This window comes from Watersipora subatra, chromosome 9, assembly GCF_963576615.1.
Source record: "Watersipora subatra chromosome 9, tzWatSuba1.1, whole genome shotgun sequence".
Taxonomy (NCBI): Eukaryota; Metazoa; Bryozoa; class Gymnolaemata; order Cheilostomatida; family Watersiporidae; genus Watersipora; species Watersipora subatra.
The window spans coordinates 33434395-33570432 of record NC_088716.1 but is presented as its reverse complement, the minus strand read 5'-3'; the positions used below and the strand labels follow the sequence as shown (position 1 = coordinate 33570432).

The 136038-nt window shown below is 37.6% G+C and overlaps 6 protein-coding genes across 8 annotated transcripts; 2 read left to right on the top strand and 4 right to left on the bottom strand.

The window, feature by feature from the left end:
• The first annotated feature begins 513 nt into the window (after positions 1 to 513).
• Positions 514 to 41826, top strand: LOC137405457 (serine-rich adhesin for platelets-like). Of its 2 annotated transcripts, none has more exons than XM_068091727.1 (7): positions 514 to 582; positions 17984 to 19501; positions 25641 to 25814; positions 28092 to 28342; positions 29298 to 29465; positions 33667 to 33786; positions 41048 to 41826. In XM_068091727.1, the coding sequence occupies exons 2-7, from the start codon at positions 17992 to 17994 to the stop codon at positions 41339 to 41341; spliced, it is 2517 nt and encodes an 838-aa protein (XP_067947828.1). In that variant the 5' UTR covers positions 514 to 582; positions 17984 to 17991; the 3' UTR covers positions 41342 to 41826. The 2 variants fall into 2 exon arrangements, with proteins under 2 accessions (XP_067947828.1, XP_067947827.1); XM_068091726.1 differs by lacking the exon at positions 514 to 582 and adding an exon at positions 14585 to 14702.
• LOC137404985 (PPE family protein PPE34-like) lies at positions 6809 to 8068 on the bottom strand. Its single transcript, XM_068091213.1, has one exon. The coding sequence runs from the start codon at positions 8066 to 8068 to the stop codon at positions 6809 to 6811; it is 1260 nt and encodes a 419-aa protein (XP_067947314.1).
• LOC137405458 (dynein axonemal assembly factor 6-like) lies at positions 41802 to 59573 on the bottom strand. The gene is made up of 6 exons (XM_068091728.1): positions 59516 to 59573; positions 53598 to 53682; positions 53152 to 53224; positions 49529 to 49640; positions 42891 to 42987; positions 41802 to 42020 (listed from the first exon to the last, which is right to left on the bottom strand). The coding sequence occupies exons 2-6, from the start codon at positions 53676 to 53678 to the stop codon at positions 41808 to 41810; spliced, it is 576 nt and encodes a 191-aa protein (XP_067947829.1). The 5' UTR covers positions 53679 to 53682; positions 59516 to 59573; the 3' UTR covers positions 41802 to 41807.
• A 209-nt stretch (positions 59574 to 59782) lies between these two features.
• On the top strand, positions 59783 to 62909 carry LOC137404448 (transmembrane protein 216-like). Its single transcript, XM_068090657.1, has 5 exons — positions 59783 to 59823; positions 60408 to 60427; positions 61609 to 61702; positions 62161 to 62253; positions 62592 to 62909. Exons 1-5 carry the CDS (start codon positions 59793 to 59795, stop codon positions 62807 to 62809), a joined length of 456 nt encoding a protein of 151 aa, XP_067946758.1. The 5' UTR covers positions 59783 to 59792; the 3' UTR covers positions 62810 to 62909.
• A 7169-nt stretch (positions 62910 to 70078) lies between these two features.
• On the bottom strand, positions 70079 to 135535 carry LOC137404704 (cationic amino acid transporter 2-like). Of its 2 annotated transcripts, none has more exons than XM_068090937.1 (14): positions 135477 to 135535; positions 131723 to 131790; positions 131219 to 131343; positions 127737 to 127856; positions 126822 to 126950; positions 114773 to 114928; positions 112537 to 112688; positions 87402 to 87519; positions 86196 to 86393; positions 84380 to 84544; positions 83420 to 83522; positions 71540 to 71679; positions 70984 to 71265; positions 70079 to 70475 (listed from the first exon to the last, which is right to left on the bottom strand). In XM_068090937.1, exons 2-14 carry the CDS (start codon positions 131743 to 131745, stop codon positions 70345 to 70347), a joined length of 1842 nt encoding a protein of 613 aa, XP_067947038.1. In that variant the 5' UTR covers positions 131746 to 131790; positions 135477 to 135535; the 3' UTR covers positions 70079 to 70344. The 2 variants fall into 2 exon arrangements, with proteins under 2 accessions (XP_067947038.1, XP_067947039.1); XM_068090938.1 differs by lacking the exon at positions 135477 to 135535 and adding an exon at positions 135213 to 135336.
• Positions 131967 to 135726, bottom strand: LOC137404984 (autotransporter adhesin UpaG-like). Its single transcript, XM_068091212.1, has 2 exons — positions 135697 to 135726; positions 131967 to 133487 (listed from the first exon to the last, which is right to left on the bottom strand). Exons 1-2 carry the CDS (start codon positions 135724 to 135726, stop codon positions 131967 to 131969), a joined length of 1551 nt encoding a protein of 516 aa, XP_067947313.1.
• Between the last annotated feature and the right edge of the window lie 312 nt (positions 135727 to 136038).

Genomic DNA, 136038 nt, shown 5'->3' with positions numbered 1-136038 from the left:
ACACTAACTTCAAGGTAAAGCAAAAGAATATGTAGTGAATTGAAAAATGTAGTTGAATTTATCCCATCTCTACTCGTTGTTTATCTTATTAAGGTTTTTGAAATAGACATTTTAGATTTGAGTTGTTATTATCTTCTGACACCTACACAAATTTCTTTTGAAAGCATTCATTATTTCAACTTTGTAATTGTATTTTTAGAATGAATACAAACTTTTTAGACACAGCACAATATCGATTGTTGGTGTACAATGACACGCGAACAAGCTATTATGTCTAGCCACACTCTCCTCGTGACCTTTCTAGCCGGTCTATAACACTCAACAATGCTTGGTGTAGATTAGATAACCCTTGGATCAACTTGTGAATGTTGTGCTAATGATTATAGGTATGCCTAGAGTCGTGCACTACCGCACTCATTCCACCTCATGCTTGAAGGCGAAGGTTGTTCGTTGACAATTTCTTGTGGTTCTCTGGTTACAGTTCATTAACTATTCACCCAGCTAGTTAGTTCGCTAGCGGCTGGTGTGGCTGAGTACTTGTAAGTTCTTCACCTGGTAGTACAGACAAGGGAAACTAACTCGGTAAGTAGGAAGACTGTCAAGCGTTCTTATAGCATCGCAGACTCAGATAGTTGGACAGATATCAACTTTGTTTACACGGGTCAATGCTACTTATAGCAAATAACACCATGAGACAAAAACAAAAAGTAGTAAAGTGAAGGTGTATTAAAAGAACAGGCTCTTTCGACATAAAGCTGTTCTAGAATGTAAATTGGCAAGGTGTAGGTGTCTGGTATATGGTGTAGTCGTTCTTTTGAGGAAGTAGCGACGTAGTGAATGTTCAAGCAGATTGGAGATACGATTAAAGTATTTTAAACAGCAAATACTTGAAAAGACATTTGGCTCCTCAGCAATAAGTGCAATTGCTGGCGTCTCGTTATTTCAAGCCTAGGCATACACCCATCAATGACATCTTCTCGTTCTTTTTTCTGACTCAAACTTGAGGGGGAGCATTGGTCTCAATCACGCATACCAGCTCTCTGACTGGGAATGTTTAGCTTTGATATGCTTCTCTATGCTGTTGAGCTGTTAGGTTTAAAGTGAGTTTTGATTATTCCAAATATTTAAAAATATGTTCATGAAAACTTTGCCTGTGTTTATAAAAATGAATTTGCCTGCATTTCATGTTCTTTCAAAACTTAACTGATTGTGGTACCAATTTGCTTCCAAAGTAATATTTGTCAAGGAGTGAGTCTGACAGTTACACATGCATTTAGTAAATGAGTGTGTCTGACAGTTAAACATGCATTTAGTAAATGAGTGAGTCTGACAGTTTGACATGCATTTAGTGAAGGAGTGTGTCTGACAGTTAGACATACATTTAGTAAATGAATGTGTCTGACAGTTTGACATGCATTTAGTAAATGAGTGTGTCTGACAGTTTGACATACATTTAGTAAAGGAGTGTGTCTGACAGTTTGACATGCATTTAGTAAATGAGTGAGCCTGACAGTTTGACATGCATTTAGTAAAGAAGTGAGTCTGACACCTAGACATACATTTAGTAAAGGAGTGTGTCTGACAGTTTGACATACATTTAGTAAATGAGTGTGTCTGACAGTTTGACATACATTTAGTAAATGAGTGTGTCTGACAGTTTGACATACATTTAGTAAAGGAGTGTGTCTGACAGTTTGACATACATTTAGTAAAGGAGTGTGTCTGACAGTTTGACATCCATTTAGTAAATGAGTGAGTCTGACAGTTTGACATGCATTTAGTAAAGAAGTGAGTCTGACACCTAGACATACATTTAGTAAAGGAGTGTGTCTGACAGTTTGACATACATTTAGTAAATGAGTGTGTCTGACAGTTTGACATACATATGGTAAATGAGTGTGCCTAACAGTTTGACATACATTTAGTAAATGAGTGTCTGACAGTTTGACATGCATTTAGTGAAGGAGTGTGCCTGACAGTTTGACATGCATTTAGTGAAGGAGTGTGCCTTACAGTTTGACATGCATTTAGTGAAGGAGTGTGCCTTACAGTTTGACATGCATTTAGTGAAGGAGTGAGTCTGACAGTTTGACATGCATTTAGTGAAGGAGTGTTACAGCTGTCATGTTGCAAAGGTTTAAGTTGTAGCTGAGGTTTGTACATAGTTTTAGACAAGTTGTGATTTTAATAGACTTTCCAGTCTGATCTCTACATACTAATTTAATTTATTCTAGGGCTTGTCTTGTGGTCTTCCCATAAACAATACCTATCATTCATTTAATTTTTGTTTCGCAGGTCATATTGCATGCCATAAAACAAATGCAATACAAAAGAGAATACTAAATAGATTAACTGAGGAAGAAGTAATGAATAAAAAGAGGTTTTTATTATTGTTTTGCCTTACAGACACGTAGAAAGGAAAAGGAGTGCTCAAACTTGCTTTACCTGGGAGTATGTAAAACCTTTCAAAATTATGGCCTTTACTTAGATTCTCTTTGATAGATTCTAAAAGGATGTCGCATTCTCGACTATCCACCTTGATTTGTAAAAAAATTTTCTGCTTATACTTTGTCGGTTGAAGGCACATGAGCAATCTCTCTAGAGACACTACCATTATAACTTTTTTTGTTAGTACCTGCGCTGTTCTACTCATATAAGTTATCTCTCCAGAGACAGTATTACAGTAACATAGAAGCTTGATGAAAAGAGTGACAAAACAATATGTAATATCTTACAAGTTGTTTTGGCTCTCTATAAAAGGTTTATTGTTATCTAGTTGCTTTGACGTGCGTGTATCAGTTAGTCAGACAACTGCTAGGAGAATTATTTATCAGCCTGATCACTTGTGTTACCACTGGTCACTCACTGTTACTACTGGTCAGTCTCTGGTACTACTGGTCACTCTCTGATACTACTGGTCCTTCACTGGTACTACTGATCACTCTCTGGAACTACTGGTCACTCTCTGGTACTACTGCTCACTCTCTGGTACTACTGCTCACTCACTGTAACCACTGGTCACTTCCTGGTACTGCTGGTCCCTCTCTGGTACTACTGCTCACTCTCTGGTACTATTAGTCACTCTCTGGTACTACTAGTCACTCACTGGTACTACTGGTCACTCAATGGTACTACTGGTCACTCTCTGGTACTATTGGTCACTCTCTGGTACTACTGGTCACTCTCTGGATTTACTGATCACTCTCTGGCACTATTGGTCACTCACTGGTATTACTGGCCACTCACTGTTACTACTTGTCCCTTTTTGGCACTATTGATCACTTTCTGGTACTACTGGTCACTCTTTGGCACTGCTGGTCACTCTCTGGCACAACTGGTCACTCACTGTTACTACTGCTCACTCACTGTAACCACTGGTCACTTCCTGGTACTGCTGGTCCCTCTCTGGTACTACTGCTCACTCTCTGGTACTACTGGTCCTTCACTGGTACTACTGCTCACTCTCTGGTACTACTAGTCACTCTCTGGTACTACTAGTCACTCACTGGTACTACTGGTCACTCAATGGTACTACTGGTCACTCTCTGGTACTATTGGTCACTCTCTGGTACTACTGGTCACTCTCTGGCACTACTGATCACTCTCTGGCACTATTGGTTACTCACTGGTATTACTGGTCACTCACTGTTACTACTTGTCCCTCTCTGGCACTATTGGTCACTTTCTGGTACTACTGGTCACTCTCTGGCACTACTGATCACTCTCTGGCACTATTGGTCACTCACTGGTATTACTGGTCACTCACTGTTACTACTTGTCCCTCTCTGGTACTATTGGTCACTTTCTGTTACTACTAGTCACTCTTTGGCACTACTGGTCACTCTCTGGCACGACTGGTCACTCACTGTTACTACTGGTCACTCACTGTTCCTACTGCTAATAGATTGCAAGTTGAATCAATGACTCATCAGTGTTGCTGTTACATTATCAAATATGACAGTTTGTATATTGAACACAACATATCATATCTTCTACACCCTACATAGAAGGGTGCTAAAACACTTCTGATAAGCTTGTTTCTAAACCTCCAAGAATTTATATGATTCACATTGCATCTGCGGTTGCAACGTCTCTAGACAGTTCGTGCAAGAGCAAGAAAGGTGCAAGGCTTGTTGGCTTCCAGCTGCCCTTTCATGGCAACTTTATCACAGGGTCTATATTAGATGAGTGTGTAGTTTGTGCTTGTGACTCCTAGTTGAAAAGCCTATGCAGAGCCTTCCTATGCAGTTCCAGAGCTGAGTAACCTTCTTTGTATTCTTTTCTACTATCAAGCAGTAGAATAGCTGATGTCAATGACAGACTATCAATTATGAAACAGGAAATTACATGCTGCCTAATTATGATGTATTACATATTATGTATTACATATGCTTGTCAAAAGGACTGACTGCTATGCAGATTACAACAGATTACAACGGGCCTCCCACAAACAGTTATTTGTATATATACACAAAGATATTCTCACTCGTAATAAACATTGTATATATAAGTCATTAGAATAAATTAAAATTGTTTATAATTTCACATTATTCTTTTTGGTAAGTAAGTAAATTAATATTATTTTTCTTATACATCTTATATCTATATACATGAATCTCAAAGTTTGTCAGCCACTATGTCCTTTGGTGCGTCCAGCCATAGCTATTAAAATCTTGGAATTAACATGTCGCATCGTGCTAGATTTGGACTCACGAAGATTGCAAACGCCGGTTTTGAAATCCAATGGTCTAACTCCGAGTCCAAAAAGGCTCTTTAGATTCAGGGCTCAAGCTATATACTGTATGCACCCGTTTCCTGACTTCACATGCCACATGTCGTATTAATTGAAACTCTATGATCTCTAATAACTCTATGAAACACTATGCTTATTGTCCTTGCCGTACTAAGGCAAATTTGTTTTCCGCAAAACAAAATTGGCAATAATTTCTCTCGAAATTAAAATTTGGCGATTGTATCTCAGTTCAGCGTCATCCATTATGGTAAATACGTGTTCACAAACAGATACTAAGGTTAACATATTGTTTTGTTACTATTTTTATTGATGATGATTTTGATTATTTTTACTAGGAGGTGATTGCATTAGATAATTACTATGGGTTTCTATATCACTCTACTGTTTGTGTCTAAACGATATTTATGCCCTAGCATATTAAGGAAGTATCATATCATGAGGAAAATGCATATGCAAGTCAAGTAAATGATTAAACAAAATAAATCAACTATAAGTCTTTAAATGTAAATGTGAAATAGTTAGCAAGTAATAGCCAAATTACGCCTGTTTTTCTATGACTACAATAAGAGATGATTCGGTAATGATAAAATTAATACGAACTGAGGAAACAAAATAAAAATCCTGAGTAGGTTGAATTAATAATAATAATTCGTTGCATAGAAGTGAGTATATAAAAAAGATTACCATCCTACCAGAAGTTATCCATCAAAACTTTGAATACGACGATACTGGTCCCTTTCGATACTGGTACAAATGTAGAAACGAGATATCGAACTGTTTTCGTCAGACCGAATGGAGAGAGAATGTAAAGGCTATTCTTACTTGAGATAATACAATTATCCGTGTGAAAAGTATTAGCTTTTCTTGAAAATAGAAGTTCATGAAAACGCAAAAAATCATCATGTTTCATAGAGTTAATAAAATTCATAAAGTTTTAATTAATACGTCATTTAGCGAGTGAACTTGGGAAACGAGTGTATACAGTACGAATATAGCTGGAGTGTATAAGAGTCTATATAGTATATAGAAAAAGCTGTGAAACATAAAAGCCATCATAGCCTGGTGGTTAGGTAATTGGATTAAAAATCTGTGGATGCAGTCTTTGTGAGTTGTAATCCTGCGAATAGCAAAATTTTAATCTAAGACTTTAATAGCTATAGCTGGATATACCGAAGGACAGACAGACAGATGACAAACTTTGAGAAATATATATAAAGATATAGATATACAAATATATATGTATTTATGTTATAGATATATATTTATATATTGTATAAATATATATTTATATATTATATGTATATATATAGTATTATATATATATTAATGAATATATATTCATCCCTCAGGCTCTATTTGAACGCTGCCTTCAGTTGACCGCCATGATAGAGGAAGGGTTGAAAAATAGAGCACCATGGCGTTCAATTAGAGGTTTTACGGTATACTAGGGAGACCAGTCAGAGACATACTTCACCAATATCTGAGCCTTTACTAGTGGTCTCGTGTTAGCTTGTAATCATCTTCCTGAGAAACAGGTTTTTCCTGATTAAGTGCTAAACCAAATTTCTGCTAAGACCTTCTCACCAAGTTGATAATCTTTATTTGCTCAACTTTTCTATCAATCTTTGGAATAATCTTATGGTAACCACGGTTACTGTTGGTTATAAATGACTGTTATTTTAGGCATTCATTCATCGGTAGACCGAGTGCCACAACTTCATCCCTACTTATTGGTAGACCAGGTACCTTAACTTCATCTCTACTTATTGGTAGACCAGGTACCATAATATCATCTGTACTTATTGGTAGACCAGGTACCGTAATATCATCTCTACTTATTGGCAGACCAGGTACCATAACATCATCTCTACTTATTGGTAGACCAGGTACCGTAATATCATCTCTACTTATTGGTAGACCAGGTGCCTCAATATCATCTCTACTTATTGGTAGACCAGGTACCGTAACATCATATCCACTTATTGGTAGACCAGGTACCGTAACATCATCTCTACTTATTGGTAGACCAGGTACCGTAACATCATCTTTACTTATTCATTGACCAGATACCGTAACATAATGTCTACTTATTGGTAGACCAGGTACCGTAATATCATATCTACTTATTGGTAGACCAGGTACCGTAACATCATCTCTACTTATTGGTAGACCAGGTACCGTAACATCATATCTACTTATTGGTAGACCAGGTACCGTAATATCATATCTACTTATTGGTAGACCAGGTACCGTAACATCATCTCTACTTATTGGTAGACCAGGTACCGTAACATCATATCTACTTATTGGTAGACCAGGTTCCGTAACATCATCTCTACTTATAGGTAGACCAGGTACCGTAACATCATATCTACTTATTGGTAGACCAGGTACCGTAACATCATATCTACTTATTGGTAGACCAGGTACCGTAACATCATCTTTACTTATTCGTTGACCAGGTACCGTAACATCATGTCTACTTATTGGTAAACCAGGTACCGTAATATCTTCTCTACTTATTGGTAGACCAGGTACCGTAACATCATCTCTACTTATTGGTAGACCAGGTACCGTAACATCATATCCACTTATTGGTAGACCAGGTACCGTAACATCATCTTTACTTATTCGTTGACCAGGTACCGTAACATCATGTCTACTTATTGGTAAACCAGGTACCGTAATATCTTCTCTACTTATAGGTAGATCAGGTACCGTAACATCATATCTACTTATTGGTAGACCAGGTACCGTAACATCATCTCTACTTATTGGTAGACCAGGTACCGTAACATCATATCTACTTATTGGTAGACCAGGTTCCGTAACATCATCTCTACTTATAGGTAGACCAGGTACCGTAACATCATATCTACTTATTGGTAGACCAGGTACCGTAACATCATGTTTACTTATTGGTAAACCAGGTACCGTAACATCATCTCTATTTATTGGTAGACCAGGTATCGTAATATCATCTCTACTTATTGGTAGACCAGGTACCGTAATATCATCTCTACTTATTGGTAGACCAGGTACCGTAACATCATCTCTACTTATTGGTAGACCAGGTACCGTAACATCATATCTACTTATTGGTAGACCAGGTTCCGTAACATCATCTCTACTTATAGGTAGACCAGGTACCGTAACATCATCTCTACTTATTGGTAGACCAGGTACCGTAATATCATCTCTACTTATCGGTAGACCAGGTACCGTACCATCGTCTCTACTTATTGGTAGACCAAATACTGTACCATCATCTCTATCAGCTGGTTTTAGGTCACTGAAGACTTCCTTTGCACCCATAAACAAGCCACTTTAACATAAGCCCGCTACTAAGGCATAACTTCTTCAAATTTAAAATTTTCGGAAATATGACATAATATTAAATATTCTGTTGTAATCAGAGCCTATTGCTAGAAATTGTGTAATGTATAGCGCAGAGGCCTGAAGTGACGCCTATGTGACCTTCAAACACTACGCACGTAAATGCAAAAATAAAAGTTTTTTAATAGTTCAGACAAATTCACCTTGAAAACTATATGATTAGCAAAATATTTGTGGAAACGCTAGGCAATATCCCCATGGCTGGCTTATACCATTCGTATTTCCTTGATTCATGAAAACAAATAAACGCATTTAAGAAGAGGTAGGAACATATCTGTTACAGGGAGATCATTATTTTATCTGATATCTCTGCATCTATGGCTGTAGATATTATTAATTAATAGCTTAGCCTTCTGATTATTGACACGACTGAGCATGCAGGGTGTCAGTTTCTACTTCCTCTATATTTTCCCACTCAAGTAATGAACTTAGTTTGACTTCTAGTTGTCAGGCTGTCAAGGGCTCTGAGCTCATTACAGCCCCACTGGGTCTCGCAGTATTCATTATTTATAGTAGACAGTGAAGCGCTTTTAATATGGTGCCAGTGCTGCCTGCGTGGGAAGGAACATGAAGACTAGAAAAGACTTAGCAAAACTATCACATTATTCAGGCCCACTTGATATACATTTCAAACCTGCCATAGGGTTAATATAAAAAGCAGGTCTGTTCAGTTTAGACCAGGTATTGCATTACTAAGTGTTACGAGGAGAAAACTTAAAGTTTAGCTGACGCATGTACGCTACAATAGCATCAATAAAAACATGTTCAACCGCATGAAATGTAGAATTTTTGTAAATTTCTGTAAAGTTTTTGTAAGGTGGAGCTACACAAATATTCTTACTATCTTTTAGAATATTATGTTGTTTGTAAAGATGTGCATCTAGAAGATAGTAGCTTTAAATCATGTTTGGGAACAAATAAAACAATACTTTTCAAGCGATAATGAGATAGATGGCACTGTGGTTTTTCCAATACCTTTGCCGCTTGAAGTGACCCAACCTTAATCAAGAGATTCACAGTAGTGCATCCTACTATATTGAGGTAGATCTACCGGTTTGGCATTGTTAGGGCTACAAACTCCTTACCTATATATTAGACATGAAACTATTAAAGAGAGTTTTAGGCAGAAGAGTAAGAGTAAGCTAGCTGCTAAGTTTGTATGCATTGTTGTGTTAGTACTAGTTACTATGGTTGATGGGTTACACATGAAGTATTTGGAGGTATGTAATTCATTACACATGAAAAATTATGGGATACATGATTGGTTGCATATGAAGAATTAGGAGGTGTGTGATTGGTTACACATGAAGTATTAAGAGGTATGTGATTGGTTACTCATGAAGTAAAATGAGGTACATAATTGGCTACGCATGAAGCATTAGGAAGTACGTGATTGGTTACACATGAAGTATTAGGAGGTACATGATTGGTTACACACGAAGTATTAAAAGGTACGTGATTGGTTGCACACGAAGAATTAGGAGGTATGTGATGGGTTACGCACTAAATATTAGAAGACAAGTAATTGTATTCAAATAAGATACTCCTGACAGTTTTAAAAGGAATATGAGAGTACTAGAGCTCGTTCTAACCTAGATATGGCTCCATGATGTTACACAGTAACTAGGCACGGTAACTAGGCACAGTAACTAGGCACGGTAACTAGACACGGTAACTAGGCATGGTAACTAGGTAGATTTGAGTTTGTAGTCAGAAAGTAAGTACATTCGCAACTGCGCATCGAAAAAATACCTAGCTTGAAATCTTTATTTATTATATTTTGATGTTTCCAGGCTATGATGACCAAACACTTGCTCCATGATAACTTTTTTGGAGTATGCTAAAAATATTCTTTGCATACCATCAATATAGTAATTACTGCTTTGATTACACTCTGATCAAGTAAGCATTTGGAGGCGCACTCCAAATGTTTCAATAGGCATAGAACTAAATGAATGCTAATTGTGTACCAGAGTACAAAATAGGTATTTTGAAGACATTTTGCCACGTATAGAAGTAGGGAATTCTACGCATAGAAACTCACTTATGAAAACCTGTACAGAATATGATGAAGTCAACGGCAGAGATTGAATGCTTATCTATATGAGCTGTTGTTGACAGTCAAGTGGTCAATAAACTTTATTAGCTATATGATACCACTAATTCTTAGAGTCCAGAGCTAATTATTACCAAATAGTATTAGATTTAAAATAGCTTGGTGTTTGGAATATTTGAAGTTTCATCGAGTCTACAGTCTTCCTGTCATAATAGACAAAAGCCGCTTCATAGATCAGTCAAAAAGTTAATCTTACAAAAGATCAAACTTTGCTCTTAGGCTCACAAGGTCACACAGCTGCACTGTAATGTGCAATCTGATCTTGTATCTATCAAACATATACATTCAATATCCACCATACTGTATGGCACTAAAATTATAATCCCACGACCAAATGAGCGAAGCGAAGTTTGAGAGTTTTTATGATAAATGCATGTGCACACAACTTATGAAAATTATTCATCAACAACGTCACAAACCCTTGTATCGAAATATCATCAACAAATTTAACCATTTTTTTGTAGAGTCGTTAAAGTATAATAACGATACAAAACACATATAAACCTATTTAAACATGTTACCAAGTCTTTGAAAGGTTACCGCAATATCTTAAAACTAACCCATCTGATCGGATTATAAATAAATAGACAGAATAATTCAGCCAAAAATCGCCACAAAACGCTTGAAAAGCTTGGTTTAAAAATAGTTAAGACCGGCCTACGATACACCAATAAAGCCGTGCGACAGATAGTAGAATTATTTAGCAGTGCGCATTTCACGAGAAAAACGTGTTCATTTCACCAGTCTATGGCATTGTTTACTTATAATCGAATTTATCCGAAGGTTTCTGTAATAAACGTAGACCGTTTGAGGCGTAGACCGATTTACAGGTACGAAATTGTGGTACACAGTTTATTAGCCTATGTTTTTTGTCCAATTACCGAAGGTTTCATTAAATTATTCAAAACATTAGCCGAAATTCTTTAAAACTTATGTACAAGCTAGGGCCGAACTACAATGCCCCTTTATGACGAGGAAAACATTTTTTCATTTTGCTCCAGTTTGCTGAAAACTTCCAGACGCATAAACGCTCGTACTTGCTTTCTGTTAAAGATCGCTATCAAAACCATTCTACATTCAACACAACCAACTTTCAAACTGTGTATAGTACACAGTAGCTTGCCATTTTACTTCTAATTTTGCATTTCATATATATTTGATATAGGACACCACAAAATGACTGCTGGAATATCGTTTGTTGCTCTCTCTCGAGTTCGAAACATTAATGACTTACTTGTTAACAACTTCGCTAGGGAGCACATCACTCAATTAGCTATCAATGACCAAATCCTACAACGTAAAAGAGAGGAGACTAGATTGCGCGACTTTTAACAGAACGCTGAACTTATCTAACTTATCTATATTTGTTGAAATTGCTATTTGCTCCTTTTTGATGTCGTGCTCCCTCAAATTCATTTCATGTCATCTCGAACAACTTTCATTTACACTATACTCTGCCAATTCCTGCTGACAACTACTTTTTCAACAACCAGCACTGCCATTTCTTTTTTCCATTATCACTTATTCCATTATCAGGTCGTGGGCTGTATGACAGAGGAATTTCTAGTAGTTTAAAAGATTTATAAAGTTATAATAGTTTAAAAGATAATTAAGTATATAGTATATGTATATATATATATATAATATATATATATATATATATAACTCTTTCGCTACTGTGAGCCGATGTATCGGCTTTGGTGGTAATAGAAGTAAGCTGATTAATCGGCTAATCAATATGGTTTCACTTTTTTTCATTGCGATACCTACACATTAGCAAGACAATCAAACCTACACATTAGCAAGACAATCAAATTTTGTCTCCTATGAAACAACCTTATTGCCAATCAAGTTCCACCAATCGAACGTTTTTTACTAAGCGATTCCATTTCTACTTATTTTTCAAAACAGAAAAACCAGATTGCTATCGTTCTGAGGGATCATAATCAGAGATTTTGCGAAGTGAGATTCACTAAAAATTTTATGCTTGTCTTGTAGAGAATTTTGTTCTGAATAAGATGCAATTTACAGTAAAACAATATCTGCATTGATTCTCGAGCTAGTGCATAAATAATAGCGGTATATCGAATATCTGAAAACCCGTTTGAATTAACTTGGTAAAAATATAGCGATTGTAGCGCAGTAATAAAAAAGTTAAAGGTTTACTTGCAACAAAATTCACATTACAGTCATTTGGTATTAACAGATTCACCATGTCTTACTCTGTTGTGTTGTAGGTGCAAAATATGTGGAAATGTGCTTGCAAGCTCTTAAAGGCTCAAAAAAGAACAGTTAATCGCCGCCATCACGAAACCGCCGTATATTGGAATCAGTTTATTTCTCTGGCGTAGTCAATCCATTTAGTTATTGTTTTTACACGTGATGTTATCATGCGACTTGAAAGGCCAATAAAAGGCTCAATATAAAACTTCTCGTGGCACTAGTTTATGATAAACACTTTGGGTTTTACCGAAGACCCGTATCAAATATAGATGCTCACTACTTTACAAAATCATTTCAGCTTCTAATCATCTAGTCATAATTTGATCATGTGTACCGTACTTCTTGCCAAACAGCACGAATAATTTTTGCAGCATGTTTAGATTATCACAGGTGACCAACAGGTTTCACATGTTTATCAGAGAATGATATGTACACGCATAAGGACAATAGACATGGTTTTATTGAATGTGTGAAGTATATTTGTGAAATTATTTCGACGAATGAGGTTGCATGAAAGTGTAAACAAAAGCCATCTTGTACAACTACGTCCCATTTGAGCCGTTGTGGAAAGAGGTTTTAATCTGCGGCAGTTTCGGGATGGCAGCGATTAACTGTTCGTTTTTGAGCTTTTAAGAACTTGTAATCACATTTCCACATATTTTACACCTATAATACAGCAGAGTAAGACATGGTGAATCTTTTGATACCAAATAACTGTAATGCCAATTTTGTTGCAAGTCAACCTTTAAACACAGGGATGAAAATGCACAGTTCATATTGTGCACCAGTATACTTGTTTTCAATAGAAAAATTTTTATTTTTTATTTTTTTATTTTTCACTACAGGTGAGAGAGGGGGGTTGTTCAGTACGAGCCACATGCTTATATACCACCGCTTTAAACCAATCGGCCTGTATCCAGCACCAATAGATATTCTTATGAACATACAATTGAGACAACAACGAGGTATCTTATTTCTTTGAAGAATAAATATGAAAAGCCAGAAGATTTGACTGCAGCAGATTATTGAAAACAAAACATTAGCAAGAGTGCTTTAGAACAGTGCTGCACTATTGCATATAGGCAAGATAAAAACAAGGGTCATGTAACACGTTTAGACTGTTGTATGTCTAATAATCCTACAACTGAAGTGAAGCATGAAAGCTATATAACAACCGAGGTTAGATATGAGGGCTATATAACAACTGAGGTAATACATGAGGGCTATATAGCAACTGAGGTAAGACAGGGGGCTATATAACAACTGAGGTAAGATATGAAGGCTATATAACAACAGAGGTAAGATATGAAGGCTATATAACAACTGAGGTAATACATGACGGCTATATAACAACTGAGGTGAGATATGAAGGCTATATAACAACTGAGGTAATACATGACGGCTATACAACAACAGAGGTAAGATATGAAGGCTATATAACAACTGAGGTAAGACATGAAGGCTATATAACAACAGAGGTAAGATATGAAGGCTATATAACAACTGAGGTAATTTATGACGGCTATATAACAACTGAGGTGAGATATGAAGGCTATATAACAACTGAGGTAATACATGACGGCTATATAACAACAGAGGTAAGATATGAAGGCTATATAACAACTGAGGTAATATATGACGGCTATATAACAACTGAGGTAAGATATGAAGGCTATATAACAACTGAGGTAATACATGCCGGCTATATAACAACTGAGGAAAGACATGAAGCCTATATAATAATTGAGGTAAGATATGTGAGCTTTATAACAAGCAACCAACAGCTGCCAGCTATTAATGCTTTGCCTTTCAAGGCTTGGTTTCTGAGTAAGCATATTGTGGAAGGAATTGAGGCTAAGCTGTTTTTTAGCTGTAAGCTGGGTAATTAAGCTATTCACAAACATAGGGCTGCTAATTAAACTTTGACTGTTGAGCAATATTTGCTGAGAGAGAGAGACTGTTATGCTGTTATGACAAGAGTAACATATATATGATGACCTCTAAACTGTTTATATATACTAAATAGCACACGGGTATCAGTGCTATCTCTTTAGACCGCTTATAGCTAGTCTAACAAAGATCTGCGAGTTTATAAGACAACTTAGGAATGCCGGGAGCTTTTTGCCTCTTGAGCAGTTGAAATTACAAGTATTATAATGGATGCAGCGGGTTTGGTATCAGATGTGCCAGTCGCCAGCTTTGAGATGCAGTCAGGTACGTTTATTAAAAGGTTTCCCGTTTAGTTCTTTGAAGGGGCTGCTAGCTTGCAGGATTGTGTAAAAGATGAGAACACCAGCTGGGCTTGTTCGCTCAGTAAGGGAATGCTAATCACTCAAACAAATATTTTTTTAATAACCACAGTTGTACGGTTGTAGTTGTACTGTTGTAGTTGTACTATGGTTGTTGTTGTACTGTTGTAGTTGTACTGTGGTTGTTGTTGTACTGTTGTAGTTGTTGTACTGTGAAAGTTTGTCTTTCAAAATATAGGTGGAATATGATTTGCTTCCAGATTGCTAGTCAGCTTAGCCAAAGATAGCGCTGCTGTCCTGAATGTGTCACGGCTGCTACGAGTTGGCAGCGTGTATATGCATATATCAGACATCATGATTTAGACCTTCATCCCTTCCATATGATAAGATAATAGCAGGCTTGTCACTGAATTTCCCTACTTGTACTGGCTGACAAAACCATTACCACTAGACAAAAGTAAGCTAAAGGCTTGTAGTATCGAGGGGGAGTACTGATAGCTTGCATTAAGCATATACTAGATGATGCTGCATCCATGTGAGCAATGTTTTATAATATTTTGATCTCTGATGAGCTTCGTCCAAATACTTACTAGGATAACGAGTAGTGCTGGCGCCCTTACAAGCCTGCATGGTATTGCAATCAAACCAAGCTGTGATAAAGTGCCAATAGACTACATAGAGAAGGTTTGACCTTTGAGATCGGTGAACACATGAAAATTGGGTCATTATAATATCCAAGCGAAGAAAGGCCACGGCTGCAAATGGGACACACGAATCCCGACTTGTATTCAACACCAATTTGAGACAATTTGAATCACAATTATTGTGATTCTCCAAAGACAAGTATTATTGATAACTGATTGCATAGCTCACAGCTATGCAATCAGTTGGAATAGATGAGATTTGTGGCTATTCTCTGACAAACATCCATAGAATATTAGGTGAGCATACTACAGGCACCGACGCACGCGCATCTGGCTAACAATCTAATTATCATCTGCTACACCTCACAACATCTTCATCACATGGCCCAAGGTTAAGATACCCATTTAGTTGGCAACCCTTTTTGTTGCAGCTTCTCTTAAATGGTACTTTGTAATGTCGGCCTTAGCAATAAAGCCTGAGCTCCTCTCTTCTAAACCCCTTTTGTGTAAGCGCTGGTCGACTGCTACCCTCTTCGCTGGTCAACTGCTACCCTCTTCGATCCATGTACTGGTTTTTACATTTACAAGACTGGCCTTGCCATAGTCACATCTTATTCTCCCTCAATGCGGTGTCACCTTTTGTTAGTATTACTACTAATAGATTAATTAATGTGGGGTTAACCAGTGAGTACTTATTCCTTTGTGTTTTGAGGGAAGCTGTGTTTCTACCCGTTCCAATACAAACTTTATACTTCCTACTCAGCTAAGTAATTCCTGGGCATAATTTTTATCTGTATAGGCATGAAATATCTTGAATCCAAACATATTCAGACTAACTAGTAACAAATGCAGTGCTGCCAGCTACTGTACTACTGCCTAGGCCCTAGAGCATGCTGCTTTTATTTAGTTGTTAACATGAAAAGTTAACGTCGAGTATGTAAACCAAGTAGTAAAAAAGGAAAAGCTAACATCCCTGAGTATCAAAGACATTTTCAATAAGCGTGTTGCTCTAAGCCTAGAGAAGCGATGCGAGTGAGTAGCTGCGAGTGAGTAGCTGCGAGTGAGTAGCTGCGAGTGAGTAGCTGCGAGTGGGTAGCTGCGAGTGGGTAGCTGCGAGTGGGTAGCTGCGAGTGGGTAGCTGCGAGTGGGTAGCTGCGAGTGGGTAGCTGCGAGTGGGTAGCTGCGAGTGGGTAGCTGCGAGTGGGCAGCTGCGAGTGGGTAGCTGCGAGTGGGCAGCTGCGAGTGGGTAGCTGCGAGTGGGTAGCTGCGAGTGGGTAGCTGCGAGTGGGTAGCTGCGAGTGGGTAGCTGCGAGTGGGTAGCTGCGAGTGGGTAGCTGCGAGTGGGTAGCTGCGAGTGGGTAGCTGCGAGTGGGTAGCTGCGAGTGGGTAGCTGCGAGTGGGTAGCTGCGAGTGGGTAGCTGCGAGTGGGTAGCTGCGAGTGGGTAGCTGCGAGTGGGTAGCTGCGAGTGGGTAGCTGCGAGTGGGTAGCTGCGAGTGGGTAGCTGCGAGTGGGTAGCTGCGAGTGGGTAGCTGCGAGTGGGTAGCTGCGAGTGGGTAGCTGCGAGTGGGTAGCTGCGAGTGGGTAGCTGCGAGTGGGTAGCTGCGAGTGGGTAGCTGCGAGTGGGTAGCTGCGAGTGGGTAGCTGCGAGTGGGTAGCTGCGAGTGGGTAGCTGCGAGTGGGTAGCTGCGAGTGGGTAGCTGCGAGTGGGTAGCTGCGAGTGGGTAGCTGCCAGTGCATATTGCATCCTATCGTCTATATTTTATTAAAGCACCATAAAGACTCAGCAGGGCAATAAAGGGCAAGTTGACACTTGTTTCTAACATTTATAATCATAGCTAATATTTTACTGGCAGGCTAGTTTCTATGCTATGTCATCTAGCTTTTTAAAGTTCATTGAAAGACTTCATTTCTACTTAAAATAAGCGAGTCATTTTCATTAGGTTGTTTCAGATGTAGGTTTAAAGTGTAGGTACCAGATGTAGGTGTAGGCATGAAGTGTAGTTACCAAGTCTAGGTACCTAGCGTAAGTACCAAGTCTAGGTACCAAGCATAAGTACCAAGTCTAGGTACCAAGCGTAAGTACCAAGCGTAAGTACCAAGTTTAGGTACCTAGCTTAAGTACCAGATTTAGGTACCTAGCATAAGTACCAAGTACCTATCGTAAGTACCAAGTCTAATGTACAGTACACCGGCTGCTCAACTTACAACTAAGAATACCTGCTTATATACAGCGTGTCAGTGTTTGGATGGAACTTGAAGTTTCAAAAGCATCGTGATCAAGGGTTTGCAAGATGATGCCCTGGTGCATTGATGCATGGCTTTGAATTATCTCATTTCATCTGCAAACATTGTCGCTTTTAGTTTTATAGAAAGCAGTGGCTTGAAATTCGCTTGAGTATCAAATCTAGTGTAGCGTGACCAAGCATGTCACTTCACTGATCTAGCCTTAATGTAAATAGGGCCTGCAGCGAACTAGCTCCGACTAGCTGATCGTTTGCTTACCGCTCTCTCAGCTGAGCTCAGGGGTTAGTTGTACGCTTCATAATTGCTCCATTGGGTGTGCGATTATTTGTCACAACCAGATGTGATTTTATTATGTAGAATTTCCCATGGAACAGTGCATCAGTCGTCCGCCTGAGAAGGTATTGATTATGCCAAGCTCTACATCATCTACGGCGAGATCACCTCCCCCAACAACCAACAAGAAACCACGATCAAGTTTGCTCTCTATCATATCTGGAACGGACAGAAAGTCACCAAATCCTAGTGTCAGCAGCAGCAATGAAGATCCAATTTCTCCGCCTCCAAGTATCAGCCCTACAGAGAACTCGACCCTAACATCTGGTCCGATTTCAAAGCTTTCCTCCAAGTGTGCGGATCAAGAAATAGGTAGCGCTTCAACCGAGAAAGAAAAGCCTGCTAAAAAGATACCTCCACCAACACTTGCAAAAACCTTCAAATCAAAGTCTTTTAGTACGACACCAACGCCGTCTCCTACAGCAGAATCAAAAACGATTCTTTCAACTTCTGTTACCAGTGTCAGTGTTCCAGCAACTGTAACCGAAGTAAGTGAAACTACTGAAAAGTCGTTGAATGAAAAGGCCTCAAGTACAAATGAGCCCGTAGTAGCAGAAAGTGAACGAGAAGAAACTGCATACATTGTCAGCTCTACAAGTTTAGAAATTGCTCAACACTCTAAGGAAACTACTGTGCTTACGAAAACCATTGAGTCAACAAGGAAAGGGAGTGAAACAGTTAGTGAAGGTGTGGACAATATAGAAACTGATAGTAAGGGTAGTGAGAAAGATCAGAGAATTCTAACGTCAACTGACGACTCAAACAATGAATGTGAGCAAATTTCTTTGGAAGACATTGATCTGCCACCGCCAATAGACCTTGACCTGCTAGGAGTAGATGATGTTGACAATGCAGAGTTCCCGCCTCCACCAGAAATTGAATTGCTCACAGACATTGATTCACTACTAAATGATACGCCACCTACTAGCAACGCAGACTTAAATGTTCAACTTGAAAAAGCCGAGATGCTTGAGGAAGTCGACCTCACAAAAAATGCAGACAGCAATTACGTATATGGCACCTCAGAATCTGCACTGTGCAATGAGGAGGCACAGTTACACAATAGCGCCAATCCTGATCCGGGAAAACATAATACATTAACAATAAAGAGTGCTAGTGACTCAGAAGATACGCATGATACAGCTAGTCATGATTTGAATAATGAAACAATGGAGAAGAGTGTGATATCAGCGCACGACTCTCCACTAGCTGCCGTTGAAGTACACAACTTATCAGCAGTGTCCGATCTTCAAGACACCAGTGGTCAGCCTAAACTAGAACCCAACAAGACTGAGCCTTCAGCTAGAGAAGACACAAATGAAAAGATGTCACCATCGGGTCACACGGAGAGTAAACTAACGGACAGTTCGGAGCCAGGAACTGGAGATAGCGATTCTATTAATCATTTAATATGCCCACCAACTTTACCAGTTACAAGCAGTTTTAGTGCTTTGGATACAAGTGTGTCTACACAGACCTCTGATGCTACACAAGATAGCCTTTCTTCTTCTTTAGCTAAAACAGAAGTCTCTCAAGTCACAGGTGAGCTCTGGCAGTCGCCGTGTTGTTCAATTATATGCATATCACAAAATATTCCGAAGTACATCTATGAATATTGTTAGGCCTACTGCCCAAAGCCCACACTCAATCACTAAAGGCTGGTTCACACTATATTGTCGTGTCTCGGCGATCACAATACTTCGGTGATCGTCGATGATAACGATGTTCACACTATCGCACACCGTTTGTATCAGGAAATACTCCGTGACGTAGTGTTCCCATTTCTCTTTTCAAATTTTCGCAAAGGAATCTCTTTGTTTTTGCATGCTGAAATTAAACACTAATCTTGCAGCAACTATTATAAGCGGATATGAATAAATCACGCTATCCGCAACTGTGAATTACTATTGCCGAAATAGTGCACATTTGAGAGGCGGTCGTCGATGCTCGGTGAAATATCGGGAAAGTTTGACAGCTGCAAGCTTTATAGACGTGTCCGCAATGCTTCGTCGATGCCATCGGTTCACAATTCACATAATCAGCGATGAGCACCAAAAGAAAAACGCTGACAAACGGCGATATAGTATAGACCAGCCTTAAGTTTTCATGAGTATTTGCTATGCCGATCTATAAAGGATGGCCTATTGATGACATGTTGTAGTTCTTCAACCAAAATCTGTCAAATGACTGTTAAACGATTTATGCCATCAATACTAGTTTTATCTAGTTGGGCAAACAAAGCTACGTAATGATTCTTTGGTCCTAAAATTGTTCCGTATTACTGTACTTGTCTATGGAAATTGTTGTATGAATCAATGTACCTCCACATGACTGAACCTTCAACTTACGATCATCACTTTATGAAAACTTAGGAATTTTAGTTTTCTTTGATTAAACCATGACTTGAGTTTATGCCATGTTTGTAAATTTATTGAGGTATTGTGTATATATTGTGTATAGTTGTTCAATGTTTTATTGAGGTATTGTGTATAGTTGTTCAATGTTTTATTGAGGTATTGTGTATAGTTGTTCAATGTTTTATTGAGGTATTGTGTATAGTTGTTCAATGTTTTATTGAGGTATTGTGTATAGTTGTTCAATGTTTTATTGAGATATTGTGTATAGTTGTTCAATGTTTTATTGAGGTATTGTGTATAGTTGTTCAATGTTTTATTGAGGTATTGTGTATAGTTGTTCAATGTTTTATTGAGGTATTGTGTATAGTTGTTCAATGTTTTATTGAGGTATTGTGTATAGTTGTTCAATGTTTTATTGAGGTATTGTGTATAGTTGTTCAATGTTTTATTGAGGTATTGTGTATAGTTGTTCAATGTTTTATTGAGGTATTGTGTATAGTTGTTCAATGTTTTATTGAGGTATTGTGTATAGTTGTTCAATGTTTTATTGAGATATTGTGTATAGTTGTTCAATGTTTTATGTCAAGTCAAGAAACACCAGATAGCTATGAAGTATGGACTATGACATAGCTATGGCATGGGGCCTGGTCAGTAAGAAGGCTTGCCTCGCCTGTATTACATTTCATTGTAGTTACTCCATGCTGACAGGCAGCAACTCCCCTTTAGATAAAGTCAGCATTTTAACAGACTGGTGTTAATTATAAAAAGCATAGTCATAGGGATGGTCTACTGTCATTAAGCTGAAATGCAATTTGCATAAAAATTTGATGTGTCCCACTCAGCCAGTTCAAACAGATCAATCTGTGATAATACGCTAAGAAGTGTGACCTCCGTTCCTCCAACGCCTCACTACCTCTTTCCTATTCTATCAATTGTTGATTCAGTCTTATAGCTAGACTCGCTCGTGTCCTTAAACTCGCTCAACACTTATGGTCAAAATGATTTCATTTAGTGTTGAAAGGTTGAGCGGGATCTGCTGCGGGATCTGCTGCGGGATCTGCTGCGCTGATATATTTAAAATACCGTACACTTTAGATGTAGCACAGCGGATTGATTAATTCCGTTCCTTGTGCGGGGCTGCATCTTGCTAAGATTATAATGAGTAGAAGATGTTTGTGTCAAAGTTTTTTAAAGTGTCAGATATGGAGATAAGACATAGACAAGCGATTTCGACTAAATTCTATGAAATTCTGAGTCGTTGTGCGACCATAATAATGCTTGAGGGAGAAAACTTAAGATCTTTAAAATGGCTTATCCTGTCAGTGCTAAGTGAGTAAGTAAGGTAAGTAAGGTAAGGTAAGTAAGGTGGCTAAGTGAGACGGTATAAACTCTAGAAATAAATGACTGGCTATCGATCCTACAACACCATGTTTACCAAGACTTAACGAAAATCTCTGCTACGTACAGCTTCATGCAGAAGATTCCTAGTGAATGTTAATCTAATGATAAAGTTGAGCCAATTTTGGCTGGCGACTTCAAATCGTTAGGTTGGTGTTTAGTCGACGGACTTACTTATACCAACATGAAGTTTGAAAACTTTTAAATCCACCACATTCACACATACCATTGAATCCACCACATTCACATATACCATTGAATCCACCATATTCACACATACCATTGAATCCACCACATTCACATATGCCATTGAATCCACCACATTCACACATACCATTGAATCCACCACATTCACATATACCATTGAATCCACCATATTCACACATACCATTGAATCCACCACATTCACATATGCCATTGAATCCACCACATTCACACATACCATTGAATCCACCACATTCACACATACCATTGAATCCACCACATTCACACATACCATTGAATCCACCACATTCACATATACCATTGAATCCACCACATTCACACATACCATTGAGCAAATGTAAATTCTGTTAACCAAAATATGGGCAATTGGGAATCTTGATGCTTGGCGATATTAAGTAAAGAAATACATTGGTTACTATATACGCGTACGTCATATATATACGCGTATGTCATATATATACGCGTATGTCATCGGTTCACAATTCACATAATCAGCGATGAGCACCAAAAGAAAAACGCTGACAAACGGCGATATAGTATAGACCATATATATGACGTACGCGTATATATATACGCGAACGTCATATATATACGCGTACGTCATATATATACGCGAACGTCATATATATACGCGTACGTCATATATATACGCGTACGTCATATATATACGCGTACGTCATATATATACGCGTACGTCATATATATACGCGTACGTCATATATATACGCGTACGTCATATATATACGCGTACGTCATATATATACGCGTACGTCATATATATACGCGTACGTCATATATATACGCGTACGTCATATACATACGCGTACGTCATATATATACGCGTACGTCATATATATACGCGTACGTCATATATATACGCGTACGTCATATATATATACGCGTACGTCATATATATACGCGTACGTCATATATATACGCGTACGTCATATATATACGCGTACGTCATATATATACGCGTACGTCATATATATACGCGTACGTCATATATATACGCGTACGTCATATATATACGCGTACGTCATATATATACGCGTACGTCATATATATACGCGTACGTCATATATATACGCGTACGTCATATATATACGCGTACGTCATATATATACGCGTACGTCATATATATACGCGTACGTCATATATATACGCGTACGTCATATATATACGCGTACGTCATATATATACGCGTACGTCATATATATACGCGTACGTCATATATATACGCGTACGTCATATATATACGCGTACGTCATATATATACGCGTACGTCATATATATACGCGTACGTCATATATATACGCGTACGTCATATATATACGCGTACGTCATATATATACGCGTACGTCATATATATACGCGTACGTCATATATATACGCGTACGTCATATATATACGCGTACGTCATATATATACGCGTACGTCATATATATACGCGTACGTCATATATATACGCGTACGTCATATATATACGCGTACGTCATATATATACGCGTACGTCATATATATACGCGTACGTCATATATATACGCATACTATATACGCGTACGTCATATATATACGCATACTATATACGCGTACGTCATATATATATGCGTACGTCATATATATACGCGTACGTCATATATATATACGCGTACGTCATATATATACATGGGCGTCATATATATACACGTACGTCATATATATATATATATATATGCATATGTCATGTACTGATTGGATCTTTTTGGGTAGACACAGCATGGCTGCCCATGTTCACAACTGCCTATGAGTGCCTTTAAATTCCCTCTCTGTGCACAGGGAGTATGCGCATGATACATGTAGCCAGATAAATGTATAACGTTTGAGTGTCAATCAAGAGTACTTGGTCGTTGTAGAAAAGTAACTATTATGGTAGTGTAAACGGTAGCCGTACAGGTCTACAGGTCGTACAGGTCTCGTTTGCTCCAAAATACATAAGTAAAATATATTTACGTTGACTCGCTATATTACAAATTGTGTTTGGTTAATGCAAAAAGCGTTCTTCTCTCCTCTAATCGTAAAGAGTGCATTGATGGCATATCGTTGAGCGGCAGAAGATAACTTTATGTCTATGAATTTGCATACACTACTATTTATCTCGTTTCCCTGTTATCCCTTCTGAAAGTAGGAAATGCCAAAGCACTCTGCATTTATGAAGGGTTAACAATTGTAAGTTTGAAGAGTGACATGGGCTAGCCAGTCGTTGATAGCGCTACTAAACTATGCACTGTTATAGTCTTTATAATTATGCCATAAAACATTAAAGTTGTAGCTCTGACACGTTCATATGTCAGCCGGGTTGGCTCCAAAAGGCTGTTTGTAAATTCTTCTTAACAATTTAAACAATACAACTTGTATCCTTGAAACATCTGCAATTTCTGAACTCCCCTGCATAATGATTCTACGACTAGAATAGACCAAGTTATTATTCACCTCTGCCTCTCAATTCATCTAATCCTTTACACCTCCATTCACTCAGGTTTACATAGTTCAGCTTCACCAAACACGTCATGTAATGCTTAGGAACAATCTCAGAAAGGCTTCAATTGAAGCATGATCAAGCAAATAGTTCGCAAGTAGATTAGGCCTAAACACTACGTAACATTGGTTGTTGCCTCAATCTCACCTCTAGCAGTGAGCCATTTTATCGTTGTCGGCCATCTTTATAGACAATTTTATGTTAAAAACACGAAGCTTTTGCAATGAATTTTTGAGAACGATACTCTTGTTTGCAATTTTTTTATAATAGCATTAAAACGACACCAAAAAGTACTATTAAATAAAATAATAATGATCGTTTTCTACAAAGGTGGCAGCTTTTTTGTGAACGAGCGCATGTGCAAACGGCTTGATGACGTCGAAAAAACGATGGATTCCATCGTTTTTTTGGTTGGTTGTTGGCTGTTTGTTGCCTCACTCTCGCCTCTAGCAGTGAGCCACAATCGAATTGAGAAGTACATAAACTTGTTAATGAGATAATAACTGCGGTGTTAGAGAACATTCATAAAAGGAACAAGCTATACCAGGTTGATGTTCTCAATGGATGCCAAATGAATTATAACAGTGGAACATCAGGAGTTGCTGTGAAAGATGCCGCATGGCGTGCCAATTGACAAATATCTTGCAAATTCACGGAAACCCTCACATGACATGAGCTATTTGATATTTTGTAGAGACGGGTGAATAACATTTGAATATAGTAACCTTGTTATATATAGTACAGTAATTCCTTCGATGGCCAGAAATCAGGTTATAAGACCTGATAATGGCACACGACACCCGCAAACTCTCTTACAGCTTAAAGAACAAAGGCGTACACGCCTTTCCTTTTTCACATGGTACTAGCGGCTTAATGGAAACAATGGTTTGGTGCCAGATAGCTATTGTAGGCCAAGAGTTAGTCATGAATTTTGCCTTCTGACATCGCATATGGCACCCTCAGTGGTGCGCCACTTCCTTACGGCACCTGCGAGTTTTCCAAATGTCAGCAGTGATACTGACATCTGCTTATATGTTTCAGCGGAGGCAGTGGTATTGCTTTACTGTCAGGGTTGATCCCAGTGTATTATATTGTTCAAACCTCATCGTGGTAAGACAACAGAATAATTCCCTGTTCTAACTGTCATTCACAAAGGTGATTGATAAGGTTTAATTCGTCATAGATGCTAGCCAAGAGAACGCTGAGACTCTCACCGTTGCGCAGCATACGAATGATAGCGGTCATGATAGCGGTCGAGCAAGTGCTGCTACTTCACCAGCTCCTCACTCTCCCCCTTTTAACACAAGCAGTGAGTCTGGGGACAGCGGCGTGGAGAGCGGTATCTACAGTCTAGTTGGTGGGTCGATAGCATCATCTAGATCGTATATATAATAAATATATTCATATGTACATGTATATATATTCATATGTATATATATATATTCATATGTATATATATATTCATATGTACATGTATATATATATTCATATGTACATGTATATATATATTCATATGTACATGTATATATATATTCATATGTACATGTATATATATATATATATATTCACATGTACATGTATATAACATATATATTCATATGTACATGTATATAACATATATATTCATATGTACATGTATATAACATATATATTCATATGTACATGTATATAATATATATATTCATATGTACATGTACATAATATATATATACATGTATGTACATGTATATAATATATATATATATACATGTATGTACATGTATATAATATATATATGTACATGTATGTACATGTATATAATATACATATGTACATGTATATAATGTACATATGTACATTATATACATGTACATAATATATACATGTATATATTATATACATGTATATATTATATACATGTATATATTATATACATGTATATTCGTATGTACATGTATATATATATAAAATTTAGTAAGATGAAAGTTTAAGTTCAGTTTAAAACAAAACTTAATTTTAAACTGAACTTCAACTTTCATCTTACTTAATTTTAAATTGCTCTATTTTATTATTGAGCAATTTTACGCAAGAGACTATAAATTACAAAAAAATTAAACAACTATAGAAAGGTTTAGATGTAAATGTGAAATAATTAGCAAGTATTAGCTAAATTAGGTCGGTTTTGCTACGATTACAATAAAAGATGATTCTGTAATGATACAATTAACATGAACCAAAAAATAAAATTCCTGATTATGTTGAATTGATAATAACAATTCCTGCATAGAAGTGTGCGTGTATAAAAACGGTTACTGTTCCACCAGAAGCTATCCATCAAAACTTTGAATACGACGATTGGAGACGATATAATTGTCCACATGAGAAGAATTGGCCTTGACCCCAGATATAGTAATCGAACCTTGCGAAAAATATTTCTTAACAGGGGCATCGTAACGCATGGCCGCATCGGTAAAATAATCACCGTGCGCTATAGCCATAGCCGGAATGAAAAATTCACAGACTTACTTTGAGAAATATATAAATAGATATGTAGGTGTATAATGTATATATATACTGTATATATAATATATATAATGTATATATATTATATATAATATATATAATATATATATAATGTATATATATTATATATATGATGTATATATATAATATATATGCTGTATATATATACAGTCAAACATGGATAACTCAAACTTCACCGGACCGAGCGAAATGTTCGAGTTATCAGAGTGTTCAAGTTATGAGAACATTGTCACAAGTGCATGTATTATCAGTAGATAAATGTACATATACAAACTATAATATAAATCAAAAGCATAAATGGCTTGTTTCAAATTAAATGCTTCTAATGGAAAGTTAAAAAAATTGTATCAAAATGTATAGAAATTTTTCTATCACTTGAGATTACTTTGTTGTTTTAGGTGATGTGATTGCCAGGATGTTTTTCAGATTAAAATTGACAAAACTTGATCGCTGTTAAAATGCTCAGAAGAAAAGACATCTTTTTCTTTTGAGCGTTTTAATCAAGATCAATTTTGCCAATTTTTCTTGAACTTTATGCGAAGGTTACCTCATTTTTCCTTGCTTCCGAAGGGCCATCGGTAAACGGATGTTTGGTAAAAATCAAATTTCACTTAACCTTTAGAAAAGTCATTGACAAAAATATTTTGCCAATGATGGTAATAACGACGCCTATGAACTACTAAAAGTTGTTGTTTATCTTTATGGCTTGGAATAAAGTGATTTTTTAAAGCGATAACAACCGTCTCTGTAGACATTGGGTAAAAAACTGTTAACAAAGTTATATAAAGCAATTTATCATTGCGTGGGAGCGAACCAAACAAATCCGTTCGAGTTAACCATGTGTTCGAGCTATCCGAGGGTGAGTTATCCATGTTTGACTGTATAGTAGCTATAGTTCATACCCTTTACCATGCCCTACTTCATATTTTACAAATAGCAGCTTTGCATGTTAAATTAGTTGTCCTGACTTTTAGGGAGGCTCATTAGGCTTTTGTCAAAAATACTTAGCTAGTACTCATTAGCTTTGCTAGTCTGTCAGATAAAAGTGAAAAACTTATTATAAAATATTTTTGCCAGCACTTATGATTATGACTATTAATTGTGATTCTAGGGGAAACAGTGACTGTAAAGTTGCGGCCAACTATAAATGACAACAGAAAACCAGAAAGCGCTGTGCCAATGTTTGACCGAAACAGCAGCGAATTAAAGAGAGTAACTTTCAGAGAAACGACTAATCAAGCTACTTCCACTGTTGTGACGACTCAAAAAAGTGCTGCTGAGCAACACAGGATTGCTCGGACTGGTCTGTCAGAGGATGATATATCACAAGCTGAACTTTTCTACAAGGGTCATAAGACTGAGGTATAGTAGTGGACTTTACAAGGGTCATAAGACTGAGGTATAGTAGTGGACTTTACAAAGGTCATAAGACTGAGGTATAGTAGTGGACTTTACAAGGGTCATAAGACTGAGGTATAGTAGTGGACTTTACAAGGGTCATAAGACTGAGGTATAGTAGTGGACTTTACAAAGGTCATAAGACTGAGGTATAGTAGTGGACTTCACAAGTGTTATAAGACTGAGTCATAGAAGTGAACTTCTAACATACACCTTCATGAAAAACCGATTTTGATGGTTTAGAAGTGGAGGAACTCTATGGAGTTATCATGATTTCTATTGCCGCTCTCCTAAGAACTAGGGCTGCCAGGGCTACTAGAACTACTCGGCACACTCAAAATATTTACTGAAGCAGGATAAGAATAGAGGCATGAATGTCATTTATACTAACGCTGTAGCCAGTGTTTGCGCTTGTTTATTTCCTTTTCGATAACCAGTCAACTACCCAATTGTGTATTGTATGAACAAACTTCAATCTAAGAGTGTGCCGCTCCGGTACCGCTTTGTTTATTGTTTGTATATGATATATGATGAGGAGAGACGAGTCTGTACAGCTGATCGCGACTACAAACAATGATTCATTCAGGCTACGACTGTTTAGCTAATTATATTGCATGACTTAGCGAGGTTTCTTTGAACATGTAACGACCATCGGGTTTAGACATTTGGACCCTTCATCGCTGACTCACAATGTGACAAAAGTTCAAACCATTATCAGCGCTGTTTTCTTTTTAGTATACTAATAGTTGATTTGCATTAAGTGAGTGCATGCAGATTACTTTAGTGGCAGTTATTCGGTGCTTTGTCAGCTCAAGATTCATTCCTCGTAGAGACTCACTTGCTGACTCATGCTGTGTTTTCCTCTAGGTGATGGTATGCTAGTGACTCACTTGCTGACTCATGCTGTGTTCTCCTCTAGGTGATGGTATGCCCGTGTCTGGCCACTCTCTACATGGCAGAGAGCCGCACTAGTGAAAACATACCTATGGAAAGTTGGAAACCAGAACACATAGGCATTCCAGTGCTAATTTTCGATACTGGAGCTGGAAAACGTCATTGTGGTCTCACAATGGTCTTCGCAGAAAAGGTAAAATGGAACACTCATGTAAGATTTTCAATTGGCTCCCCATAAAAGCCTCCAAGCCCTGCATTTTATCAACCCATTTGATATTGGAGTGAGCTAATAGTGTGATCTTTCCTTACATTACTATCACACAATTATTATATTAGAAAATATTGATGAAAGGTGAAAATAGCTTTTTTATAAGTATAAACCAATATCGAAATACATTCGTGCTTTATTTTTGATGTCCGATGGATTTAGCACAAACCTGTTGTTTGTAAAAATAGTCTTGTTTGAACAGCAGTAACCAATGGAGGAGTCTGACCTCGGATATGGTGATTGTGTGATGTCGTTGTAAGATGTCAATAAACACTGTAAATTAACATAATTATAGGCCTACATTTAAAACTTCAATTTAATCTAATGAACCTTTTGCTATGATTGGGCGAGTAGAAACCCAGCATAATGGCAAGTAACCACTGTATGAGGCACCTGTCTTTATTGTCAAAGTAACAGGCAACAAACACTTGGTTTCATTGTCAACAACAAACTAAACTACAGATGAGAGTGCCTCTTTTTTGTAGCTCATGTTTGTATCTCTGTTTGTTTTCAACTATTAAACTTTTACCTGCGCTGCCAAGTCTGAGATATATAACAAGCTCTCTGGTTGGCTACAACATATTCAGTGGTTTGTCCTGCGTATTTTAGTTATGCTCCAGGCACATTGTTCGTAACATTGGCTAGAGCTACCAGTACAACACATCTGACATACAAAGCTAATCCATTCCAATATTATATGTTGGAGCAAAAATTATTTTGTGGATACATTGCGTGTTGTCTTATCAATTCCAGAGTCCAAAAAACAATAGATATTTCAAATAATTAGATGTCAAAACCTTACTTATACATTAAAACTAAATTAATAAAGTAAACATCAGATTAAAAAGCTTTTGATTGAAACTGGAATTGTAGGTTGGTAATATTGGTAATTGTAGGGAATTGGTAATAGGAGCAGACAGTAATGGAATTAGATGTCGATAGGATTAGATGTCGATAGAATTAGATGTCGATAGGATTAGATGTCGATAGGATTAGATGTCGATAGGATTAGATATCGATATGATTAGATATCGATATGATTAGATATCGATATGATTAGATATCGATAGGATTAGGTGTCGATAGGATTAGATATCGATAGGATTAGATATCGATATGATTAGATATCGATAGGATTAGATATCGATATGATTAGATATCGATAGGATTAGGTGTCGATAGAATTAGATATCGATAGGATTAGATATCGATAGAATTAGATATCGATAGGATTAGATATCGATATGATTAGATATCGATAGGATTAGATATCGATATGATTAGATATCGATAGGATTAGGTGTCGATAGGATTAGATATCGATAGGATTAGATATCGATATGATTAGATATCGATAGGATTAGGTGTCGATAGGATTAGATATCGATAGGATTAGATATCGATATGATTAGATATCGATAGGATTAGGTGTCGATAGGATTAGATGTCGATAGGATTAGGTGTCGATAGGATTAGATATCGATAGGATTAGATATCGATATGATTAGATATCGATAGGATTAGGTGTCGATAGGATTAGATGTCGATAGGATTAGATGTCGATAGGATTAGATGTCGATAGGATTAGATGTCGATAGGATTAGATATCAATAGGATTAGGTGTCGATAGGATTAGATGTCGATAGGATTAGATGTCGATAGGATTAGATGTCGATAGGATTAGATGTCGATAGGATTAGATATCGATAGGATTAGGTGTCGATAGGATTAGGTGTCGATAGGATTAGGTGTCGATAGGATTAGGTGTCGATAGGGTTAGATGTCGATAGGGTTAGATGTCGATAGGGTTAGATGTCGATAGGGTTAGATGTCAATAGGATTATATGACGATAGGTTTATATGACGATAGGATTAAATTTCGATAGGATTAGGTGTCGATAGGATTAGATGTCGATAGAATTAGATGTCGATAGGATTAGGTGTCGATAGAATTAGATGTCGATAGAATTACATGTAGGTGTCGATAGGATTAGATGGTGCAATTTTCTGTAACTTTGACAAGTATAAAGTAGCTTACTTTATGTTTTTATTCTGTTGTTTGTTTTATTTTTGTTGTCCTATATTTATATTTCCTTAAAAACTTGTTACATTTCGAGAAATTTTGAATGTTACATGTTCGACATTACTAAGATGTTACAGACTAAAATTTGACCTTGTATGTAGAGGAAACCTCCAGTTGACCTTGTATGTAACGGTAACTTTAAAGTTGACTTTGCATGTAAAAGGTAACCTTAACCCTTTGGCTGGGTAACAGCTCCACAAAAACAACCGCAAATCGTGTAATTTATTTTTGAGAACTGAATAAAATCCATATTCTATGAACATACATAGCTCAAACTGAAATTTATTTCTATTAATAAAGCCTTTTTGTACATAAACATTTATGTGCATGTGTACTACTACAAAAAAGCTACGACTATGTACAATTGTCTATGTATTAAGTGCTTGGAAGCATTCTTTTCGATAGAGTCCAACTCCACAGCGTAATTGATGCCAGTAGCATCGTCATCGTTCAAGCTACCATGATGATCACTTTTCTATGGATACCGTAAGTCCTTATGCTCAAGCCGCGCGGCCTGTCGTTGGACGCAGCTTCTGATTCAAGGTCATAGACCGCGGCTAAAGCCAAGATTTTAAAACTTACGTGGGGCTCAGGGCGGGTTCTCGATAAATGCGGTCTCTGCTCAGTTCTGCACTATAACCAAAGAATCGCAGTCATGATACACTTTTATGTAAAGGGTTATGGCGACCTACTCGTTTATTTTCAAAGTCATGTTTATGGAATACTTTAGAATAAAGAATTTATTGCTAATGTTTAACTCACAACAGTCATGGGTAATTAACACCTTTTCATTCTTGACCAGCATCTTTCCATAAATGTGAAGCCCTCTAACAATGCAATAAAAATCTAGCTGAGACATGGCAAATAAGTTATTGATACAAGGGTTTAGGAATTTTAATTCGAACTTGAAGTAACAGAAAATTCTTTTCACGTGTACTGATGTAGCCTAGTTTCTTATTCAAGAGGACGGGGTATAGCAAAACTCGTCTTAGCACTCTCGCTCCCAACAAAACCTTAGTCATTAGCCGCGGTCTGTGGGTGTACGTGGCTTGTTGGAGGATTATTTTTTCTTTCGTGAGTCATCTGCTTTTGAGCACAAGCCGCGCAGCTTGAGCATGAGGACTTACGGTGCTCAAAGTTTTCAGAGGTTACATCTCTATCATCATCTGAACTACTGCCATACTGATTAAACAAAAGATCACAAACAGGATCAGACAGGATCAAAAAAATCTTTATTTTTTCGTTTTGAACGTCAAGCTGTATGCTGACTGGTTTTTCCAACTTCCATTTTTTCAAAAGAGTCACACGATTTCATTAACTTTTAGCACAAAGCACATCTCTCATATTATTGTTTTATATTGTATATCATCGACTAACATCTTGTCAATAATATTTAAGTCTTACTAGCATTTATATCCTTTGTTTATTGTTAGTAGACGACAACTTTATAAACATCTACCAAAAGCGACATAAAAGTCATTTCCCCACGGGTCCGATAAACGACATTTTGGTCGTTTCTCAAGCCAAAGGGTTAAGTTGACCTAGTATGTAGAGGAAACCTTAAATTCACCTTCTATGCAGAGGTAACCATAAGTTTACCTTGTATGTAGAGGTAACCTTACGTTCACCTTGTATGTAGAGGTAACCATAAGTTGGGCATCCTCAGCCAATTTCAATGAGGCAGCTACTTACCAAGGTTTGATTGTGTAACAACAGCAACTTTTAAAAAACGGATGCAGGTTATGTGGAAAGCTCTCTTTTTATTGGCTGAGGAAAAATTGCATTTGCAGAGGCAGCTGTTGATACGCAGGTGTGCCCAGGGCAACCAGGGCAACGCACTGAGCATTGTTCACTGGACAAAATGGTCATAACAGTTTTGGATTCACTCTGTGTTAGCAAGCTGCGTGTAATGGTAGTAGCCTGCAGAGGAGTGGCAGAAAGAGTAGCATAGCAGCAGAGGTGTAAGCTGGTTCATTACCATTAGCTATCCGCTGCATGCTGGAATGTTTAGTTACAATCTTAAAAAGCGATTGTCCCTTGCAGGGAACAGGATTTCTGTTATGGAGAAACGAAATAAACTATGAGTCGAGGTGGGAGGTCATAGAACCAGTGTTTCACCAACTCCATGTAAAAGGAGATACATTTGCAGGCATTGCCTTCCAGGTAGACTCGGTCATTAGTTTCCTGTATGTGCTCGGATTGCTTCTGTTCAGATTGCTTTTAAATCATAACTGTCACGTACAACCTTTATCATAGTTTCTAGGTAAATCAGCCACGGTGATTCCGATTTTGTACTCAAAATAAAGATTGGTCCACTAACTTTCAAAGTCATTTAAGCTTTTTTAAAGCGTTTCAATATCCATTTCGAAAACAACACAATCGGCATCACAAGCTCCGCCCATAAATATGTGACGAAACCTAGCTTTTTCAGGAACAGAAGTTAGGACCAATCTTTATTTTGAGTACAAAATCGGAATCAGCGTGGCTGATTTACCTAGAAACACGATAAAAATTGTACGTGACAGTTATGGTTTAAAGAGTGTTGTGTGTTTGTACAGAGTTTGTAGAGAGAGCTATGAAATGATCACCAAAACATATTATAGAATATTGCTTTGCGCATCTTACAACACGGGTTTCTGTATTGCAAGTTACTCGATGGACGCGTGAGCACCGAATCTTTTAATATTTCTCACCAACTTCCACTCCATTTCAAATTCCAGTGGCCAAGTATTGTGGCAGTAGAGTTGATACATATCTATATATACACACGGTAGTTGATGTCAATTAACTTGATTGAAGGATTGGCAAATTTTTCTCTTGGTTTGTTTACTCATTTAAATGGAGGATTAGTGAGCTTGTCGTTTAGCCAACCATATCATGTTGATTTACTCAGGTCTGTGTACATGAGCTGGTAGGTCTGTAGTCACTGTGTATGGTGAATATGATATACTCTGGTCTGTGTACATGAGCTGGTAGGTCTGTAGTCACTGTGTATGGTGAATATGATCTACTCTGGTCTGTGTACATGAGCTGGTAGGTCTGTAGTCACTGTGTATGGTGAATATGATCTACTCTGGTCTGTGTACATGAGCTGGTAGGTCTGTAGTCACTGTGTATGGTGAATATGATCTACTCTGGTCTGTGTACATGAGCTGGTAGGTCTGTAATCACTGTGTATGGTGAATATGATATACTCTGGTCTGTGTACATGAGCTGGTAGGTCTGTAGTCACTGTATATGGTGAATATGATATACTTTGGTCTGTGTACATGAGCTGGTAGGTCTGTAGTCACTGTATATGGTGAATATGATATACTTTGGTCTGTGTACATGAGCTGGTAGGTCTGTAGTCACTGTGTATGGTGAATATGATATACTCTGGTCTGTGTACATGAGCTGGTAGGTCTGTAGTCACTGTGTATGGTGAATATGATATACTCAGGATTATACTCTGGTCTATGTACCTAAGCTGGTAGGCCTGTAGATTGTCGTTTAGCCAACCATATCATGTTGATTTACTCAGGTCTGTGTACATGAGCTGGTAGGTCTGTAATCACTGTATATGGTGAATATGATATACTCTGGTCTGTGTACATGAGCTGGTAGGTCTGTAATCACTGTGTATGGTGAATATGATATACTCTGGTCTGTGTACATGCGCTGGTAGGTCTGTAGTCACTGTATATGGTGAATATGATATACTCTGGTCTGTGTACATGAGCTGGTAGGTCTGTAGTCACTGTATATGGTGAATATGATATACTCTGGTCTGTGTACATGAGCTGGTAGGTCTGTAGTCACTGTATATGGTGAATATGATATACTCTGGTCTGTGTACATGAGCTGGTAGGTCTGTAGTCACTGTATATGGTGAATATGATATACTCTGGTCTGTGTGCATGAGCTGGTAGGTCTGTAGTCACTGTGTATGGTGAATATGATATACTCTGGTCTGTGTACATGAGCTGGTAGGTCTGTAATCACTGTATATGGTGAATATGATATACTCTGGTCTGTGTGCATGAGCTGGTAGGTCTGTAGTCACTGTATATGGTGAATATGATATACTCTGGTCTGTGTACATGAGCTGGTAGGTCTGTAATCACTGTGTATGGTGAATATGATATACTCTGGTCTGTGTACATGAGCTGGTAGGTCTGTAGTCACTGTATATGGTGAATATGATATACTCTGGTCTGTGTACATGAGCTGGTAGGTCTGTAGTCACTGTATATGGTGAATATGATATACTCTGGTCTGTGTACATGAGCTGGTAGGTCTGTAGTCACTGTGTATGGTGAATATGATATACTCTGGTCTGTGTGCATGAGCTGGTAGGTCTGTAGTCACTGTGTATGGTGAATATGATAAACTCTGGTCTGTGTACATGAGCTGGTAGGTCTGTAGTCACTGTATATGGTGAATATGATATACTCTGGTCTGTGTACATGAGCTGGTAGGTCTGTAGTCACTGTATATGGTGAATATGATATACTCTGGTCTGTGTACATGAGCTGGTAGGTCTGTAATCACTGTGTATGGTGAATATGATATACTCTGGTCTGTGTACATGAGCTGGTAGGTCTGTAGTCACTGTGTATGGTGAATATGATATACTTTGGTCTGTCTGCATGAGCTGGTAGGTCTGTAGTCACTGTGTATGGTGAATATGATATACTCTGGTCTGTGTACATGAGCTGGTAGGTCAGTAATCACTGTATATGGTGAATATGATATACTCTGGTCTGTGTACATGAGCTGGTAGGTCTGTAGTCACTGTATATGGTGAATATGATATACTCTGGTCTGTGTACATGAGCTGGTAGGTCTGTAGTCACTGTATATGGTGAATATGATATACTCTGGTCTGTGTACATGAGCTGGTAGGTCTGTAATCACTGTGTATGGTGAATATGATATACTCTGGTCTGTGTACATGAGCTGGTAGGTCTGTAGTCACTGTATATGGTGAATATGATATACTTTGGTCTGTGTACATGAGCTGGTAGGTCTGTAGTCACTGTGTATGGTGAATATGATATACTTTGGTCTGTGTACATGAGCTGGTAGGTCTGTAGTCACTGTGTATGGTGAATATGATATACTCTGGTCTGTGTACATGAGCTGGTAGGTCTGTAGTCACTGTGTATGGTGAATATGATATACTCAGGATTATACTCTGGTCTATGTACCTAAGCTGGTAGGCCTGTAGATTGTCGTTTAGCCAACCATATCATGTTGATTTACTCAGGTCTGTGTACATGAGCTGGTAGGTCTGTAATCACTGTATATGGTGAATATGATAAACTCTGGTCTGTGTACATGAGCTGGTAGGTCTGTAATCACTGTGTATGGTGAATATGATATACTCTGGTCTGTGTACATGAGCTGGTAGGTCTGTAGTCACTGTATATGGTGAATATGATATACTCTGGTCTGTGTACATGAGCTGGTAGGTCTGTAGTCAGTGTATATGGTGAATATGATATACTCTGGTCTGTGTACATGAGCTGGTAGGTCTGTAGTCACTGTATATGGTGAATATGATATACTCTGGTCTGTGTACATGAGCTGGTAGGTCTGTAGTCACTGTATATGGTGAATATGATATACTCTGGTCTGTGTGCATGAGCTGGTAGGTCTGTAGTCACTGTGTATGGTGAATATGATATACTCTGGTCTGTGTACATGAGCTGGTAGGTCTGTAATCACTGTATATGGTGAATATGATATACTCTGGTCTGTGTGCATGAGCTGGTAGGTCTGTAGTCACTGTATATGGTGAATATGATATACTCTGGTCTGTGTACATGAGCTGGTAGGTCTGTAATCACTGTGTATGGTGAATATGATATACTCTGGTCTGTGTACATGAGCTGGTAGGTCTGTAGTCACTGTATATGGTGAATATGATATACTCTGGTCTGTGTACATGAGCTGGTAGGTCTGTAGTCACTGTATATGGTGAATATGATATACTCTGGTCTGTGTACATGAGCTGGTAGGTCTGTAGTCACTGTGTATGGTGAATATGATATACTCTGGTCTGTGTGCATGAGCTGGTAGGTCTGTAGTCACTGTGTATGGTGAATATGATAAACTCTGGTCTGTGTACATGAGCTGGTAGGTCTGTAGTCACTGTATATGGTGAATATGATATACTCTGGTCTGTGTACATGAGCTGGTAGGTCTGTAGTCACTGTATATGGTGAATATGATATACTCTGGTCTGTGTACATGAGCTGGTAGGTCTGTAGTCACTGTGTATGGTGAATATGATATACTTTGGTCTGTCTGCATGAGCTGGTAGGTCTGTAGTCACTGTGTATGGTGAATATGATATACTCTGGTCTGTGTACATGAGCTGGTAGGTCAGTAATCACTGTATATGGTGAATATGATATACTCTGGTCTGTGTACATGAGCTGGTAGGTCTGTAGTCACTGTATATGGTGAATATGATATACTCTGGTCTGTGTACATGAGCTGGTAGGTCTGTAGTCACTGTATATGGTGAATATGATATACTCTGGTCTGTGTACATGAGCTGGTAGGTCTGTAATCACTGTGTATGGTGAATATGATATACTCTGGTCTGTGTACATGAGCTGGTAGGTCAGTAGTCACTGTGTTTGGTGAATATGATCTACTCTGGTCTGTGTACATGAGCTGGTAGGTCTGTAGTCACTGTGTATGGTGAATATGATATACTCTGGTCTGTGTACATGAGCTGGTAGGTCTGTAGTCACTGTGTATGGTGAATATGATATACTCTGGTCTGTGTACATGAGCTGGTAGGTCAGTAGTCACTGTATATGGTGAATATGATATACTCTGGTCTGTGTACATGAGCTGGTAGGTCTGTAATCACTGTATATGGTGAATATGATATACTCTGGTCTGTGTACATGAGCTGGTAGGTCTGTAATCACTGTATATGGTGAATATGATATACTCTGTTCTGTGTACATGAGCTGGTAGGTCTGTAGTCACTGTGTATGGTGAATATGATATACTCTGGTCTGTGTACATGAGCTGGTAGGTCTGTAATCACTGTATATGGTGAATATGATATACTCTGGTCTGTGTACATGAGCTGGTAGGTCAGTAGTCACTGTATATGGTGAATATGATATACTCTGGTCTGTGTACATGAGCTGGTAGGTCTGTAGTCACTTTATATGGTGAATATGATATACTCTGGTCTGTGTACATGAGCTGGTAGGTCTGTAGTCACTGTGTATGGTGAATATGATATACTCTGGTCTGTGTACATGAGCTGGTAGGTCTGTAGTCACTGTGTATGGTGAATATGATATACTCTGGTCTGTTTACATGAGCTGGTAGGTCTGTAGTCACTGTATATGGTGAATATGATATACTCTGGTCTGTGTACATGAGCTGGTAGGTCTGCAGTCACTGTGTATGGTGAATATGATATACTCTGGTCTGTCTGCATGAGCTGGTAGGTCAGTAATCACTGTGTATGGTGAATATGATATACTCTGGTCTGTGTACATGAGCTGGTAGGTCAGTAGTCACTGTGTATGGTGAATATGATATACTCTGGTCTGTGTACATGAGCTGGTAGGTCTGTAGTCACTGTATATGGTGAATATGATATACTCTGGTCTGTGTACATGAGCTGGTAGGTCAGTAGTCACTGTGTATGGTGAATATGATATACTCTGGTCTGTGTACATGAGCTGGTAGGTCAGTAGTCACTGTGTATGGTGAATATGATATACTCTGGTCTGTGTACATGAGCTGGTAGGTCTGTAGTCACTGTATATGGTGAATATGATATACTCTGGTCTGTGTACATGAGCTGGTAGGTCAGTAGTCACTGTGTATGGTGAATATGATATACTCTGGTCTGTCTGCATGAGCTGGTAGGTCAGTAATCACTGTGTATGGTGAATATGATTTACTCTGGTCTGTGTACATGAGCTGGTAGGTCTGTAATCACTGTATATGGTGAATATGATATACTCTGGTCTGTCTGCATGAGCTGGTAGGTCAGTAATCACTGTGTATGGTGAATATGATATACTCTGGTCTGTGTACATGAGCTGGTAGGTCAGTAATCACTGTGTATGGTGAATATGATATACTCTGGTCTGTGTACATGAGCTGGTAGGTCAGTAGTCACTGTGTATGGTGAATATGATATACTCTGGTCTGTGTACATGAGCTGGTAGGTCTGTAGTCACTGTATATGGTGAATATGATATACTCTGGTCTGTGTACATGAGCTGGTAGGTCAGTAGTCACTGTGTATGGTGAATATGATATACTCTGGTCTGTGTACATGAGCTGGTAGGTCAGTAGTCACTGTGTATGGTGAATATGATATACTCTGGTCTGTGTACATGAGCTGGTAGGTCTGTAGTCACTGTATATGGTGAATATGATATACTCTGGTCTGTGTACATGAGCTGGTAGGTCTGTAATCACTGTGTATGGTGAATATGATATACTCTGGTCTGTGTGCATGAGCTGGTAGGTCTGTAATCACTGTATATGGTGAATATGATATACTCTGGTCTGTCTGCATGAGCTGGTAGGTCTGTAATCACTGTATATGGTGAATATGATATACTCTGGTCTGTGTACATGAGCTGGTAGGTCTGTAGTCACTGTATATGGTGAATATGATATACTCTGGTCTGTGTGCATGAGCTGGTAGGTCTGTAGTCACTGTATATGGTGAATATGATCTACTCTGGTCTGTGTACATGAGCTGGTAGGTCTGTAATCACTGTGTATGGTGAATATGATATACTCTGGTCTGTGTACATGAGCTGGTAGGTCTGTAGTCACTGTGTATGGTGAATATGATATACTCTGGTCTGTGTACATGAGCTGGTAGGTCTGTAGTCACTGTGTATGGTGAATATGATATACTCTGGTCTGTGTGCATGAGCTGGTAGGTCTGTAGTCACTGTATATGGTGAATATGATATACTCTGGTCTGTGTACATGAGCTGGTAGGTCTGTAGTCACTGTATATGGTGAATATGATATACTCAGGTCTGTGTACATGAGCTGGTAGGTCTGTAGTCACTGTATATGGTGAATATGATATACTCTGGTCTGTGTACATGAGCTGGTAGGTCAGTAGTCACTGTGTATGGTGAATATGATATACTCTGGTCTGTGTACATGAGCTGGTAGGTCTGTAGTCACTGTGTATGGTGAATATGATATACTCAGGATTATACTCTGGTCTATGTACCTAAGCTGGTAGGCCTGTAGATTGAACATAGTCCGATCTTGAATGGTTAACAATGTAGAAGGCTCAAAGCTGTCTTGTCAGCTGCAGTGTATATTTATTCCGTCAGTGTATATCTAACAAGTAAACAAACATAACCACTTTTTAGATATACACTCCAGCTGACAAATGGTATTCTATTTTTTGTAGGACGAGAAAAGCGCCATAGCATTCTACGACTATTTTCAAACCTGCACATCAGACCCTGAAAAAAATGTTTTGAACAATCCGAATCTGCGCAATAACAAAAAGTCGAAGAAGGATAAAAAGAAATCAGTTAAAAGAAAAGTTACCCCTTTACCCAATAAATCTGCAATAAGCAAACCATGTGAATTTACACATGTAACTCAGCTAAAACAGTCAGCAGATGGCTTGATGGCATCAGCAATGATTCCTGTAGAAGAGGAGGATGGATCGGAGGATGGAAGAGTAAAGTTCGCGTGAGATGAGGTCACCTGATGTTGCCAGCTACTTTTGCATGTCAGAAGGTGAATGATAGAATGAAATCTGGTTTGAGTCATCATGATGGAAGCGTGTACAACGTCGTGTCGAGCCAAGCCGAAGGTTAGGCCAGACACGAAGCAAGACCATTACTTTCAAGCGTGACTTGAGGCACTGCCTAAAGCTTGACCATGTTATTTTATATGGAAAGATAATTATCTGATTCTATATGTTATGTGATATTATCCCTAAGATGAACTAGTCATTATTCTACTAGTAGTCATGCACTATCTACTGTATTACATCAATATTATTATTATGACAATGGTGCAGGCCTTGCCTTAGCATTCCTTACCTGTTATAACAATGCAAGATGAATGTTATTATTACTGTTTCATAGACATATATTTTTGCCTTGAGAAATATATAGACATAGTATTTTATGGACGGAAAGATGAGTGAATGAATACTAAAAGTTAAACATATCATACTCCCTCTTTAGCTTCACAGTTATCTTGAGAATATGAGTCTCGCTTAGCCACTGTGCCTTGCCGAGCTTGCTGTCACACGGGTGTGGGAGATGGAGCCCGAGTCGATACTTGGGGCTACGAATGCTAAGATGTTTGTCTGTCAGATCTACATTCATACTTTTAAACTCTGTACCAGGTAGTTTGACATTTATCTAAAAGTAACCATATCTATGAGCACCATGGAGCTATCCAGCCATAAACACAAAGCCATATTCATATCTATGAACACCATAGAGCTATCCAGCCATAAACACAAAGCCATATTCATATCTATGACCACCATAGAGCTATCCAGCCATAAACACGAAAACAACTATATCTATGAGCACCATAGAGCTATCCAGCCATAAAAACGAAGCCATAATCATATCTATGAGCACCATAGAGCTATCCAGACATAAACACGAAAACAACTATATCTATGAGCACCATAGAGCTATCCAAGCATAAATACAAAGAGTAAGCAGCAAACTGGTTATAATATGGACATATGCTATAATGTAAGTATAGTAAGTAGTAATGTAAGTATAGTAAGTAGTAATGTAAGTATAGTAAGTAGTAATGTAAGTATAGTAAGTAGTAATGTAAGTATAGTAAGTAGTAATGTAAGTATAGTAAGTAGTAATGTAAGTATAGTAAGTAGTAATGTAAGTATAGTAAGTAGTAATGTAAGTATAGTAAGTAGTAATGTAAGTATAGTAAGTAGTAATGTAAGTATAGTAAGTAGTAATGTAAGTATAGTAAGTAGTAATGAAAGTAGTGATGTAAGTGTAATATAGGTAGTCAATGCGTGATTAGTATTGTTTTACCGATCTTCAGTATTTCAGTCTCACCTAAGTAGGGAGAGACACACAAAGAAATGTCATGACGTTGCCTATTCAATATAGACCAAACACAATGAGCTAACATTACTATGACAGTCATATTCACAGTCATTAATTTCATAGATCAAAAACATTAATATAGCTTCAACACATTACAAAATGTTTGAAGATTTTCCAGTTTGAGTAAAGTTTACTTACCACCATATCTTCACAGCTAGCAGTGGCTGGTGTCTTGTTACCCATCCCTAGGTACATGTCCTCAGAGCTCACAGCTTGCTTGTATATTATGTCATAGCTGCAAGATGAGTGACAACAATATGTATAAGAACAACATGACTGGCGTAGTCTCGTCAGCTCCTTTTTATTCCACATCGTTGTTTGTCTATGGCATACTCCTCCTTCACAGATCAAGGGATAAATCATATGTGTTTAAACATATTACATATTTGCTTTTAGCAAATTTTGAGATCTTGAAAATTCTGTAAAATTTAGTAAAAGTCTTTCGACAACATGTTTCTAAATAAGACATATATTATTCAAAAGGTTTTACACAGCTACAAGCTATATAGATATAGCCATGAATACGACATATAAGTCTCGGATATAACCATGAGTACAACATATAAGTCTTAGATATAACCATGAATATGACATATAAGTCTCAGATATAACCATGAATACGACATATAAGTCTTGGATATAGCCATGAATATGACATATAAGTCTCGGATATAACCATGAATACGACATATAAGTCTTGGATATAGCCATGAATATGACATATAAGTCTCGGATATAACCATGAATACGACATATAAGTCTTGGATATAGCCATGAATATGACATATAAGTCTCGGATATAACCATGAATACGACATATAAGTCTTGGATATAGCCATGAATATGACATATAAGTCTCGGATATAACCATGAATGTACATATAAGTCTCGGATATAACCATGAATATGACATATAAGTCTCGGATATAACCATGAATATGACATATAAGTCTCAGATATAACCATGAATATAACATATAAGTCTCAGATATAACCATGAATATGACATATAAGTCTCGGATATAACCATGAATACAACATATATGTCTCAGATATAACCATGAATATGGGAATACAAACATTAAATTAGTAGCTTTTTCTTGGAATATTAAAACAACGGAAAGGTCAAACAATTTTCAAAAAGTGCAGACAACTCCAGTTAATAGTTTTGACTAAAGACGTGATTGCACCATTGAGGTCATTTAAATGAAATTAAGACCAATAAAAGGCTAAAACATCAGCTACAACTTGATGTCATTTTTGTCATTGTAGGCTAGCCCTGTCCAGAGATATAAGCGTTTGAATGACATCATTTTTTGAAACGCTCAGATTCAAATGGGTGCTTTATTCGTGAGGTATATTGTAAGTGTATATGAAAAGAGTCCGTGAGCTATAAATATACAATCTCTTCTTTAGCCAATCATCCGCACGATTATTATGTATATATGTCCACAATAAATGCTATCGCTAGTAAAATGTGTTGTCTGTGATCTCACAGATTCTCAACATTGGAGAATTAAATGAATTACTAGATCGCACTTTTATTGACGAACAACAGAATTTAAATTTAAACAATGCTTCTAGTTCCAGCAAAGGTGACTCAAAGTTTTCTGATCATCAGGTGATTAAATTTTGGGCAGACAGCCTATGGTTAGAGCTGACAGGCACCAGCAGCATTATGCTGCAGAGAAAGATGGGAGAAGTGAAGATGGGAAGTAAATCTATCATTAACTTTGAGTCTCCTATGTATATATACAAGCTGTGCTACCCGGCGTTGCCCGGGTAATAGAAAAGTCTTTGGACAGAAAATTGATTTGTATTTAACATATAACAACATTTGCCATTCTAGCTTTCAAACTACATATCATGAGAAAAATGTTTTGTCTTAATGACTTATATTAGCAAGCTAACAACTCGATTTTTGTAGTCTAGTGGGTAGGGTGTTAGATTGGTGAAGGGCAGGGTCTGAGATCGAATCTACCTCGGTACGAAATCTTTATTCCAAAATTTTAAAACCTGTAGCCGGAATGCATATCGACATAACTTGAGAAATATATATTTATACTAGCTGTGCCTCCCGGCATTGCCCGGGTATTAAAAATCAGCTTATAAGCAATGAGAAGTGATGAGATTTGCTTACTACTTGCTGGCAGGCAACTCTCCAGCAAGTGGCAGGCCATTGTTAAGTGGCCTGCCACATTGCCATTGAAAAGTTTCATTAAGCTAGTTAGTAAGCTTTAAATGCCGGTAGGCAATGACATTGCGTCAACATCATTGCCCAGCTAGGCAATTTTAATAATAACTATAGCTGGAATGACAAACGGATATACGACATACAGACATACTTATATTTATTACATTTGTTTTTTCAATTACAGGATGTTTATGTGGTGCCACCAGTGGAGCAGTGGTGTCAGTGTGGCAACTGCCACACAGTAATATATTACATTTACATTAATACTTTACATTAATTTTACATTACAAGATTTACATTAATAGCCCGAGGGTATGCTCATCTGATGCTCTAAGAATGTCAAATGATAGTCAAATACTTATACTTTCGGAAGCAACTAACATTTGGTGCAAGTACATTTTTAAACGGAAACGAGATTTAAATGATTTCACACAATAACCTGGCATGATTTCACACAATAACTTGGCATGATTTCACACAATAACCTGGCATGATTTCACACAATAACCTGGCATGATTTCACACAATAACCTGGCATAATTTACTTTGGCTCTCTATTTATCTTATGATATGAAAGTACCTCATCGGGTGAGATTCAGCATTGTATGATGGCTGTAAGCTGACAGCATATGTCATGATCACAGAAACCATGGTTAAGTCGGGATTATAAGATTTGGAGTTATCTATATTAGCAGAAGGGGAAAATTCTCACAGTTATTTTGCAGAAAATCTTGATTCTAGCTTAATTACAGCATATTTTATGGTCAATAAACTGTATGCACGTTTACCATTAGTGCAAAAACATAGTTCTGAGAAAACTGGTGTTAAAGTTGGAGAAACGAAAACCAATGCACAATTTAGTTTACATTTCAAAACGTCATAGCAACCAATATCAACAAGTTGTGATATTTATCTAGATTTCTGTATTTATATCCAAAACAATACGCTGAATTTAAAATATAAACAGATTTTAGCTGGTCATCATAGAAATAGCTGTATATCTATAAAGAAAATATATTTCTTAATTTTGCAGATATTAAAAACGGCTTGGCAATACAGCGATTTTGGGCACAGCCATAGAATGATCAAGAAAATCTTTAAAAAAATAATAACATTAAAATATTGCACACCATCAGTCACTATATACTTCGATCTTGTAAATTCGAATAATTATTGTTATAATTAAATCTTATAAAATTGAGTAATTATTCTTATAATTAAATATTGTAGTAATCTTATAAGAATCGTTAGGAATATATAATTGTCACTCCCTTTACTTTCACTGCTTTTGACATCAGTTGGAATACCAAAGTACTCATTATAAGTGTCCAAAATGTCAGAATTATCTTTAAAATCGGCAAACAAAAACGATTATGTTTATCGGACGCCATTTTTCAGTACTTCCTGTTTAGCATAGCAACGGTTTTAAGGTTTTTTCCCGATGGTTGTAGACATTTATTATCTAAACTGACTTAAGATTAAAAAAGATCACTCTTTGATTGGTCCAAAATCTGTATCTTGCATCTGCATCTTCTGGTCCAGAATCTGCAATCTGAATCTGCATCTGGACTCCAGATGCACGTGTTACAAAAATCGTTACCAATATTATAAATTCAGTTAGTGTAACTTCAAAGTCGGATAACTCAACTTCGTGATTTGTGACTTAACCATGGTTTCTGTGACCGCGACCCAATTATACCTAATTAGTTCAACCTTGAAAAAGTAATAAACAAAGAGAACTGCAAAATAAGCCAATAGATAGCAAAGAGTATGCGTTACATGCGTGTGTGACAAAGTAGTATAGACATTATTAGGACTTTAGCAGACTAGTGAACTATGGGGAATCAGTATGAACTAGCTATCATTCATAAATGCACTTGAGAATGCCTTAAAGGCTGACTTGCAACAAAGTTCCCAATACAGTTATTTGGTATCAAAAGATTCACCACGTCTTACTCTGCTGTGTTGTAGGTGCAAAATATGTGGACATTTGATTACAAGCTCTTAGAAGCTTAAAAACAAACAATTAATCACCGTCATCACGAAAACGCCGTAGATTAGTATCCCTTTTCAAAACGGCTCAAATGGGACGTAGCTGAACAAGATGGCTTCTGTTTACACTTTCATGCAACCTCATTCGTTGAAATAAGTTTCACAAATATACTTCTCGCATTCAATAAAACCATGTCTATTGTCCTTACACATCTATTTCATCATCATTGTAATGCTGTCACTTTGAGCACTGATATCTCAAAACCTACTATAAAAATTCGTCTACTTTTTTAACCTTAGCTTGAAGGAGTACATATCATTGTCTGATAAACATGACGAGCCTGTTGGTCACCTGTGATAGTCGGAAAATGCTGCAGAAATTATTCGTGCTGTTTGGCAGGAAGTATGGGTCACGTGATCAGATTACGACTAGATGATTAGACCAGGCTGAAACAAAACAGCAAAGTAGTGAGCATCTATATTTGATACAGGCTTTCGGTAAAACCCCGAAATGTTTGTCATAAACTAGTGCTACGAGACGCTTTATATGGAGTCTTTTATTGGCCTTTCAATTTACGTGATAACATCACGTGTCAAAACAATAATCAAATTGTTTGAGTACATCGGAGAAATAAATTGATTCCAACCTACGGCGTTTTCGTGATGGCGACGAAAACGCCTGTTCGTTGTTGAGCTTGTAATCACATTTCCACATATTTTGCACCTACAACACAGCAGAGTAAGACATGGTGAATGTTTTGATACCAAATAACTGTAATGTGAATTTTGTTGCAAGTCAACCTTTAAGCTTCAAGTTATACTGGTCTCTAAAACAGCCCGTAATTATTGATATACACAGTAACAACTTTGTGATCCCTTCACTTAGAGTTTTACATAATAAATTTTGTTATTTTGTAATATTATGACTCATGATGTAGGGTTAAAAATACTATAGTTTTTTAGATTAATAATTATAATAATTAATAATTAAAAGCAAAAATGAATGATAACACAACACGTCAGGAGGAATTGTATAATCTGTAGCACACATAGAGAGCTACTTACAATACAGGAAATAATCAGATAAAGGAAACTTCTACTCTTTTCAACTTAAGAAAGGGAACAATTTTCACAAGACTGTCAAGTTTGTCACAAGCCTGTCAAGGTCAAAGGGTCTAGCACAGGAAGTCAAGTGTTCTAGCACAGGAGGTCAAGTAATCTAAAATGAAAGGTCAAATGCTCTATGATACGAGATCGAATTACAAGGCCAGCCAACAACAAGAATGATCATATCCTGTAAGCTTGCACTATCCAACTATAGTTAGTGTGCAATACTTTCACTGATACTTCCATTGGTCAAAGGGTAAGGATGCCGGGAAGCAAGGTCAAGCTGAGGGTACAACATGAGCTGTAGTAAGTGTTATCATTAATCTTTACTATAATAAGAGCCATTCGCAGCCAAGTGCACTACTACTGCATCACATGACCACCTCGCAGCATCACGCACCTCGCAGCGTCACGCACCTCGCAGCGTCACGCATCTCGCAGCGTCACGCACCTTGCAGCGTCACGCACCTCGCAGCGTCACGCACCTCGCAGCGTCACGCACCTCGCAGCAACACGTACCTCGCAGCGTCATGCACCTCGCAGCGTCACGCATCTCGCAGCGTCACGCACCTCGCAGCGTCACGCATCTCGCAGCGTCACGCACCTCGCAGCGTCACGCACCTCGCAGCACACATACTGATTATCCACACTTGATGATCTCTCAGGCGCACGGGACTGTCTGCATACAAGTATAATATACATTATTTATCAACACTTGCGTTACTATTAATGCTAATGTTAACCTTCAAGGAGAGCAAATCTAATGCTTGTCTACAGAGCCACACAGTTGACAGCAATTGTTAACAGTGATTTGTACTGATACAATTGTTAACAGTGATCTGTACTGATACAATTGTTAACAGTGACTAGTACTGATACAATTGCGAACAGTTAATTGTAATGATGCAATTGTTAACAGTTACTTGTAATGATACAATTGTTAACAGTGACTTGTACTGATACAATTGTTAATAGTGACTTTTACTGATACAATTGTTAACAGTGACTTGCACTGATACAATTGTTAACAGTGACTTGTACTGATACAATTGTTAACAGTTACTTGTAATGATACAATTGTAAACAGTGACTTGTAATGATACAATTGTTAATAGTGACTTTTACTGATACAATTGTTAACAGTGACTTGCACTGATACAATTGTTAACAGTGACTTGTACTGATACAATCGTTAACAATTACTTGTAATGATACAATTGTAAACAGTGACTTGTAATGATACAATTGTTAACAGTGACTTGTACTGATACAATTGTGAACAGTTAATTGTAATGATGCAATTGTTAACAGTTACTTGTAATGATACAATTGTTAACAGTTACTTGTACTGATACAATTGTTAACAGTGACTTGCACTGATACAATTGTGAACAGTTAATTGTACTGATGCAATTGTTAATAGTGACTTGTACTGATACAATTGTTAACAGTGACTTGTAATGATACTGGTAACACGACATACTCAGGTCTTTGTCTTGTGTCATACACATCATCATATTGAGAGCCATCATTCACCTCATCTGCATCCCAAATTTCTTTAGAGTCAGATTGCCTCTCTGCCAGTTTAGTAGCTTCTGAAATAATAAGAATAATAATAACTAGAGAATAGCAATGACAAATCAAGGAACCTAAATTCAGAGAGCACGTGCGCTATGACTCTGCCTTGCAAATGATATCTTCTTCCTTTCACATTTTTAGTGGTAGCTTGGTCTCCGTCCCTTTTCTTTCTTCTCTTACACGGGCATATTCTCGACCCCTAGGTCTCCTCTCTCGGTCCCTTGGTCTCTCGGTCACTCGGCTTGCTCTCGGTAGCCCGACCTCCTACCAGTGGCCAAGCCTGTCTCGGTCACTCGCAGGCTCGATACCGCAACTGTGGTGGCCAGGAGGTTTTTCTACAGCCCTGGTCAAACTGTGCAAACTACATGTACCGTAAAACCTTTATTTGAATGCCATGGCACTCTATTTTCCAACCCTTCTCTTAGAGTGGCGCTTTATTAGAGGTGATGTTCAAATGAAGGGTAGAGTTGTATCTTTCAAACACCTCATCAGAATCTTGAGAAGATAAATTTACGCAACCCTTTCATGAGCGAAGAATGTCGCCTATATTTTACCCTCTCCTTTGGGCAATGCGACGTTAACCCTTTTGGATGCAAGAAATTTGCTAATTTACCTCCAACTTGCCGTAGATTTCGAAATAAATATGCACGAGGAAGCTGATACATGTCTATATCTCTACCAGTTGATATCTATTGCTTGCAATTAACCTATGACTATCTTATAGCCTGCATTGCGATTTGTTGGAGCCATCTAGTTTTTTATTTTATTATAAATTTGAAAGCATATGTTCATTTTATAACTATATTCAACAAGGTAGGTCGCATAGAAGCTCATTGCAATCATTGATATGTTTGCTACAATTTGTAGCCAAAACTGGCTTTTATGTGCAATAGAACAGGAGTTACGAGCGTCGATCCATTGTAAGCTTAATTAAGATTACGACAAATATAATATCAAATAATATGCCGTAAATTAAAGATGCCCCGATTCTAATTTCACCAGCCGATTCAGATACCGATTCGATATACCGATTCTTATTGAAAAATAATCCGATTCAGATCTTTTGTGTTGCATAGATAATTGTTAATTTTATTATGCAAATATAAATATAATTCAAAGGAAATATAAATATTGATGTATTTATTTATTTGTATTTATGGAAAAAACGATATACATGTATATATATATCCACATACTGCCATACCGTGCATCTAGTAAAAAACAGTCCATGTTTCTTGAAATCTGTTACCTATTAATAATGGTAATTACTGTTAGTGGTACAACTTCCTCTGTGATAATGAAGTCTCTCTTCTACTGCTGAACGAACTGCTGCACCTGTACAAGTTTAGTTCAAATAAATGTTTCTTTCAATTACCGTTAGTGATTCAATTACCTCAGTGAGATGCCTTTATCTTCTATCACTATCGATGTATCCAGTCGTACTGAAGAAGGACTCACTAGCCACAGATGATGGAAGACAGGCTAAATACCGATAAGCCAATGAGATTATTTTATGCGATACAAACAATACATCATATCATCAGGATCAAGACAGAGATGGATAACTTTATGCATCGACTTCTCAAATTACTTTCGTAATGCTAGCAAATAGAAACATAACACCGCATTCTTGTTGCTCATCATTATTTTCGATTGGCTGCAATAAATCATATCGCTGTAATTGGGAAATTGTGCACTTTGTGATTACGTCCTGACTAAAGCCAAAAGATTCCTCAGCTGTGTGGATGTTTATTAGGCTATAGACATGAAATAGCTTGTGTGACAGGCCGGAATTCATTAGGTAAAAGTAAGGAACTTGCAGCTGATAATATTTTATTATTGTATTAGGCTAAAATACAGTTTTCTGCTAAATAGTTGATCTGTAAAAAAGTATCTGAACTATCCAATTTAAAAAAAAAGATCGGCCGATACTGATTCAGATACACCCATATCGGCACCGATACCGATTCTGATAGTAAAATCAGGGCAACTCTACCATAAATCTGCAAATTTTTAAGTTTTATAATAATCTATTTTGAATACTACAAATAAAATTTGAGAAAACAAGTGACATAAACAAAAAATAATTATAATACATGCAGAACCAAAGACTAACATTTTAAAACAAATATTAACATTTTTAAAAAAAATGTTAGCAATTTTTGCTCAGTCAGTTGTATTCTGATTGTTGTTTCTGTTTGAAACTATGTCATACTCTTCTGGCTATTCAATACCTTCCACAGTATTTTCTGACCTCAACCCGTCTTCTGCACAGCTGAGCTAGTAGATATTAGCATCAAAACAATTTCTATCAGAGCAAACCTTTGACGTGATACCATTTTGAATAGACATTTCTAGCGTGAATAAAGAGAAACCCCTCAATTGTCAAAATAGCCTCAAAATGTTAGCCTCAAAATGTTAGCCCCGAAATAGCATAGATTCCATCCTGAATGCAAAAAACTTTTCACATATATCGAAGTACCACAACAGCAAAAAAAGAACTACTATTAGCCTGATACAATTATTAATTATTTCTATGGTGTTGCATTCAAAGTTTTAATGAAAAAAACGTAAAGACTTGGAGTTGGAACACAAACTTAGATACAAACAAAAACAACGAACGAATTAAATTTTATTGATGTAATCGAGTCATTATTAGTACGGTTTGTGGACACTATTCTACTGATCATTTGTTGTTATGAGTTCTTTAAGATTAAGAATGTAAAATAGTGGCAATTAAATAGAAGTGGTGTTCAAATAGAGGTGGCTTTCAAATAGAGGTTTTAAGGTAAATTAGAGGAGTAGAGCTACAAGCAGTTTCACACAAAGTACGTTTGAATGAGTACAAAAACATAAAAGGTATTAAGAAATATATAAGCACATTCTACCAGTTAATTCATGACAGAGGTGTGTTTACAAATTTGTTACACACACATTAAATCTAGATTGCCAAAAACACTGATTTTTGCAAAACTGTAAAAAAACCAATAACATGAAAAAGCAGATGAGAGTTATGGTTTGATACAAGGTTCTTACTTTGAGTAGAAGAGAGTTATGGTTTGAGACAAGGTTCTTACTTTGAGTAGAAGAGAGTTATGGTTTGAGACAAGGTTCTTACTTTGAGTAGAAGAGAGTTATGGTTTGAGACAAGGTTTTTACTTTGAGTAGAAGAGAGCTTTGGTTTGATACAAGGTTCTTACTTTGAATAGAAACGAGTTATGGTTTGAGACAAGGTTATTAGTTTGAGTAGAAGAGAGTTATGGTTTGATACAAGGTTATTAGTTTGAGTAGAAGAGAGTTATGGTTTGATACAAGGTTATTAGTTTGAGTAGAAGAGAGTTATGGTTTGATACAAGGTTCTTACTTTGAGTAGAAGAGAGTTATGGTTTGAGACAAGGTTCTTACTTTGAGTAGAAGAGAGTTATGGTTTGAGAAAAGGTTCTTACTTTGAGTAGAAGAGAGTTATGGTTTGATACAAGGTTCTTGCTTTGAGTAGAAGAGAGTTATGGTTTGAGACAAGGTTCTTACTTTGCGTAGACTCTTCCGTTACTTTAGCAGGTCCAATATTTCCTGGAGTAAGTTTAGCGTAGTAATTTGATGGCTACAAAAACACGAAATCTACTAAGTTTTAAAATATAATTCAAACAGACGAGCGACTGAAAAATAAAAAGTACCTAATCAAATGTTCAATATATAACTTGACTTTCATAACTTAAAAAAGATTTAAAAGTTGATTTTGAAAAACACCAGTCTTTCACCAAATTCCAGTAAGACAGAATTTGTCTGCCAGAATTTGCTATAATCTGCCCTGTTCATTTTGCAAATACAGAGTATATTAAGGCAAGATGCACTTCCTATCGTGATCAGTACCCTTATGAGAATTAAACAACAACCTGTTGTTTAGAACTGTACAATGTTTTAGCTCCATTTCAAAAGAAGGTAGAAATATATAATAGAAAAGATGGACTAAATACCATGTCTTCCTCAGAGTCAGAATCCACCTTCGGAGCCACAAGGTCAGCAAGAGCATTAATTGCTGACGGGCCAAACTCCATGGCACTGGAACAAGACATGTTTGTCATCGTCAAACTGATACAAGGGTATAAGGTATTTAGTTAAAATAAATGCAAGACCTTTTCAGCAGTTGTAAAAATGTTATATATATATAAATATCTATATAGGTATATTTTATATATAATTTATAGGGCTATTATAATAGATGTATCAGACATCTATTATAATTTTTGTTATAACAGATGTCTGCTACTAATAGGTGTTATTTGTTAGACAAATAAAATTATCTAACAAATGACACTCGTTCGAACTCCCACGTTGTCTCTGGGAGGGCAGTTAAAGGGCTATTATAATAGATTTAGCAGTATCCAATGACTACAACATAATCAGCAACAAAGAGCAAAATAGAAAAATATCTCCGACTCGGAGAGGAGAATGAAAAGTGTTGGCATGTACGAGCAGCTGTAATTTTGATAGTGATTGAGCAATGACTGCAATAACACTTGCACATTAAATGTGGCTTGCCCAAATACTGGCAATAGTCAACACAAGTGAGTTGCAAAAAAGCGTGTTATTGGAAATGGGTAAGATCTTGAGGCAAGTGTTCAAACTTCCAGGTCTGTGGCAGGAGACCCTAGTTTGAGTAGACCTTACCACCAACTTGGGTAAACCAGGGTGAGGAAACAGCTTTTTTTGTACATATAGTAGTACTTATATAAATATAAAAATGTGCAGTATATACAGTATATGTATCAGTTGACAGATTTTTACAACTGTGAAAAATAAAAATGTACATATTGCAAGTGGCTAGCAAAGGAGAAAGTCGCGGAAACACACATATTTGTACTTGTTGTCTGCTTGTAGAAAATGTGTAGCTTTTTATTGTCAGTCTGCGTATTTAAATGTAAAGGTGCATTAAAATCTGGTATCAGCTGAATGCATACTAAAATGCTAACAACTTACAAAGAAAAGATTTAGGCAATGATGTTTTTTAAGTTCCCAAGATCAACCTGTAATAAAATACATACATGTATTTATAATTTTAATTTCGATCATTTTTATTAAATTTTTTTCACAAATTTTATGTCTAAATGTTTCTAATGTTCAACAATATTATTGCTCAACGTTTCTTAACACCTCCAAAGTACTGTTTAGGGCAAAAGAATTCCAGCTTGTTATCCATTGTGCTTTTTAAAGTAGTGGATACTTTGGCTACTGATTATGAGTTCTAGATGACCAGGAATCATTAGTGTCTACTTTTAGATAAGTACAAACAATGACAGCTTAATAGTAAAATGATGAATTAGTCTCTGGGTGATTGATCTGATTTACAGGTATAACACAATGATGTGTGGAGTTGTCTAAACAGTCTATTTGTCAAGTCAAAATGGTAAGACAACTCATATATTTACAGCAAGCTATTCATTTTAGTTTTGTGTATTAATTTTAGCTGTACCATAATAGTTAGCTTTAGTTAACAGTTAGGGTTAGCTGGGTTTATGACTATGAATTGAAACTCACTCATGCTAAAATTTTCATCAGAGCTCTTGCATACGCAGTGATCGAATGGTTTGAGTAGTTATTGCATCAGCAACTGTACTCAAACCTGAGCAATTGTACTGTTGTGATAACTGAACAAGATGAAAATTACTGATCCAGAGGTTAATTACCTCTAATCTGCTACAGTACTGCATACACTGCCTACTATATCAGTGAGCTAGCCGTGCACTAAAGTAGGCATGACAATACAGGGTTTCATTGAACCGGGCCTGTCTTCGATCTAACTCTACCGGGCCAGCTTTCAGTCCAACTAAACCGGGCCAGTCTTTGGTTCAACTGTACCAGATGAGCTAACTGTGCGCTAAAATAGATATAGAGAGAATTCCGAGGGACCAATCTTCAGTCCAATTCAGCCAAGCCAGTGTTCAATCCAACTTTACCGGGCAAACTTACGGTCCAATTCAGTCGGACCAGTTTTTGGTCCTACACTGCTGGGTCCGTCTTCAGTCCAACTCAGCGGGCCTTTATTCCTGCTCAAATCAACCCTAATATAACTTACAAGGGGCTGTGATTATACCTTTGTCAGACATATATATTTTTACTTCAAGCTCTACTTAGAGAAGACGAATGCATATATGACATTCTCTCCGAGCTACAGCCTGAGTACATGCTCCAACAACCAATCCCACTTCATCTGAGAAGAAAACAGCTAGCAGCTTTATGTGACCTTCTTTTAGGCCATAACAAACTCCAACTATTTCCATACAGAGCATGATTAAAGGTTGACTTGCAACAAAATTCACATTACAGTTATTTGGTATCAAAAGATTCACCATGTCTTACTCTGTTGTGTTGTAGGTGCCACATATGTGGAAATGTGATTACAAGCTCTTAAAAGCTCAAAAATGAAAAGCCGCCATAGATTGGAATCTCTTTATTTCGATGACGTAGCAATGAAATTTGGTTACTGTCTTGTCACGTGATGTTCTCATGTGAATTGAAAGGCCAATACAAAGCTCAATATAAAACTTATCATAGCACTAGTTTATGACAAACACTTCGGGTTTTACCGAAGACCTCGTATCAAATATAGATGCTCGCTACTTTACAGTTTTGTTTCGGTTTGGTCTAATCAGCAAGTCGTAATCTGATCATGTGACCCAATACTTCGCAAATAATTTCTGCAGCACTTTTCAATTATCACAAGTGACCAACAGGCTCGTCATGATTATCAGACAATGATATGTACTCCTTCAAACTAAGGCTAAAAAATTAAACGAATTTTTACGGTAAGTTATAGGATGTCACTGCTAAAAGTGACAGCATTACGGTGATGATAAAACAGACGAGTAAGAACAATAGACATCGTTTTATTGAATGCGTGAAGTATATTTGTGAAAATATTTCGACGAATAAGGTTGCATGAAAGTGTAAACAGAAACCATCTCTCACAACTATGTCACATTTGAGCCGTTTTGAAAAGAGAATCCAAACTACGGCGGTCTCATGTGGCTGCGATTTTCTGTTCGTTTTTGAGTTTTTAAGAGCTTGTAATCACATTTCCACATATTTTGTATCTACAACACAACAGAGTAGGACATGGTGAATCTTTTCATATCAAATAACTGTTATGTAAATTTTGTTGCAAGCCAACCTTTAAGCTACAGTACTGCATCTACATGATTGAAAAATGAAGAGGTTGTCCATCACTATCTGTATGAATGTGATGATTATTTATACCTCAAACACAGCCAACAATACAGGATTGGTGAGCTCACCAACTCATGTTTTATATTTAGTAAAGAAGACAGTTCTAGCCACGCAGTAACTCAATTGCTTCCGTTAGACCATGGCTCACGAATAACAGAAGTAGTAATCTGCTATCTGAGGCATGGTGTATGCTGTGACTAGGCCGCCTGTTGCTGGTGTAAAGCGGCGCAAAAATTAAATTATTATACAGCCATTAAAGTGTACAAACATCGAATAAACTCTCATAAAACTGTTCAACATTATGCTTGACGAACCTCTCGCAATGTTCATCACAATTCCCATGCCAGTTCCAACTAGTGCCTTGTACGCAATCAAGCACTTCTAATACTGTTGCATAATCGGGATAGTGAGCTACAGGCTACACTAATGTCTGAGGTTATGGCAGCTACAAGTAGTTACGAGGAGTCAGTGACGAAGGGACGGGATAAACATGAAGTCTAATAGAGAAGAACAGCCTCGTCTTTGCTACAGCTGATAGACGAAGGCCTTTATATATACAACATGGCTGATAGATGGAGGCCTTTATATATACAACATGGCACAGTTGACAAAAATCTAAAAAAAATTGTTATCGTTAGCGAAAAATACTGGTGGTGTAGTAAGTTTAATGGTTGACGGTACCCTTTCACAGGCATGCAGGTGAAGTGGCGTGTGGTGGTTAGTCTTGCGGAGGCGAGTGGTCATAGCTGTGAAGTGTCGAAGCTGTGAAGTGTCGAAGCTGCAAAGTGTCGAAGCTGCGAAGTTTCATGTTCAAGATACATAAAGATACAAGGGTGAGATGTTTATATTCATTATTCGTGTAAAAGGTGTAAATTAAAAATGAAAAAAAAGGTGTAGAGTGAATTGCGTTGGTGGTGAAAAATAAATTATGTTGTAACCTGATGGAGTCTAGTTATTTAAAGCTGGCGTTTAGTGAGCATGGTGATGGTTTGTGGGAGAGATTTCTAGAGGAGATGAAACTAATTATTGAAAGCGCAATTGAGAGGAGAGGTTAGGAAGGCGAAGGTGGTAATAGACGACTTATAATGAGAGATAGAGCTATGTTGGTGCCCCTATTGAGAGCTATTGGACACAATGGTAGAGAAGTGTTAAAAGGTGCAGGGTTCGATGTAGTATGTGTAGATTCCACTCATGAAAAGGCAGAGAATTTGAAGATATTACGGTGGACAGGAAAGCATATTTGAGAAGAGGCATCATAAGTTCCTGACAGCTAAATAGACACTTGGTGAAAATGATAGGGAGTTTTTGCAATGAGTCGAGAGTTTGAGCAAATATTCCAGAGTAGCGAAGAAAGCTGATAGAGTAAGGTTTGCTCGAGTAGTAACAAATAACAGGTTGAGAGATAAAGAAGTGAGTAGAACTTGATGAAGAATGCCAATTTAACTTGGGAAATGTTGAATGAGGCATTGAGGGGTTGTGAGATGGCGAATAATTCGGACGGGTTCTTGAGAGCGAACAGTAGAGGTAGTGACTTGAAAAGTGAGATTAAGAAGGAGGTAGCAAAGGTTAGTTAGCTATAATGAAGGTAGTGAATAGTTATGAGAGAAAGGTACACAAATTGAGAGAGAGGAAAAGGAGGTACAAAGGAAGTCGGAGGAGAAATTGGATAGGCTACAAGTCAAGCACGAGGCAGCGGTAAGGGATTTAAAGAATGCTGAGGCATTCAGAGTGACAATTGAGCAATTGGCTAAGATTCAGAGGAGAATCGCTGATAGTAGACCTGCATCAGTCATAGGTCAGGCTGAGTTTGATAGATTAGAGGTTTATGACAACTCCCAGCTCTGTGGTACGAGTCCCTGTGCAGTCGATTAGGTTCCAGGTGGAGCCCTCCCTCAAAATGCCTGTAAAGCCTGCCTTTATTGGAGAGAATGCAGTAAAGATGGAAGAGACAAAAAATGAGGTTGAGGAGTCATTACTGACTCAACCAAAGGTCTCGAGGCTAGTCAGGGTAGGTGTAAGATGTTGGTAGTCACGGTGGCAGTGTTGGTAGTGACAATGGTCACGGTAGAAGTATTTGTAGTGGCGGAGATCAAGGTGCTAGAAAAGCAAGTGTGCACCAGCAATGGCGGTAAAAAGGAGAGTATCTTGGGCAGTGGTACAGGATCAGACAAGGCAGTGTCATGGCCTATGGAGACTACCCTAACAGAGTCAGGTAACCAGCGTCACAAGTAAGGTGAGTTTCTACGTGTGCTCATTAAAAATTAAAGTTGTGACTCAAGTATTATACAAGTAGAGCAAAAGACAGATTGTTCTTCTCCTTGGCTACAGCTTTATGCGAGTTCATTTATTTACACAACAAATTACTCTTTATTATCCATAAAAATGCTTACATTATGGATCATGGCCCATAGTCATCACAGTCGAAATTATTTCATCTCACATAAAATTTATAGTATAGAACAAGTTTGCCTTGTTTAAAAAGACTATTAGTACTCATGTACATGGGTAGAAATCTACCTATGTATATAGCTATATATGGACCATCGCATACATCCATAAATACGTATTTTAGTCGTTTTTAAAGTGTTACATAATTCATTCCAATTAATTAACCTTATTTATTATTTGTCTACAAGCAGAAGCATTTTTATCCAATATTTATATTTACCCAATAAGAATTTTTTTCTGCAAGAAATTTAAGGTTGACAGTAACTGTTATAGAACCGGATGTTTACACTAATATCAACCTGCGACAGGAACCAATTCGCGTTATTTTAATAAGTTATAAAAACGATATTGCTAATTATTACAAGGCAAATAAATTAAGAAATAATTTTAAAATTTAAAGAAATGCCATAAATACTATGTACTAAAATAGATTAATATATTATCGTCTTTCCATATCAACTTCTTGTAGCTACCTTGATACGGAATCCATAAACAATATGGCCCCACCAGGTGTTGCGCAGTCAAAAGGTATCTTTGATTTTGCTACAGAGTGAACCAATTTATTTGGTCAATTAAATCAACAAATTGCCTTATTGTTAAAATATAATAGATTTTTAAATTTAAGATAGACGAACATGTATTTCGTGTTGTTTAGGATAATGCACATGGTATGCTCAATTATACAGCACCCAATACCAATGATATACAGGGGTCTGTAAATCATTGGTATGCTTGAGCATGAAAGTTTGCTTTGTTAAGGAATGGGCTAGTGTGATAACTTTGCATCGTTGGATTTGTGAAGTTTCAATTCCATAATAATTTACCATATTTGATGGAAGTAAAATTTTGCATGCGATTTTTTTAATAGCCTGTATACGGTACTATTAATGAACCCATGATAGTTTTTTGGTTTGGCATCTCGCCATGGACTCCTTAGATTTTTCTAAACAACTTTTCTGTTTTACTCAATGCTGTAAAAATACGTTAAACACGTGATGTAATGTGTGTATGTTTTTGTAAACTTTGATCTGTCAATACATGTACTGAAGTTAATTGGTATTATATTTATGCTGTCCATCTGCAACAATAATGTTTTGTGCATTTTATTGCAGGCGGAGTCTTCAAGCCTTCTGTATCCTCTCTTACACATTTCATACACTTTTTGCACTAAAGCTAGTTTTGATACAAAAAATTTAATTTTCTCAAATTATTATATCATGCGTGCAATCTATGTTGTAGTGGCATAAGCTACACAGGCTGCTATTAAGTAGTTGAAAGCTTTGCTCGATATTCGAAGGGTCTCAAGTCAGTTAGCAAAGTTTCCAACGGCTTCCTTCTAGTCTTAGTTTTATTGCCATTCAATTTTTAGCGTCAGTATATTCTGATAAGTTTCATTACATCATTGTTAGTTTGGATTAGCTATTAAACTAAATATATTTACAATCATACCTCTACATATGAGCGCCCAACATAGGATAAAATCAAGATAGGAGCAGAGTTTTTGAGCAAGTTTATTCCTTGACATTTGAGCAATCTTGGATTTTGAGCACACCAGCCTGTTTTCGATGGCCACTATATAGCCAAGTACACAAGAGGCTGCTTTCGAAAACAGCATCGCTCGGACTTTCTCATTGGATCAGTTGAAAAAAAGTTTTTAAGAAGTTGGTTAAAAGTTTTAGTAAATTTGAGGCCAAAAGCGGCAAGCTGGAAACGTATAATATATGTACAGAATCAAGACGACAAAATCAAAGGAAGTTTAGTAAAATATTAAGATTTAGCATGGAGTGTGTGTAAGCTAAATTTATTTAAGTTAAGTTCAAAGTTTCTGTTATATAGCGTCACAAAAGTTTAGTGAAACGAATGCGTTGCTGTCAAGTCTGACAGAGACTTGACAGCAACGTATCCAGACCACCGTTAGCCACTACGTCTGTCTCAAAAGTAAAAACTTGCAGTAGTGTACATAGTAATGTTACATATTATTGCAGATTTCAACCACTAAATAGGCATTTGTTTCTTTGTTACCATAGATACTGAATTAAAACAATTAAAAACTCGTTTTTCTACCGCAATATCCCGTTTTATGTGGTCTTTTCATAGTATAATAACGGATTAATTTGTGTTTGGTTGTTTTATAAAGCAAATAGTGCCTTGAGACATGAGTAAATTGACATACGAGCTCAGTACTAGGAGCATTAAGCACGTATGTTGAAGTATGACTGTACTTTGGCTAACAGATTGATTTGTGTGAAGCAACTAGGCTCATTGGCTTTTCATAAATATAATATTTGTTTATTTTCCCTAACTGGTTGTTAGCTCTCATCACCACAATGGCAGATATTTCTCTACCTCCATGCCTATTACATGGCAGCTCTCATTCTGGCAGAGTTTCTAATTTACATCTGGAAAGGTAAGTGCCATTAATCTTCAGCTATTCTGTCATGGTTTGCACATAAGGTAGAGCTCACTCAAAATTCTAGATATAGTTTGAATCGTCAACTTTTGTTTTTACCGCTGTCATCAGAAGCACAACCAAAATATAAAACAAGCATGTTCCGATCTTAGAATCATGTGCAATATAATTTGGAGTTGTCGGTGCACTGATGGTAGACTTGGAAACAAGCTTTTTCTTTATTGCTTTTTTCTATAGGTTTAATGCTACTTCATGGCCCCTTGAGCGAGGGTGGCTTTATGGAAAGGATAGGTTTTAAAGTTTAACAGTCTGATGAGGAAATAAAATAAATATAGTGTTACGTCTTCAAGCATTGCTATGGCAACAAGTAAAGAAATAAACTTATTGCTTCCAATCTAGTGTTAATAATAGCCTTTTAGATGCTGGGTCAAGTTGAGGTATTTGTACAATTTTAGTATCGATTCTGCCCTATCCAGATGGTATCATTGTATTTGACGTTGTGTTACTGTTGCTCATTGGTCTAATGGAAGTTGGACGCATTTTTTGGGGTAAGTTCTGAAAGGACGATCATAAAGAGTGTCTGTTTGTTTTTCATGAATTAAAAATGTGAAATGAGCATTTGTTTTCCTGAATGTATACTAGAGTCTGTTTCTGTTAAGAATTTAAGTCATGGATATCAATAATTCTAAATATGATTGTGCAGCTGGTCTTGATTGCGTGGCACATGAAACTCCATTCTGGCTGGTCGATAGATTTTGCTTAGCATCAATGGTCTGAGAACAGCACGATTATATTGAAATCAATAGGTTAGTAACCACCTTCTCGTCATGTCACTTCTTTTTAGCTTTCCATTTCCTTTGAGTTAATGAACTCTTTTGTTTTTAAGGTATGAAAGGGAATCTAACAGAACGAAGACTGGCTTGTTTCATATCCATAGCTATGTCAGTGACCTCTCTGTGCGGAGCTCTATATTTTGTGCTCTGGCAGACTTATGTACTTATGCTAGAATTCATACTCTTAGCAATACACATGTCATTTGTTGTTCTCGAAACAATATTTGGAATTGTTACCTTTTCTGGGATACTAAAATCTGTTCCTCCTTGATCTATTGAGATTCGACTTGTGACCTTAACAGTCAGCTGTTGACCCGTTTTTCTGATGTCTTATTAGAGAATTACTTACATTCTACCGCTTGGTTTAATTAAAAGTTTCTGTGATATGTATTATATATTATTAGCAATCAATAAAAACTTCATTTTTCATTATTACTACTCAAATTCACATTCCGGAGACTTCAAGCTATGTACCTTCTATTTACCTATTCTATGGTGCAGTGCTAAATGCTGATTTTTGTGCCGTTAGGGATGGTAGGTTGGGGCAATGCAATAGTCTGTGGTCTATGAGCATTGTGGGTTGGATCGTTATCAATATCTCCCTGACAGAGGAGTGAACACTGAAGGCCTCATAAACACATAAAACAACACAGTCACAAAGTCAATACAGTTGCATTAGCTCTGTGACTGTGCCGTTTCATGGCGTACATGAGGCCTTCAGTATAACTGTTGCTGTTTTAGGTGGTGGTGACTAACTGAAGGGTTGTGGTGACTAACTGAAGGGCTGTGATGACTAACTGAAGGGTTGTGATGACTAACTGAAGGGTTGTGATGATTAACTGAAGGGTTGTGATGATTAACTGAAGGGTTGTGGTGACTAACTGAAGGGTTGTGATGACTAACTGAAGGGTTGTGATGATTAACTGAAGAGTTGTGGTGACTAACTGAAGGGTTGTGGTGACTAACTGAAGGGTTGTCGTGACTAACTGAAGGGTTGTGATGACTAACTGAAGGGTTGTCATGACTAACTGAAGGGTTGTGATGACTAACTGAAGGGTTGTGGTGACTAACTGAAGGGTTGTGATGACTAACTGAAGGGTTGTGATGACTAACTGAAGGGTTGTGATGACTAACTGAAGGGTTGTGATGACTAACTGAAGGGTTGTGATGACTAACTGAAGGGTTGTGATGACTAACTGAAGGGTTGTGGTGACTAACTGAAGGGTTGTGATGACTAACTGAAGGGTTGTGGTGACTAACTGAAGGGTTGTGATGACTAACTGAAGGGTTGTCGTGACTAACTGAAGGGTTGTGATGACTAACTGAAGGGTTGTGATGACTAACTGAAGGGTTGTGATGACTAACTGAAGGGTTGTGGTGACTAACTGAAGGGTTGTGGTGACTAACTGAAGGGTTGTGATGACTAACTGAAGGGTTGTGATGACTAACTGAAGGGTTGTGGTGACTAACTGAAGGGTTGTGGTGATTAACTGAAGGGTTGTGATGACTAACTGAAGGGTTGTGATGACTAACTGAAGGGTTGTGATGACTAACTGAAGGGTTGTGGTGACTAACTGAAGGGTTGTGATGACTAACTGAAGGATCTGCTACAGTCTAACTCAAACTCAAAAAATAAAATTCATTACATAGTTTTAAAACGGCCTATAAAAGCAAAAACTGTTGCTCTATTTTAAATGCGTTAATCGGAATTGGTTTCAAATTTTTTTATTTCGATTAATTTTGATGCTAAGTTTTGCAAGTACAATGCACATGAATATAAAAAATTTTAAATCAGTCACTTGTTTCTCTTAATGAGTGTCAAGACTGAGCAAGTGAAGCCTGACCTCTTATGAAGTGCAGTGATAGTCATGTAAAAGCATTAGTTTGTTTTATTAACATTTAATATTCTGAATCATATGAAAAGCACATAAAAATAGGAACCTAACTGTAAGGCGAGTTTTATAGGTTTGAACACAATATAACAGACACAGTAGTAATCATCTACATACAATACAGTTTCACAACTTAGAGAAACAGAGAATCGAGAAGATACGCGTATTAGACACTTACACGTGTTTAAAACACATCAAGTTCGCATATGCTTAGACCTCTCGTAGGCCCCACGAGCTGCACACTTAATGCAGTTGCCTTTCGACTCTTAACACATCTCAGCGTGTAGTTAGATTTATCTGGGGTGTCGCTACCATCGATCCTCACGCATAGAGAGTCAACAGTGTTGATAGGCTCATTAAAGGGATGGGAGTAGTTGCCTGTGTGCACCTCAAAGTATGAGATCGGAGGCTGGACTGTAACAAACAACAAGCAAGGTGTAACATATAAGAAATATAATAAAATGGCATTACATACAATAAGCAAGGAATAGATTACATAATTACTCGAAGGCAGGTTTTCAAGTTCGGTCCCTATTCTTATAGTAACTATTGAAGATTACTCAAAGGCAGGTTGTCGATAATACTCTGCGATCCCTGTTCTCATGGTAACTATTGAAGATTACTCGAAGGCAGGTTGTCGATAATACCCTGCGATCCCTGTTCTTATGGTAACTATTGAAGATTACTCGAAGGCAGGTTGTCAAGATCGGTCCCTGTTCTTATAGTAACGATTGAAGATTACTCGAAGGCAGGTTGTCAAGATCGGTCCCTGTTCTTATAGTAACGATTGAAGATTACTCGAAGGCAGGTTGTCAAGATCGGTCCCTGTTCTTATAGTAACGATTGAAGATTACTCGAAGGCAGGTTGTCAAGATCGGTCCCTGTTCTTATAGTAACTATTGAAGATTACTCGAAGGCAGGTTGTCAAGATCGGTCCCTGTTCTTATAGTAACGATTGAAGATTACTCGAAGGCAGGTTGTCAAGATCCGGTCCCTGTTCTTATAGTAACGATTGAAGATTACTCGAAGGCAGGTTGTCAAGATCGGTCCCTGTTCTTATAGTAACTATTGAAGATTACTCGAAGGCAGGTTGTCAAGATCGGTCCCTGTTCTTATAGTAACTATTGCTGCTGTGCGAAGATGCCTTGTATAGTTTTTCCTACCTTTTTTCTTATTAGCCAAACCTAGTTTACTTCAATGTATTTGATGATATTACTAATATTATGATAATAACGTTGAAGATAAGAATAGAAACACAAGCAATACAATCATGGCAGAAACAACACTTATAACAGTAAACCATTTGCTAAATCTTTCTAGCAAAGATTATAGCCAACAATTACACAAATCCTTACAAAGCACCAATCGCGTTTTAGAATTATTTAGTTGAATATACTTTTGGAGAAATTATAACTTTTAGTGGGGAAGTTGTAGTGGTAGTTTGCTTTTTACAGACTTTTACTTGTGCCTAGCCGCAGCTATGCCTTGATTGGCTCGTGCACAGCCACATCTATGCTAGCAGCATTCATAGCTAGTCATACTACGTGTATATCTTAAATTCAAAGCCCATAGTTCAAAGCCACATTCACGACACACAAAAGTGATAACCTTACCAACGAGTTGAACAGTATGAAAGGTCATGGGGTCATCCCAAGATCGCATCCACCATGCTCCTAGGTTGCGACCAGTTGAGGCGCATGAGCTGACATCTCCATCAATGGCGAGATGACTTACATAATCATCTAAAGTGTGGCTTTGTTTTGTAACATAGCCTGAGATCATCACAGAACAATGCATAGCCCACCAGATGATGGTCAAGAGGCAAGGTTTTAAGGTGAAATATTTTTTGGCCATCCTAAAATTTCACGAATAAGATCAGTCTTATTCGTGTATCAATGCATCAGCAAAGGAAACCAGGAGTTGCTTTTATACAGTAGAAGAGAATACCTAGATCATAGCACGAGTCATAGATTATAGAGAATGCTTACATGTAGATAGATCATAGGACAAGCCATAGATTATATAGAATACTTACATGTAGATAGATCATAGGACAAGCCATAGATTATATAGAATAGTTACATGTAGATAGATCATAGGACAAGCCATAGATTATAGAAAATACTTACATGTAGATAGATCATAGGACAAGCCATAGATTATAGAAAATACTTACATGTAGATAGATCATAGGACAAGCCATAGATTATATAGAATACCTACATGTAGATAGATCATAGGACAAGCCATAGATTATATAGAATAGTTACATGTACATGTAGATAGATCATAGGACAAGCCATAGATTATAGAAAATACTTACATGTAGATAGATCATAGGACAAGCCATAGATTATAGAGAATACTTACATGTAGATAGATCATAGGACAAGCCATAGATTATATAGAATACCTACATGTAGATAGATCATAAGACAAGCCATAGATTATAGAGAATACCTACATGCAGATAGATCATAGGACAAGCCATAGATTATATAGAATACCTACATGTAGATAGATCATAGGACAAGCCATAGATTATATAGAATACCTACATGTAGATAGAGAATACAAAATAAACAAATCTGTTTGGCCATTCTAAGCCAGAGTTTAGACTCCTCAAAAGTAGTTATAATCAGCTCAACCTTATTCAATCATGAATCCTAAAAACTCATCTACAATAATGGACAGATGCTTTTCATTATTGCAGAGAATTAAAATACAAGCCTTTGGTCCTTGCTCTTTACTCTCTCTCACTGTATAACTATTTAGGTGATTGTCATGGTTCTAAAAGAATGATCGCACTGCATCATGACTGGTATAAACAGAGCACAGACAACCAACCAAACAATTTGCCCACCTTCATAGAGCACTATTTTTATATGGTAGTTCACTTTTACTAGATGCAATCAAACATGCTTCTAGGAAAAAACGACCTACCCGCTTTATCTCCCTGACCAAGTCTGTATGATCACAACATATAACAAAGTGAGTTCAGAATGAAACCAATCGATTTGGTTGCTAAAACGAGGAAGAGCAAAGTTACTTTGATGTTAATAATAGTTATGTAACTGGCAGGCTTACCTGAGTTGAGCAACCTTAACATCAGCTGATATTGGAAATCTTTGCCATGCTTTACAGGTGTCACCAAACCAAGTAAGCAGGAAAGAGTTTTGAATTTTAAATAGGAATCACTACTATTACAAGCAGATAAAACTCGCTTGATACGCAGACAATGTTAACTTGTGATGGATACTTTGAAGTGGTGTTGTGTAACTAATAGGCCTACAGCCTACACCCATACCAAGTGTTTGTTCTTTCTGCAATACTCACTTTAACAGCACTCTACTTCATCCTCTCTTAATATCACTCTATTTCATGGTCTCTTAACATCACTCTACTTCATGGTCTCTTAACATCACTCTACTTCATGGTCTCTTAACATCACTCTACTTCATGGCCTCTTAACATCACTCTACTTCATGGCCTCTTAACATCACTCTACTTCATGGTCTCTTAACATCACTCTACTTCATGGTCTCTTAACATCACTCTACTTCATGGTCTCTTAACATCACTCTACTTCATGGCCTCTTAACATCACTCTACTTCATGGTCTCTTAACATCACTCTACTTCATGGTCTCTTAATATCACTCTACTTCATGGCCTCTTAACATCACTCTACTTCATGGTCTCTTAACATCACTCTACTTCATGGTCTCTTAACATCACTCTACTTCATGGTCTCCTAACATCACTCTACTTCATGGTCTCTTAACATCACTCTACTTCATGGCCTCTTAACATCACTCTACTTCATGGCCTCTTAACAGCACTCTACTTCATGGCCTCTTAACATCACTCTACTTCATGGCCTCTTAACATCACTCTACTTCATGGTCTCTTAACATCACTCTACTTCATGGTCTCTTAACATCACTCTACTTCATGGTCTCTTAACATCACTCTACTTCATGGTCTCTTAACATCACTCTACTTCATGACCTCTTAACATCACTCTACTTCATGGCCTCTTAACAACACTCTACTTCATGGCCTCTTAACAGCACTCTACTTCATGGCCTCTTAACATCACTCTACTTCATGGCCTCTTAACATCACTCTACTTCATGGTCTCTTAATATCACTCTACTTTATGGTCTCTTAACTTTGAAAAGCGCAACTCTTAGTTTTTTTCATTTAGTGTCATTTTAATAAAAAATAACTGAACCCACCCTCATAACTGAACTCACCCTCATAACTGAACCCACACCCTTAACTGAACCTGCACCCTTAACTGAACCCTCCCAACTGAAGGGGTGGGTTCAGTTAAGGGTGCGGAGAGGCTTCAGTTAAGGACGAGAGTTTAGTTAAGGAAGAGGGTTCAGTTAAGAGGGTGGGTTCAGTTAAGGGGATGGGTTCAGTTAAGAGGGTGGGTTCAGTTAAGAGAGAGGGTTCAGTTAAGGGGATGGGTTCAGTTAAGAGGGTGGGTTCAGTTAAGAGAGAGGGTTCAGTTAAGGGGGCGGGTTCAGTCAACTCAACCCGCCCCCTCTTGCATCCTTAATACAGAATCTTTACTGCTGCTCACATCTCACATGTCGATGCCAGACAAAATCGTTAATTGAACAAAAAATCACGATCTCCTTTGTATTACAATTGTTTGTTAGTTGAACAAATTCAAATATCTTCAGCATTCTTTCAATAGTTTTAGTAATAAGAAAAAATAAACTGTGTATGTATCTGATTTCTATAAAAAGGAAATCTGCTCTTTAAACCTACTTGCATGATAACAATTAGCAAAACAAAATATTTCTTGCTCCGCATAAAATATCTTGTATAAATTCTAGAAGGTTGTCAAGAACAAGGCGCAAGCATACTGTCAGTCATGGCGACTACTGAGGTCAAGAACTAGGTGCAAGCATACTGTCAGTCATGAGAGACTACTGAGCAGATGCAAAGAGCAACGATGCTTTTACTGATAATTCTATGCACTTTTTTTCGAAAGGGATATAGACAAGAGCTCTTACGCTTGTAGAAGCATTTGATGTGTGGGTGTCTTCCAAGCGCCATCAGAATTTTGATTAATAAACTAAAATATAGTAAATGTAGAAGATACCCTTAACAATTTTAGCTCTTCCCTGCCTTCCAGTCGTTAGTATAACACTTATTCTACGTACAGCCTGAGTCTTTAAAGAGATCACTCGTTAAATCTCTACTTGGGAGGAAATTTAGAAGAAAGACTTGGATGAACCTACCCTTTTCCGCGACTGGGATGAACCCCCTTTTCCTTTATCAGGCAACAGAAATATAAGATTACAATGAAAAAACCTATATTGCTGCTTCTTCAAACCTTTGCAAACAGAGGTTATAATTTCGCGTTTTAGAGTTGTTCAAATGAAACAGCTAAAAAGTTTTTAAAAATTATACTGATTTAATTATTGTAAATAGGCTAGAAGATTTGGTAAATACTAGCATGTTGATATTCGATGTCAGCATGTGAAACTAGAAAAAATTAGAAAAAATGATTAAAAGTCTACACACGGTGATACATTTCACGTGTGAGATAGCTATTTCAACTCAACTGCGACTGCAAGACAATGGTAGAGTTAGAATCTTTACCGATTGACCAATAGCAATTTAATATGTAGGCGAAAATAGCATAATTTTTTTATTAGCTAAAAATATGTAATATAATATAAAGTAGTTAGAAAATGATATAATAATCTTCATCTTCCAGAGAAAAACAGTAAAGACTGAGTGGAACAGCTATAATAAGTGGGGTAGATCATTGAGTCATTGAAGAAACAGGTTAATACATATAGGTAACTAGCTGTTAATAGACAGACGCTTGTTGTGAGCAGGTTCTCGAGGATGAAATGTAAACATTTATTGCAACTTAACTAGCTGTTTTATGTTTTGTAGTCTGTCTGATCTGAGTTTTCAGTTTCTGTGAATAGGAGAGGAGATGATTCCGAGATACTGTTACATGTTTCTCTTTCATGACTGTGCCAGATACCATAGCCAAAGTACATAACAAGACCTAGTAAATATAGCGACAATTAGTATGTACTATTAAATATATATTATATTTGATACAGCACTATTGGCGCACAGTTTAGGTTTTGCTAAGCAACTTGCAAATTCAAAAGCACATATAGTTCTTACTTGTAAAGATATTTGACAGCATTGATAGTCTCTTTGTTATAAATAGCCTTAGTTCTTACTTGTAAAGATATTTGACAGCATTGATAGTCTCTTTGTTATAAATAGCCTTAGTTCTTACTTGTAAAGATATTTGACAGCATTGATAGTCTCTTTGTTATAAATAGCCTTAGTTCTTACTTGTAAAGATATTTGACAGCATTGATAGTCTCTTTGTTATAAATAGCCTCGTTTCTTTGGAGGCTGATTAAATTAGTTCAAAATAATTCTTAACATTAAAGTGAGGACATCCATGCAAATTAATTGCCGAGTACAAGCGAGTCTCAGCATATCATACCAAGTACAGTACAACTAATTCGTATGATATAAAGAACAGGAAATCTTACCTAGTGCCATCCAGATACCAAATCGAATCCAAGTGGCAGATGAGAGCTGCAGCATCAGTATAACATTTATAGAAATACTAAGGCCTGCCACAATCGGCAGCAGTGGTATTTTGAAAGTTAGCTTTTGCTGACTCTGCGGTTGCCGATATATGACTATGATGCAACATATGTCTCCAACAGCTCCAACACCAAAAGGTAGCCATAGGTAGTTTGCTTGTGATTGTGGGAGGATGTGCATACCCATCAGCAATACGACTAGTCCCATCATGAAGGAAAAGAAGGCTATAAATGGAAGTGGAGGAAACGAATATATATAAAGAATATATATAAAGAATATATATAAAGAATATATATAAAGAATATATATAAAGAATATATATAAAGAATAGCGCCTCAAAAGGCTTTCGCTTATAAACTTAGGCATAACATTAATTTAAAGACTACTTGATTCTGCAAGGTTGAATTTGCAGAATCAAGTAAATCTCCTGTTAAATAAATAGAACAGTAAGTATATAACTCCAACTAATAAATAGGACAGTAAGTATATAGCACCTACTAATAAAAATTATAGACAATGCGACGATATGATGTGATTTTAGCGCATGCCATCTGCTATCGTGTACCAAATCGTTTCTCGTTTCATTTTTCCTCATTTCCTGTTGTACCTCATCTAAAGACTCTCCATCCAGTTTATATCTGTAAAAAATTGCATCTCAATAATACATGTATATTGTGAATATTAATCATGTGATATGTTTCAACAGGTGCCTGCACCATACTGGTCATGTGGACTGGTACAAACAACAAACTATACATGTTCTTAATTATTTCTTTATTGTGTTCATAACTATTATATGTGTATGATAGGACTAGATATTATATAATCGTGTGTTGAGGGTGTGGCCTGTTTTCAATGTAACTATTATATGTGTATGATAGGACTAGATATTATATAATCGTGTGTTGAGGGTGTGGCCTGTTTTCAATGTAACTGTTATATAACTAGTCAACCTTTTTACCCTCTTGAACCCTCTTTTACCCCCTTTTTACCCTCTGTTCGTCCTCTAAGATATAAATACCTATGCACATATGGTTACATTCATTCTTCTGTACAATACCAGAAATACTAAAGCTTTCGCTGGATCTCTCTACGAATATCAATTATCTAGAAACTGTTTGCATTGCACCAGCATTCACTGTGCACCAGCAACCATCATCATTATTAATAAGTGACTAAGTTGGCGATCTCTCAGATTGCATTAGGATCTCATATTGAACCAGCATCACAGTGCACCAACAAACATCATCAATAAATGACTAGGTTAGCAATCTCCTAAATTGCACCAGCAACACAGTGCACCAACAAACATCATCAATAAATGACTAGGTTAGCAATCTCCTAAATTGCACCAGCAACACAGTGCACCAACAAACATCATCAATAAATGACTAGGTTAGCAATCTCCTAAATTGCACCAGCAACACAGTGCACCAACAAACATCATCAATAAATGACTAGGTTAGCAATCTCCTAAATTGCACCAGCAACACAGTGCACCAACAAACATCATCAATAAATGACTAGGTTAGCAATCTCCTAAATTGCACCAGCAACACAGTGCACCAACAAACATCATCAATAAATGACTAGGTTAGCAATCTCCTAAATTGCACCAGCAACACAGTGCACCAACAAACATCATCAATAAATGACTAGGTTAGCAATCTCCTAAATTGCACCAGCAACACAGTGCACCAACAAACATCATCAATAAATGACTAGGTTAGCAATCTCCTAAATTGCACCAGCAACACAGTGCACCAACAAACATCATCAATAAATGACTAGGTTAGCAATCTCCTAAATTGCACCAGCAACACAGTGCACCAACAAACATCATCAATAAATGACTAGGTTAGCAATCTCCTAAATTGCACCAGCAACACAGTGCACCAACAAACATCATCAATAAATGACTAGGTTAGCAATCTCCTAAATTGCACCAGCAACACAGTGCACCAACAAACATCATCAATAAATGACTAGGTTAGCAATCTCCTAAATTGCACCAGCAACACAGTGCACCAACAAACATCATCAATAAATGACTAGGTTAGCAATCTCCTAAATTGCACCAGCAACACAGTGCACCAACAAACATCATCAATAAATGACTAGGTTAGCAATCTCCTAAATTGCACCAGCAACACAGTGCACCAACAAACATCATCAATAAATGACTAGGTTAGCAATCTCCTAAATTGCACCAGCAACACAGTGCACCAACAAACATCATCAATAAATGACTAGGTTAGCAATCTCCTAAATTGCACCAGCAACACAGTGCACCAACAAACATCATCAATAAATGACTAGGTTAGCAATCTCTTAAATTGCACCAGCAACACAGTGCACCAGCAAGGACAATCTTAAATAAGCAACTAGGCTGGCAATTTCCAAAATCGCACTCTGCATCACAGTGCACCAGCAGGGCAGTTGTATCTCCTTGGCCATTTCCACTGGTCAGGACCCATAGGAAGTGGTGCCTTTTCTTCAAAAATCATTAGCAAGTTTGGAGTTGTGATCCTTGTGAACATAGGGTCAGGGAATAGACAACCTCCCATAGCTTATTAGCCAAAGTCCACATCACTAGTGGCAGCAGTGGGATCCAGGACAAGAAGGTAGAAGACCAGAACACAAAATGCCAAAGACAATGACACATACACCCAATGAGCTAAAACAATTGAGTGAAGAAATTGAGGGGAAAGAGCAGCAAGCCAAATCCCCAAACTCTGCACCTCAAAATGCAAAGGAAAAATGACCTTTGCCCAGTGATGGAGCTATTGTCCCAACTAACACAAATGAATACCTGGAAACCCAAATTCTAGCCTACCAGTTCAGTCAAATGAGTCGCTCCACTGATGTGGAGCTATTCATTTCACAATTTAATGACATAGGGAAAACTAACTTTTGGAATGATTAAGAAACCACACTACAGCTCAGAACCTGTTTGGATGGACCAGCAATTGAATCTGGTAGAGGGAAGACACCAACAAAGATTTATTATTGCTTGAGGGGCAGTATGGCATCACAGCCCGCCAAGCCAGAGATTGTCTACAACAAATCAGACGCACTCCCAAGCAAAATCTACCTAACTATAGAGCTGAAATCATTAAACTAGTATCATTGCATACCCTGAAATGAATAAAACTTTTCGTATTCAGACTGCGGTGGATGGATAAGTTCCAGAAAGAACTAAACCCCACCAAGCTACTGTAACACCTACTCACCATCACTCACCATACTGTAACAGATGTAGTACAAATAACGGATGAACTCCTGCAGTTGGAAACCAAAACTTGTGTGAACACAGCAGTCGGCCTAAAGCCACAGGTCGAACAAGCTCAAACGACATCACCAAACCAACTAGACATGACTTTGAAAAACTTACAAACTCTTATCTGACAAGACAGGCTAACAAACCCACCAAGAAGGCCAGTCATATGGTCAGAGCATGTTTCCATTGTAGGAAAAATAGATATTGGAAAAAGTTCTGCTGAAAACGAAGGGCAGAATGAGCACAGACTGGCAAGCAGCCATCAGGAAATCCCACCTATTCAGCCCAGTAACTCGTTCTACTTACTCTGGACTAGCAAAGACTGTTAAAACCATACATATCCAGCATAAGGCTCAACACATCTGCAAAGAGAACACACCTATTCTGTAACCAGAGGCCAAGAGCTCAGCCAATCGAAGTTGTTTACACATGCCCGACAAATTCGAAGGTGGATAATCTGTCCACTATCTATGCGATACCGAAGCTTATGACAAAATCTTATCGAAGAGAGCTTTTAACCGCTTACCCTCCAGAAAAAAGAACAGACTTGATGCAGAGACAATCATGGCCTCAATGACAGATGGAACAGCCTCCAGCTCCATGAAACAATCACTTCACAATGCAGAATATGCAGCATACCGGCAGAAGTTCCCTTCTGACTTGCAAACATAGCGGAAGACACCATACTCGGTATGAAGTTCTTCACAAATTTCAACTCTTGGTGAACAAAGACATACTCGGGTTAAAAAGATATCTCCTCACTTGTACAAAAAGCATGGTGAACCAATTTACTCAAAGATTCAAGTGGCACAGCTCGAAATTATTCTAGCTAACTCTGAATGTCAGCTTGAGCGTTGTCTAATCACTGAAACAGTTACACTAATAGGCATAGTGGAGCAATTCAGTGCCAAAAACCTTGGGTTTAGGATTGCCTCGACATTAGTGAGTCTCGGTAAATAATTGACAAATAGGAGTACAGTGTATCAGCCCACACTCAGCTCCCACCAATATCTGACCAGAGACAAGGGTCTCACTGTTGGCAAGTTTAGAGAAGAAACAGATCATCCACTAATGCTGCACCAAACCTCTACCCCACCATGGTATGCTACCAAGTTCAACATCCCACAGGTGGCAACTGCTGCTCCCAAAAAATGCAATTGGTAAAACAAGCATCCAAGAATTGCGCAAATGCAAAACAACGTGATAAGCCTATGCAGCTGATTACGGAGTACTCGACTGTGTTTAGCACAAGAGAAAACAACTTGGTGGTGACTGAGCTAGTCATACACAAAATCCCTACTCACCTAAAAACTCAGCCTATCAAACAGCGCCTAAGCAGTTAGGGATAAGAAAAGACTAAGAGGTAGAAAGGCAAGTTGGTTTAACACTGCTTGGTGGAGCTAGCCAACAGCCCCTGGAGCTCCCGGTAGCACTCGTTAAAAAAAGGACGATTCCTGGAGACTACGTATCGATTACAAAAAACTATATGCAGTTACCAGAAAAGATGTGTATCCACTACCACCTATAGATGAGTCTAGATGCACTGCCAGGTAGTGTCTACTTTTCATTTTTGGATCTTGTATCCAGGTACTAGCAGCTCAAGATAAGCAAGGATGCCAGTGACAAGGCAGCCTTTGCGACAAAAGGTGGACTATGGAAACTAAGAGGCTTGCCATTTGGACTCAAGTCAGCACTGACTACATTTGAACGACTAATGGAAAAAGTTCTGCATGATCTTACGTGGAATTCACTACTGCTCTACCTTGATTACGATGTAATCTCTGGGAAGGATTTTCAAACTCACCTTAATAGATTGGTCACTATGTTGCAAAAGTTCAAGTGAGCCAATTTGAAAATCAAACCTAGAAAATGCGAGTTGCTATAAAGAGAGGTCAAGTATCTAGGGCACGTATTCAACCACCAGGGGTAAAGATAGACCCAGACGAAATCAGGGCTGTAAAAGAGGGGACAGCTCTCACATGCCAGATAGAATTGCACACATTTGTTAGACTTGTCGGTTATTATTGTCATTTCTGTGCTGATTATGCTATGGTGGCCATTAAATCGTCTGAAAGCTAAAGGAGCCAAGTTTGAGTGAGGTAAAACAGAGGAGAACTCCATTCAGATGCTGAGAACATTTTTATTTGAAGCACCGGTGTTAGCCTACTCTGGCCAGCTGAGCAATACATACTGAATACATATGCTAGCCTGGATGGCGTTGGAATCGTACTCTCACAAGTTCAACAAGGGCAAAAGAGACCAGTTGCTTATTACTCTAAAAGCCTTTCCTGTAGCGAGAGGAACTAATAGTCTGTGGGCCGAGCAGACAAAAGAGTTCTAGAAATGATGTTCCGTTGGCACCCCTTTCAGTGGCAATTTCTGCAGGGATTTCAACTAACTTCGGTATGAAGAATTCAAAACTGAAGAGTTGCAGCAGCTGCCATTCTCACTTCTATGAGAAATTTAATAAAAATTATATTTTAGGATTTATCTCCCCTGTAAATAAGATTTTTTTCATAGAAGCATCAAATTTGCAACTTTTCAACATTATTATTTTGTTGTGATTTAGGGTGTCATTGGTGAAGTCAAAGTTCATCTTCTATCTACTTTCAAACATTCCATATCCTGCGATTGTTACACGCACATGTAAACTATATACATGTATATACGTATATGTACATGTGTATATTATTGTATGGTTTAATAGCTTTATTTTACAAAAAAATTCAAAACACTAACTAGAAATTCCCCTGTCATACAGCCCACGACCTGATAATGGAATAAGGGATAATGGAAAAAAGAAAGGGTAGTGCTGGTTGTTGAAAAAGTAGTTGTCAGCAGGAATTGACAGAGCATAGTGTAAATGAGAGTTGTTCGAGATGATATAAAATAAATTTGAGGGGACACGACTTCAAAAAGGAAATTCTAGTAATCTAGGAATTTGACAGGGCAACTTGTTGTATTTGAGTATTGTATGTAATGAAATGTTTCTCATTACATCCAGTACAAGTGGGCTGTGATATGTTGTTGTCAAGTCTGCCTAGAAAGTTGTTACGCAGTTCTTGAAAATCAGTACAATCTAAAGATTATTTGTAAAAAATTCACACCTACTCTACTACTATCTCAAACCTATGTTTTACAACAATAAAATGAATATTAATTAAAGCTGTAGGCTTAACCTACTGTAATGTATGTAATTTAACAACAGAAATAAGGAAATATGTTTATTATATCTCTGAAATGCAATATTAGAAGTAAAATGACAAGCTGCTGTGTAATATACACAGTTTGAAAGCTGGTTGTGTTGAATGTAGAACAGTTTTGATAGCGATCTAGCAGAAAGCAAGTATGAGCGTTCACACGTCTGGAAGTTTTCTGCAAACTGGAGCAAAATGAAAAAATGTTTTCGTCATAAAGGGGCGTTGTAGTTTGGCCCTAGTGTGTACATAAGATGTAAAGAATTTTGGCTAACGTTTTAAATAAATTAATGAAACCTTCCGTGATTGTAAAAAACATAGGCTGATAGACTGTGTACCACAATTTCGTACCTGTAAATCGGTCTAAGCCTCAAACAGTCTACATTTATTACAGAAACCTTCAGACAAATAAATTCGAATAATTATTCTTATGATAATTTTATAAAATCAAATAATTATTCTTATAATTAAATATTTTTGCAAGACATTAAAAACGGAAAAATATTAGAAACCTTCGGCAATTCGACAATGCTATAGACTGGTGAAATGTGCACGTTCTTTTTCCGTGCAATGCGCACAACTTAATGGTTCTACTCTCTGTCGCTCGGCGTTTCGTTTGCCGGTCTTAATTTTGATAAAAATAAGGCTGGTCAAGTTTTAATAACGAATTTAGGCCGAATTAATCTATCTATGAATAATCCGATCAGATGGGTAATTTTTAGGATATTGTCGACAATTTACAAAGACTTGGTAACATATTTAAATAGGTTTATATGTGTTTTGTATCGTTATTATACATAAACGACTCATTAAAAAATGGTTAAATTTGTTGATGAGATTTCGGTACAAAGGTTTGTGACGGTGTTGATGAATAATTTTATGAGTTGTGTGCACATGCATTTATCATAAATCTCTCAAACAATCGCTCTGCTCGTGTTTGGTCGTGGGAATATGTTTATATGCGTTTTGTATCATTATTATACTTAAACGACTTTACACAAAAATGGTTAAATTTTTTGATCGGATTTCGGTACAAAGGTTTGGTAACGGCCGTTGACGGACAATTTTTCGGGAGTTGTGTGTGCATATGCATTTATCATAAAGCTTCCAAACAATCGCTTCGCTCGTGTTTGGTCGTGGGATAAAAATAAATTTTCTGTGCAAGGACGTTTATTACCCGGGCAATGCTGGACATTCAACTAGTATTAACAAAATAAATAAAATCAAGGAAAATTAATGAAATGATTAAAGATTGACTTGCAATAAAATTCACATTACAGTTATTTGATATGAAAAGATTCACCATGTCTTACTCTGTTGTGTTGTAAGTGCAAAATATGTGGAAAAGTGATTACAAGCTCATAAAAGCTCAAAAATGAAAAGCTGCCGTAGATTGGAATCTCTTTATTTCGATGACGTAGCCACGAAATTTGGTTATCGTCTTGTCACGTATGTTCTCACGTGAATTGAAAGGCCAATACAAAGCTCAATATAAAACTTATCGTAGTACTAGTTTATGACAAACACTTCGGGTTTTACCAAAGACCCCGTATCAAATATAGATGCTCGCTACTTTACGGTTTTGTTTTGGCCTGGTCTAATTGGCAAGTTGTAACCTGATCATGTGACCCAATACTTCGCAGATAAATTTTGCAGCACTTCTCGATTATCACAGGTGACCAACAAGCTCGGCATGATTATCAGACCATGATATGTACTCCTTCAAGCTAAGGTTTAAAACTTAAACGAATTTTTGCGGTAAATTATAAGATATCACTGCTAAAAGTGACAGCATTACGGTGATGATGAAATAGACACGTAAGAACAATAAGCATAGTTTTATTGAATGCGGGAAGTATATTTGTGAAAATATTTCGACGAATAAGGTTGCAAAAAAGTGTAAACAGAAACTATCTCTCACAACTACATCACATTTGAGCCGTTTTGGAAAGGGAATCCAAACTACGGCGGTCTCGCGTGGTTGCGATTTTCTGTTCGTTTTTGAGGTTTTAAGAGCTTGTAATCACTTTTCCACATATTTTGCACCTACAACAGAGTAAGACATGGTAAATCTATTCATATTAAATTACGGTAATGTAAATTTTGTTGCAAGTCAACCTTTAATGAAATTAATGTATTAATGAAATCAAAACAACTGTTCTGTTGGTCATTGAGGTGGCGATGGCAACCTATTCGCGCCTGAAAGTATTATTCAATTTTTACTGTTGTTTTTCTCTGTATAAAGATAAAATATAAACATCAAAATGTTTCAAAGGGAAATAACTTTAATTACAGTTTAACTACAATTCGCAAGCCCTTTAATTTCCAAGCATCAGTTTTGCTGTTATTTCCAACTGCAACACATACCTGTTATAGCTGTATAGGCTACCTGTGATAGCTGTGTAGGCTACCTGTGATAGCTGTGTAGGCTACCTGTTATAGCTGTGTAGGCTATCTGTTATAGCTGTGTAGGCTACCTGTGATAGCTGTATAGGCTACCTGTTATAGCTGTGTAGGCTACCTGTTATAGCTGTATAGGCTACCTGTGATAGCTGTGTAGGCTACCTGTTATAGCTGTGTAGGCTATCTGTTATAGCTGTGTAGGCTACCTGTGATAGCTGTATAGGCTACCTGTTATAGCTGTGTAGGCTACCTGTTATAGCTGTGTAGGCTATCTGTTATAGCTGTATAGGCTACCTGTGATAGATGTGTAGGCTACCTGTTATAGCTGTGTAGGCTATCTGTTATAGCTGTGTAGGCTACCTGTGATAGCTGTATAGGCTACCTGTTATAGCTGTGTAGGCTACCTGTTATAGCTGTATAGGCTACCTGTGATAGCTGTGTAGGCTACCTGTTATAGCTGTGTAGGCTATCTGTTATAGCTGTGTAGGCTACCTGTGATAGCTGTATAGGCTACCTGTTATAGCTGTGTAGGCTACCTGTTATAGCTGTGTAGGCTATCTGTTATAGCTGTGTAGGCTACCTGTGATAGCTGTGTAGGCTACCTGTTATAGCTGTGTAGGCTACCTGTTATAGCTGTGTAGGCTACCTGTGATAGCTGTGTAGGCTATCTGTTATAGCTGTGTAGGCTACCTGTTATAGCTGTGTAGGCTATCTGTTATAGCTGTGTAGGCTACCTGTGATAGCTGTATAGGCTACCTGTTATAGCTGTGTAGGCTACCTGTGATAGCTGTATAGGCTACCTGTTATAGCTGTGTAGGCTATCTGTTATAGCTGTGTAGGCTACCTGTGATAGCTGTGTAGGCTACCTGTGATAGCTGTATAGGCTATCTGTGATAGCTGTGTAGGCTACCTGTTATAGCTGTGTAGGCTACCTGTGATAGCTGTGTAGGCTACCTGTTATAGCTGTATAGGCTACCTGTTATAGCTGTGTAGGCTACCTGTTATAGCTGTGTAGGCTACCTGTTATAGCTGTGTAGGCTATCTGTTATAGCTGTGTAGGCTACCTGTTATAGCTATGTAGGCTACCTGTGATAGCTGTGTAGGCTATCTGTTATAGCTGTGTAGGCTACCTGTTATAGCTGTGTAGGCTATCTGTTATAGCTGTGTAGGCTACCTGTGATAGCTGTATAGGCTACCTGTTATAGCTGTGTAGGCTACCTGTGATAGCTGTATAGGCTACCTGTGATAGCTGTATAGGCTACCTGTTATAGCTGTGTAGGCTATATGTTATAGCTGTGTAGGCTACCTGTTATAGCTGTGTAGGCTACCTGTTATAGCTATGTAAGCTTCATGTTATAGCTGTATAGGCTACCTGTTACAGCTGTATACGCTACCTTTTATAGCTATGTAGGCTACCTATTATAGCTATATACGCTACCTGTTTTAGCTATGTAGTCTGCATGTTATAACTATATAAGCTACATGTTATAGCTGTATAGGCTACCTGTTATAGCTGTGTAGGCTACCTGTTATAGCTGTATAGGCTACCTGTTATAGCTGTGTAGGCTACCTGTTATAGCTGTGTAGGCTACCTGTTATAGCTGTGTAGGCTACCTGTGATAGCTGTATAGGCTACCTGTTATAGCTGTGTAGGCTATCTGTTATAGCTGTGTAGGCTACCTGTTATAGCTGTGTAGGCTATCTGTTATAGCTGTGTAGGCTACCTGTGATAGCTGTATAGGCTACCTGTTATAGCTGTGTAGGCTACCTGTGATAGCTGTATAGGCTACCTGTGATAGCTGTATAGGCTACCTGTTATAGCTGTGTAGGCTATCTGTTATAGCTGTGTAGGCTACCTGTTATAGCTGTGTAGGCTACCTGTTATAGCTATGTAAGCTTCATGTTATAGCTGTATAGGCTACCTGTTACAGCTGTATACGCTACCTGTTATAGCTATGTAGGCTACCTATTATAGCTATATACGCTACCTGTTTTAGCTATGTAGTCTGCATGTTATAACTATATAAGCTACATGTTATAGCTGTATAGGCTACCTGTTATAGCTGTGTAGGCTACCTGTTATAGCTGTATAGGCTACCTGTTATAGCTGTGTAGGCTACCTGTTATAGCTGTGTAGGCTACCTGTTATAGCTGTGTAGGCTACCTGTGATAGCTGTATAGGCTACCTGTTATAGCTGTGTAGGCTATCTGTTATAGTTGTGTAGGCTACCTGTTACAGCTGTATACGCTACCTGTTATAGCTATGTAGGCTACCTATTATAGCTATATACGCTACCTGTTATAGCTATGTAGTCTGCATGTTATAACTATATAAGCTACATGTTATAGCTGTATAGGCTACATGTTATAGCTGTATAGGCTACCTGTTATAGCTGTATACGCTACCTGTTATAGCTATGTAGGCTACCTATTATAGCTATATATGCTACCTGTTATAGCTATATAGGCTGCATGTTATAGCTATATAAGCTACATGTTATAGCTGTATAGGCTACCTAGTATAGCTGTGTAGGCTACCTGTTATAGCTATGTAGGCTACCTGTTATAGCTGTATAGGCTACCTGTTATAGCTGTATAGGCTACCTGTTATAGCTGTATAGGCTACCTGTTATAGCTGTATAGGCTACCTGTTATAGCTATTAAAACTGCATATTACAGCTATATACGCTACCTGTTATAGCTATGTAGGCTACCTGTTATAGCTATGTAGGGTACCTGTTATAGCTATGTAGGGTACCTGTTATAGCTATGTAGGGTACCTTTTATAATACGCTACTGGTACAATAAATACGTATATGCCATTTCAAATAGGCCTTTAGGAAACATGCCAATTAAATTGAAAGAAGGCAAAAGTTACCAAAACGTTCACAAAGAGCAGAAAGAAAAAGCTGAAAACATCAGTCAGTGGTGTCATAATCATTATCACCCTATGACTGAGAAGAAGACATAAGCTAAAAGAGATGAAGCATACAAAACACTAAAACAGTGTACTATATTCCTGCAGGTAAGTAAACATAAGGTGTTATGTCATGCTGCGCTACCAAATTTGTTAGTGTCTTTTGACTATCATGTTGTCATTTCATCACAAGCCTTTGCATCATGAAGAGGCAAAAAATATCAATAGATTATCAATATCAATATAGATTAACTGCCAAATAAAAATGTTCTTTAATGTTTTAGATAGATAAGATGTTATATTATGACATACAAAAATTTGAGAAAGTTTAATAAAGGTATGAAAAATTGACTAAATTTTACACAAGATTCTCATAGTAAAAGACCTTAGCCAGGCTTTATAGCAATGTACATGTGAATACCTCTGCAGGACTTTCAAGTAATAAACAAAGAGGGAACTTCCTGTATTCCAGTATGTTTAACTAGCATACTATAGCATGTTACAATAGCATGCTAGTATAGCAGGTTTCTGAGTCGTGACCTCATGTTTAGCTATATTGTACTCGTACCAAGAAGACATACCTGAGGAGAAGGACACTACATGCCACCAGAGTATAAGCCATCAGAGTCCCTATTGATAGCATGTCTACCAACTCATCTAGGTCAAATAATAGAGCCATCAATGCTGCAATTAGACTGTAATGAGTTAATGGTACACTCTATCTTGCTGAAATATAAGGCTCATTATGAAATTGATATAACAGCAAAGATGATACTATAAGAATATGTTTTGTTGGGTCTGCACTAAAGGGTGGCGATTGTGACGATCGTTCCTGTTCATGAGCCATATCAGTATGACTATATGAAAAAAGGGAGAGGCTTTCAAGAGGCAAGTTAAGAGAGATGAAGTATGATGTATACAAAACGGTCCTATATTCCCAATTATAACTTGCAGACACGTGCAAAGTACCAAATGACTTTTTGGTACTGGCCATTTTTTCGCCAGAAAAATTTTAAACCGTGTTACGCGCCAAAAGTTGAGCAAACCAATCGGCTCAGTAAGATGATACTTATGTATGAATTTTAGTTATAACAAGTTCAGCCAGTTCTACTTAATGTCTAAATAATTTATATCATTCAACAGGCCCTGTTTTAATTATCAGCAAATCTTCTAGACATAAAAGTGTTATATCAAAAGTGTTATAGCAAAGGTGTTATAGCAAAAGTGTTATAGCAAAAGCGTTATTGCAAAAGCGTTATAGTAAAAGCGTTATAGCAAAAGCCTTATAACAAAAGCGTTATAGCAAAAGTGTTATAGCGAAAGCGTTATAGCAAAAGTGTTATAGCAAAAGCGGTTCCTTAATAGCGGTTACTGAATATATAAAGCGTTGGATGTAAACTGAATGCGTTTTTATGAAGTCCATATGAAGGATTTCCAAATACTGGATGAAAGTATGCTCCTGCACTGCTGACAACCGATCGCTTGGAACATCTTGTTAAAAAAGTGCATCTTGTTAAGATATACATGCAGGTATGACATACCAGCGAATGTTCCAGATACCAGTGTGCCAATAACTGGAGTACCAAATCTCTGGTTGATGTCGGCAAAGCAACTAAAAATGAGCCCATCTGATCCCATGGCATAAAGAATTCTTGGCAAAGCAAATATGGCACCTAGTAGAGTGCAAGAGAGACCAGCGATTGCTCCTGTAACAGTAAAACAACCTAGATTACAGTGTAGATAGTTGATGGTAGCCATAGAAAACCAAACTCACATGCTGAGCTATTACTTTTTCTTTTTCCTATCTAACTAGAAGCTGTTGCGTATAACAAGTACCAAACAACTTTGGCTGCAGACCAAAAACAGTAAATAATAACTAATAAACTCCCCTCAAAGCCAATTATTAAAACCTCTGTCTGTCTGTCTGTCTGTTCACCTAACTGTTGGCAATTGAGTCACAAATACACAATAACAAACTATTAGTAACCAAAATAACAAAATCAGACTTGTTTTCTTTTTACCCAACAACCTCAGAAAATAGGAGCGGACAACCTCAGAAAATAGGAGCAGACAACTCGTTCTTTGTATTACGCGTATTCTCTAATTGTGATTTAATAAGGGTCATGAATTTTTGACGAACTTTCATTCAGAGCAGAATGTGATCAAGTAGCCTGCGAGATTTAACTGGTGACTTTACGATATGACGAGCATGGACTATGCAGAGAATCACAGAACAGCATTGTTTAAAAATATCATAATTATAATGAACTAGCTGGGTGCGCGGCGTTGCACGGGTAATAACAAAAAGCGTTTGTACAAAATTTTACTTTTAATCAGCATATTCAACATCAACATTTACTGTTCTAACTTTTAAATGAAGGTGTTTGTTTATTTCTATGAACTGTGATATTTATGTTTACTGTGTTTATTTCTGTGTAATTCATACCGTATCGGCTGCAGAGAACTAGAGGTCTATACTACAGATCTATACTGATTGCAATAGTCTTGTTGGCTATATGAGTTTCCATATTTTTCTTCACTTATGGGCATGCATCTTTGTACTGGTATGGCTTTACAGATTCTTCTTCTGGTATGGCTTTAGTACAGCTGCAGTGTTTAACATGAAGCCGTAAAAGACTGGCTTGTGTTTCAAGTGTATGCCAAATTTATTCCATGGTATAGCCAGTTGGACGGTGTAGTGTATTGGATAAATGGATGTCCGCAGAACTGGAGGTTGCGAGTTCAAATACAGTTTGCAGCGCATATCTGGTTCCTAAAATTTTATCGCTATAGCTGGCCAGAGGGAAGTACAGAAGTACAGACAGACAAACATTGAGATTTGTATATAGAATAGATGAATGTCCGGTGTTCCTCAGGTATTAAAAGTCTTTGTACAGCAAGTTTATTTTTATTTAACATAAAACAACAGTTACCATTTTAATTTTCCAACTTCAGATCATGAGAAAAGTGTTTTGAGCAGTTTAAATAAATTAAAAAAAAAATAACCCAACTGTAAAGGTTTTCAGACTTTGTCAAACTTTGTGTAACTTTCAAACTTCATATCACAAAGAAAATGTTTTGTGCAGGTCAAATAAATTGAGAAACAAAATAAAACAACCATAAAAGTGTTTAAATGTAACAGTGAAATAACTATCAAGTAATAGCTAAATTAAGTCTGTTTTGCTACGATTACAATAAAAGATGATTTGGTAATGATACAATTGATACGAACTGAGAAAACAAAATAAAAATCCTGAATATGTTGAATTAATAATAACAATTCTTGCATAGAAGTGTGTGTATAAAATAGGTTAGTGTTCCATAGAAATTTCAATTAACTTGATGCAGTAGACTCACCAATAGATATGACCCATTGGATAACCACGAGTCCTACTTGTTCAAACGCCACGGGAAGGGCAGCAGTGGCATCCAACTCATAGTAGGGAACCATGAGTGTGATGATTATTGAAACACTGCAGTAGGCAGCGCAGCAGGCTAATAGAGATATGATGATGCTGATGGGTATTGCTTTCTGTGGGTTCTTCACCTCCTCACCTGTATATAGATTCAATTTTGTTTTATCACCAGTTTATCTATGCAATAGATGAAGCATCAATCAGCTTCAGTCTAGCAAACAAAAAGGAGACAACTTCTGCCTCCCAGATTCCAATTTCTAGTGTGTCAGTTACTGTGCTGCCATCCCGCCAAATTATATTTATCATCAACACCATTACCTTTATTGCTACTTTAATTGAAAAACTGTCTGCCATCACTCGACAAGGCAGAGAATATTCACAGTATTGAATTATTTGTAGAAAACAACAAATCTAATGAATGTGACATATGTCATATGACTTTGCCACATGATATTGTGACATATCATTGTCATATGACATTGTCATATGACATGATATGTCACATTCATATAACTTAACTAGTATGTGTAGGTCATAGCTGCACAGACTTGCCAACTAAATGAATAGGCGAAAGCTGTGCAGACCTGTCAACTGAATAAATAGGCTACAGATGCGCAGACCTAGCAACTGAATGAATAGGGTACAATTACAAAGGACTGTCCACTACAAGCTTGAACAAGAATTCACATGAGCTCGTGGAGCTACTACAAAATACAGAGTTGCTTGCTTGTTTTCAGATGATTATACAGTAATTAATGAGAAGATAACTCTCAAGTTTTGCAGTTCATAACCCATGATCATGTAATAGTTTAAAAAGTTTTTGGATCATTTTCTGAGCTTATTCTGGTTATTATTTAGTTTAAACAATCAGCGAGCAGGCCAAGAAATCCAAAATAAATTGTATAGTGTGCTTCCGATGTGAGTGATAGACATCTGCTAGACTGCCAAACCTAATGCGGCTACAAGATAAGGTGCCTGAGACCAAAATGTAAGGTCTTGAGGTTCAGACAGAACACTTCAGGCATGAAATAAAACAAATCATTAGACAGTGTACCAGTAAACATAAGACAGATTATATTCCCGTTATCTATGAAACGGTTGTTATTATTTGTGTCTTAATTGTTATTATTGCAATAGATTGCCTTACCAGTGGTCGCTATAACATCGAAACCAACGAAGGCATAGAAACATGTAGAAGCACCAGCCAGCATTCCTGTGAAGCCAAATGGCATGAACCCTCCGTTATCAGTAAAGCCACCTTTTTGCTGAAGCAAAATTAAGCAGAACTTGAAGCGTGCCATCTAGTAATGCATTATATTAAATTTATTGCTTAGCTGTTATATTTACCAATAAAAAGTGAACCATAAAAACTACAAATAACAGAAGTTTCTCACTTTTCCATGAAGCAGTAATCAAAATTAATCTATCTGAAGCTCGCTATGGTACACAGTTTCTAGGACTAGCTCACTAGAACATTGCTATAGTACAAGGCATAGTTAAAGATGTGGTTGCGTCAAATTTGAGTTGATTTTAAAAGAAAGTATTTTTCTTTGTCTTTCAGTTGATATGTTGTGCGTTGTGTTAGGCGATTTCATTGTCAAGATATTTGAAGATAAAATTTGTCAAAAATTAATCGCGGTAAAAACGCTCAGGCCAAACAAGCTTTCCCAGACTTGCCCAAAATGATGTAACGCGTGATACAACCTGTCTCTATCTCTCGTATTCACATCGGCTATTGCGATAAGTCTAGTCCTACGCGGCTCTAGTCCTAAGCGGCTCTATTGGCATATATTTTATATTGTATTTGCTCATGTTGGCTAGAATAAAATTATAAATCAAGCTACAGATACATTAGTACTAATGTCTCAGACGCCTCAAACAAGGGATATTAAACACTTGTCATATTAGCTTCTTCTAAATGCTGTGTAAACATCTTAGTACCGACTACCAATTCTACCGGTCTACGGTAATTTTGTCAAGCAAACTATGCAGAATAAGGTCTTTCTATCGGCACAGTACCATCGCTACCCACACTTATGATATACAGCCCCCAAAAGCCCCGCCCGCATTATGTATATCATTGCACACACCGAAAACTAGTTTCTTACTAAGTAAAATAAGCAAGCCGCGTTTTTGAAAAAAATATGTGGCGAAACCAACAACATCCCTGAAAGTCATGTACATTGTATAGTCGACTGTCAACATTATCGATTAGAGAATTTTGTCAACGTTAGAAAAAAATTCACTGGTAATATTTGATTAGTTGATTCAAGTACTAAACAAATGGTTGAGCTAAGAAAAAGTGCCTGTCCATGCAGCTCTGATTACACTTCATAAACTCACGTTAGATTCATGTATCAGGCAAGATTTCAGCACAGGTGTCAACAGGGCTATGATGTATTCAATGTTCTGCAAATCATATTTGGCATTATCTTCAATGATATTATTTTGTTATATCATTTTTACAAGCAAGAAAATTCTCATCTCGGCATAAAGCTTTTATTAAAGATATCCATCCAAGTCGTGGCCGCTCGCATAGTTTCAGTTCATATAATAAGACAAATTCATCTACTGTAGCAAACTCAAACAAAACATCATGGTTTATGCAGCACACATTCAAGTCTCTCTTTCCCATTTATGGTAGTTTCCACACTGACAAAGCTGTTCGGCTAGTCAGATCACATAAACATCCTGTAATCAATAAAACAAATGCAATAAACATATGTCATTCATAGATATGTCATTCTAACGCGTAACTACTGAATGCTTTCAAATTGGAGTTAAATAGATTGCGAGTATAATTTAAAAAATGAATAAACGTTTAACAAAAGCATAAGTACGCCAAGCCAACGATTCGAAGCTTTGGTTCTGGAAGTTAAAGATGTGCATTGATCAATTGATTTTCTTCACTTTCTACAAGCGAGAAGTGAACATTTAAAGTCAAATCATGAATCTAATTTGCTAGCTAAAACTGCCAAAGAAAATTTGAAGCTAATATAGCTAGGTGAAACGATAAAAAATTATAAAACGATGACTGGTGATAGCAAAAAGTTATAATTCTATTAATTAGTACATGTATTAATGAGTACTAAAATTATTACCTTTAGTATATTCATAAATCTAAGCCATTGTATTGCTAGATGCTATGGATTGAAAAGAAACCGTCAAAAACTCACTGTACATACGTATCTCGCATGCACAGGAAATTACATTATAACCTCAAACAGGGAAATATAATCTGAATGTAAACTCAACAGTATATCTATAGGAGACTCAAAGTAAAAGATAAATTTACCTCCATTCTCCTATCTTCCTCTGTAACACATTAACCACCTGATGCCCAGAAAACACGGAGTCACCTTCGCAGTAACTTTACAGTAATTTTTACAATTCTGTTGTTCGTCAATAAAACATCTCGATCGAGTAATTCATTGAAGTAACAATGTTAATTAATTTAGTAAATATCGATGCCCATGCGATTTAATAATAGAGTAAAATCCCTAAATTTGAAATCACAGATAACGCGTTTTATGAGTGATAACATTTATTACGACCTATATAAAAATTTGGTGCTGATGATTGGCTAATGAAGCGATCTTATATTTATCGCTCGTGGACTCTTTTCAGATGTAGCACTAGTTACGTCATAAATGAAGCACCCGCTAGAGTGTGATCTTTATAAAAGATGGCTTCATTAAAACGCATATATCTCTGAACAGGATTAGTCTACAAAGACAAAAATGACATCAAATTGTTTTAGCCGATGTTTGCCGATGTTTTAGCCTTTTATTGGTCTTAATTTCATTAAATCGACCTTTTTGACGCAACCACATCTTTAATGTGTGCATATATTTCTTAACGGTACGTACTTATTTCTTAACGGTACGTTCTTATTTCTTAATGGTACGTTCTTATGTATTAATGGTAAATTCTTATTTATTAATGGTAAGTTTTTATTTATTAATGGTAAGGTCTTATTTATTAATGGTAAGTTCTTAATTATTAATGGTAAGTTCTATTTAATAATGGTAAGTTCTTATTTATTAATGGTAAGTTCTTATTTATTAATGGTAAGTTCTTATTTATTAATGGTAAGTTCTTATTTATTAATGATGAGTTTTTATTTATAAATGGTAAGGTCCTATTTATTAACGGTAAGTTCTTATTTATTAACGGTAAGTTCTTATTTATTAGTGGTAAGTTCTTATTTATTAATGGTAAGTTATTATTAATTTTATTAATGGTACATTTGTAAAGGAAACTGCTGTGTTCCGTTAACTGCTCTCTTGACTACGAGGCAAGAATATATGTGCTTGAGAATATATACCCTGGTATGAGAATACAAATAACTCAAAGTGTGCGCTTACAATGAAGCGCACACAGGGATGGTCAAGGGATCTCTGCTTTCCTTTGCTCATCCGGGCTCTTTATACAAGCATCCGGCTGGTTAAACTCTGCCCCTTCAAGGTCGGCTGGTTGTGCGTACGTGACTCGGCTTAAGTAATTTGCCTGGCTTTAGCGAGCCAGTTGTAGCCAAGCCGATTTTGTCCTTAACCCTTTGAACCCGGGTCGTCCTTGTCAATTTGTGTCAGTAACCCTGAAAAATTTGTCCAACGATCCGAAAATTTTCAACTTTTATTAAATATATCTACATGGGCTCGTAATACTATGATATTTTGTAAAACACTACTAAAAAGTCCGGCAGCCTATGTCAAACGTCACTAAACAGAAAAAAGTGTTTCACAGCTATTCAGTCTAAAACCATAAAAACTTGTATGATTCTAAAACTAGTAAAAGTATTTACAGTTACATCATATCCATCAAGCACACGTTCATCATTGTTTCATGACTCAAAATAAACTGGAAAATTATAGCTAGTATCATATGATTCTTAATTTGCGATTCTTAATTAACAAACGAGTCATATCAATTTTTTCGCCACACTGTTCCGATAAAAATTGTTATTATAACGAAAGAAGTAGATACCGATATTTAAAAATCGCAAAAAATGAAAGTGAAATTTCTAGTCTAATGCTTTGTACACAAATTAATTTGATTTGATTGGTTTACGCTGTCACTTAGAAACAGCATTTGTAAACAGAGTCTTATGAATGCTGTTAATCCGGCTGTTAGGGTTTCTGACACATCCTACGCAATGCTGCTAGGGTTCAAAGGGTTAATAGCCGAGATGGTCTCAGCTGTGGTCTTGTTAGTCAAGCTGGCTATAGCTATGCCTATTGTACTCAGCCGACTGACTGTTTCCCACCACTCGGCTGATATCTGCATGCAGCTAGTTAGTGACCTCTTAGCCAAAAAACTCAGTGCTAGTACAGTATTCTGCTGGCTTCAACCACTTGTTCTTATTTGAGTATGGTAGGTTTGCATATGCTGTTGTGTGCTTTTGACGAGGTATCATTTCCTCAGACTCTCAGGGGTGCAGATGGTTTCTTGGCCTTTGAAGCTCTAGAGCTGTGAGAGGTGGTGCCCTGTCATGAGTTTTAACCATTTGAAGGCGTCAAGTAGTGATGAGGCACATTCGAAGGATGTGGTGTGTAAAAGGACTGTTTGTTGTAAGGACCCGTATGGCAAGCTTTGACACTCCAGATGCATATCCTTCTGAAGTAAGGGGGAGTATGTTGATCCTACGGTGTGCATGAGAGAGTTGTATTTTGGTACTCCAGGTGCTGATCCTTCTGAAGTAAGGGAGCATGTTGATCCTACGGTGTGCATGAGAGAGTTGTATTGTGGTACTCCAGGTGCAGATCCTTCTGAAGTAAGGGAGCATGTTGATCCTACGGTGTGCATGAGAGAGTTGTATTTTGGTACTCCAGATGCATATCCTTCTGAGGTAAGGGAGTATGTTGATTATACGGTGTGCATGAGAGAGTTGCATTTTGGTACTCCGCTGCAGATCCTTCTGAAGTAAGGGAGCATGTTGATCCTACGGTGTGCATGAAAGAGTTGCATTTTGGTACTCCAGGTGCTGATGCTTCTGAAGTAAGGGAGCATGTTGATCATACGGTGTGCATGAGAGAGTTGCATTTTGGTACTCCAGGTGCTGATCCTTCTGAAGTAGGGAGTATGTTGATCTTACGGTGTGCATGAGAGAGTTGCATTTTGGTACTCCAGGTGCTGATCCTTCTGAAGTAAGGGAACATGTTGATCCTACGGTGTGCATGAAAGAGTTGCATTTTGGTACTCCAGATGCATATCCTTCTGAAGTAAGGGAGCATGTTGATTCTACGGTGTGCATGAGAGAGTTGCATTTTGGTACTCCAGGTGCTGGTCCTTCTGAAGTAAGGGAGCATGTTGATCATACGGTGTGCATGAAAGAGTTGCATTTTGGTACTCCAGGTGCTGATCCTTCTGAAGTAAGGGAGCATGTTGATCCTACGGTGTGCATGAAAGAGTTGCATTTTGGTACTCCAGATGCATATCCTTCTGAAGTAAGGGAGCATGTTGATCCTACGGTGTGCATGAGAGAGTTGTATTTTGGTACTCCAGATGCATATCCTTCTGAGGTAAGGGAGTATGTTGATTATACGGTGTGCATGAAAGAGTTGCATTTTGGTACTCCAGATGCATATCCTTCTGAAGTAAGGGAGCATGTTGATCATACGGTGTGCATGAAAGAGTTGCATTTTGGTACTCCAGATGCATATCCTTCTGAGGTAAGGGAGTATGTTGATTATACGGTGTGCATGAGAGAGTTGCATTTTGGTACTCCAGGTGCAGATCCTTCTGAAGTAAGGGAGTATGTTGATCCTACGGTGTGCATGAGAGAGTTGCATTTTGGTACTCCAGGTGCTGATCCTTCTGAAGTAAGAGAACATGTTGATCCTACGGTGTGCATGAGAGAGTTGCATTTTGGTACTCCAGGTGCTGATCCTTCTGAAGTAAGGGAGCATGTTGATCCTACGGTGTGCATGAGAGAGTTGTATTTTGGTACTCCAGATGCTGATCCTTCTGAAGTAAGGGAACATGTTGATCCTACGGTGTGCATGAAAGAGTTGCATTTTGGTACTCCGCTGCAGATCCTTCTGAAGTAAGGGAGCATGTTGATCCTACGGTGTGCATGAAAGAGTTGCATTTTGGTACTCCAGGTGCTGATCCTTCTGAAGTAAGGGAACATGTTGATCCTACGGTGTGCATGAGAGAGTTGTATTTTGGTACTCCAGATGCTGATCCTTCTGAAGTAAGGGAACATGTTGATCCTACGGTGTGCATGAGAGAGTTGCATTTTGGTACTCCAGGTGCTGATGCTTCTGAAGTAAGGGAGCATGTTGATCATACGGTGTGCATGAGAGAGTTGCATTTTGGTACTCCAGGTGCTGATCCTTCTGAAGTAAGGGAACATGTTGATCCTACGGTGTGCATGAAAGAGTTGCATTTTGGTACTCCAGATGCATATCCTTCTGAGGTAAGGGAGTATGTTGATTATACGGTGTGCATGAGAGAGTTGCATTTTGGTACTCCATATGCTGATCCTTCTGAAGTAAGGGAACATGTTGATCCTATGGTGTGCATGAGAGAGTTGCATTTTGGTACTCCAGGTGCTGATCCTTCTGAAGTAAGGGAACATGTTGATCCTACGGTGTGCATGAGAGAGTTGCATTTTGGTACTCCGGGTGCAGATCCTTCTGAAGTAAGGGAGCATGTTGATCCTACGGTGTGCATGAGAGAGTTGTATTTTGGTACTCCAGATGCTGATCCTTCTGAAGTAAGGGAACATGTTGATCCTACGGTGTGCATGAGAGAGTTGCATTTTGGTACTCCAGGTGCTGATGCTTCTGAAGTAAGGGAGCATGTTGATCATACGGTGTGCATGAGAGAGTTGCATTTTGGTACTCCAGGTGCTGATCCTTCTGAAGTAAGGGAACATGTTGATCCTACGGTGTGCATGAAAGAGTTGCATTTTGGTACTCCAGATGCTGATCCTTCTGAGGTAAGGGAGTATGTTGATTATACGGTGTGCATGAGAGAGTTGCATTTTGGTACTCCAGGTGCTGATCCTTCTGAAGTAAGGGAACATGTTGATCCTACGGTGTGCATGAGAGAGTTGCATTTTGGTACTCCATATGCTGATCCTTCTGAAGTAAGGGAACATGTTGATCTTACGGTGTGCATGAGAGAGTTGCACTTTGGTACTCCGGGTGCAGATCCTTCTAAAGTAAGGGAGTATGTTGATTATACGGTGTGCATGAGAGAGTTGCATTTTGGTACTCCGGGTGCAGATCCTTCTGAAGTAAGGGAGCATGTTGATCCTACGGTGTGCATGAAAGAGTTGCATTTTGGTACTCCAGGTGCTGATCCTTCTGAAGTAAGGGAACATGTTGATCCTACGGTGTGCATGAGAGAGTTGTATTTTGGTACTCCAGATGCTGATCCTTCTGAAGTAAGGGAGTATGTTGATCCTACGGTGTGCATGAGAGAGTTGCATTTTGGTACTCCAGGTGCTGATGCTTCTGAAGTAAGGGAGCATGTTGATCTTACGGTGTGCATGAGAGAGTTGCATTTTGGTAGCAACTCCTTTATGTGCTTTATGTCATCTAACAATTGCTTTATTTACTTTGTTTGTTTCAATGTGTTTGTAGTGCTTCCGCAGACTAGTGCTGCACGATAAAACAATATCTTTGGATGTGACGATATATTTCAGTGAATGATTTTATATTTGGTCAGTTTTCAAATTGATATGAATATCGAAGCTCGTATTTTATCAAAATATCGGCTTATTTTATTTTGCAAAACTGGAGTTGTCCACTCTCCTTATTGAAAAGAGGGGACAGCTCCTGTTTTTCAATCGATATCAACCAATATCCATTCATATCGTCCATGATAAAGCCTAACACTATATATCGATAAAAGCAGGGTTGGCAAAAATATTGATATTTAAAAAAATAGCATATCACTGATATATATCATGATATTTATTGATATTTGTGATATTTATGATATTTATTAATATTTATGATATTTTTGAAACAAATGACATTTTTGAAAAAAAATTGAAGTTAGGTTGAACATGTATGGGGTTTGCATTGTGATTGATATATTTTATAGGTTGTATGGGACCATTCAGCAGTGTTTAACTTTAATACCAAACACTTGATTTTTGTAGGCCCAGTATAATAATATTTATAAATATGAAAATGTTCGTTAAACATTGGACCGGAAATTATGACATGAATGCAAAGTGCAAACAAAATAGTGCAAATAGTAAATACACACAATGATAGTCCAAGCATTTTCTAATGTCCTACTCCTGTCTAGTTTGAGTTTTGTAAACAAACACCAGCTTGCCAGCCTTCACCACACCGAGACAATTTCTCAAGTTGCTGTGAACCAGTCCACATGATGAAAACACACACTCAACACTAGCAGTCAGAGTTATATCATCATATCTATAGATTTTATACTGAGCCAGAATCCTTTGAAGCTATTCATTGAAAGATTTTTACAGAAAACAATGAGATGAGTTACTCTGTCTCCTCAGTGAGTCAGTGTAATGTGCTTACAATTCTGTTTCTGGGTGTCAGATTGTTCAATTTAGAATCATGGATTATGAAGTTTAAAGGGTTTTCAACAGACTGGTCTTCTAATGAGGTAATAAAATATAACAGTTTAACATGAGATCAAATAATCAGGTTAGTGAGATAGAACAGGGATGAAGGAATACAATTTAGATCTGACAAACTCTTCTCAACTCAAACACTAATTAATTGGTCTAGCCCAGTGGTTCTCAACCTTTTTTGCCCCATTCCCCCTTTTCCAAACCTAAAGACAGAAATTCCCTCTCCCAACTCCTTCAAATAATACACTGCAACTAGATAGTGAGCTTTATTTACATATATAACTTATATACATATATATATATATATATATATATATATATATATATATAGGACAGATAGCGCAGTTGGTAAGGTATCGGGACCGTGATCATTAGGTCCTCGGTTCAAACCCCAACAACTGCACTTTTCTGGTGGTCCTTGGACAAGACCCTTGCTTGTATAATGTCTACAACCTCTATGATGAGTGGCCAAAGTGCAATAACCAAAGCCATGCCGGCTCGGACGTCGCCCGGTCAAACAAGGTCCGCGCTGCCTGTAGCTGAACCAGGACAAGGCAGTGAAAAATGGGCTACTGGTTCAAAACGGATGAAATGGACTCGGACTGATAACACGGACCTCATGCAGTGCTACTTTATGAGTGAACCTCAGAAGTGGGGCTATATGGGAAGGATGCGGCAACTGTGGATAAACATGCGCCCTGAATTGCCGCTAAGCAACTTGTAGCTCAGAGGAGTAACATAATCAAGCGGCACCTCATATCGGAACTTGAGGTAGATGGAATTGGGAAACAGTTCACCCAAGTAACCTCAACCAACGAGGAGTTGATTGAGGTTACTTGGGTCCTCACACTCATGCATACACGATCATGTGTTGACTCACGGGCTGAAGAAGACATGCACTTGGACCTTGACCCAAGGGTGAAAGAGCTTGCGGAAAATATCATCAACAAGATGTCAGCTGCTAATGATTATGGAAGCAGGGTACCACTACGAAGAGTTAGCAAGGCCATACCTAAGAAGCTGTTAGAAGACATGGCACTGGAGTCGATCTCAACTGGATCAATCAGTGAGACTAATGCCTTAATCTACAGTACAGCAACCGTCATCTTGGAGGAGATGGATATTAAGCCAATGCCAACAAGGCTTCAAGCCATTTCATCCTGGCAGCTGAGGCTACAAAATAAGATCAAGGACTTGCGCAAGAAAGTTAGTACGCCCGCTTCATCACTTCACACTAGAGATCTAACCACAGTTTGGAGCGTCCAAAAAGGGAAGCCACAATAGAAGCTCTAGAATCTGCTAAACAGCGGCTAGTAGCACTCTCGGCACGACTGAAGCGGTACACCAAAGAGCGAGATAACAAGAGAATGAACAAACTGTTCATCAATAATCCATCTAGAGTGTATTCCCAGTTCAAAGGTGAACTGCAGAGGCCAATGTCTGAGCCTCCCCGATCTAGCACTTCAAAGTTCTGGAAGGACATCTGGGAGAAAGAGACCACTCATAACACCACTGCAAATTGGCTGAAGAGGCTTAAAGAGAACCATCAACACACTGTGGCTCAGCAAGGACTCACCATCAGCAAAGACGACATTAAGTGCAGAGTGCAGCGTATGAAGAACTGGGCAGCACCTGGCCATGACATGATTCAAGCCTTCTGGTTAAAGAAATTGACATCACTTCACACTAGAATGGCTAAGCAGATGGAATACCTAATAGAACAAGGTGACCATCCAGAATGGCTGACCAAAGGACGAACTGTGCTTCTGATAAAAGATCCAAAGCAGGGGCCGATTCCCAAAAACTATCGACCAATAACGTGCTTGCCCACCACTTGGAAACTGCTCTCAGGAATAGTTGCAGACAAACTGGAAGAGCACATGAGTCACTATATGACCAGTGCTCAGAAAGGAATTGGGCGCAACACCCGAGGAGCTAAACACCAGTTACTGGTGGATCGGACGGTCTGTCAAGACAGCAGGAGAAGGCAAACCAATCTTGCCATGGCTTGGATTGACTACAGAAAGGCCTATGACTCAATTCCCCATAGTTGGATACTTGAGTGCCTCAGTATGTACAATGTTCACCCTGCTCTTGTGGCATTCATCAAGATGTCAATGACCAAATGGAAGACGGAACTGGAGGCTAATGGCAAAAAGCTGGCGAGTGTACAAATTAAGCGAGGCATCTATCAAGGTGACTCCTTATCACCGCTGCTCTTCTGCATATGCCTAAACCCTCTAAGCAATATGCTGGAGGAGACTCAATATGGGTACCAGTTTAAGAGTGGCACCAAGATAAACCACCTCTTCTACATGGATGACATCAAGCTGTACGCTAACAAAGAAAGGGACATTGATTCGCTAATACACCTCACTCAGGTATACAGCAAGGACATCGGAATGACCTTCGGTATTGAGAAATGTGGAAGGCTAATTCTTAAGAAAGGCCATTCTATGCTCACAGATGGCCTAAGAATGCCAAATGGTACCATCAAAGATATAGAAGAAGGGTACAAGTACTTGGGGATTATGCAAAGCAACATCAACCACGAAGCCGAGGTACGTCACAAAGCCATTACCGAATACAAGAAACGCCTTCGGCAGGTCTTACGGAGCCAGCTCAATGCCAAGAACCAAATCATGGCAATAAATACCTACGCAATGCCAGTAATAAGATATCCAGCAGGCATAATAAAGTGGACTGAGGAAGCCATCAAAGAAACAGATATAGCAACTCGTAAACTGCTGACCATGCACGGAGCACTCCACCCAAAATCTGATACTATTAGATTGTATCTTGATAGGAAAGATGGCGGTAGGGGACTCAAAAGTGTACAGCAGACAGTGAAAGAGGAGGAGCAAAGCATCAAAGCATATGCAGCCTCCATGGCCATCTCAGATAATTTGCTAGCTGAATTTCAATCGGCTGCTCTCACAACGGACCTACGCCCTGATGATGAGGAAATTGACTGGCATACGAAACCTCTTCATGGTGCTTACCACCAACAAATATCTAAGGTTGGCGATCTTCACCAGACATATATGTGGCTGAACAAAGGAAACCTAACGGCCAATACGGAGTCGCTAATCATGGCAGCCCAGGAGCAAGTGCTCCCAACAAGGCAACTCCAAACGAAAATCTATCACACTAGAGACGATCCTAGATGCAGACTGTGCAAAGATGCACCTGAGACCATCCAACACATCATCAGTGGATGCAGACAGCTAGCAGGGAACGCATACACTGAGCGGCATAATCATGTCGCAGGTATTGTGTATAGAAGTCTATGTGATGAGTATGGCCTTAATAAACCACAACACTGGTGGGAAGCTCCTGGTAAGGTCAATGAAAATGACCGCGCTAAGATCCTCTGGGACTTCTACATCCAAACTGACAAGCATGTCCTAGCAAACCAACCAGATATAGTGGTGGTAGACAAGGAGAACAAGAGGGCTACTATAATAGAAATGGCAGTACCCAATGACTACAATATAGCCAGCAAAGAAAAAGAAAAGGTAGAAAAATATCTCCCTCTTGGAGAAGAAATTGAAAAATGCTGGAATGTAAGAACAACCGTAATCCCAGTAGTCATTGGGGCACTGGGCGCAATAACACCGGCGCATAAAATGTGGCTTGCCCAAATACCAACAACAATCAACTCAGGTGAGTTGCAGAAAAGTGCGCTATTGGGAACAGCTAAGATCTTGAGACGAGTGCTCAAACTCCCAGGTCTCTGGTAGGAGACCCGAGTTAGAGCAGAATTTACCACCCATACGGGGTATCCGAGGTGAGGAAACAATTTTTTTATTTTTTTTTATTTTTTATATATATATATATACATGTATATATGCATTTATTACAGTCATATTTACATGGAATATTAAAAATGAATGTATATTTAAACTCAAAATATCTATCATTGTAAGACAGTCAGCAGACTAGTGCGATTTCTGTGTTTGTTGAGAGCTGACCAGAATTTTGATGTTAGGAGTTGTTGTAGATAGGGCACACCGTAGGTCAGCTTCTATTTCCAGACGGTTTCTAGATTTGCTCTTTATGGTTAGCATTGCTAAAAATGCTGACTCGCAAAGATATGTGGAAGCAAATGGTATGAGCATCTTGAAAGCGGCCAGGCTTATGTTGGGATACAATCTTTGGGCCTGAACCCAAAAGTGCTCTACTGATAGCTCCTTGAAGTCATCTTTTAATGCAAAGTTGTTTGTCAGCTCCAAAAACTCCTGAAGCTGTTCCGGAATCTTGTGGACAATGCGCTTAAAAGGGTCTCGGGTCAGGCTCATAAATTGCTCTGTCCTAGGATCTAACTATGGAAAATATCTCTCACACTCTGCTATCAAGTTGTTCAAGTGATGCTTTATGCCGGCTAGCAAAGAAGCGGAAGGAGCTTTCTTGTCAGCTAATGAATGCAGAACTGGAAATGAAACTCTTACATTCCCAGTAGCCAGTCTTTCCACCCAGAGTTTGAGCTTGTCCTTGAATGCATTGATACTATCAGTTACATTCAACACATTTCTGTCTCTACCTTGCATCTTTGTGTTCACTTCATTGATTGAACCACATATGTCAATCAGGTAAGCAAGACACTGATGGAAGCCTTCCACCTGCATTGAAGCCAGTAGTTTGGGTTTGTTATGAGTTTTCAAGAACTCATTGACCTCTGCTCGTAGATTGAAGAAACGCAGAAGCATGTTACCCTTTGATAACCATCGAACTTCGGTGTGGAATAATAGTGATGAGTGCACAGCATCCATATCTTTGCATAACTTGTGGAAGAGACGTGTTTGCAAGGCAGAGCCTTTGATAAAGTTTACTTTTTTAATCACTGAAGAAAGGTGTTCCTGCAATCCTTTAAAAAGAGTTTTTGCTGCTAGCGCTTGTCTATGAATGAAGCAATGAGTACTCACCACTAAAGGATTCTTTTCTGTTACCAACTGTGAAAATCCAGCACGACAATCAAGCACGGCTGGAGCACCATCAGTGCAAACTCCAATTAGTTTGCCCCAGTCCAGATGTTCTTTGCTGAAGAAGTCGGAAACCAGGTTCATAACATCAGCAGCTGTGGTGGTCTCTGTTAGAAGACTGCAGAGCAGAATTTCTTCCTCAATTGTCTCTCTGTGTACATAGCGTGCAAACACCATCAGCTGTGAAATGCTAGCAACATCTGTGGACTCATCAAGTTGAATGGCGAATGTAGTGAACCACGGTTGTATACATTAGTTATATCCTATTTACCAGTCTTGCACTTATGTTATGTTTATCAATTTGCCATTATAGCATGGAAAAGTAATCATTATTAACAAAGCTACTACCTATCCTACCTAACCTCAATGTCAAACAAGGCAGTAACTCGTGGGGGGTATGCCAGGTCGCCCCAATCCATAAGATTGGTCTTGCTTTGGGCACCAACACTGGCTGCTGAGTAATGTTTTTATTTCTGTTGCGAAACCGGATCTGGTAGAAACAACTGGCCATCCTGCACAGTAGAGCTGACAGCTTGCTGACCTAGATGTGCGTTTGACACTTCATAAAACAGTCTAGAAACTTTTATTCATGCTATTATATTATATCATAATAGACAATATCATTACAAATTAACAAGCTAGCAAGGAGCTCAAAGGTTAGTTTTGTTTACTATTTCTACCTTTTTTTATACTTGTACTTTTATAATTGTCTACAATTAATTGTCACTTTTCTGATTAAATGCTTTATATTAGTAACACTTTCATTCATGCTTCAAGAAAGAGTGTCATAATAATGTCTGTTATTGCATTTATTGTATTTACTATTCCTTATTTGTAATGGGTTACAATTACTCTTTTAGATTTCACGGTGTTAGTTGCAATAAATATACCTATCAACTAAAATATGCAACTATTACACATCAGTGAATTCACACCCTCCGATGAGCTAGCTGGGTCGTTAGCGGACCAATAAACCGCTACAGCGAACATGGGAGATGACTTGATCGTTTCTTGCGCCTTGCCTTTATGACTTGCCTCTTTATGTCCGCAGACATATCATCGATCCTCAATTTCACTGTGCTGTCTGAGAGGGACAAATCAGCTATCTTTTGAGCGACTGTGTCTCCAAGAATAATCTTAGTACACTCCAGCAGACAAAGTTTAACTAATGTTTCACCAATGGTGGGTGGCTTCTTATCTCTGGCAATACGGTAAGACAGAGCATACGTAGGATGCCTCGGTAATGGCCTGTGCCTGGATATGAAAGCTGCCAGTGAAATCCAGTTTTGAGTTCTCTCTCTTTAGCTTCAAAGAATGGCTTTGATTTATCCATGTGTTCTGCATGTTTATTTCTTAAGTGTTGCTTAAGTAGATGTGGTTTCATGGAGTCGTTAGCGAGCACTTTCATGCACATAACACATTGTGGTACTTCGATGCCGCTTTTAATCATACAAGTGAATCCATAGTTAAGGTAAGAATCATCATATGTTCGTTTTTTGTCTTTGACATTTTTAACACCTACAATATGGGATATGCAATCAAAATATTTGAACACGGTCAATATCTACATGAGCAAAACATCATACATATGTTAGGCTACAGAGCAAATTGTCAAAATGTCATACGTTTATGCAAACCAAATCGGTAACTGAACAATGAATATTGCAGGTATGTATATGCATGTAGTGTAGCAATCCTTACCTTTTCCACAGTTTTAGATCTTGGCTTTGTTAAAACTACTGAAATTCATTCATTCCTCTCTGCCCTTTATATTAGAAAAATTGGTACCATGGAAATCCCCTTTGGCAAACTGCCAAATTCCCCCCCCCCACTAAAATCTCAAAATTCCTCCTTGGGAATTTCCCCTTGGTTAAGAACCACTGGTCTAGCCAATGTCACCTCCTTGGTCTGGTTGTCTTTGTTTGTCTGTGTTGGGTAAGCCTAATAGGCCCATATACAAGTATTTGATGATTTTAGGTGTTATTTAGTAGTTTTAGACTGTTAGCAATAGTTGTAAGGTGAAAATGGAATGATAAAATAAATATTTTCAAATATATCTGAATATCGATTTTTTTGACCCAAAAGTATCATATCTATCGGCGATATATATCGATGTCATAGATCAAGCGATATACCGTATATCAAACCAACCCTGGATAGAAGACAACTCCAATGTTCGATATTCAATATATTTAGAGACCAAATAATCAAATGTACATTCAAAGATATTGTGCAGGACTACTGCAGACAGATTCGTTAGTATATTTAGATATAACTGGGCTCTTGGCTCTTCATCAAATCTAACTCTAACTCTAATTCTAACTCATTTTACAAATTTTAACGTTAAATCAAGTGTTATAGATGCATTTTTAGAGTTGCGTTTAAATTATAGGCTTTATTACGGGACATGTCTCTAGAAATGAATAAAACATTTTTTAGATTGACTGTTTCTCCACATAATAAATAAAATATAACATCAAATTGCATTCTAAACTTGTCATAAGCTAATCATCCCTTATTTGGTATCAAATACTCACATAAAGATGCACTGAATGTATCGATATTTTTCAATCATTTGCAACTATTTTTGATGTTTGAGGGGATCTGATTTACAGGATTTTTCGAGATTAAAATCGATAAAACTTAATCACGGGTTAAAATGCTCAGAAGAGAAATACATGCAGAATGATGTCACTAGTTGTTATCCTTGCAATAGTTCATACCAGTTATTTAAGTTGAAGCGTATATCACGGGTTAAAATGCTCAGAAGAGAAATACATGCAGAATGATGTCACTAGTTGTTATCCTTGCAATAGTTCATACCAGTTATTTAAGTTGAAGCGTATGAAATATCTTTCTGCATCTGGTATGGGTTTTGTGGTGTGACAGACAATAGTTGGGGCTGATTACGCAATGATTGTGCTGGAGTGTATCACAGCCCATGGCTGTGTTCACGGAAGGAGCTGGCGAGACATGATTTTCTGACTGTCTGTTTAATGCCAGGAACTTTTTAAATATATTTTAATTTAGTACCAAATCAGTTAGCATCAAATCGAACTAGGCAGAAGTTACAGCCCTGAATGCAACTTCACAAAACCTCTTCATCAGATTGTGGCAAGTGTAGCAAAGAGGCTAAGAGGTAATTAACATTTTCTGAAATTCATTGTCTATTCATGAAATGTGATTGATATTTAGCATAATAGTTTTAAAACTAAGCTTTCCATTAACATGATCATTATTGTTTTATTATCCAGCAGACGCTCCTAAAACATACCATTTCCTTAACGCAAACAATTTATGCAAAGTTTTGGTTTCGTACAACTTAAACAATTTCAGATAATATCGTGTCAAGTCCATGCATATTCTCAAATGTGATTTCAAAAACGAGAATTTCGTGGTTAGCCTTACAAATATCGCTTTCTCTCTCGTCGCACTTGAGAGACAAAAACCACGTAGAGGGCTAGAACCCTGGCAATCTAGTTCGTAATTAGAACTTGTCAGGTGTCGACGGAGCACAGAAAATAAATGGCAGAAGAATAATTCAGAAATACTTGAAGGCGGTTTGTTGGCGCAGGCATTATAGCGTAACCTCAAACACTGGTGACGGATAGACGGACGGTCAGACATACATCCACTCCTGATACGTATGGTAAAGCTAGAGTTTAGTTTTGCTTTATTTTAGACAATATGAGATTTTTCAACATTTTTATTTGCAGAATTGTCATTACTATCTACCAAAGTGAAAAGAATCAATGTAAATTGACATTGAAAATGTCCGCTCTCCTTAACTTATTGCGAAATTACTGTAATCATGAACTATAAACTGAGTGAAATTGATAAAAAATGGTAAAAAAACTTGCCAATACAAACTATGAATACTATAGTTACTGTACAGTTGTTACATTAAAAAAGCCAAGTTTAGTTTTTTTCCATTTGGAAGGACCAGAGGATTGAGTTTGGGAAGATCTTGGAAGGGATTAGGCAATTTACATGTGTTTTACTGTTCGTATAGCGTAAAATAATGTTACATCAACATTCCTGGAGCGGAATACGATTCATGTTGCAGGAGCGCCTACTGTATCTATATACATGTATATATTTCGCAAAGTTTGTCTGTATATTCGTTCGTTGTGCGTGTCCATCTATAAATTCTTAGACCTTATAATTCCACAATCTAATGGATTTGAACTCACGAAGATTACTACTGCAAGTTCAAAATCCAAGCGCTCTACCACTGAGCCATACAAAGCATAATGATCTAAAATGTTATCACATACCATATAGCGTATGCACATGCTAAATGACGTAATAGTTGAAACTCTATGAATTCGATTAACTCTATGAATTCGATTAACTCTATGAATTCGATTAACTCTATGAATTCGATTAACTCTATGAATTCAATTAACTCTATGAATTCGATTAACTCTATGAATTCGATTAACTCTATGAATTCGATTAACTCTATGAATTCGATTAACTCTATGAATTCGATTAACTCTATGAATTCGATTAACTCTATGAATTCGATTAACTCTATGAATTCGATTAACTCTATGAATTCGATTAACTCTATGAATTCGATTAACTTTATGAATTCGATTAACTCTATGAATTCGATTAACTCTATGAATTCGATTAACTCTATGAATTCGATTAACTCTATGAATTCGATTAACTCTATGAATTCAATTAACTCTATGAAACAATGCTTTTTTGCGTTTTCGTTAACTTCTATTTCTGGCTTTTCATAAAGTTCAATCACGATATGGCGGTGAAGGTCATTACTTTTCACGCAGACAATTGTATTATCTCGAGTAGGAATGCCTCTACATTCTTTTACTGTTCGGTCAGACAAAGAGAGTACAATATCCCATTTTTACATTTGTACCGGTATCGAGAGGTACCAGTATCGTCGTATTCAAAGTTTTGATGGATAGCTTCTGGTGGAACAGTAACCTTTTTTTATCCACACACACACTTCTATGCAGGAATTGTTATTATTAATTCAACATATTCAGGATCTTTATCTTGTTTTCTCGTTCATATCAATTGTATCATTGCCGAATCATTTTTTATTGTAATCATAGCAAAACAGACTTAATTTAGCTATTACTTGCAAATTATTTCACATTTACTTTGAAACCCTTTAATAGTCATTTAAAACATAACTGTCACATACAGCTTTTATCGTATGTTCTAGGTAAATCAGACAAGCTGATTTCGATTTTGTACTCAAAATAAAGATTGGTTCACCAACCTTCAAAGTCATTAAGGCTTTTTTAAAACGTTTCAATATCCATCTCGAAAACAACACAATCGGTATAACAAGCTCTGCCTATAAATATGTGATGAAACCTAGCTTTTTCCGGAACGAAAGTTAGGAATGTTTAGTCCGATTTAGAATAATGGAGATGGGCATCTTAAAACCCATTATTATCTAAATCCAGTTGTAAGATAATCTCAGTCTTTTATGAAAGGTATATAAACTATTTAAAATTGCTCGTAGCTTGTTACATGATGTTTAAATAGGCTGAACGCCAAGAAAAATGAGCTCAAAAAGCGCAGTTTTATCACAAACTAGCGTAATTTTGCGCTTTTTTGAGCTCATTTTTAAATATACAATGTTAAATAGCTTCTCTACCTTTCAGAAAAGACTGATATTATTTTTAAGGCTGAATTTAGATAATAATGGATTTTAAAACACCCATTTTTATTATTCTAAATCCGTTCCTAAAAAGCTAGGTTATGTCACGTATTTATGGGCGGAGCTTGTTGTGCCAATCGTGTTGTTTTCGAGACCGATATTGAAACGCTGTAATAAAGCCTTCATTACTCTGAAAGTTAGTGGATCAATCTCAATTTTAAGTACAAAATCGGAATTAATGTGTCTTACTTACCTAGTAAATACGATAAAAGTTGTGCGTGACAGTTATGGTTTAATTATTTTAATTTATTTGACCTGCACAAAACATTTTCCTCATGATATGAAGTTTAAAGGTTACAAATGTTTGACGAAATTTGAAAACCTTTACAGTTGTTTTTATTTTCTCTCCTAATTTATTTTAACTACACAAAACACTTTTTTCATGATATGTTAGAAAATTAGAATAGCAAATGTTGTTATATGTGAACATACATATAGTAAACCCATATCTATAGCTATGTATATAAAATATATATCTATCTACTATATCTATGTATGTAAAATACAAATCAAACTTCTGTGCTAAAAAAATTTTATTACCCGGGCAACACTGGGTAGTATAGCTAGTAGCTTTTATAAAGTTATAAAAGTTTGTCCCAGCAAAAGTCTCTATTTACAACTTTCTACCGCGAACGTCATGGCGACTCATTAATACTGAGTTATTTTATTCTTATCACAACCTTTTATTGGCAAAATGTTAAAATCACAAGATCCCACCGCGGTGACTTTTTATATTTCCTCTTTGCATTGTTCATAACTTAAAATATGTTTCATTTAGAGGAAATGAAAGATCTCATTAGCAAAAAAAATATTATTTGTTATGCATGAATAGGAACCGCATGGCTGACAGCTGAACAGCCTCAGCAACGGAAGCTTTGGAGCAATGATTAGCTGGCTGCTTTGCTATTAGGCTAACTGTGCTGCTTTGCTAGTAGTTGTGCTGCTTTGCTAGTAACTGTGCTGCTTTGCTAGTAACTGTGCTGCTTTGCTAGTAACTGTGCTGCTTTGATAGTAACTGTGTTGCTTTGCTAGTAACTGTGTTGCTTTGCTAGTAACTGTGCTGCTTTGCTAGTAACTGTGCTGCTTTGCTAGTAACTGTGCTGCTTTGCTAGTAACTGTGCTGCCTTGCTAGTAACTGTGCTGCTTTGCTAGTAACTGTGTTGCTTTGCTAGTAACTGTGCTGCTTTGCTAGTAACTGTGCTGCTTTGCTAGTAACTGTGCTGCTTTGCTAGTAACTGTGCTGCTTTGCTAGTAACTGTGTTGCTTTGCTAGTAACTGTGCTGCTTTGCTAGTAACTGTGCTGCTTTGCTAGTAACTGTGCTGCTTTGCTAGTAACTGTGCTGCCTTGCTAGTAACTGTGCTGCTTTGCTAGTAACTGTGTTGCTTTGCTAGTAACTGTGCTGCTTTGCTAGTAACTGTGCTGCTTTGCTAGTAACTGTGCTGCTTTGCTAGTAACTGTGCTGCCTTGCTAGTAACTGTGCTGCTTTGCTAGTAACTGTGTTGCTTTGCTAGTAACTGTGCTGCTTTGCTAGTAACTGTGCTGCCTTGCTAGTAACTGTGCTGCCTTGCTAGTAACTGTGTTGCTTTGCTAGTAACTGTGCTGCTTTGCTAGTAACTGTGTTGCTTTGCTAGTAACTGTGCTGCTTTGCTAGTAACTGTGCTGCTTTGCTAGTAACTGTGCTGCTTTGCTAGTAACTGTGCTGCTTTGCTAGTAACTGTGCTGCTTTGCTAGTAACTGTGCTGCTTTGCTAGTAACTGTGCTGCTTTGCTAGTAACTGTGCTGCTTTGCTAATAACTGTGCTGCTTTGCTAGTAACTGTGCTGCTTTGCTAGTAACTGTGCTGCTTTGCTAGTAACTGTGCTGCTTTGCTAGTAACTGTGCTGCTTTGCTAGTAACTGTGCTGCTTTGCTAGTAACTGTGCTGCTTTGCTAGTAACTGTGCTGCTTTGCTAGTAACTGTGCTGCTTTGCTAGTAACTGTGTTGCTTTGCTAGTAACTGTGCTGCTTTGCTAGTAACTGTGTTGCTTTGCTAGTAACTGTGCTGCCTTGCTAGTAACTGTGCTGCTTTGCTAGTAACTGTGTTGCTTTGCTAGTAACTGTGCTGCTTTGCTAGTAACTGTGCTGCTTTGCTAGTAACTGTGCTGCTTTGCTAGTAACTGTGCTGCTTTGCTAATAACTGTGCTGCTTTGCTAGTAACTGTGCTGCTTTGCTAGTAACTGTGCTGCTTTGCTAGTAACTGTGCTGCTTTGCTAGTAACTGTGCTGCTTTGCTAGTAACTGTGCTGCCTTGCTAGTAACTGTGCTGCTTTGCTAGTAACTGTGTTGCTTTGCTAGTAACTGTGCTGCTTTGCTAGTAACTGTGCTGCTTTGCTAATAACTGTGCTGCTTTGCTAGTAACTGTGCTGCTTTGCTAGTAACTGTGCTGCTTTGCTAGTAACTGTGCTGCTTTGCTAGTAACTGTGCTGCTTTGCTAGTAACTGTGCTGCTTTGCTAGTAACTGTGCTGCTTTGCTAGTAACTGTGCTGCTTTGCTAGTAACTGTGCTGCTTTGCTAGTAACTGTGCTGCTTTGCTAGTAACTGTGCTGCTTTGCTAGTAACTGTGTTGCTTTGCTAGTGATTGTGCTGCTTTGCTAGTAACTGTGCTGCTTTGCTAGTAACTGTGTTGCCTTGCTAGTAACTGTGCTGCTTTGCTAGTAACTGTGTTGCTTTGCTAGTAACTGTGCTGCTTTGCTAGTAACTGTGCTGCTTTGCTAGTAACTGTGCTGCTTTGCTAGTAACTGTGCTGCTTTGCTAGTAACTGTGTTGCTTTGCTAGTAACTGTGCTGCTTTGCTAGTAACTGTGTTGCTTTGCTAGTAACTGTGCTGCCTTGCTAGTAACTGTGCTGCTTTGCTAGTAACTGTGTTGCTTTGCTAGTAACTGTGCTGCTTTGCTAGTAACTGTGCTGCTTTGCTAGTAACTGTGTTGCTTTGCTAGTAACTGTGCTGCTTTGCTAGTAACTGTGCTGCTTTGCTAGTAACTGTGCTGCTTTGCTAGTAACTGTGCTGCTTTGCTAGTAACTGTGTTGCTTTGCTAGTAACTGTGCTGCTTTGCTAGTAACTGTGCTGCTTTGCTAGTAACTGTGTTGCTTTGCTAGTAACTGTGCTGCTTTGCTAGTAACTGTGCTGCTTTGCTAGTAACTGTGTTGCCTTGCTAGTAACTGTGCTGCTTTGCTAGTAACTGTGTTGCTTTGCTAGTAACTGTGCTGCTTTGCTAGTAACTGTGCTGCTTTGCTAGTAACTGTGCTGCTTTGCTAGTAACTGTGCTGCTTTGCTAGTAACTGTGCTGCTTTGCTAGTAACTGTGCTGCTTTGCTAGTAACTGTGTTGCTTTGCTAGTAACTGTGCTGCCTTGCTAGTAACTGTGCTGCTTTGCTAGTAACTGTGTTGCTTTGCTAGTAACTGTGCTGCTTTGCTAGTAACTGTGCTGCTTTGCTAGTAACTGTGTTGCTTTGCTAGTAACTGTGCTGCTTTGCTAGTAACTGTGCTGCTTTGCTAGTAACTGTGCTGCTTTGCTAGTAACTGTGCTGCCTTGCTAGTAACTGTGCTGCTTTGCTAGTAACTGTGCTGCTTTGCTAGTAACTGTGTTGCTTTGCTAGTAACTGTGCTGCTTTGCTAGTAACTGTGCTGCTTTGCTAATAACTGTGCTGCTTTGCTAGTAACTGTGCTGCTTTGCTAGTAACTGTGCTGCTTTGCTAGTAACTGTGCTGCTTTGCTAGTAACTGTGCTGCTTTGCTAGTAACTGTGCTGCCTTGCTAGTAACTGTGCTGCTTTGCTAGTAACTGTGTTGCTTTGCTAGTAACTGTGCTGCTTTGCTAGTAACTGTGCTGCCTTGCTAGTAACTGTGCTGCTTTGCTAGTAACTGTGTTGCTTTGCTAGTAACTGTGCTGCTTTGCTAGTAACTGTGCTGCTTTGCTAATAACTGTGCTGCTTTGCTAGTAACTGTGCTGCTTTGCTAGTAACTGTGCTGCTTTGCTAGTAACTGTGCTGCTTTGCTAGTAACTGTGTTGCTTTGCTAGTAACTGTGCTGCTTTGCTAGTAACTGTGCTGCTTTGCTAATAACTGTGCTGCTTTGCTAGTAACTGTGCTGCTTTGCTAGTAACTGTGCTGCTTTGCTAGTAACTGTGCTGCTTTGCTAGTAACTGTGCTGCTTTGCTAGTAACTGTGCTGCCTTGCTAGTAACTGTGCTGCTTTGCTAGTAACTGTGCTGCTTTGCTAGTAACTGTGCTGCTTTGCTAGTAACTGTGCTGCCTTGCTAGTAACTGTGCTGCTTTGCTAGTAACTGTGTTGCTTTGCTAGTAACTGTGCTGCTTTGCTAGTAACTGTGCTGCTTTGCTAATAACTGTGCTGCTTTGCTAGTAACTGTGCTGCTTTGCTAGTAACTGTGCTGCTTTGCTAGTAACTGTGCTGCTTTGCTAGTAACTGTGCTGCTTTGCTAGTAACTGTGCTGCCTTGCTAGTAACTGTGCTGCTTTGCTAGTAACTGTGTTGCTTTGCTAGTAACTGTGCTGCTTTGCTAGTAACTGTGCTGCTTTGCTAATAACTGTGCTGCTTTGCTAGTAACTGTGCTGCTTTGCTAGTAACTGTGCTGCTTTGCTAGTAACTGTGCTGCTTTGCTAGTAACTGTGCTGCTTTGCTAGTAACTGTGCTGCTTTGCTAGTAACTGTGCTGCTTTGCTAGTAACTGTGCTGCTTTGCTAGTAACTGTGCTGCTTTGCTAGTAACTGTGCTGCTTTGCTAGTAACTGTGCTGCTTTGCTAGTAACTGTGTTGCTTTGCTAGTGATTGTGCTGCTTTGCTAGTAACTGTGCTGCTTTGCTAGTAACTGTGTTGCCTTGCTAGTAACTGTGCTGCTTTGCTAGTAACTGTGTTGCTTTGCTAGTAACTGTGCTGCTTTGCTAGTAACTGTGCTGCTTTGCTAGTAACTGTGCTGCTTTGCTAGTAACTGTGCTGCTTTGCTAGTAACTGTGTTGCTTTGCTAGTAACTGTGCTGCTTTGCTAGTAACTGTGTTGCTTTGCTAGTAACTGTGCTGCCTTGCTAGTAACTGTGCTGCTTTGCTAGTAACTGTGTTGCTTTGCTAGTAACTGTGCTGCTTTGCTAGTAACTGTGCTGCTTTGCTAGTAACTGTGTTGCTTTGCTAGTAACTGTGCTGCTTTGCTAGTAACTGTGCTGCTTTGCTAGTAACTGTGCTGCTTTGCTAGTAACTGTGCTGCTTTGCTAGTAACTGTGTTGCTTTGCTAGTAACTGTGCTGCTTTGCTAGTAACTGTGCTGCTTTGCTAGTAACTGTGTTGCTTTGCTAGTAACTGTGCTGCTTTGCTAGTAACTGTGCTGCTTTGCTAGTAACTGTGTTGCCTTGCTAGTAACTGTGCTGCTTTGCTAGTAACTGTGTTGCTTTGCTAGTAACTGTGCTGCTTTGCTAGTAACTGTGCTGCTTTGCTAGTAACTGTGCTGCTTTGCTAGTAACTGTGCTGCTTTGCTAGTAACTGTGTTGCTTTGCTAGTAACTGTGCTGCTTTGCTAGTAACTGTGTTGCTTTGCTAGTAACTGTGCTGCCTTGCTAGTAACTGTGCTGCTTTGCTAGTAACTGTGTTGCTTTGCTAGTAACTGTGCTGCTTTGCTAGTAACTGTGCTGCTTTGCTAGTAACTGTGTTGCTTTGCTAGTAACTGTGCTGCTTTGCTAGTAACTGTGCTGCTTTGCTAGTAACTGTGCTGCTTTGCTAGTAACTGTGCTGCCTTGCTAGTAACTGTGCTGCTTTGCTAGTAACTGTGCTGCCTTGCTAGTAACTGTGCAGTATGAAACCAGCAGGCTTGAAGTGAAAGGTCAGCAAGATTATGAAGGAAACTGTAAACTGTTTCTTGCTACCTTCCTTGTAAGCTACAAGTAACTTTTATATGAGCATAGTGAGCATATTATTCTCCAATTACCTTCTAACACGCTTCTATAATATTATTTAGTTAATCAGAGATGATGGAAGTGAGAGAGGTACTTACTGAACCTGTGTAAGAGTGGGGTGGAAGACTCCAGTTGGCAGGGTCTGCAGTGGTTATTCCAGCCACAACAGCAATTGTGATGTTTAGTATATTGATTCCAGCAAATATCTTGTTGAGTAGAGTAGATATTTTAACTCCAGTCGTCATGACAACTGCAACACACAGCAAGACAGATTGTACAGACAACTATTACTTAGACTCTGTATTAATTAATATCTCTAAAAGGCAACTAAATGTGAATGGATTCTGTGCAATATTTTTCTCAAAGGTTGACTTGCAACAAAATTCACATTACGGTTACTTGATATCAAAAGATTCACCATGTCTTACTCTGTTGTGTTGTAGGTGCAAAATATGTGAAAAGGTGATTACAAGCTCTTAAAAGCTCAAAAACGAACAATGAATCACAGCCACACGAGACCGCCGTAGTTTGGATTCTCTTTCCAAAACGGCTCAATTGTGACGTAGCTGTGTTAGATGGTTTCTGTTTACACTGCCATGCAACCTTATTCGTCGAAATATTTCACAAATATACTTCACGCATTCAATAAAACCATGTCTATTGTTCTTACGCGTCTCTTTTATCCTCATTTTAATGCTGTCACTTTTAGCTGTGATATTTTATAACTTACCGTAAAAACTGGTTTAATTTCTTAGCCTTAGCTTGAAGGAGTACATATCATTGTCTGATAATCATGACGAGCCTGTTGGTCATTTGTGATAATCAAAAAATGCTGCAGAAATTATTTGCGAAGTATTGGGTCACATCATCAGATTACGACTTGCCGATTAGACTAAACCGGAGCAAAACTGTAAAGTAGCGAGCATCTATATTTGATACGGGGTCTTCGGTAAAACCCGAAGTGTTTGTCATAAGCTAGTGCTACGATAAGTTTTATATTGAGCTTTTTTATTGCCCTTTCAATTCACGGGAGAACATCACGTGACAAGACGATAACCAAATTTCATGGCTACGCCAGAGAAATAAAGAGATTCCAATCTACGGTGGCTTTTCGTTTTTGAGCTTTTAAGAGCTTGTAATCACATTTCCACATATTTGGCACTTACAACACAACAGAGTAAGATATAGTGAATCTTTTGATACCAAATAACTGTAATGTGAATTTTGTTGCAAGTCAACCTTTAATGTAAAAAACTCCTTTCTACATCCTTCTAATAATATTGAACATTTATATATCAACTGTAAATTTAGCCAATGTCTTTAATCATAAAACAAAAATTTGATGATTGTTTTACCTAGTGAGTTTGTTTTAAAGGTGAATGACACCAAAGTATTGTCGTTATCTCTTCAGGATATAATCTCAATATTTTCAAAGTGGGCTAACCTATGTATATCTACCAAATTGAGAACATTTGAAAGCCTCTAAATACATGTAGATGCGGAATCAGGATTTTTAGGTTTGAAGTTAGGTGATGCGTGAGGTGATGCGTGAGTGATGCGTGAGTGATGCGTGAGTGATGCGTGAGTGATGCGTGAGTGATGAATGAGTGATGAATAAGTTATGCGTGAGTTATGCGTGAGTGACGCGTGAGTGATGCGTGAGTGATGCGTGAGTGATGCGTGAGTGATGTGTGAGTGAGTGATGCATGAGTGAGTGATGAGGGAGAGGTGAGTGAGTGAGTGATGAGCAAGAGATGAGTGAGCGTTGAGAAAGTGATGAGTGAGTAATGAGTGAGTAATGAGTGAGTGATAAGCAGTTGATGCATGAGTGAGTGATGAGTGAGATTTGAGTGAGTTATGAGTGAGTGACAAGCAAGTGCTGAGTAAGGAATGAGTAAATGATGAGTTAGTGATGAGAGAGCGATGTGAGAGCGATGAGTGAGTTTTGAATGATTTATGAATGAGTAATATGTGAGTAGTAAGCCTCAAATAGTCATTTTTATAAGCAGTCACACACTTGAAATGAAAAGCTTTCAAAGACATCAAGAAATGTCATGCAGTTATTTATTTGTAACCTTGAGTAATTAAAATTCTTGTGCAAACTTCACTCAAGCACATTGAATACATGTACATTGATCCTACTAGCCAATATTTCTACAAGTAGCTGAGACTATGGAACACCACATAGTATAGCTATTTTAACCTTCAAGTGTCTTAGATCTATGGAATTAAGCAGCAATTTATAAAAATTATTCATTTAAAACTTAGAATACAGCAAGTATGTAAGTTCTCAAACTTACATACTTGCAAGTGTACGTGTAAGCGGTTACTTACCAGCAAGTGTAAGTGTGAGACCAAAAGCGAAGAAATCAGGATAAGGACCGAGGAAGTCAACACTCATTGGTAGGGTAGCATTCAAAAAGTCTCCCATTCGATTGTCAATCAACGAATCCAAATAGCTAGAAGTGCCGCTGGCCACGCTGGCTGTACCTGCATTGTTGTTAAACCCCCTCATAACCAATCATATGCCCTCAGTTGGCAGCTAAAGATGTCACAGACAATGCATTCATCTCTGATAAAGATTGAAAGCACTGTTGTTGGTTGACCCACACTAAGCAAGATTTGTCTAGAAAAGTTACCCTAAACTTCCTATGATCAGCGTGGTATCCGCCATTGCTTTGTCTTTGAGCATCTAGCAGTCTTTCAACACAACTGGCAATTCTAACCTCTATAATTGATTGTTTATAAGACATCAACCAGCTTGGCCTTGGAGCAGCATATCTACATTGTATATACCCTATATAAATGTGAAAGTACATGTATGTCTGTCCCTCCAGCTATAGCTATTATGAGAACAGCTAACTGGACAATGATGACATAACGTTATGGCTGTCATTAGAAGCCTAGCCTTATTAATTAGCTTAGCGGGATTTTCCATTGGCAATATGCCAGGCTAATAGGTGGCTTGAAAGTTAGTTGTTTGACAAAGTTTTAAAACCTTTACAGTTGTTTTTATTTTTCTCTCAATTTATTTTAACTACACAAAACACTTCTCTCATGATATGTAGTTTACCAATGTGAAATGCCTCACCAACTCAGTCACACAAGCTTGATGAATTCGCTAGACAACATATGTCGGTATATTGGAGCAAATACACAACGGCTTTGAGTTACTACGCAGAGTGATCGTACAACGATACGGAGAGGGTAGCTCTTATTAGTACGCTTACTCAAATTATCCATTGGCAATGTGCCAGGCTAATAGCCAGTGGCAGGCAACTCTCATTACCGCTCATTGTTAATAAGCTTATTTTTAACAACCTAGTAGTATGTACAACCACAGCTAGTATATATATGTATTTAAAAGTTCCCGTTATCGTTGCTAGCTTACCGCCTCTATTATTATAATTGTGATTTAATAGAAAGTCTCCTACAAACTTGCCTACATAATCATGACCTCGCTTATCTTCTACAGCGATAGCTAGATGAGTTATTGTATCGTTGTACATATTTTTACTATTGTTATAAGGCTGGTATTTAAGTATTTTACCCCAGCTCATTTGGCCTACTAGAATTATTGGTAACAAATTACACCGCTTTTCATCCAGTAGGTTTTATTAAGTATTTATTCCTTCTACGTACAAATAAAAAATAAATGGCATTGAATAAATAACATCATTCTCGATCAATTTACTTAACTCACCAGTCAGGGTTCTGTCATACGTAATCTTGAAAGTTTTTTGATCCATTTCAAATTTATAAGTATAAGGTCATAAGTACTCTGAGCTGCTCGTAAGTGTAATATCCAACTGGTATCGTAATATTGTAGTCTCCTTAAGATTTTACAGATTTAAATAAATGAGATTGTCTCATGTATAATAAATGATTTGTCTCATTTATTATAAATAAATGAGACAAATCTAGCAAATATTCTATTCACAGGTACGATTTAAATATTGTCACAGCGATTGATAAAAACAATAAAATTATATAGTTTTGAATGAAAATTTGTGATTACTCTGAACCAGTTTCTATAAAAAGTTTTGATGATGTTAATAGACAGTATGATAATAACACATTATACTACTTTGAACAATACAATTTGGCGTTATATTGCACTACAACTTTGCATGGAGTGAGCAAAGATCCATTAGCCAGAGGTTTAGATCTAACCAAAGCCATCATGAACTTTCATGTCAGATGAACAAAATAGGCCTACTCGCTGAGATGGAAGCTAGAGACACCAATGACAATGATTTCAATCCTCATAACAATCCTTATACTAAAACTGAATATCAAAAGTTATTAAACGAGGTTAATGTGAGAGCTCGAGACTTTCCAAAAATTGATCAACTCGCTGGAGGTCTTGGCTCTATTCGTAAATCGTATGGAAGTCAAAAGGTCCTGGTTACATTAGCACCGAAAAGTGTATTCTAAATACCTTTGTACAGGTTTAGACAACAAGTACATGAGTATGGAAAAACCTGGTGCCGATGGTTGGGGTTACTTTTTACCAGTTCCTGAATAGAGTTCGAGTGTAGGCACCAAAATAGATTCTGTAACTCAAGACCCGTTTGATCATAACCGAGTTGTACCAGATCACGGCAACTCGTTTACTAGTGCTGGAATAGTAAGATCAAATAGTGGTATTACAGCCTACGTTTATTACTCGCTTGGCGCAGAGGTACAGCCTACAAGCCGGCTCAGCTCTGGAATTGCTAAACAAGTTTTTTATATTAGTCAATGATCTCATTCACGGAAAGCAGTCATTGCAAGATTCGATAAAAATCTTTGAAGACGCCTCGAGTAAATCGAGATGATTGATTAATGACGCTATTGCAAAAGGATTGTATATGATGACCTCTGATATGAAGTTAAATGCTCTTGGGAACAGCGTTTCAGGTTTTAATGATAAATTACGAATAGCCAAAGATTGATGTTGGCAGAATATCTGATACGCCAAAACTCAAAGTTGTAGTAACACCATAATTTGAACAACAATGAATTTAATACACTGTTTTTTACAACACTTGTACTCTTCATTAAATTCATCTTGCATTATTGGAATAGAGTTTTTTGGCATATACAGCATATACAGCATATACAGCATATACAGCATATACAGCATATACAGCATATACAGCATATACAGCGTACAGTGTAGTGTATATCGCTTGACGGTGTGCGCAGGTAACATATCCCTAGGGATCTGAACCAAAAAATTTTAAAAATGGTTCTATAAACTTTTCACATCTTTCGTACAACAATCTCACATCACTTTCACAATATTCGTATATTCCCTTATTGAATGACCACAATAACGCTGTCATAAGCTGTCATAATAACTATAAAAATTCAGGAGCGTTGTCATAAAACCAGTCTTTGCTCGATATTGCTACAATATAATCTTTGTTGCGTTGAGATATAAATTTTAGGGGAAAATAGCCTTTTTCGGTTTATTCTAATCTAAATATTCTAGTAAACTTTCTCAGCAATATGTGAGCATAGCTGTCTAATAGAGTAATCTTTTATATTTTAGTAGTTTAATGTTATTACTTTGCAAAACAATAACGGGAATAATACCCTTCATCAAAAGGAAGTTGACGATGAATCGGTAATCATACATTCCTCCGTTGTGACAACTGTTGTTTGAATAGGTACAGTAAACAACCGCTCACACAATTTGTAGTGGGAAAAAAGGTTCGATAAACTGTACCATCTGCATCAATCTTTACAGAACTACGTTGTTGTTTATAGACAATGACGGAATTGTTTTTGTTTCCAGAGCAGCAATTAATACAGGAATAGGTTGACTTAGAAGTCGTTGTTGGCGGAACATTTGTAGTTTATGACTAGTTTTTCGCGAGAATTTTTGAAATCAGTTTTTTGAATAAAACACTGGTGGCCATGATACACAGCTTCTTTACAACGCGGACACTTTGTAGTATAGCAGACAGGCTTATCTGGCTTGAGGTGTGAGGCATTTGATTTTCATGTAATATTTTTATTACTTCTCTGCACTCGTGAATGCATCTACCGCATAATCACTTGTTGTAAATCGTACATTTATCTCTACATTTGTGAACAGCGGTTTTGCATCGTGAGCATTTAGAATTGTAGCAATCGCAATTTGTCTGCATGTATAAATGTAGAATTCTGCACAAAAATAATCTGTTGTTTTCATACCTTTAGGACTTATAATGGCCTGATAATGTTCACCATCTTTGAGCAAATATAATCTTAAATCACAAATTCTGGGAGTATTACCAGAGGTGTCATACAGTCAGTGACCTTGAGAAGATCACATATTCCAGGAGTATTACCAAAGGTGTCATACAACCAGTGTCCTTGAGGAGATCACATATTCCAGGAGTATTACCAGAGGTGTCATACAATCAGTGACCTTGAGGAGATCACACACTCCAGGAGTATTACCAGAGGTATCATACAACCAGTGACCTTGAGGAGATCACACACTCCAGGAGTATTACCAAAGGTGTCATACAACCAGTGACCTTGAGGAGATATAACAATTCTAAGCTTCTTTTTGGTTTTAGTGTTAAAATATTTTACTAACTTGTTCAAGTTGACATAAGTCATTGGTTTGTCCGGGTCGTGCCATATCGCTTCACAAGTTTTGCAAGCTGTTGTATTTTGAAAGTTTCTGCTTCTAGTAATGTCTTTTGATCTTGGATCATTAATAGCGTTATAAAAACAGATTAAACTGGCTATTGTCGGACACATTTGATTCCAGCGTTTTCTACTATTACTAAACATTTCTTGTTTTAATATAATTTGGTCACAAGATTTGTTGTTCCATTTCTAGAACTGCCGTACGGCCTATTTTATAATACATAATCAACCTCTAAAGTTTGGGCTCCATAAAGAGTAGTTCCCGGTGTTTTTAAGTTAAACTCAATAGGAGCAGCGATACTATAAATGTTTTTCTTAAAATATCTCAGTTCACCATCTTTAGATATCATTTTAAATGCATGCTGTACTCTAGAGTCTGAAGGCAACTTTAAATAATTTACAATTGTTCAAGCATTGGAACAAGATTCACCTTCTACATTAAATGATTGGACATTATGATGACCAGAGGTGGGCACTCAAGTTAGCATGCAGCTTGAGCAAGCCTCTAGGCTCAGTTTATAAACGAGTCGTATTGAACTGATTCTCTAGTATCTTTTAGTAATCTTACTTACTATGGAATTATATGACTTGGCCCATCCTTCCAATAAGAATTAAACCATAACGGTCACGTACAACTTTTATTGTATTTTCCAGGTAAACCAGAAACGCTAATTCCGATTTTGTAATCAGAATAAAGATTGGTCCACTAACTTCCGAATTCATGTGTTACATGTTGTAGCTGTATGTCCACGCGCGTAGTCACAGACTTTATGGTATTGTCTATACCCTTGCTAGGCACGTGCTATTGTTTTGCTTTTTGGCCACACCCAATACAAATACGTATAAGAGTCACGCAGGCGCCGCTTTTGGTTTCCTGCTTGGAGACAAAACATGGCCCCCAAAATACTGTCCGAAGGGTAATGTTCAAAATCATGTTGGTCAGCCTTTAGCTAGTAAGCAACCATAAACCCAAACATGTTATATCATGAGAGCTTTTTTAAAGTGTTTCAATATTCGTCTCGAAAACAACACAATCGGCACAGCAAGCTCCGCCTATAAATATTTGTCGTAGCCTAGCTTTTTAGGAATGGAAGTTGGGGATGTTTAGTCCGAATTAAAGGGTAATTTAGATAATACATAATGGGTTTTAAGTCATCCATCTCTATCATTTAATTCAGCCTGTAAAATAATCTCAGTCTTTTATGAAAGGTAAATCAGCTATTTAACTGTTAATAACTGTTCGTTTTTGAACTTTTAAGAGCTTGTAATCACATTTTCACATATTTTGCACCCGGAACACAGCTGAGTAAGACATGGTGAACCTTTTAATATCAAGTAACTGCAATGTAAATTTTGTTGCAAGTTAACCTTTAAAGACAGACGTACGTATAACAAAGTTTGAACTCACCTCAAATAAGTTTAGCTTTGCTTACTAAACACACGCACGTGCGCACACAAGTTGTAGTATGTATTTTCAACTATTTTACGGGATTTACACTTTATCACACTAAAATTTTATCACTTAGCAGTTTCTGTCTTCGCTTTCATTATAACTTTTAGCGGACCTGTTTAAAACCTTTTTCAACTCAACTCGGCAAAAAGCTCGAACGATGCTGTTTACGTGAATTTTTGTTAGCAAGTTAACGGAAGTTGTCTAACCGCTGTACTTCTGTTTGAAGAATCGCAACTCCAATTGTTCTACTGTTTCAAAAGGAAAATATTACAGTTCTACACATGAGAATATCTGAACTGAGAAAAATCAGTCATCATGTCTCCTTTAGGCATTGTGAAAATATTTTCGGCAAACAGCATTTCTGTGTCTTTATTAGTTTCGCGTACGTAATAAGCAAACCGACTGACGAATTTGAACTCGGGTGAATTTTTGTTGAATTCGTATGGTAAAATAAGATTCGTATGGTGAGGTAAAAAAAGCACCATGTTCAACTTCGAAAGGTGAAAAAATCGTATATCAGGGTAATCGCCTTCTGAGAGCGCACTGTATCTTCATTGCAAACTGTCACGGTCTACGAGCTGTATCTATTTGGCTAGGAGTTGATTGATGCGATGGTGAAGGGGTGGTTTGAATTAAATTAGCTAATTTGTATATCGGCTCAGCAGTCGCTTTATATTCTATATCATTTGCTATCTTGCTATCCATTCTTATTAATTATAAGTTATACGTAATCTAAGTATTTGGCTCGAGTAGTAGGCCTACACTATATGGGGGTTCGGCTAATATGTGGTTAATGACCGTTGTACCCGTATATCCTAAATTTTATTTTCATAAAAATTAATTCTTTATTATTTATATTATTAGTAATTTTAACTTTCTTATCATCACCTCAAACTTGAGACAAAAATTGGGGTCATTGAGTACAAAGGTTATTGAGTGCAAACACCGGTTGAAAAAGTATTGAGTGTAAAGGTCATATAAAACTTTGTGTCTATAATCTATTACTTTGTGGTTTATAATGCCAATTAGGAGAATCCCCTTTGACCTATCATCTATATATCATATGGTCTACAATGTAATCCCCTTTGACCTATCATCTATATATCATATGGTCTACAATGTAATCCCCTTTGACCTATCATCTATATATCATATGGTCTACAATGCCACTTAAGTAATCCCCTTTGACCTATCATCTATATATCATATGGTCTACAATGTAATCCCCTTTGACCTATCATCTATATATCATATGGTCTACAATGTAATCCCCTTTGACCTATCATCTATATATCATATGGTCTACAATGTAATCCCCTTTGACCTATCATCTATATATCATATGGTCTACAATGTAATCCCCTTTGACCTATCATCTATATATCATATGGTCTACAATGTAATCCCCTTTGACCTATCATCTATATATCATATGGTCAACAATGCCACTTAAGTAATCCCCTTTGACCTATCATCTATATATCATATGGTCAACAATGCCAATTAGGAGAATCCCCTTTGACCTATCATCTATATATCATATGGTCTACAATGCCACTTAAGTAATCCCCTTTTGGCCCATACCCATCTATCTACTCCTAAGAAGTACATAACCTAGGGAACATTAAAATAGTGTATTTAAAGTTCTTGTGTTCATCAAAATTACTTGACTCGGAGACCCCTAAATATTTGACTCGGTTGGTGGGACTATTCTAGATAAATGTCTACGTTTATTCTATGTTTATCAATGTCTGTGTTTATTCTATGTCTATCAATGTCTGTGTTTATTCTATGTCTATCAATGTCTGTGTTTATTCAATGTCTATCAATGTTTGTGTTTATTCTATGTCTATCAATGTCTGTGTTTATTCTATGTCTATCAATGTCTGTGTTTATTCTATGTCTATCAATGTCTGTGTTTATTCAATGTCTATCAATGTCTGTGTTTATTCTATGTCTATCAATGTCTGTGTTTATTCTATGTCTATCGATGTCTGCATTTATTCTATGTCTATCAATGTCTGTGTTTATTCTATGTCTATCAATGTCTGTGTTTATTCTATGTCTATCAATGTCTGTGTTTATTCTATGTCTATCAATGTCTGTGTTTATTCTATGTCTATCAATGTCTGCATTTATTCTATGTCTATCAATGTCTGTGTTTATTCTATGTCTATCAATGTCTGTGTTTATTCTATGTCTATCAATGTCTGTGTTTATTCTATGTCTATCAATGTCTGTGTTTATTCTATGTCTATCAATGTCTGTGTTTATTCTATGTCTATCAAAGTCTGTGTTTATTCTATGTCTATCAATGTCTGTGTTTATTCTATGTCCAACAATGTCTGTGTTTATTCTATGTCTATCAATGTCTGTGTTTATTCTATGTCTATCAAAGTCTGTGTTTATTCTATGTCTATCAATGTCTGTGTTTATTCTATGTCTATCAATGTCTGCATTTATTCTATGTTTATCAATGTCTGTGTTTATTCTATGTCTATCAATGTCTGTGTTTATTCTATGTCTATCAAAGTCTGTGTTTATTCTATGTTTATCAATGTCTGTGTTTATTCTATGTCTATCAATGTCTGTGTTTATTCTATGTCTATCAATGTCTGTGTTTATTCTATGTCTATCAATGTCTGCATTTATTCTATGTTTATCAATGTCTGTGTTTATTCTATGTCTATCAATGTCTGTGTTTATTCTATGTCTATCAAAGTCTGTGTTTATTCTATGTTTATCAATGTCTGTGTTTATTCTATGTCTATCAATGTCTGTGTTTATTCTATGTCTATCAATGTCTGTGTTTATTCAATGTCTATCAATGTTTGTGTTTATTCTATGTCTATCAATGTCTGTGTTTATTCTATGTCTATCAATGTCTGTGTTTATTCTATGTCTATCAATGTCTGTGTTTATTCTATGTCTATCGATGTCTGCATTTATTCTATGTCTATCAATGTCTGTGTTTATTCTATGTCTATCAATGTCTGCATTTATTCTATGTTTATCAATGTCTGTGTTTATTCTATGTCTATCAATGTCTGTGTTTATTCTATGTCTATCAATGTCTGTGTTTATTCTATGTTTATCAATGTCTGTGTTTATTCTATGTCTATCAATGTCTGTGTTTATTCTATGTCTATCAATGTCTGTGTTTATTCTATTTCTATCGATGTCTGCATTTATTCTATGTCTATCAATGTCTGTGTTTATTCTATGTCTATCAATGTCTGTGTTTATTCTATGTCTATCAATGTCTGTGTTTATTCTATGTCTATCAATGTCTGTGTTTATTCTATGTCTATCAATGTCTGCATTTATTCTATGTCTATCAATGTCTGTGTTTATTCTATGTCTATCAATGTCTGTGTTTATTCTATGTCTATCAATGTCTGTGTTTATTCTATGTCTATCAATGTCTGTGTTTATTCTATGTCTATCAATGTCTGTGTTTATTCTATGTCTATCAAAGTCTGTGTTTATTCTATGTCTATCAATGTCTGTGTTTATTCTATGTCCAACAATGTCTGTGTTTATTCTATGTCCAACAATGTCTGTGTTTATTCTATGTCTATCAATGTCTGTGTTTATTCTATGTCTATCAATGTCTGTGTTTATTCTATGTCTATCAAAGTCTGTGTTTATTCTATGTCTATCAATGTCTGTGTTTATTCTATGTCCAACAATGTCTGTGTTTATTCTATGTCTATCAATGTCTGTGTTTATTCTATGTCTATCGATGTCTGCATTTATTCTATGTCTATCAATGTCTGTGTTTATTCTATGTCTATCAATGTCTGTGTTTATTCTATGTCTATCAATGTCTGTGTTTATTCTATTTCTATCGATGTCTGCATTTATTCTATGTCTATCAATGTCTGTGTTTATTCTATGTCTATCAATGTCTGTGTTTATTCTATGTCTATCAATGTCTGTGTTTATTCAATGTCTATCAATGTTTGTGTTTATTCTATGTCTATCAATGTCTGTGTTTATTCTATGTCTATCAATGTCTGTGTTTATTCTATGTCTATCAATGTCTGTGTTTATTCTATGTCTATCAATGTCTGTGTTTATTCTATGTCTATCAATGTCTGTGTTTATTCTATTTCTATCGATGTCTGCATTTATTCTATGTCTATCAATGTCTGTGTTTATTCTATGTCTATCAATGTCTGCATTTATTCTATGTTTATCAATGTCTGTGTTTATTCTATGTCTATCAATGTCTGTGTTTATTCTATGTCTATCAAAGTCTGTGTTTATTCTATGTCTATCAATGTCTGTGTTTATTCAATGTCTATCAATGTTTGTGTTTATTCTATGTCTATCAATGTCTGTGTTTATTCTATGTCTATCAATGTCTGTGTTTATTCTATGTCTATCAAAGTCTGTGTTTATTCTATGTCTATCAATGTCTGTGTTTATTCTATGTCCAACAATGTCTGTGTTTATTCTATGTCTATCAATGTCTGTGTTTATTCTATGTCTATCAAAGTCTGTGTTTATTCTATGTCTATCAATGTCTGTGTTTATTCTATGTCTATCAATGTCTGCATTTATTCTATGTTTATCAATGTCTGTGTTTATTCTATGTCTATCAATGTCTGTGTTTATTCTATGTCTATCAAAGTCTGTGTTTATTCTATGTTTATCAATGTCTGTGTTTATTCTATGTCTATCAATGTCTGTGTTTATTCTATGTCTATCAATGTCTGTGTTTATTCTATGTCTATCAATGTCTGCATTTATTCTATGTTTATCAATGTCTGTGTTTATTCTATGTCTATCAATGTCTGTGTTTATTCTATGTCTATCAAAGTCTGTGTTTATTCTATGTTTATCAATGTCTGTGTTTATTCTATGTCTATCAATGTCTGTGTTTATTCTATGTCTATCAATGTCTGTGTTTATTCTATGTCCAACAATGTTTGTGTTTATTCTATGTCTATCAATGTCTGTGTTTATTCTATGTCTATCAATGTCTGTGTTTATTCTATGTTTATCAATGTCTGTGTTTATTCTATGTCTATCAAAGTCTGTGTTTATTCTATGTCTATCAATGTCTGTGTTTATTCTATGTCTATCAAAGTCTGTGTTTATTCTATGTTTATCAATGTCTGTGTTTATTCTATGTCTATCAATGTCTGTGTTTATTCTATGTCTATCAAAGTCTGTGTTTATTCTATGTTTATCAATGTCTGTGTTTATTCTATGTCTATCAATGTCTGTGTTTATTCTATGTCTATCAATGTCTGTGTTTATTCAATGTCTATCAATGTTTGTGTTTATTCTATGTCTATCAATGTCTGTGTTTATTCTATGTCTATCAATGTCTGTGTTTATTCTATGTCTATCAAAGTCTGTGTTTATTCTATGTCTATCAATGTCTGTGTTTATTCTATGTCCAACAATGTCTGTGTTTATTCTATGTCTATCAATGTCTGTGTTTATTCTATGTCTATCGATGTCTGCATTTATTCTATGTCTATCAATGTCTGTGTTTATTCTATGTCTATCAATGTCTGCATTTATTCTATGTTTATCAATGTCTGTGTTTATTCTATGTCTATCAATGTCTGTGTTTATTCTATGTCTATCAATGTCTGTGTTTATTCTATGTTTATCAATGTCTGTGTTTATTCTATGTCTATCAATGTCTGTGTTTATTCTATGTCTATCAATGTCTGTGTTTATTCTATTTCTATCGATGTCTGCATTTATTCTATGTCTATCAATGTCTGTGTTTATTCTATGTCTATCAATGTCTGTGTTTATTCTATGTCTATCAATGTCTGTGTTTATTCTATGTCTATCAATGTCTGTGTTTATTCTATGTCTATCAATGTCTGCATTTATTCTATGTCTATCAATGTCTGTGTTTATTCTATGTCTATCAATGTCTGTGTTTATTCTATGTCTATCAATGTCTGTGTTTATTCTATTTCTATCGATGTCTGCATTTATTCTATGTCTATCAATGTCTGTGTTTATTCTATGTCTATCAATGTCTGCATTTATTCTATGTTTATCAATGTCTGTGTTTATTCTATGTCTATCAATGTCTGTGTTTATTCTATGTCTATCAAAGTCTGTGTTTATTCTATGTCTATCAATGTCTGTGTTTATTCTATGTCTATCAATGTCTGTGTTTATTCTATGTCTATCAAAGTCTGTGTTTATTCTATGTCTATCAATGTCTGTGTTTATTCTATGTCTATCAATGTCTGTGTTTATTCTATGTCTATCAATGTCGGTGAAGTATACATAGTTTAGTAATTATTAACCAACCTATGACATACTCAAGTACCAGATTCCAGCCAACTACGAAGGCCATGAATTCCCCTACAGTCACGTATGTGTAGACATAAGCAGAACCTGACTTCGGTACTCGAGCTCCAAACTCTGCATAGCAAACCCCTGTAAAAAGATGTATCAATGAGTGCATAAAACAAGATGTATCTATGAGTGTAGATAAAAAGATGTATCTGTGAGTGTATAGAAACAGTAGATACAGACCACATGTAACACCTCAACGTTTCAAGCTTAGCTGAAATTTCAGTACTGTATTTGCGTTGAGCAATAGGATACATGTGTAGCTAGCATCTTTATATTTGACAATCTCAAACAATGTATGATGTATATTAGAACATCTCATACAATGTATGATATATATTAGAGCATCTCATACAATGTATGATGTATATTACAGCATCTCATACAATGTATGATGTATATTAAAACATCTCACACAATGTATGATGTATATTAGAACATCTCGTACAATGTATGATGTATATTAGAGCATCTCATATCATGTATGATGTATATTAAAACATCTCATACAATGTATGATGTATATTAATCATCTCATACAATGTATGATGTTTATTACAGCATCTCATACAATGTATGATGTATATTAGAGCATCTCACTCAATGTATGATGTATATTAAAGCATATCATACAATGTATGATGTATATTAGAGAATCTCATACAGTGTATGATGTATATTAGAACATCTCACACAATGTATGATGTATATTAGAGCATCTCATACAGTGTATGACGTATATTAGAACATCTCATACAATGTATGATGTATATTACAGCATCTCATACAATGTATGATGTATATTAGAACATCGCATACAATGTATGATGTATATTAAATATTATGTATATTAAATACAATAAAACAAACCAGCGAGTATAGAAGCCGTAGCTGCTATGAGAAAGGAGATGACAACTGAAGGTCCAGATTGTTGTTTGGCAACTTCTCCAGTTACAATGTATACACCAGCGCCTAGAGTGCTCCCTATACCTGCTCAAGTAATCAATGGTTCCTCTTCACTCATATTATACTCATTCCTAGCTTTCCCCTACATTGACATCAGGTATGTTATATTCTATGCCTAACACCAACCTGTACTGTACACCTACACCTAACACTAACTTGTACTGTACACCTATACCTAACAACAACCTGTACTGTACACCTATACCTAACAACAACCTGTACTGTACACCTATACCTAACAACAACCTGTACTGTACACCTATACCTAACAACAACCTGTACTGTACACTTATACCTAACAACAACCTGTACTGTACACCTATACCTAACAACAACCTGTACTGTACACCTATACCTAACACCAACCTGTACTACACACCTATACCTAACACCAACCTGTACTGTACACCTATACCTAACACCAACCTGTACTACACACCTATACCTAACACCAACCTGTACTGTACACCTATACCTAACACCAACCTGTACTGTACACCTATACCTAACACCAACCTGTACTGTACACCTATACCTAACACCAACCTGTACTGTACACCTATACCTAACACCAACCTCTACTGTACACCTATACCTAACACCAACCTGTACTGTACACCTATACCTAACACCAACCAAACTATATGAGAACAAAACCGGATAAAGTTAAGGTTGTTTTCAAGTTGGAGTTAAAGATGTGATTGCACCATTGAAGTCATTCAAAAAATTGAAAGCATTATAAGGCTAAAACATCAGCTACAATTTGATGTCATTTTTGTCATTGTAGGCTAGCTCTGTCCAGAGAAGTGTTTGAATGACATCATTTTTTGAAACGCTCAGATTCAAACGGGTGCTTTATTCGTGAGGTAAATTCGTGCACGCTGCATGGACATGTTTTATTGATGAACAACAGAATTTTAACAATGTTTCCAGTTCCAGCAAAGGTGACTCAGAGTTTTCTGAGTATCAGGTGATTAAAGATTGTGCTGCAAAGGAAGATAGGAGAATGGAGGTGAATCTCTCTTTAACTTTGAGTCTCCTATATATATACAGTATATACAGTAGATACAGTATATACAGAATATACAGTATATACAGAATATACAGAATATACAGAATATACAGAATATACAGAATATACAGTATATACAGTATATACAGTATATACAGTATATATACATATTTATATACATACATATATATATATATATATATACATATATATACATATATATACATATATATATACATATATATACATATACATATATATATATACATATATATATATATATATATATATATATATATATATATATATATATGTATATATATATATATGTATATATATACATATTTATGTATATATATATATATATATATATATACTGTATATATATACTAAAGGTAATAATTTTACTACTCATGAATACATTTACTAATTGATAAAATTATAACTTTTTTGCTATCACCAATCATCGTTTCATAACTTTTTTATTGTTTTATCTAGCTATGGTATTTGCTTCAAATTTTCTTTAGCAGTTTGAGCTAGTAAATTAGATTCGTGATTAGAATTTATACTTCTCACTTGTACAAAGTGAGGAAAATGAATTGATCAATTCTCGTTTTCAACTCTCAGAAACAAAGCTTCAAATTTTCGGCTTGGCGTACTTATGCTTTTGTTAAATATTGGTTCATTTTGTGATTTAATACTCTCAATCTATCTAGCTCAAATTGAAAGCTTTCAGTAGATACACGTTAGCAAACATATCGATGAATGTCATTTTATTACATTTGTTTTAAGGATTACAGGATGTTTCTGTGGCGCCATCAGCGGAGCTGTGCTGTCAGCGGTGATCACTATCATTGATTTACTGTCTTACACACAGACCATTTACCTGCAGTGAACTCAAACTCCTACAGAGTTTGAGTTTACTGCAGTAGAATAATTTGTCTTATTATATGAGCTGAAACTATGCGAGTGGCCACGACTTGGATGGATGTTTTTAATGAAAACTTTTCGCTGAAATGAAAATTTTTTGGCTTGTAAAAATTATATAATAAAATAATAGTGTTGAAAATAATGCAAAACATGATTTGCAGAACATATTGAATACATCATAGCCCTGTTTCCACCTGTGCCAAAATCTTGTCTGTTAGATGGGTTTATGAAGTGTAATTAGAGCTGTATTGACAGGTACTTATGCATAGCTCAACTCAACTCCAACAGACCAAATATTAAGAACTACTCAAATTTTATGCTCCACACTACTAAATGAAAACAGGTAAGTCCACAAACCGCCAACCATGTGTGCAAGAATTACATTACTAAACTTTTCCTAGAACAGGTATGTTCATTGATTTCAAAGAAATTGACGTTGTTTTGCGTTCACTATTTTGGTCAACTCAAAAAGCCATTTGTTTTGTACTTGAATCAACTAATCAAATGTGACCAGAAAGTTTATTTCTACAAATTGTTACTAGTAATGACTAAATAACGTTTGACTATACATGACTTTTTAAGGATGCAGTTGATTTCGTTATATATTCGAACATATTCTTTTCAAAAATGCAGCTTGCTTATTTTATCTAGTAACTAGTTTCTGGTGTGGGTAGCAACTGAGAAGTTCGCTGATACAAAGGCCATGATAAAATAAGTTAACTCGACGACCTAATTACTGTAGACTGACCGAATCGTAGTCGGTACTCAGATACGGCATTTAGAGGAAACTCATATGACAAGTTTTTAAGTACACTTATTTGAGGCGTTTGAGACATTTATAATAATGTATCTGTAGCTAGATTTAAAACTTTATTCTAGCTGTCATGAGCAAATACAAAATAAAATAAATACCAATAGAGCCGCGTAGGACTAGACTTTTATCGCAATAACTGTTGTAAATATCAGAGATAAAGACTGGCTGTCTCACTATGTACATCATTTTGGGCAAGTCTGGGCACACCTTTTTTCCTAGCCTTTTCAAGGCGATAAAGTTTTGTCGATTTCAATCTCTCAACATCGTGGCAGTCAGGCCACTTCAAATGATAGCATAGTACCGATACTTTCTGATAGAATCGACTAAAATTTAGTGCAACTACGTATTTAAAATGATAAAAACCATGAAACTGCTTGTTATCTTCTCCTGAAATTTTGTATGTACAATACCTTGAGTGGGTTTATATTCAATCATGATGTGAAATGTATCAATATTTCATTGCAACAGCAGGTGTAGTATAGTATTGTTGAATATCTTGATTTACATTAATAGCCCAAGGGTATGCTCATCTGCTGCTCTAAGAATGTCCTTTATCTATATATAGCCCAAGGGTATGCTATATATAGCCCAAGGGTATGCTATATATAGCCCAAGGATATGCTCACATACCTATTGAGATGAGGTCAAATGTATTCAAACATCTTCTCAGTCTGGTTTCAGCAATTCTAGAAAAATCCACTGTTTTCAGTCTGAATAACGTTGAAAGTGCTTCATCAAATTTGGTTTTGTTTGGCCTAAAATATGCAGACAGCTTTATACTCACCTCAAATGCATTAACTTCGCTTTGATGTTTTTATGTACCATTTAGCCCTTTGCATCATTACATGTAAAAAAAGTCTTACAAACAGTCTCTCATCTAGCCCAATGATAGCACACCCTCAGTATGCTTACTAAACACATGTAGTAAAATGAAACTGGTTGCACATCATGTTACGAGGCAATACAGAGTCCAAGGGCATTCATTATGGCTGAGCAATAAGGAATTGACACCACTTCAATAACAAATTATAAAAGTCTATCTATGGTGATAGTGAAAAGCCGACAGAGAAGTCACCAATCTCACAAATAATAAAGCTCGCAAATGTATTTAGGCTGGGTAATGTACAGTATTACCTGTTTTCCTGCGCTACACTCATGTTGGCCGTAGTGTATGTAACCGGCCTACAAGCAGACGTCACTTTCTACAATAGAATATAAGTACATGTACCACAAGTTATCATGCTCACACATGCACACATTCCACTTCAGAGCCCTGTTAAAATTGCACAGATTCCAGAGAGGAATAGCTCCTTTATATTTTTTTCCATTTCTTAGATGTAGTGTAAGTCTTTTGGCTTGACGCCAAAAGACCTCGAAATTAACTGAAGGGAAGCGAAGAAGCAGCACAGCAAGGGTATGAATGGCGGCCCTCATCAACTGACTGACGGCCCTCATCAACTGACTGACGGCCCTCATCAACTGACTGGCGGCCCTCATCAACTGACTGATGGCCCTCATCAACTGACTGGCGGCCCTCATCAACTGACTGACGGCCCTCATCAACTGACTGGCGGCCCTCATCAACTGACTGGCGGCCCTCATCAACTGACTGGCGGCCCTCATCAACTGACTGACGGCCCTCATCAACTGACTGGCGGCCCTCATCAACTGACTGGCGGCCCTCATCAACTGACTGACGGCCCTCATTAACTGACTGGTGGCCCTCATCAACTGACTGGCGGCCCTCATCAACTGACTGGTGGCCCTCATCAACTGACTGGCGGCCCTCATCAACTGACTGACGGCCCTCATCAACTGACTGGCGGCCCTCATCAACTGACTGGCGGCCTGAATAAACCGACTGGCGGCCCTCATCAACTGACTGGCGGCCCTCATCAACTGACTGGCGGCCTGAATAAACCGACTGGCGGCCCTCATCAACTGACTGGCGGCCCTCATCAACTGACTGACGGCCCTCATCAACTGACTGACGGCCCTCATCAACTGACTGGCGGCCTGAATAAACCGACTGACGGCCCTCATCAACTGACTGGCGGCCTTCATCAACTGACTGGCGGCCCTCATCAACTGACTGACGGCCCTCATCAACTGACTGGCGGCCCTCATCAACTGACTGGCGGCCCTCATCAACTGACTGGCGGCCTGAATAAACCGACTGACGGCCCTCATCAACTGACTGGCGGCCCTCATCAACTGACTGGCGGCCTGAATAAACCGACTGACGGCCCTCATCAACTGACTGGCGGCCCTCATCAACTGACTGGCGGCCCTCGTCAACTGACTGGCGGCCTGAATAAACCGACTGACGGCCCTCATCAACTGACTGGCGGCCCTCATCAACTGACTGGCGGCCTGAATAAACCGACTGGCGGCCCTCATCAACTGACTGGCGGCCCCCATCAACTGACTGGCGGCCCTCATCAACTGACTGGCGGCCCTCATCAACTGACTGACGGCCCTCATCAACTGACTGGCGGCCCTCATCAACTGACTGGCGGCCCTCATCAACTGACTGGCGGCCCTCATCAACTGACTGGCGGCCCTCATCAACTGACTGGCGGCCCTCATCAACTGACTGGCGGCCTTCATCAACTGACTGGCGGCCCTCATCAACTGACTGGCGGCCCTCATCAACTGACTGGCGGCCCTCATCAACTGACTGGCGGCCCTCATCAACTGACTGGCGGCCCTCATCAACTGACTGGCGGCCCTCATCAACTGACTGGCGGCCCTCATCAACTGACTGGTGGCCCTCATCAACTGACTGGCGGCCCTCATCAACTGACTGGCGACCCTCATCAACTGACTGGCGGCCCTCATCAACTGACTGGCGGCCCTCATCAACTGACTGGCGGCCCTCATCAACTGACTGGCGGCCCTAATAAACCGACTGACGGCCCTAATAAACCGACTGACGGCCCTAATAAACCGACTGACGGCCCTAATAAACCGACTAGCGGTTTTAATAAACCGACTGACAGCCCTAATAAACCGACTGACGGCCCTAATAAATCGACCGGCGGCCTAATAAAGCTCCAGCATTTTAGAAGCTCCTTCAGACTCCTTAAATCATGTAAGAAAACAACTCTTATTAACTAGGATGTTACAAAATCACTTTTAAGCGTAAAAATGTTATCTTTCTGCCAAAAAAGTTGATTGAGTAAGAAATCGAAAAGAGAGCTGCACTACACATAGTTATAGATGTCCAAAAATATGAAGAGCTCTGAGATTAGATCTACATTGCAGAGATCTCTATAGGGCCTAGGTCACCCAAATACCTATAGATCTCCATAGGGCCTAGGTCACCCAGATACCTATAGATCTCTATAGGGCCTAGGTCACCCAGATACCTATAGATCTCTATAGGGCCTAGGTCACCCAGATACCTATAGATCTTTATAGGGCCTAGGTCACCCAGACACCTATAGATCTCTATAGGGCCTAGGTCACCCAGATACCTATAGATCTCTATAGGGCCTAGGTCACCCAGATACCTATAGATCTCTATAGGGCCTAGGTCACCCAGATACCTATAGATCTTTATAGGGCCTAGGTCACTCAGATACCTATAGATCTCTATAGGGCCTAGGTCACCCAGATACCTATAGATCTCTATAGGGCCTAGGTCACCCAGATACCTATAGATCTCTATAGGCCTAGGTCACCCAGATACCTATATATCCCTATAGGGCCTAGGTCACCCAGATACCTATAGATCTCTATAGGGCCTAGGTCACCCAGATACCTATAGATCTCTATAGGGCCTAGGTCACCCAGATACCTATAGATCTCTATAGGGCCTAGGTCACCCAGATACAACAAATCTGAAATAGCATCTACACCACACGTTACTCTGTAGCTCTGCCAATATGTAAAGCTTTGAAATAATATCCATATTAAATGTCTATAGATGTTACTCCATGGATCTATCAATATTTAGATCTTCAAAGTAATAACCACACTTCATGGTACTCCATAGATGATAGATCTATCAATATTTAGATATTCAAAGTAATAACCGCACTTCATGTTACTCCATAGATCTATCAATATTTAGATCTCCAAAGTAATAACTGCACTTCATGTTACTCTATAGATCTATCAATATTTAGATCTCCAAAGTAATAACCGCACTCCATGTTACTCCATAGACTATCAATATCTAGATTTCTGATACCGTATTAGATCTACATCTCACATTAGTCTATCAATTAAAAAATCAGCTACAACAGTGGGAAAAATCTAGTTCCTATCCAAAAAGTTCTGGGGGATAGCCACGGTATACGGCATTTACGGTAGAAAAATTTCCGTTCCCATTCTAAGTCTAATTTCCCTTTAACTCGCAGAAGGAGATCACAAAGCTCAATAACAATTGTTGCTGAACTTGGTGCTCTTCCTCTGTGGATGGTCTAGCCTGTATGCAAGCCAGACTTGGTGTTGGTTTATTATTTTACAACAAGGCTCCACTCACTAACTACTTATCTCACCTCGGGCTAGTAGTAAAGTGGAGATGATACACTATTCTGAATAAATTACAGTTATGTATTACGATAGGATATATATATATATATATATATATATATATATATATATATATCAATACCTATATATCAATTACACGCAAGATTGGAGCGAAAGAGATTAAGCTGGTTGTTGCGAGACTTTTAGGATAGGAAATTCTTCTACCGTTTATACCGTACACACGCACAGCGACCGCAGGACTTTTTGGATAGGAACTAGTATTTACCACAACAGTGAGTGCGGTTGAAGGTAAATTCTACTAAATATACTGAAGTTATACCATAGTCTCCTAGTCTACTGCAGCAGGTTAGTGCTATGTTATACCAACCTACTATGTACTACCTACCTTTGCCTCTCACAGCTTCCCTTCATTGATAGCCATAACTGTGCATAATTATGTTGCTGAGCTTGGAATACACGCATGACTACACGCATTCAACTTGACGAATCAGTCACGCTCGCCTCGTCACGCTCAGCCAGCTACTAACTTCTTTGCTTTTGATGCTTTCCATTCTGAAAAGCTATTCATATTCGTTAGCCTGTCTTACAAATTTTTACCAGCCCACGTCATCCGTTTCCCAGCCCGCCTTTCCCATTCTCCAAATGTCTTGAAACAGTAATAATATGACTAGAGTACTCTGTGTGAGACAAGTGCATGCTTTTACAGCTCTACCTTGGTGAGCTATTGATCTGCGCCTGTGGGCTGTTAGATAGTGTGGTTACCTGTCTAGGCCCACAGCCTAGACAAGTAACCTAGGTGTTATGGATATAGTACTACATAGAGTTAATCCTTGCAGTCGCCTCTATGAAGATTTGCGGAACAAAATATCTTGAGCATGAAGAATTTCACTTTTACTCTTTTAATGCTCAAAGTTAATTTGCAAGCCCCTCTTAATCGCTAGAAGGTC

Coding starts and splice junctions, on each gene's coding strand:
- LOC137405457 (XM_068091726.1), top strand. CDS start 14,645: ATGGATGCAGCGGGTTTGGTATCAGATGTGCCAGTCGCCAGCTTTGAG. Junction 25,815..28,091: donor CGGTATCTACAGTCTAGTTG/GTGGGTCGATAG, acceptor TTGTGATTCTAG/GGGAAACAGTGACTGTAAAG. Junction 28,343..29,297: donor ACAAGGGTCATAAGACTGAG/GTATAGTAGTGG, acceptor GTTCTCCTCTAG/GTGATGGTATGCCCGTGTCT.
- LOC137404448 (XM_068090657.1), top strand. CDS start 59,793: ATGGCCCCACCAGGTGTTGCGCAGTCAAAAG. Junction 59,824..60,407: donor AGGTGTTGCGCAGTCAAAAG/GTATCTTTGATT, acceptor ATTTTATTGCAG/GCGGAGTCTTCAAGCCTTCT. Junction 60,428..61,608: donor GCGGAGTCTTCAAGCCTTCT/GTATCCTCTCTT, acceptor ACTGGTTGTTAG/CTCTCATCACCACAATGGCA.
- LOC137404984 (XM_068091212.1), bottom strand. CDS start 135,726: ATGGGAAAGGCGGGCTGGGAAACGGATGAC. Junction 133,488..135,696: donor CGGGCTGGGAAACGGATGAC/GTGGGCTGGTAA, acceptor TCGGTTTATTAG/GGCCGCCAGTCAGTTGATGA.
- LOC137405458 (XM_068091728.1), bottom strand. CDS start 53,678: ATGGAGTTTGGCCCGTCAGCAATTAATGCTCTTGCTGACCTTGTGGCT. Junction 53,225..53,597: donor CTGACTCTGAGGAAGACATG/GTATTTAGTCCA, acceptor GTGTTTTTGTAG/CCATCAAATTACTACGCTAA. Junction 49,641..53,151: donor AACGGAAGAGTCTACGCAAA/GTAAGAACCTTG, acceptor TTATTATTTCAG/AAGCTACTAAACTGGCAGAG.
- LOC137404985 (XM_068091213.1), bottom strand. CDS start 8,068: ATGGGTGCAAAGGAAGTCTTCAGTGACCTAAAACCAGCTGATAGAGAT.
- LOC137404704 (XM_068090937.1), bottom strand. CDS start 131,745: ATGAGTGTAGCGCAGGAAAACAG. Junction 127,857..131,218: donor ATTTGACCTCATCTCAATAG/GTATGTGAGCAT, acceptor TTACTTGAGCAG/GTATAGGGAGCACTCTAGGC. Junction 86,394..87,401: donor CGATGTTATAGCGACCACTG/GTAAGGCAATCT, acceptor ATCTATATACAG/GTGAGGAGGTGAAGAACCCA.